This window comes from Diabrotica virgifera, chromosome 7 (genome assembly GCF_917563875.1).
Source record: "Diabrotica virgifera virgifera chromosome 7, PGI_DIABVI_V3a".
Classification (NCBI taxonomy): domain Eukaryota; kingdom Metazoa; phylum Arthropoda; class Insecta; order Coleoptera; family Chrysomelidae; genus Diabrotica; species Diabrotica virgifera.
The window spans coordinates 198,267,171-198,376,166 of record NC_065449.1 but is presented as its reverse complement, the minus strand read 5'-3'; the positions used below and the strand labels follow the sequence as shown (position 1 = coordinate 198,376,166).

The window sequence follows — 108,996 nt, the reverse complement described above, 5'->3', positions numbered from 1 at the left end:
GCGGAACACGCGAAGCTAGGACAAATAATCCCCGGACAAATAATCCCGTACAAAAAATCCCCACAAATTATACCTGGACAAAAAACCTCCAGACAAAAAATCCCTACAAAAAATCCCTACAAATAATCCCCACAAATAATCCCCGGACAAATAATCCCCGGACAAAAAATTCCCACAAAAAATCCCGGAAAAATAATCCCCACAAATTTTTTTGGACAAAATATCCCAAAAAAAAAATCCCGGACAAAAAATCTCCAAGAAATACTTGCCGCCGAACAGTTCTCTAAAAAGTTTTTTCGTGAATGAAACAAATTTTCTAACAAATCTAGGACTCTTGCTGTCTTACTAGAACATTTTAACCGTCCTGTCGAGTACGGAAAAAGTATTGATGGCAGGTGAGTATTATAACTTTTTAAAAGCAAGGACTCAGAAAATCACGGAATCAGAGTAAAAATTTTCCAAGGGACACATACATTAAACATTATGAGACGTCATGCCAACATTTTCTTTGATAGTTTTGAAATATATATTTTTAATTTATTTAGTTGGCAGGACTCAGAAAATCATGAAAATGTCTATATTTTCATTACGTCTTTGTATATATAAACCCTCTTACCCATTTTGAAAACCTCCTGCCCAAAAAATTTTCTTCATAAAATCGGTAGTCTCCTGTCATCCTGTGGATATGGCAGGACTCAGATTGATTGCAACACCCCATTTTTTCATGTAAAATCTAATTTTCACAGGAAAATGTCACAGGAGAACCCGTTTACTTTTCTCCACAAATTGTATGTATCTCCTCTTACCTTCCAGTATTGCAAAGGGCAGGACCCAAAAATCGTGGCTGAATTTCTGTCTAATATCTCCCAGTCCATAACTTTCATGCACTGAGGTTGAAAAGCATTTGCGTCGATTGAATTTACTGGAAAATTCCACACCTGTTATTTTGAACCAATCAAAATACGTTATTTTGACAGATCACCATGGCAACGGAGGTATTTTATCGGAAATTTTTTGCTCGTGGGGTACCCAACAGCGAATTATAGTGGAAATTTTTTGACGTTTACAATAACAGAACATTTTTGACAGACTGGTTTTTATTTGTTTACATAATTTAGTTTTGATTCATTTTCTATCACTTGTAGTTACTCAAAACTTATGTAAAATTGAAGAATATACTATTTTCTATCTTGAAATGGTATTCCCATGAAACTACAATGAGTAGAAATTACGAATTTGAAAGCCTAAATAATTGCTGACAAAGCTATGGCGCGCTATTAATCTGTTCATGCAGCTTTGGATTTTCAAATGCAAATTTGGTGTGGAATTTTCTTACCGAATACCACGCGAAGTCAAATTAATATCCGGAAATTTTTTTTTGATCATGAATATTTTTAGAAAATTTCCGGAAATAATTTGACCTCTAGTGGTATTACTAGTGAAAACTTTTATGGAACTATTCGGTAGCAAGTATTTCTTGGGGATTTTTTGTGGGGATATTTTGTCCAAAAAAATTTGTGGAGATTATTTGCCCGGGCTTTTTTGTGGGGATTTTTTGTCCAGGGATTATTTGTCCGGGTAATATTTGTGGAGATTATTTCTGGGGATTTTTGTGGGGGTTTTTTGTCTGGGGATTTTTTGTCCAGGGATAATTTGTGGGGATATTTTGTCTGGGATTATTTGTCCGGAGATTATTTGTCCGGACCCCGAACGCGCACCGTTGCACGGTCCGGGAGCGTGAACGTATCCACTATGTGGAGCAGTTGCGAAGCGCAAAAGGAAAGCGAACGTAGTAGATACATTATGTCTTTACATATCCATCAGATAACAAGAAGGACAGGATTTATACGTGGTATATATAATAAATTAGGAATGACATCACTCTCAGGAAATCAATCAAAATTCAAATATAGATACAAAGTTAGACGTGAGAATAATTTAGTTTACTGATTAGTACAAGTGAGTATTATACAATAAACCAAATTTTCAAACTTATAACGCTTGGTCGCCAAAAATCTGAATATATTGTTAAAAGCTGTATATTTTCAATAACTTCAATAACTTTAGCACTTGCTACAGGAGGAGATTTTACAGAGAATAGCAGAAGTTCTACAGCTTGTCAAACTCTTCCCTAGGTTTGACAAAACAATATCAGATGATGCAGAAGATTGATTTTAAACTTGCTTCAAATGAATATTTTATCCAGGATCAATTCAGATCTGAATGTAAAATTATTAGACCAAAGAGATGTATTATAAAGAAAAACATAAGGCGAAAGAAAAATTTCATAATATTGAATTATTTTACTAAAATTAAGTAATAACCGAAATTATTGGACAGTTCACTTACTTATTGATTCCGAATTTACTTTAATTGGATTTAACCAATAGACATCATCATGGCTTTTCCCAAGACTAAAGTTAAAATTTACTTTTTTTTTAACAATCTGATACACATCTAACCTTCTTTCCCATTTTGGTCTCCACATTCAATTTATTTTATATTTCGAATTTGTCATAAGGTACACAGCACTTTTGATGATATTTCTGTATATATTTCTATAACATATACATTTTATACATATTTATGTAGAGTTAATGAACAGAAAACAGTCTCAAGCATTTAATACCAAGCACATAGGTATTGATGTTATATATTATGTAAAGTTATAGTTACGATACTCATTTGCTGAAAAGCCGTACGTACAAAAAATATTCCTTGGAAATACTGTATATAAGTATTAGAAGAACACAATTAAAAAAATACGAACGGGTTGCGTGTTAAGCTATTGCGTTATTAGATATAATAAGAAGATAGGCTCTCAGGATCAAAATATATTCAGTCAGTTGCAATGCGGAGATAAGCTCTCGGAGTTTCTTCACTCGGGACAGAGAGCAGTAAACCTACGCCTCTTTGATGATGACTCCAATTAGAGTCGAAAATCGTCGATTTAGAATGCTGGTTTGCGCTCTCTGTACGAAGTGAAAAATAAGACAGTTTTGCCTTCGTATTGCAACTGAATAAAAATGGTATACATTTTTATTTTATTTTATATTAGGTAGTTTTACTCCTTTGAGTAACATAGGTCCATTTTTCCGTTGGAATTCACTAGCTGAACAGACGGGGTCGTGAAGTGCAAGTTTTAGAATTCCCTTTTGTCTTCTTCGCTTCAGAATCCATCTGGCTTGCAATTTTTAGAAGCCATGGAGGTGTTACCAGCAAAATGGTCCAATAAGTTTTCAATTAAATATATTTTAGGAATATTTTTAATATTTTCCAATATCTTTAACATTTCTATTAGGTTGAAAACTTTGACTTTCAGTTGCCAGATGTCGCTAGACACCTACTCCATAAACGTCTGTTGCAATGCGGGGATAAGCTCTCGGAGTTTCTTCACTTGGGGCAAAGAGCAGCAAACCTACGTCTCTCTGATGGTGACTCCAATTAGAATCGAAAATCGTCGATTTAGAGTGCTGGTTTGCGCTCTCTGTTCTAAGTGAAAAATAAGACAGTTTTGCCTTCGCATTGCAACTGAATAAAAATGGTATACATTTTTATTTTATTTTATATCAGTTTTACTCCTTTGAGTAACATAGGTCCATTTTCCGTTGGAATTTACCAGCTGAACAGACCAAGTCGTGAATTGCAAGTTTTAGAATTCCCTCTTGTCTTCTTCGCTTCAGAATCCATCTGGTTTGCAATTTTTAGAAGCCATGGAGGTGTTACCAGGAAAATGGTCCAATAAGTTTTTAATCAAATAACTTTTAGGAATATTTTTAATATTTTTCAATATTTTAGTATTTCTATTAGGTTGAAAACTTTGACTTTCAGTTGCCAGATGTCGCTAGACACCTACTCCATAAACGTCAGTCGCAATGCGGGAATAAGCTCTCGAAGTTTCGTCCCTTAGGGCAGAGAGCAGCAAACCTACGCCTCTCTGATGATGACTCCAAATAGAGTCGAAAATCGTCGATTTAGAAAGCTGGTTTGCGCTCTCTGTTCTAAGTAAAAAATAAGAGAGTTTTGCCTTCGTATTGCAACTGAATAAAAATGGTATTAATCCTTATTTTATTTCAAAATATATTGTTAACAGTCCCCAACTTAATTTTTTTAACTTATTACCATATTTGGGGGGTTCAAAGGGGTAGTGATGCGCGTTATAAGATGCTGTTTCCAGTCAGCATCTGTCGCTTCCCCTACTCAATGCCTATCCTCACCTCTACGAAGTGTAGTCTTGACCATATCTGAACAACTTTGTAACCAACTTCAGTGGAAGGTAAGGGCGGGACTAAAGGAGAAGGGAGATACGGTCCCCCGTAAGGGATATTTTACTAAGAACCAGCGATCTGTGAGATATTGAGTTGGTACCGACATGGAATCTCCAATAGAGTGATAAAACAACTAGAACACCTGATATATTTATGATATATTTATGATGTAACAACTACTCAGAAAATGAGATGGACGGGGTCTGAAACAATATGGATAGAGAAGTCATTACTATCGTGGGCTTGAGATGAAACTTGGCATTAAAAAGGACGAGACTTTCTAAGACTAAAATCAGATAAATATGGACCGCAGCTAATCTGGAAAGCTCAACGTAGGTGGCGCTTTTGTAGTTGGAGGTCACGTCAACTTACGTCAACTATTCAAATCAATCTATTTCTAAGTAAATATTGCTTATTTGTTTCGCTGTGTGAATTTAATTTAAGAAAATAAAATGCCTCAATGTTGTGCTGTACCTTGTGCTTATTGAGAACATCAGGATACAGGTTTCCCAAAGATATTCCGATGAGAAAAAAGTGGATTGTAGCAATAAGAAGGGATAAATATCTGCCGACAATAAATGCACGTATCTAAAATAAACATTTTGTTGAAACAGATTAACTAATGCCCCTGGATTCGACTGTAAAAAATCGAATACTTCACTATAAAACTCAGATCAACATAAATATTTTTATTTTGATCTGAGCTATAGAAATAAAATATTAGACGATGATTAATATAGCTTACCCTTCGATAAGGTCCTTTTTACAGTAACTCTCGCATTCCAGCAAAAAGAATATCAAAAGAAAATTGAAGAACTGAAACTTATTAATGAAAAGGCGCTTCAAAATATTAATCAATTACGAAATGAATTAAAGACCTCCAACGAAAGAGTACAAAAATTAAAAAGAGAGGGAAGAAGGAAAAATATTGTGATTCAAGGACTGCAGATTAACACCGATCAACCACTCTTGCTAGGGAATGAGGTAGAAAAATTCATAGAAAAGGAAATGCGAGTAAAAGTAAACGTTAATGAAGCAAGAAAGCTGGGAGACAAAATATATTTGGTAGAGATGGATTGCAAGACAGAAAATACCAAAGTAATGCAAAATAAGATGAAACTCAAGCAACTGAGAGAAAGAATATACATAAATAATGATCTGACGAAGGACGGAAAGGGAAATAATGGCCAAAATAAGAAGAATTGCTAAGGAAGAGAAAATCAAAGGAAATAGCACAAAAACAGGATATCAAAGACTGATAATAAACAATAAATTATGGAAATGGAATAAAGAAAATGAGCAGCTGGAAAAAATAGTGGAAGACATTGCAAAAAACTAGAATTGAATGCAGTATTAGAAGACCCAACAAAGATGACCCGGCAAAGAAAACGGAAACAAGAATCGAAAAATGATAAACGACATAATGGCAATAAAGAAGAACTAGTTAAAATAGCGACGTAGATTATAAGAGGATCATTCCAGGAACGAAAACTGAAGCATCTAGTAAACGAATCCAAAAAATATCAATTTGATCTTGTGGCAACAAGAGACTAAGAAACTGGGACAGGGCAGGTAGGAAAGAGATGGCTGTATAAACAGTAGAGGCTGTTAAAGGCCTTCCTTTTTTCCAGTAACTCTCGCATTTCTTCTACTCAATTCGTTTTCAACGTACAAACAGTCCAAGATCCGTATTTTTCTGCCATAATTTATTATTTATTAAATCGTAAACAAAAACACCATATACAAACTTCACGAATTGTCAAAACGTTGACCCCCAACTATACTAGCGCCGCCAAGTGGGAGCAACGGCGTACATAGCTGCCATTGTATATATTAACATAGAATGAGCCTACCTTCCGCGCTTCCTGATGACAAGATCTCATGGACTGGTTTGCGGCATCTCTTTCTAACACATTGTATCGAGAAACTAAGATGACATTAGATGTGAGTATAGGTACGGAAGGGGAGGACAACTGTTGCAGCTTTACTATGCGTAAGAGTGAAACAGCGCTAATCCAAATAAAACATATGGTGTCGTCACTTCGCTCTGAATGACACTCTCTCTATGCTAATATATAACTCTATGCCTGCACTCTGGTCATGAGAAGCATTCATTTTGCTAGAAAAAAGATCGACAAAGCAATATGGAGATCCATCGATGGAACAACAAATAATTGAATAGATTGTCTACTGATTGAAAGAGGGCATTCTAGCAGCAACTACAAGGCCAAGCTGAAAACCAGAATTTCAACATAAACAATAATTAAACAGATGAAAATCGATAGGTGGAATGTGTCGAAGCTGAAAAAGAAGATAGAGGAAGACGATATCAACTAGAAATAAGAAATAGGTTTCAGGATTTGAAAATAAATAAAAATGAAAGTAAAGATGTCGGTCAAAAAGCATTACATAGATAAAAATATTAAAGAAGCAGCATAGAGAAAGCTGTTGGTGTATTAGTAACAAATCTTCTGTTAGAGCAATGACAGCAATATAAAATTTTTAAAATAAATGAACTTGACTGTAATTTGACATCGAAGATGTCGATCAAAAGGCATTACATAGATAAAAATTTTAAAGAAGCAGCATAGAGAAAGCTGTTGGTGTATTAGTAACAAAACTTCTGTTAGAGCAATGACAGCAATATAAAATTTTGAAAATACTTTGAACTTGACTGTAATTTGACATTATTTTTCTGTTTCACCAACTCTCCACATTAAAAGCTCTAGTTAAACTGTTTACAAGAGACAAGCTTTTGGAAATCTACACGTCTAGAATCTGTTTTAAAGATAAACATTGATAAAGATTTCTTAGAGTAGATAGAAGGATTTATAACAGTAGTTCATGTAACACATAGAGCATGTCTATGACAATAAAAGTAATAATTATATATGATTAAACGCTCTTCTTTACTTTAATAGTTTGCATCAAATCTTTAGACGTTAATTTGACAGACTTTTCTTCAATGCAAATGAATGAAAATTTGCAGACATATGCATTCGCGGGAACAATACATGGATAGTCAATAAATTTTTTTTATGTTTATTAATTGTTTTAATAAAAAAAAAAACGATTTTAATAAAAAATGCATAAATGCTCTTGTTTTTTACAATGTAGAAACTTGAAACTTTTACAGATTGTAGCTAATGATATGAACTATACATAATTTTACTTTTTACGTTAACTGTTTACGTTATGCTTCGTAAATAAACAATAAAGTTTCAAATTTTGAACGCTCATATATTTGTTTATATATAAATTGGCGTTTATTCGTGTCAAATTTCAATACGATACGAAACAAAACTTCAACCAAAACTCGAATTATAAAAATTCGTGTTTTTATCGTAGTCTTAGAAAAACCACCGGTAGAGACGTTTTGTGCTACAATTAACATTAGAATTCGTTTTGTCGTATTAATTAATTAAACGCTTTTCTTTAGTTCAATCGCTTGAGTCAAATCTTTGGACGTTGATTTGACTGACTTTTCTTCAATGTAAATGACTAAAAAATTTGAAGACGTATGCATTCGCGGGAACAATACACGAATAGTCAACAAATTTTTTTATGTTTATTAATTGTTTAAATAAAAAAAAAACGATTTTAATGGAAAATGCTTAAATTCTCTTGTTTTTTACAATGTAGAAACTTGAAACTTTTACGGACTGTAGCTAATGATATGCACTATACATAATTTCACTTTTTACGTTAATTGTTTACGTTATGCTTCATAAATAAACAATAAAGTTTCAAATTTTTTGCTGATTTCGTCTACTTTTCATGTTTGTACATCAATGTTTTATACATATTTTAATAAACATGACGATATTTTAATGTTTGAAAAGTGTAATAGCCAGGGAGGTAGTGTCAAATTTGACCGGAGCATATTAGCATGGCTGGTTTCTTATTATTTAGGTAGGTGTTCCAAAGCTTATTAACAAATGATGTGTCAGCTGGCCCAAAACCGGGGATTTTAGACAAGAAAAGCTAAAATATGAAAGTTGATGGACCAACGCTACAGCTTAAATGTCAAATATTTATATACGTTACTCAGAACATTCAATGGACTTGCTTACTTGGCTCCTACGTTTCACTCAGGAGATCGGGGTTCAAATCCTGACGCGGAAAATTCTTTTTGTTTTTTAAATTGACATTTTATTTTGAAAAATATTTATTTTTATAATACCACGTTTTTATTATTTATACGAGACAATATAAAAAAATCTGTATGTCTTTTATAGAATCGCAAACTATGCATTTTTGGTCATAATATTATGATTGATCTTAATAAGCAAATTTGTTGTACATGAACCCCTGAAGGTTCCTGAGTTGGTAAGACCAACAATCTAAGTGAAAAGGGAGATATTATTTGTTATTTTTTTGGACAAACTGTTTTTTCTTAATTTTATATGTTGTAGAACCGAAAGATACAACCCTAAATTTTCACTTTTTTATGACCAACCCCCATGTTTTAATAGCAATCTAAATATTTCCCTATTCTCTATAATATATAAAAATGAATGTTTGTCTGTACCTATGTCCCTTATAGAATCGTAAACTATGCATTTGGTAGAAAAAAGTATGGGTACGCAATATTTTTTAGTATTTTTTGGCTTTCTGGTAATTTTAGGTATTAAACATTCAAACATTATTTAGTTTTAAGGCGGTACGAAGTTTGCCGGGTCAGCTAGTTAATAATAAAAAATTATTAACTCTTTTAACTCTATTAATTATTAAGGATATATTATTAAGTATTAACTCCTTCCTGGGTTCATGTAAGTACAAAAACTTTGCTTGAGGTCATCATAATATGATTAAATGCATAGTTTACGATTCTAAGGGACATACAGACAAAAATTCATTTTTATATGTTATAGAGAACAGGGAAATAATTAGATTGCTATTAAAAAAATGGGGGTTGGTGATAGAAAAGTGAAAAATTAGGGTTGTATGTATCTTTTGGTTTTACATCACATAAAATTATGCAAAAAACAGTTTGTCTAAAAAGATAAAAAAATGTCGGGAGTGGGGTGGGGAGGCCAACCCCCTTTTTCACTTAGATTGGTCGTACTAACTCAGGAAGCTTCAGGGGTTCATGTACAACAGTTTTGCTTATTAAGGTCAATCATAATATTTATGATCAAATGTATATATGCTATTTCATAAGTTCTATGCATAATTCTATAAAAGACATACAGATTTTTTTTATATTGTCTCGTATAAATAATAAAAACGTGGTATTATAAAAATAAATATTTTTCAAAATAAAATGTCAATTTAAAAAACAAAAAGAATTTTCCGCGCCAGGATTTGAACCCCGATCTTCTGAGTGAAAGGTAGGTGCCAAGTAAGCAAGTCCATTAAATGTTCTGAATAACGTATATAAATATTTGACATTTAAGCTGTAGCGTTGGTCCATCAACTTTCGTCTTTTAGCTTTTCTTGCCTAAAATCCCCGGTTTTGGGCCAGCTGACACATCATTTGTTAATAAGCTTTGGAACACCTACCTAAATAATAAGAAACGAGCCATGCTAAAATGCTCCGGTCAAATTTGACACTACCTCCCTGGCTATAAGACTAAAAAGTAAAAAATAAAAAAATATGAAAAAAATATTTTTAAGAAACGCTTTTCTTTAATTACGACTGACTACAATTATGGTCCAAGAGCTGTGAGACATTTTTGAGTAGGTATTTTAGGCAAGCTGAAAATTTTTCAGGTGACTCTTCCATAATAGCCTAATACAAAAATGCCGGTCTGGCTGGAGGGTAGCGGTTATTTTCCCCAAAAATCCCCCCCAAAGTTAAAAAAAGGGTAAAAATTGTTATTACAAAAAATATCATTGACGTGACTTTAAAGTAAATTTAAATATTCAAATATTAGGAAAATAAACAAGCCAGGCGATTTGAGGGCGATTTTAGCTCTGCAAGATACTTGCATGGGCGTCCCAGGATTATTTTCAGGGGATGCATATTAACTTCAGAAGATTTTATCTGAATCTGTACATACTATTAACAAGTATAAAATATACAACTATACATGCATAGCTATGTATATTCCTTCTGGACAGGGAGGTACAATTGTTATTTTGACAGGGTATTTTTTAATATTAAAAATAAATATTCTAAAAAAGGCAGCTTTTTGGTGAAATTTTCCAACTGCCATGTGATCAAACAAATTACGGGTTCATATAAATGAAAAGCGCTATAGGTAAGCAGCAGTGTGAGAAAGAGCGTATACCGATAGCTGTTTGCGTCCTCTGTTCTAGCGAAGTGAGTCCGTTCGCTCGAGAAAAATCACGTGACCTGGTGATACCCATGTTGTTGTGCCTCGAAACGTTAGAGTAATTGTTATATATTATAGTTTTTTAAGTAACTTTTCCTTAATTAAAGGAAAATAATACGTACTATACAATAGATTTTGCAAATATGATAGGAAATGACAAATTTATTATTATAAATATATAGGTAGAAAATTATAAAACTATAAACTAAATAAATTCTGTGTCCGAATCTTGTACTTCTTCTTCAAACTCCTCATCTGAGCTTAAATATTCATTCTTTTCTTCTTCGTCAGACTCCCCTCGAGACTCAGATTCTTCTTCTACATGAACTGTAGATAGTTGTAATATGCATTTAGAATTTATTAAAAATTAATTACTGATTAATTAATTGATTTGCTACGTATTCTCTGTCATTTTGTACGGAGTCGAAGCCTGCACAACCACGGGCGCATCTGAAGAAAGACTTGCCATTGTTGAGATGTGGTGTTATCGAATAATGTAAAAAAATAATGTACACAACACGTAACAAACGCGGAAACATTAAGAAAGATGAAAATTAGACAAGAAATACTCAACAATATGAAGGAAAAAAATGAGCTACTTTGGTCATATACTAAGAAATAAAAAACCTGATGTGATTGGTTATATAAGGAAAAGTATTAAGTATTGGTTTTAAAAGAAAGAATACGTAGCAACTCAATTAATTAATCACTAATAATCTTTTAATTAACTCTAAATACATATTATAACTATTTACAGATTAGGTAGAAGACGAATCTGAGTCTTGAGGGGAATCTAACAAAGAAAAAGAGAATGAATATTTAAGCTCAGATGAGGAGTTTGAAGAAGAAGTACAAGACACAGAATTAATTTAGTCTATAGTTTAATACTTTTCTACCTATATATTTATAATAATACATTTGTTTTTTTTTTCTATCATATTTGCAAAATCTACAGTGATGAGCGCGCTAATAACCGGCAAAACAGCTCAAAAGATGGAAAACATAATACATCTCGAAACAAAAAGAGATGAAACTCTTTTTGTTTCGCAATGTGTTATGTTTTCAACCTTTTGAGCTATTTTGCCGGTTATTAGCTTGCTCATCACTGTATTGTATAGTACGTATTATTTTCCTTTAATTAAGAAAAAGTTACAACAACATGGTTATCGCTAGGTCACGTGATTTTTCTCGAGCGAACGGACTCGCTCAGTTAGAACAGAGGACGCAAACAGCTATCAGTATACGCTCTTTCTCACACTGGTGCTTACCTATAGCGCTTTTCATTTATATGCACCCGTAATTTGTTTGATCACATGGCAGTTGGAAAATTTCACCAAAAAAAACCTGTCTTTTTTAGAATATTTATTTTTAATATTAAAAAATACCCTGTCAAAATAACAATTGCACCTCCCTGCCCGGAAGGAGTGTACATAGCTATGCATGTATAGTTGTATATTTTATACTCGTTAATAGTATGTACAGATTCAGATGAAATCTTGTGAAGTTCAGATGCATCCCCTGAAAATAATCCTGGGACGCCCATGCAAGTATCTTGCAGAGTTAAAATCGCCCTCAAATCGCCTGGTCTGTTTATTTTCTTTATATTTGAATATTTAAATTTACTTTAAAGTCACGTCAATGGTATTTTTTGTAATATCAATTTTTGCCCTTTTTTTAAATTTGGGGGGGATTTTTGGGGAAAATAACCGCTACCCTCCAGCCAGACCGGCATTTTTGTATTAGGCTATCATAGAAAAGTCACCTGAAAAATTTTCAGGTTGCCTAAAATACCTACTCAAAAATGTCTCACAGCTCTTATACTATTAAACATATTACAAAAAAATCAACTAAAAAGCAAAAAATAAAAAGAATTGAAAACATCTAACACATTCGTTAAAGAAAAGCGTGGTGCGAAAACCGTTTATTCGATGAAGACGCACCACGCTTTTCTTTGACAAATGTGTTAGATTTTTTCAATTTTTTTTATTTTTTGCTTTTTAGTTGATTTTTTTGTAATATGTTTAATTTTAGTCAGTCGTAATTAAAGAAAAGCGTTTCTTAAAAATATTTTTTTCATATTTTTTTATTTAATTTTATCATTGAATATAAAATATTTCTTTTATGATCACTTTCTCGTGTATCGATATATTTATTAAGCAGAATTTAATATTAGTTTTATCATTGATTTTCTTGCTCGTATTATAGTAGGTAGATAGTTTCTAATCTTTTATGGAGATCATTTTTTAAAAGGTAGGTACGGTCTTACATTACACCATAGTTTTTGTCGATAATCTGAATGATTTACAGATATTAAAAAATTGTATAACAGAAGTCAGCAACAGATACGTACTAGCTCTTAACATAAAGAAGATCAAATTTATGACAATTAGTAAAAAAAAATTATAAACGCTCAACTTACAGTCAATCAACAGAATATCGAAAGAGTTGAGCAATATACATACCTGGGCACGAATTTAAATAGCCAATGAAACCACTCAACAGAAATTAAACAGCGAATAATAAAAGCAAAAGCAGCATACGTTAGAATGAGACACATTTTCAACAGTCGAGACATATCATTAAAAGCAAAATACCGTCTGTTGAAATGCTATACATTCATAGTTCTGCTCTATGGAATGGAAGCGTGGACACTAACTGTTGCATCTATGAATCGGCTCGAAGCTTTTGAAATGTAGTGTTATGGGCGCATCTTACGTATATCCTGGGTTGACCGAATTACTAATGTGGAAGTTCTGCGTAGAAAGGGGAAAGGGTCTGAAATTCTCATAACCATCAAAACAAAAAAAAAAAACAAAAATAGAATATCTAGGAAATGTAATGAGAAATCAAGAACGTTACGACCTTCTCCATCTGATTCTCCAAGGAAAGGTAAATGGCAAGAGAGGACAGGGAAGAAGACGTATTTCCTGGCTTCAAAATTTACGAATGTGGTATAACACGACTAATTACCAGTGAACAGTTCCGCGCTGCTGTAAACAAATTCAAGATAGCCATGATGATCGCCAACATCCGAAACGGATAGAGGCACTTTAAGAAGAAGATCTTAATTTCATGAGAGTATCTAAGACAGCTTTTATAAGAAATATAGGGTTTTTTTGAGATTACGTTTTAGTTTTTCTAGTAGTTCTAAAACTCTAGATGGACACATTTATAAATTGTAGCGTTAGATTTACATAAAACAGACATTAAATGACCCTGTTGAATAACAAAATAACAATACAAATAATGTCTCGATAACATTTGATAAACTCGATATACTTTACCGAAATCCTCTTGAGAACTTTTTATCATGTTTATAAGTTATTTACTGATCTCTAACATTTGGAGATCTTTTCATATGAACCATTTTGATGGAAGAATATTAGAGTGGAGTATAGGTTCAGTGTTTGTGCGACCATTCTAATTTACTTATATTTTATTTTCTTTTTTCCACTACATTTTTACGAAAAATTGTGTTTCTGTGTGTTTTATAAATTATTTGATATAAAATAAATATCTAAGAAATACTCTATGTGTTCACTTTTACATTTATATTTATTAAAAAAATAATGTTGAGTATTATTGAAAGACTTAGTTACATCTATTTTGTTCCTGGTAAGTAAGGAAGAAAATAAATGGATTCAAAATATTTGTGTTCTATTACTTTCACTAAAAATTTTACAATTAAAGTAATCTACTAACATAATATAAAATTTCTTCTAAATTTCATGAAGAAAATAAAAACAAAAAGTAGTAACTACCGATTTGTCCCGAATTTTCATTTTTCAGTTCAAATGTGACTTCTTCTTTAATGCTCTCTCCTAATCGGAGGTTGGATAGCATTATCACTATCTTTACTCTATCTACCGCTGCGCTAAAGAGTTCTATGGAACCGTAGTTATACCAGTCCCTTAAATTCTTCAACCATGACACTCTCCTCCTTCCTATACTCCTTCCTCATCTTACCTTTTCTTGTACTATCAGTCTTAGCATTTCATATCGCTGTCCTATCATTACGTGTCTTAGATATTGTAACTTCATTATGTTTATTGCGTTTAATATTTCGTATTCTTTGCCCATTTCTCGCAATTCTTCCGTGTTGGTTTTCTTCTATGTCCAAGGTGTTCTAAGCATCCTTCTCTAATACCACATTTCAAATGACTGTAACTTATTTGTGTTCTTGCTTCAATGCCCAGCTCTCAAGTCCATACTGCATTATCGAAAGCAGTAGCATCTCAGAGCCCTTACTGTAAGTTCTAATCTAAGATCTTTGTTGCTGATAATTGTTTTCATTTGTATACATACACGCCAAAGAATCATGGATTAAAGAACAATGTGTAGAAATGGAAGACTATGAAAGAAAGTATGACACATTCAATATACATAAAAAAGTAAAAGAACTTACAGAAACCCAAAGAAGACATCAAATAAGTTTGCTTAAGGACAAAGACGGAAATATTATTATAGACTTAACAGAAAAAATTAATAGATTGAGTGAATACATAAGAGAATTGTTTGAGGACAAGAGAAATAACATTGACAAGGTAAATGGTGAAACGGGACCTGAAATCCTAAAATGTGAAGTAGAAATGGCACTTAGAAATTCCAAAACTGGAAAGGCAAATGGACCTGATGAGGTTCCTACTGAATTACTAAAGCTCTTGAATGATGAATCAATAGGTATAATATTGCACTTATTTAACACAGTATACAATACTGTTATTATACCTCAAGAGTGGCTGCTGTCTACATTCGTTACACTGCCAAAGAAATCAAATGCAAAAGAATGTTCAGAACATCGAACAATATCTTTAATGAGCCATTTACTAAAGATATTTCTAAAAATCATCCACAACCGAGTTTATCAAAAGTTGGAGTCAGATATTAGTAATACATAGATGGGGTTCAGAAAAGGACTAGGTACTCGAGAAGCTCTCTTCGGTTTGAATGTTCTTACACGAAGATACCTAGATGTTAATCAAGAAGTACATGCATGTTTTATCGATTTTGAAAAAGCGTTTGACAGAGTACGCCATGATAGGCTAAGAGACATTCTTGAAAGAAAAGGCATAGATAATAAAGATCTACGAATAATTCTCAACTTATATTGAAATCAGAAAGCTAACATCAAAATAGAAAATGAGATATCAAAAGCAATAGAAATACATAGAGAAGTAAGACAGGGATGCATTTTGTCACCACTGCTATTTAATGTATATAGTGAAAGCATCTGCCAGGAAGCCCTTTTGCAAGAAAATGAAGAAATCGTAATCAATGGAGAGGTTGTAAATAATATTCGATACGCAGACGACACTGTACTAGTTGCAAGAACAGTAGAAGAATTACAACGATTACTTACAAACATAAATATTGCTTGCAACAATTATGGCATAAACATTAATATCAAAAAAACCAAGTATATGGTCTTCAGTAAAATCATGACACAACCAGCACATATTAGTATAAACGGCATTCAAATTAAAAAAGTATCAAGTTACAAATATTTGGGAACTTTAATAAACAAAACTGGAGACCAAAACAATGAAATAAAAAGACGCATCGAAATTGCCAGGGCCACCTTCATAAAGATGAGAAAATTCTTCTGCAACAGAGATATAAGCATCCCTCTATGATTAAGAATGCTAAGAGGCTACGTATTTAACACGCTATTATACGGTGTAGAGGCCTGGACTCTCAAACAGAACAACATAAACAATATTGATAGTTTCGAGATGTGGTGCTACCTTCGAATGCTGAAGATAAGTTGGGTTGAAAGAATCACAAATCTTGAAGTAATACGAAGGATAGGAAGAGACCCAGAAATTTTGTTAACGATAAAACGAAGAAAACTGGAGTATTTGGGTCACCTGATGAGAGGTCATAAATACGCATTACTTCAAAATATAATGCAAGGAAAAATAGAAGGAAAACGGAATCCAAACACATTTCTTTTTATTTGTATTCCGGCTATTATTTCTGTCATTTGGGCATTATTTTCTTAAATCTAGGTTTCCAGGTATTTGTATTTGTATCTCTATTTTTAGTTTTATGTGGCAGCTACTGTTTATTAAAATTTAGGTCCAAAAGTTCCTTTGGTGATCAATAGTTGCAATAATGTGTTAGGTGGACTTACGGGAGGGTTATCTTGAATTTATTGATTTTTTAAGCTTCTTTTAGATTAACAGTTTTTGAAAAACATTGATTCTAAACTAATATTTAAAATAGCATATAATTGGTTTTGTAACATGTATTCTTGGCCTTGTTCTGATTATTAGCTACTCCAATATTGATGCATTTATCTTAACTAAATCCTACAATCTCTTGGCTAGCCAAGAGATTCTTCTTCTTCGTCCTTTTGTGTAGATATGACTGTCTGTTTTCTGCAATGTGCCTCAAATAAGTTATCATTCCATAGTTTTCGTGGTTTTCCCACTGATCGTCTTTCTATTGGAAAACAGCCTCTCGCCGTCCTTACTACTCTATTGGTTGTCATTCGGCTTATGTGTTCATTCCATTCTACTCTTCTGTTTCTTACCCAGTGATTAGTGTTCTCCACCTTGCATCTCCGTCGTATATCTGTACTTCTAGCTCTATCACACAGTATTTTACGATAGATTTTTCGAAGGGATTCATCTCTTCTATTTCTAGCATTCTTTTTGTCTTTTTCACCAATTTTTTGATAGAACATGCAATTTACAGAAAACGACAAATGGCACCGTTCTCACAGATCGAAAAAACAAAGACGTCATATAGCGGTTTCCGCAGCTAAAGTGTTAAAATAATTAGGGAAAGTTATAAAACACTCTATTCAAGATTATATTAGTTTGAATACAAAGGATGCTTTCATACAATTATTAAAAATAATGTGAATGTTTCTTTACAATTTTAAATTCATATAAAACTGCTCTATAATTTCGCCTGATTTTTGTGTTTCGTTTTTATTATTTACCAAAATAAAGAAATTTAAGTAAAAAATCTAAAATTGTTTCTAATTACTTAAAAACATTAAAAGGAATAATTATTGTAATATTAGATACGTTATTTTCTGATTATAGTTTGGAGTGTAATGCGATAACTGAACATTCTTCTCAGGACTCATTATGTGACAATAAATAAGCATTCCAGATAAAAAATAAGGAACATGCTGGTTTAATAGTATAAGAATGTGAATAAAAATTATAGATTTAATAATTATAAACTTGCCTGTCTCTCTCTCTCTATAATTTGTGTGAGAGTTCTTAATCAAGATTTTTTTGAAACTTGTATATTTACAACCTACTCTGTACAGAGGAGTAATAAGTAAAACTGATCAATTATGTAATGTTTTGTAGGTGTTGCTGGTCAGTGTCGGTTCACCTTACTGTTGTCCTATTCTGTCTTATGTAATGTTTGGTTTGAAATATATTAGGGTGCATTTGCTACGATTGTGTATAATAGGTACAATAATGGTCCCAAGACACTACCTTGAAGTACTTCTGTCTTTAGAAGTTGGTAGCTTATATTATCTTTGCCCATTTTTATATCAACGTATTTGCTGGAAAGGTATGATTTTAAAAGTAAATAAATCTGATTAGACATGTTTCTTTTTAGTTTGTATAACATCCCCTGATGCCAAACCCCAAACTTTATCAAAAGCTTGCTTAATATCTAGAAATACTGCAGTGTAAATGTTCTTGTTTTCTAAACAGTCTCTGATTAAATTTACTATCATGGCATTGCTGAATTGCGGTGTGTTTTTCCCTAAAGCCAAATTGATGCTTTGGTATTAAATTATTAATCGAGGTTATACTATTAATTAGAAAGTATTGGCAGCAGGCTAATAGGTCTGTAAGAGGCAGCTTTTGTTGGAAATTTTCCAGGTTTGGCGATCATGATAATTTCAGCAAATTTTCATTGTGTTGGATAGTAGGAAAGATGAAGCATTCGATTATATAAAGTACTTGGAACCACGATAGGGTTCTTCTTGGCAAATGCTTGAGAATTTCTCCCATATGCATTATCGTTCTGTCTTAATAATAATTACATGAGTTTTTTGCTTGGTAATACCAGATTTTATTTATTTTTTTATTTAGGCTGCATTGATACTGCACCAATACTGCGGTTTGGTGGATGCGCCATAAGAATTAACATGGTCGCCTCCACCAAAATATAAGGTCTATTCTGGCCATTTTTGACGCTTTTTGTAGTGGGAGTAGAATAGCTCGTCGCATAGTAACGTATAAGAACATATTGGAAAGAGGGTACCTAGCTCAAGAAGCAAATAATGAAGGGTTTGATCAAAGTATAACTGAATAACGTTAACACATAAAATTTTATAAATAATAATATTTGGTAACACATAAAATGTTATAAATCCCAAACAAATATACATATTTAATTTACTCTCTGTAAATAGAAATTTATTTAATTCCAAAGTATTCAGAACAAAATTATAGATCAGACTTATTACCGCGATGTTATAAAAAATTTCCTATATAACGGGTAAAAACGAATGCTCGGACATTTATCGTAATAATAAATATAGTAAATTTAAAGACTTTCTTACCATATATACATTAGTAGAATGGTTTTATACGCATTTTATTCTTATAAAATTGTGCGTCTTATATCCAATGGGGTATACACTTTTTCTGCCAAGGTCATACTTATCGGACAGTTATATAACACGAACCATAATTTTTTCGTATACTTTTAATATGATGGTAATAAAAATAGCAGTAGAACTAATTATAACTAACTTTTGAACACAATTAAAATATGAAAAACTTCGTATCTGTGCCACATACTTCGAAACGATAAATACTCTCTGGTACACGTCATTATGCAAGGAAGAGTAAAGGGAAGGTAAGACTTGGGAAAAAAGAAGTAATCTTGGCTGAAAAATATCAGATATTGGACTAATCTCGCTGTTGAACAGATATTTCACGTTGCAAAAGATAGAGAAGCGTTTAAAGAAGTGATCGCCAATCTTCGTTAGAAAACGACACAATAAGAAGATGAAGAAGAAGAACTAACTATAATGTAATTGGTATATTGAAAAAAAAATAAGAATTTAAAATCAAGAGATCCATGACTGACGTACTTTTCACCTTACAACAGCAAATAGAAACTGTTTCATGGAGAGTTTTGCTGCAGATTTTGCAGCAGAGTACCTGAACCAGTCAATCATATCTTGAATAACTACTAGGCACTGGATTGCAGGCAGAAAACTTTTTTTGGAGATAACGAAGTGACTCCAACTATAGTTTGGTTTTCATCTACTAGACCTGTATAGGCTGATACAAGGTACTAAAATCCTAGAATGGGTTTCATGAAGGAATGGAAGATAAACCAGTTGGCTGCGATACTACCAGCTTATAACAGACGGCTTCCAGGAGGAATAGAATACTCCCTTTTAAATACATAAAGGATTTGGACAAAGCTACGTGTTAACATGTCAGTTCTTCAACATAGTCTTTAAAAGGATCATTCAAGAAGCCAACTTAGATAGCAGAGGTACTATATTTTAACACGAAGTGGACAGAATTACAAGAACCAGAGAACAATCACAACATTGGTAGCAGAACCAATGGAACTGAATATTATCCAAAGTAAAACAAGATTTTTGTCGACTAAAACACACACACCACACACACATAAAACAGCTGAAAATGTTGATGCAGATCTCACTAGTGAAGAACAAATCAGAAAAAATAAAAAAAGAAAAAAAGGAAAAAAAAATATTTAATGTTAATAAAACTGAATGACCACTTGTAGAATAACAAACTAGAAACGAAGAAATAAATAACTAAGATGCACTAAAAATTTGTAAAAATTATAATCATATAATCACTTAAGTCTTATTCAGTCCATATCACCACAAACTTGGGAAGGATACTTTGAAGATTTACTAACAGAGACAAGAGAGCCCTTCAAACAAATACAATCCAACGGTATACAAGGCGTCAGGTTGATAGGATCGCCAATCAGAGAAAATGAGAGAGAAGTCGAAACCATATGCAAACAGTTGAAGAATAGCAAATCACCAGGCCCAGGAAATATAGCTCCGGAACTCATCAAATATGGACTTAAAGTTCTAATTAAGCGGCTAAGACAACTTTTCCAGCAATGCTTGAATAACCATGTAATACCTGAAGAATGAAAAGAGTCACAGAGTCATATCTGAGCACTATCCACAAAAAGTGAGATAAATCAAAACCTGAAAACTATAGAGGAATTGCAGCCACTAGTATTATCAGCAGAATATATGGAAAACTTATTAAAAATCTAATAGAGGAAGAATACCAAAATATGGAAGCCGAAGAACAGGCTGGTTTTCGCGCAGATTGATCTACAATAGATCATGTTTTCTCCATTACTCAGATAATTGAAAAGAAAGTTGCTCGTGGCCAAGAAGTCCATCTGATGTTTGTAGACCTTAGAAAAGCGTATGATAGTGTCCCTCTGGTTAAATTATGGGAGGCACTGGAGAAAACAAATGTAAATATAGAATTGTTTGAAGCCGTAAAAACGTTGTACTACCAACAAACAACAAGAATTAAAACGGGAAATCTCATAACACCTGGATTCACAGTAACTAAAGGACTAAGGCAAGGGTGCTGTATCTCACCAACACTATTCAAAATATACCTCGAAGCAGCACTCAACAAATGGAAGAAAAAATATACGAATATGGGCATACCACTAATGGACTCAACTTTGTACACGCTGTGCTTTGCGGATGACCAGGTGATCATCGCACAGGACTCTGAAGATCTTAGTTACAAGATGCGAAAACTATTAGAAGAGTTTACAGAGTGGGGCCTAGAAGTGAATATGGAAAAAGCTGAATACATGAGTATCGGAGGAGACCAACATAGCCTCCGAGTAGAGGAATATCAAGAAATAAAATTATGTGAAGACTACAAATACCTGGGAGTAAAGATCACTCAAGACGGAAAATTAGATGCAGCTATTAAGAAACGAAATATACAGGGAAGGAAAGGCATATCCTTACTGAACAGCGTACTGTGGGATAAAACTATTTCTAAGAAAAATAAAAAAAAAAGAATATATTATACCACTATAATAAAAAGCATCACAATATATGAATGCAAAGTTTGGCCTCTAAAAGACAGAACAGAGAAAATGCTTAGAGCAACAGAAATGGACTTCTGGCGCCGTTCGGCGGGAATATCTAGACGCGACGGAATAACAAACGAGAGAGTCCGAGAGTCATGGGGGTTACACATACTATTGCTGACGACATCAGGACGAAACAACTCAGCTGGTACGGACACGTAAGGAGAATGCCGGAGAATAGAATACCGAGACAAATCCTCGAATGGCAACCAAGAGGAAGGCGCAGACCAGGAAGGCCTAGAAGAAGTTGGAGAGAAGGAGTTGATAGAGAAATCAGGGACAGATAACTCGAGGATGATCTATGGAATGACAGAACGAGATGGAGATTGGAAATCGGAAGACGTCGAAGAACGTTGTAAACCGATATTATATATATATATATATATATATATATATATATATATATATATATATATAATCACTTAAGAACATGTATCCACAACAGTGGAAAGCGTAAAGATATGATTACCTTTAGAATAAGTAATGATCTTTATAGTTTTCTCGTTAAAAGCTCACTCATACACGGAAGCGAGATTTGGAAATTGAATTACCAAACGAAATATAAGTTGCTGGTTACTGGAAAATTGATATTTTTAGAATATTACCAAAATCAAACATAAAATGATTAGAAATATATAGGTATATAAGAAAACATCTGAAACAAAGACCAATTCTTAACGATATACCCCAAAAACAACTTAAATAAACTGGAGCATATATCCATGCATTAAATCTATTAGCTAGTCCATAAATCCCTAACGGGCCAAAATTGTAGCATTCAATTTTGAAATCGATTTTGCCACCATTTTTTCAAATGTTAGTTACCGCCTTTGGGCCTAGCACGGCAGAGCAGATCTTGTTTATTTGATTTTCAATATACTCAAAAAAAGTTATGATTCATGTTCTTATAATTAGGAAATGTGAAAGTTTGTGGTATTTTTTATAATAATTAAAATGGAATGATATTAACCTGTTTTGGCGAATCACCTTAATTTTTCAGAGATTTTAATTATTTTTATATTTGTTTTATAGAAATATATGAAAATATAGATATAGGATCGAAAAAAGAAATTGTTACCTAAGTATATGCCACATTTTTCATCAATTTTCGGGATTTTTTTTTAATTTGACGAATATTAAGACTGTGCTCTCCTCTGTCCCTACCTGCGATGAATCCGCTTTGTTCTTGGGGAATCTGTGGTAAGCGTACTGATTTTAGTCTTTCATTGATAATGGTAAGGAATACTTCGTTCGCATGGGATATTGCTACTGCATGCTACTGTATAGTAATTGTTGCAATCTGTCGGTGAAACTTTATTTATATATATATAGGAATAAAAGTGGGCTTATACCAGTCATTTTTCCAATTTCCAGTATTCCAGATTTCATTGCAGATTCTAAGCATTATCTATTTCAATCCGTACATCTCCCATTTCTTTGCGTGTCTCATTCTTGCTTCATCTTCTCCTGCTGTTTTTCTGAATTTGAACTTTTTTATCACCGCCTCTATTTCTGCTTTCAGAACACTTATATCGAAGCCGATTACAAATAGGAGTGATAATGGAACAAATAAAAGTTGAATTCTAATTAAGTACACAAAAATATTCTAAAAGAACAGAATTATTAAGAGAAACTTTACAATGCGAAACTATTATTAATTGTCTAAAAAAAGATCTATTGTGACTGTTAATGTACTGTAGAAACAAAATTAATTGGATATATTCTAAGAAAGTCAAATTTACACCTCGATTAGTTAAGGTGGCCCGCCAAAAAACGAATTTTTACATCGACATTGTAAACCAGCGTTTTCTAAATTTTGACCGACATGATCTGTACTACATCTGTAGTACATGATCTGTATTGGTGGAAATGTTCATAATAAATACATAATAATAATTCATGCAAAGCTGGTTATCTGTATTTTTTTTCTCTTTTAATTCTGTAATTTAAAGATGTAATGTTGAAGACCTATAGATCCACGATAGAAGTAATATTTAGCCTATTTTAATTGAAAGGAGAAATTCAATGAGGTGATGTACACATGTTTTGTAGATCTGAAGCAAGCATTTTTGACAGTGTAAAGCTTTAGGGTGTAGTTGACTGATTAAATCAAAAGAGTGTTAACAAGTATCATATAAACCTAGTAATATAAGTTAATATTAATAATAACACAAGAATAAGAACATAACTTACAGTTTAGTTATCACATCAGGCAGGTAGATAGCCTTATCCTATTTCTTTCTAACATAATAATGGACCAACTGATTGAAAGTGTAAACGAAGGTTAAGATGTGCAACCGTTGGATAAGAAAACTTTGTTATGTAGATGATGCTATCCTGATAGTTGCCAGTAAAGATAATCTACAATCCCTGCAAGCCATATCTACTAGGAAAAATATTTGGAAAACGAGGTCCAGGAAGAAGAAGAACATCCTGGTTAAAGAACCTCAAAACCTGGTTCAACTTAACATCTCTGCAGCTTTTGCATGCACAGCTTTTCCACATTGCTGCAGACAAAACAAGATTGCGATGATGATCGCCAACTTTCTTCACGGATAGGCACATTAAGGAGAAGAAGACTGTTAAGATAACTCCAAACATACGGAAAAATATCCAGTAACATAAGGGAAAGATCCATGTTCCAAAATGTTTTAAAACATATTATCTTTTATCACATAAAGAGGAGAGAAAAAATGGCACATAAACTTCTGTCGAATAATGTGGTTTAATATATTAATTTGATTTAGAAAACTTTAGTTTATAGTATTTTTCAATCAAGCAAAGATCGATTTAATGAACCACACACATTTTTAGTATATACCAAAACGTTTACTTTAATATACGATTTACCGATCGAAAATATTGTCGCAATAATATACACATATTTTAGTCAAACGATAATTTAAACAGTTTATTTAACCTTTGATATCCTAAAAACCTGTACAACCGTCGTCAAGAGTATAAAGAAGAGCAGGGATTATGCATAGGTGGAATGTTGTCTTCGAGCGGAAGAATCTCTTGTTTCTTCGACTTGTCTCTAATTTCTTCCACTTGTTCGAATACTCTCAGCAAATTCAAGCCTGCTAAAGAGATAACATCTTTTTCGGTCCATGAAGGGTCGGCCAGAAGTTCGGCGAATAGGTAAGGGTACTTTGAGACGTCTTCTAGACCGCTCGGTGTCATGTTAATTCCGTCGTATCCTAGGAACAACAGTAATTATTTTAGTAGATAATATATTAAAGCAGAAACATGATTTTCAGTAAGGTGCTATAAACTACTAGTCAAGGATCCCAGGACTATTTTCATCATTTACTACTAACAAGCTAGTTTTTCGTGAGTAGCTTCATTTTAAGGAGACTCCCAACTTTTTTCCTTACATCAATTTCCGTATGTGGCATGTAGATGTAGATAACAAAGATAGCAGGGATACTCCAGTCGGGTTAGATGAATAACAGTCCTAACCTTGCATGCTAAGCTGCCCAAATTTTATTTTTATTATCTTTAGGGAGGGTCAATAATAGTAGTGTAAATTTAAAATCTTGACTGAATTCCGCCGTTGCGTTAGCCGTCATTTTGATTTTAAACGGGAACCGCTTTTGCTCGCTCACTATTAGTCCAGAGAAATAAGATTTTTCTCGTGACGCATCCCCCTAGGCCCAAACAAAATTTTTTGAGTAGTATGGACATCTATATTAATAACCTATCTGTTTCCTGCAGCCGATTTTGATGATATACATAATTATTAACAAACGAATATCAAAAAATAGTAAATTTTCGCTTTTTTCGTCTATTGCCAAAAAGTAAAGCATTCTAAACAAATTTGGAAATAAGAAACTGATGAACCATATAAAAAGCTTCAATATGGCGTTCGCTGAATATGTCTATCCTTATTTGTTGCTTAGAAAATTGCAAAAGAAGTCATAAATTTTGAGATTTTATAAATGTGTATAAATTATGTAAAATTTAAGTTAGAACCTTCTTATTACACGGAATGCTGAGATTTATTGTGCTTAAATTATATTGTAAATTTCACAGCAATTGGTGAAATAGTTTAAAAGTTATTTAGTTGGTTTATCCCAAATTCATTTTTTTACAACGCTGTTAAGTCAGAAAATTATGAGCTTACAATAACACTTCGGAGATTTTATGAAAGAAGAACATTTATACTATTAACTTATTTAAAAAAATGACAAAAAGTAATTTTAAACAGTGTAAAATTATTTTGAAAAATATGTCGATTTTTTGCTTACTTATAAACAATTAGAATAACTTTTTAACCGTTACCCGTAGAAAAATTATTTTTTCATATTTAGAAAGACTGAATTTTTATACACATTTAGAAATAAAAGGGGACGAAGGACAATTAGGGACCAATTAGGACCTAGGACAATTAGGGACGAAGTTAGGCCCCCCCTATTTTTAATTCACATGTTCTTGCAAAATAATTTTGCAATATTTAGAATTATTTTTGTCATTTTTTAAAATTAAATTAACAGTGTAAATCTTCTTCTTTCATAAACTATCCAAAGTATTACTGTAATTTCATTATTTTCTGACTTAAGCGTTGCAAAAAAATTAATTTGGGATAAACAAATTAAATAACTTTTTAAACAAAACAAAATAAAAATTTTATTTTTAATTCAGTTGCAATGCGAAGGCAAAACAATCTTACTTTTCAATTAGAATACGGAGCGCAGTCCAGTCCCTTGAATCGCGATTTTCGGTTCTTATTGGAGCCTCATCGAAAAGAACGTAGGCTTGTTCTCCATATCCCAATTGATCCGTACCCAGAGGTTTTCCCACCCATTGCAACTGAAGTGAAAATATTAGGTGACTAGCGTCATCTGGCAATTAAAAGATGAAGTTTTCGATCCTAATAGCATTATTAATAATATTTAGAAAATATTATTACTAAAAGATTTTTAAATCGAAAACTTATTGGTCCATTTCCTTGGTAACACCTCCAAGGCTTCTAAAATTTGCAAGCCAAATGGATGCTGAAGCGAAGAAGACAAGAGGGAATTCAAAAAACTTACAATTCACGACCCCGTCTGTTCAGCTGGTAAATTCCAACAGAAAATGGACCTAGTTACTCGAAGGAGTAAAGACCAATATAAAAATAAAATAAAAATTTTATTTTTATTTTTAATTCAGTTGCAATGCGAAGGCAAAACAATCGTACTTTTCAATTAGAATACGGAGCGCAGTCCAGTCCCTTGAATCGCGATTTTCGGTTCTTATTGGAGCCTCATCGAAAAGAACGTAGGCTTGTTCTCCATATCCCAATTGATCCGTACCCAGAGGTTTTCCCACCCATTGCAACTGAAGTGAAAATATTAGGTGACTAGCGTCATCTGGCAATTAAAAGATGAAGTTTTCGATCCTAATAGCATTATTAATAATATTTAGAAAATATTATTACTAAAAGATTTTTAAATCGAAAACTTACTGGTCCATTTCCTTGGTAACACCTCCAAGGCTTCTAAAATTTGCAAGCCAAATGGATGCTGAAGCGAAGAAGACAAGAGGGAATTCAAAAAACTTACAATTCACGACCCCGTCTGTTCAGCTGGTAAATTCCAACAGAAAATGGACCTAGTTACTCGAAGGAGTAAAGACCAATATAAAAATAAAATAAAAATTTTATTTTTATTTTTAATTCAGTTGCAATGCGAAGGCAAAACAATCGTACTTTTCAATTAGAATACGGAGCGCAGTCCAGTCCCTTGAATCGCGATTTTCGGCTCTTATTGGAGCCTCATCGGAAAGAACGTAGGCTTGTTCTCCATATCCCAATTGATCCGTACTGAGAGGTTTTTCCACCCATTGCAACTGAAGTGAAAATATTAGGTGACTAGCGTCATCTGGCAATTAAAAGATGAAGTTTTCGATCCTAATAGCATTATTAATAATATTTAGAAAATATTAAAATATTACTAAAAGATTTTTAAATCGAAAACTTATTGGTCCATTTCCTTGGTAACACCTCCAAGGCTTCTAAAATTTGCAAGCCAAATGGATGCTGAAGCGAAGAAGACAAGAGGGAATTCAAAAAACTTACAATTCACGACCCCGTCTGTTCAGCTGGTAAATTCCAACAGAAAATGGACCTAGTTACTCGAAGGAGTAAAGACCAATATAAAAATAAAATAAAAATTTTATTTTTATTTTTAATTCAGTTGCAATGCGAAGGCAAAACAATCGTACTTTTCAATTAGAATACGGAGCGCAGTCCAGTCCCTTGAATCGCGATTTTCGGTTCTTATTGGAGCCTCATCGAAAAGAACGTAGGCTTGTTCTCCATATCCCAATTGATCCGTACCCAGAGGTTTTCCCACCCATTGCAACTGAAGTGAAAATATTAGGTGACTAGCGTCATCTGGCAATTAAAAGATGAAGTTTTCGATCCTAATAGCATTATTAATAATATTTAGAAAATATTATTACTAAAAGATTTTTAAATCGAAAACTTACTGGTCCATTTCCTTGGTAACACCTCCAAGGCTTCTAAAATTTGCAAGCCAAATGGATGCTGAAGCGAAGAAGACAAGAGGGAATTCAAAAAACTTACAATTCACGACCCCGTCTGTTCAGCTGGTAAATTCCAACAGAAAATGGACCTAGTTACTCGAAGGAGTAAAGACCAATATAAAAATAAAATAAAAATTTTATTTTTATTTTTAATTCAGTTGCAATGCGAAGGCAAAACAATCGTACTTTTCAATTAGAATACGGAGCGCAGTCCAGTCCCTTGAATCGCGATTTTCGGCTCTTATTGGAGCCTCATCGGAAAGAACGTAGGCTTGTTCTCCATATCCCAATTGATCCGTACTGAGAGGTTTTTCCACCCATTGCAACTGAAGTGAAAATATTAGGTGACTAGCGTCATCTGGCAATTAAAAGATGAAGTTTTCGATCCTAATAGCATTATTAATAATATTTAGAAAATATTAAAATATTACTAAAAGATTTTTAAATCGAAAACTTATTGGTCCATTTCCTTGGTAACACCTCCAAGGCTTCTAAAATTTGCAAGCCAAATGGATGCTGAAGCGAAGAAGACAAGAGGGAATTCAAAAAACTTACAATTCACGACCCCGTCTGTTCAGCTGGTAAATTCCAACAGAAAATGGACCTAGTTACTCGAAGGAGTAAAGACCAATATAAAAATAAAATAAAAATTTTATTTTTATTTTTAATTCAGTTGCAATGCGAAGGCAAAACAATCGTACTTTTCAATTAGAATACGGAGCGCAGTCCAGTCCCTTGAATCGCGATTTTCGGTTCTTATTGGAGCCTCATCGAAAAGAACGTAGGCTTGTTCTCCATATCCCAATTGATCCGTACCCAGAGGTTTTCCCACCCATTGCAACTGAAGTGAAAATATTAGGTGACTAGCGTCATCTGGCAATTAAAAGATGAAGTTTTCGATCCTAATAGCATTATTAATAATATTTAGAAAATATTATTACTAAAAGATTTTTAAATCGAAAACTTACTGGTCCATTTCCTTGGTAACACCTCCAAGGCTTCTAAAATTTGCAAGCCAAATGGATGCTGAAGCGAAGAAGACAAGAGGGAATTCAAAAAACTTACAATTCACGACCCCGTGTGTTCAGCTGGTAAATTCCAACAGAAAATGGACCTAGTTACTCGAAGGAGTAAAGACCAATATAAAAATAAAATAAAAATTTTATTTTTATTTTTAATTCAGTTGCAATGCGAAGGCAAAACAATCGTACTTTTCAATTAGAATACGGAGCGCAGTCCAGTCCCTTGAATCGCGATTTTCGGCTCTTATTGGAGCCTCATCGGAAAGAACGTAGGCTTGTTCTCCATATCCCAATTGATCCGTATTGAGAGGTTTTCCCACCCATTGCAACTGAAGTGAAAATATTAGGTGACTAGCGTCATCTGGCAATTAAAAGATGAAGTTTTCGATCCTAATAGCATTATTAATAATATTTAGTAAATATTAAAATATTACTAAAAGATTTTTAAATCGAATACTTATTGGTCCATTTCCTTGGTAACACCTCCAAGGCTTCTAAAATTTGCAAGCCAAATGGATGCTGAAGCGAAGAAGACAAGAGGGAATTCAAAAAACTTACAATTCACGACCCCGTCTGTTCAGCTGGTAAATTCCAACAGAAAATGGACCTAGTTACTCGAAGGAGTAAAGACCAATATAAAAATAAAATAAAAATTTTATTTTTATTTTTAATTCAGTTGCAATGCGAAGGCAAAACAATCGTACTTTTCAATTAGAATACGGAGCGCAGTCCAGTCCCTTGAATCGCGATTTTCGGCTCTTATTGGAGCCTCATCGGAAAGAACGTAGGCTTGTTCTCCATATCCCAATTGATCCGTACTGAGAGGTTTTTCCACCCATTGCAACTGAAGTGAAAATATTAGGTGACTAGCGTCATCTGGCAATTAAAAGATGAAGTTTTCGATCCTAATAGCATTATTAATAATATTTAGAAAATATTAAAATATTACTAAAAGATTTTTAAATCGAAAACTTATTGGTCCATTTCCTTGGTAACACCTCCAAGGCTTCTAAAATTTGCAAGCCAAATGGATGCTGAAGCGCAGAAGACAAGAGGGAATTCAAAAAACTTACAATTCACGACCCCGTTTGTTCAGCTGGTAAATTCCAACAGAAAATGGACCTAGTAACTCGAAGGAGTAAAGACCAATATAAATCGTGGGGGGTCGTGAATTGTAAGTTTTTTGAATTCCCTCTTGTCTTCTTCGCTTCAGCATCCATTTGGCTTGCAAATTTTAGAAGGTGTTACCAAGGAAATGGACCAATAAGTTTTCGATTTAAAAATCTTTTAGTAATATTTTAATATTTTCTAAATATTATTAATAATGCTATTAGGATCGAAAACTTCATATTTTAATTGCCAGATGACGCTAGTCACCTAATATTTTCACTTCAGTTGCAATGTATGGGAATACCTCTCAGTACGGATCAATTGGGATATGGAAAACAAGTCTACGTTCTTTCCGATGAGGCTCCAATAAGAGCCGAAAATCGCGATTCAAGGGACTGGACTGCGCTCCGTATTCTAATTGAAAAGTAAGATTGTTTTGCCTTCGCATTGCAACTGAATTAAAAATAAAATTTTTATTTTATTTTTATATTGGTCTTTACTCCTTCGAGTAACTAGGTCCATTTTCTGTTATAATTTACCAGCTGAACAGACGGGGTCGTGAATTGTAAGTTTTTTGAATTCCCTCTTGTCTTCTTCGCTTCAGCATCCATTTGGCTTGCAAATTTTAGAAGCCTTGGAGGTGTTACCAAGGAAATGGACCAATAAGTTTTCGATTTAAAAATCTTTTAGTAATATTTTAATATTTTCTAAATATTATTAATAATGCTATTAGGATCGAAAACTTCATCTTTTAATTGCCAAATGACGCTAGTCACCTAATATTTTCACTTCAGTTGCAATGGGTGGGAAAACCTCTCAGTACGGATCAATTGGGTTATGGAGAACAAGCCTACGTTCTTTCCGATGAGGCTCCAATAAGAGCCGAAAATCGCGATTCAAGGGACTGGACTACGCTCCGTATTCTAATTGAAACGTAAGATTGTTTTGCCTTCGCATTGCAACTGAATCAAAAATAAAATTTTTATTTTATTTTTATATTGGTCTTTACTCCTTCGAGTAACTAGGTCCATTTTCTGTTGGAATTTACCAGCTGAACAGACGGGGTCGTGAATTGTAAGTTTTTTGAATTCCCTCTTGTCTTCTTTGCTTGAGCATCCATTTGGCTTGCAAATTTTAGAAGCCTTGGAGGTGTTACCAAGGAAATGGACCAATAAGTTTCCGATTTAAAAATCTTTTAGTAATAATATTTTCTAAATATTATTAATTATGCTATTAGGATCGAAAACTTCATCTTTTAACTTTTAAACTATTTGACCAATTTTTTTCAAATTTAGGGTATGATTTAAGCACCAGAAGTCTCAGCATTCCGTGTAATAAGAAGGTTCTATGTAAGTTAATTTTTACATAAGTTGTGAATATTGTTAAAAGCTCAAAATTTATTATTTATTTTGCAATTTTCTAAGCAACCAATAAGGATAGACATATTCAGCTAACGCCATATTGAAGTTTTTTATACGATTTATGAGTTTCTTACTTTCAAATTTGTTTAAAATTCTTAACTTTTTGGTAATAGACGAAAAAAGCGAAAATTTACCGTTTTTTTATCTTTATTTGTTTATAACTATGTATGTATATCATCAAAATCGACTGCAGAAAACATAATAGGTTATTATTATAGATATCCATTCTACTCAAAAAATTTGGTTTCGGCCTGGAGGGGGTTGTGTCACCAACAGAATATTTTTTTCCTTATTTCTCTGAACTATATCTCCGCTATTTTCAACTTCTCGACAAAAAATATAAGAATTGAAATTGTTGAAAATGTGATTTTCTATAATTTCTTTCATTACAATTTTTTTCGTGCGGTCGATATTTTTAGAGTTATGGGGGAAAATAATGACAGCATATAACAATTTGAGAAATCGATCTCGAAAGTAGATGAACCAAGATCAACGACATAACTTTAACTATGAAGTAAACACAGGGGAAACCACCGCTTTCAAAACTAGTTGAGTACAACTAGTAGATTCCTGAATAGCAAATGTCAAATAAAGTAAACAAAGTTACTAATAATTATGGACCACGAAATCCAAGATCCGGAAGAGGAGAAGATTTTGTATATCAAATAGTCTCCCAGGTCGTAAATTAGAGGAAATCCCTGTGCATTTAATGTTAAGACATTGAAAATAGAAACCTGGATTGTCAGAAGTCTATATGTATTAAAGCATCGAAGAGTACCCCAAGTTGAATCATGAATAGCAAAAGTCAAACAAAGTAAACAAAATTACTGATTATGGACCGTGAAATCGAAGATAGTGCAGGAAAGGAATTACTGTTTTTCACAGGGCCTTCCAGGTCATAAACTAGAAGAGATTCTAGTGTTTTTAATGTTAACACATTGAAAGTAGCAACCTGGAATGTCAGAAATCTATATGTAAGATATAAATTAGCAAAGCTACTCCTTCAAATGGAGAACCTCCAAATTATTGTTCTAGGTTCAGTGGCATGCAGGGGCTGGGTCAGGCAAACAAATTACAATTAACAGAACTATGTATTATTCAAGTAACAACGAGGTCAATCAATGATATTTATGGTGTTGCTCTCTTAGTTGCAAAAAGTTCAACTACCCTGTAATACATTTAACTCCTTATTCTGATAGAGTTCTTTCATTACTTCAGTCTAAGAAAGGTATAATCAATTTTATTCATATGACAAATGACGACGATTACACCGACGATAGATGATGATGAAATGAACACATTTTATCATGACCTGGAACAAGTCGTAAAATCAATGAAGAATCATCACATTATAATAGTAATGGGCGACTTTAACGTCAAAGTGAGCCAGGGACGAGTGGATGGATATGTGGGTGAATATGGTCTAGGAAAAAGAAATAAACGTCAAGATCGTTTGAAATAATTCCCCCAGATGGAAGTAGAAAGAATGTACTAACAAGAAGACTGTATACATGGAAACCTAGAGGGGATGGAACAGATAAAATAATCCGAAATCAAACTGATATTGTCAGATTGTCCTCATAAGAAGACTTCGTAATTCTACACTTTCTGCTAAAATTTACCCTGGAGGGGACATCGGTTCAGACTATAACCCCATAGTAGTCACGAACTAAATTGCAGTTAATTAAAAAAAACACAAAAATAGAATAATTAATATTAAAAGATTAAGAGAACCAAAAACAAAAGAACAAAAACCTTGTGAAAAAAGGGGAGTGCAATTAGAACAAAAACATGCATTGTTTCGGAAAAATTCAAACAAGCTTATATTTTTCTAAAACTTTTTTTGTTAGTTTATATACATGTTAAAGTAAAAAGTTCTACTCGCGGATTTGGCCGCTAATTGTTTATTAATTGTTTAAACAATAACAATTGTTTTGTATTAATAATTTTAAAAATGTCGTTAAATTCATATTTTACTTTGATCAAATATGTTTCTATTTTGTTTTTGATTATAATGAATCCCAATATGGCATTAAAATTTGAAAATTCTTATACAGAAGCTCTTATACAGTATGTCTGCGTAGCTAGGAACCACATGAAAAACTTTTTTATTATCAATTTTACGAAAAAAATTATTCTTCATAAAATGCTCTGGATAGTCAAGAATCTAAAACTCAACCATCAGATATCAAATTTTATCAATTTTATACGAGTTGTGTCAAAAATATTAATATTGTTAAAGAGTAAAGTACCTTTATATTTCAGAATATCAAAAACGCTATTATGAAAAGTTGTTTGAAATTAAAAAACTATGTTTAAATATACAATTACATTATTCTAATCGAAATTTTTTTTCAATTTTCTCTCAAATCACGGATATTCATCATCATTTTATTACAATTATGATAACTATTTTATTATCACTTTTATGAAAAAAAGTTATTCTTCGTAAAATGATCTCCCTGGTCTAAAATCTAAGATAAAATCATCAGATATTAAACGTTTTTAATTTTATACGGGGTATGTAAAAAATATGAATTTTTCTTAAGAGTTGTGCCTTTATTATTCACAATATTTTAATTAGAAGGGTGTATTTGAACACTAAAACAAATTTTTTAATTCCAAACAACTTTTCTTAATAAAAATTTTCGATATTGTGAAATTTAACGATACTTTACTCTTAAGTGAAATTAATATTTTTTGACATAACTCGTATAAAATTCATTAAATTTGATATTTGATGATTGCATGTTAGATTATATACTATGCAGAGTATTTTATAAAGAATAACTTTTTTTCGTAAAAATGATAATAAAAAAGTTATCAATAGGTTCCAAGTTACGCAGACATAATGTACAAGAGCTAAAAAAATTTTTTTTGCTGAACATTTATTATTGTTGAAGTTTATTATTAAATGTATTTTAGGTAAGTTTTACAGAAAAAAGTTTTGATCGCTTTATATAAACATTTTTTAGCTGGTAATTTTCGGTTTTTGTATTACATTTTTGTTATCTTTCATAATTTTCTTAAAAAGAAATAGTCTATTTCATATCTAAAGTAAAACACTTTAGTGAATTTTAAAGATTACATCCTAAGATTTAAAAAAGCACTTATAAAACTGTAATAGATCTGTTCAAACTTGAGTAATACCGTCTTAAAGTAGTGGTAATTCTATAAAACTACGAAGATTTCAAAAATTACATTTTTAAGACGTCATATCATTTGATTTAAATGTTTGAGATTTTTTTTGAATGAAACATCATTTAGTACGATGCTTGAAAAGTAAGTTGTGCAAAATTGAGGTTTTATAAGAAAAATTGTATTAGTTACACATTTTTAAATCATTTTTAAACAAAATTCATGTAAGGCTCACTTTCCGCCCCTACCGTACTTATGCCCATACATTTTATTTCTTTTTATTATAACCATACGGTAGCTTAATTATTTTTCTTTTAGGTTCAATTTGTAAAATTTCATTTGATCCATTAGTTAAAGAATTACATTACAATAACTCAACCGTGCACTTCGCCGTACGCTAGTTTACAGTGCGCCAATGTTTGTGAGAAGGGTGACTTTAGCGCTATAAATAAAAATTATAGAAGATACAGATTTAATTTTAGAAAATTCTTTATATAAGTGTAGGATTCGTTTAAAGACAATCGTAATAAAAGTCCGTTGAATGTTTAACAGTTTTAATTAATAAAATAGATGACTAAATTATTGATACTATTAAATTGACGAAATGTAAAAGTGTTGTAATTGCGACTAAAATTTTGCGAGTTCTTACAAAAGAAAATGTCTTTAAAACAATCGCGTTTATCTACTTAATATATGACCGGCTTGTCAATATATAGGTACGTTTTAAATTTCGTCTTTTAATTTGTCCCAAATACAACCTCTTTTCTTCGAAACTAAAAATCTACTTAATGTATTCGTTCTCGTTCCTTACGCTAAAACAAACCCTCTTAGTCTAATCTCTTTTTTCCTGTGAAAGAACCCAATTAAAATTGGTTCAAAGTATGTACCGACCCGCCGCCGTCCTTTTCCAATAAACTAAAACTATAAAGTAAAAAGTAGTCCACTACCGTCGCCGTAATCCCCAATTCGTTCTGCAAATCTGGGCCAACGTCCATATGTGTGAGACCCTTATCCCGTTCTCGTACTAATAATTAAGAAAAATGATATACAGGGGAATTTAAAATATAAGGTAAACTATTTAAAATCCTACAATCGGCCATCCTGTTCGGAATCCGACTCGGATTCCATGTAGTTATCTATCCACGGCTTCATGTACTCTGCACACGTTGAAGTGCTCTGAGGTCCATCATGGTATCCAGATTTCTTTACCTCGTACCTGTCATTTGGATTCACTTGTACTACCACGTGCGGTCCAAAATATTTCTTCAGCAGTTTGAGTCCTCCACCAAACTGTGTTCTCTTGATTGCCACTAAGTCCCCCTTTTTATACATCCTCGGCCTTTTTCTTCGTAGATCATATCTGCGTCTATTTTCCTCTTGAATTTTGACTAACTGACGTCGACTCTCGTTTCTCAGCATCTCTCTATCTTCATCAAATTGTTTAATTATCTCCTGTTCTATGATCTCCTTCATCCTCAGATCTTCTTTATTCTTCATCTTCGTTCCGAACAGTACTTCAAACGGCGTCGAATTTATGCTTCTTTGATAAGTTGCATTAAAGAACTGTTGTGATTTATGAATGTGTTTATACCACTTCGTCGGTTCCTCTAGACTGAGTTTAGTTAATACTGGGATTAACGTTCTATTGATGCGTTCTACTTGTCCATTGCCTCTTACTATGCCTGTTGTAATTTTTACATGTTTTATATGTTCACTTTTTGCAATAGTCTTCGAATTCCTTCGCCGTAAATGCGGTACCTCTGTCAGATATTATACGGAGCGGATTTCCAAAATCCTTTTGATGTCTCTTCACGCATTCTATAACTTCTTTTTTGCCTCCAAGTATACATTTAACGCAATTACCTATGCAGTGCTCGATTTTTTCTCTAAGATTTGGAATGTAACATTCTCTTTGAATCAAATCTTGTGTTTTTGTTACAGCAAAATGTCCTACCTCGTGTAAGCTTCTAATTACTTCTGTTTGCATTCTTTTCGGAATGACTAACACTTCCTTGCCGTCTTCATATTTAAACAAAATACTATTTTTTATAAAGAAGTCGTTGTATGCTTCCGTCGTCTTTTTCTTTTCAGGTTCGTAACTTTCGACTAATTCTTCTACGTCTCTAAAAGTTAAGGCAAATGAATCATTCAGTCTGCCTCTCGTCATTTGGTTTGATTGTGATCTATTCCTCGTAAATAAATCCGCCGTTCTTTTATCTTCCCTATTATCATCATGATTACTATCGTCGTCGGTAACGTCTTTACCTTCCTCTTCGTCTTCGTGATAAGCGTCTTTATCATTATTAACGTCATTATCCTCATTATCGCTATCGTCGTCGGTAACGTCTTTACCTTTTTCTTCGTCTTCGTGATAAGCGTCTTTATCACTATTAACGTCGTTAGCGTCTTCGTCTTTATCGTCAGTCTCGTCTTCAAGATTGAAGTCGTTCAAAAATGAACAAATACGTTCAATCACGTCGTCCTCTGAACCAGTGTAGTTCAGAACTAAAACATGGCAAACTGCTACTAAGTCCGGCCTACTTAGTTTATTTTTCACGTCTTCTATTTTTGTGGAATATGCCTCGGATTCTTTATCCTACGAAAATTTTGTGAAATTCCGCAAGTTCTTCCTAGTTTGTCGCAGCAACCCTTTATACCCGTATGCGACAACATGCAACGCCTGAACAGCACTTAATGCCGAATTTCTAAGGTTTAAACTAATTTTTGGAAAATCGTTAAGAGTTTGTTTAGACTGCATTTTAAAAAGGTATATAATAATAATACATAAAAAAAACAAAAATAAAAAGATACATTATCTTTTAACTAAAAAGTTAGATTATTTTTTTCCGTGTGCAAATTGTACTTGTGAACTGTAGAATTGTAGTCGTTTTTACTTCAAAATTATCAATATTTACCACAAATAGAAACAAAGTTATGATGTATTAAAATAAATGAACAAAAAAAAAAATGAAAAACAAAAAAAAGTTAATTGTTAAATAATTTGTGATAGTTCTTTCGCAACATTCACTGTTTATCGTCAAAGTTCCAGTTCACAGTTCCTCGAAAAAATAATCTTTGGTCAGATTTCTAATTTACAGACACAAGACCAAAGTGTCTTGACTACTTTTAAAATATTGGAACAAACACACCTGAATTCTCCTTGGTAATACTGCTTGCTATGATTGCATCTCGTCGTCGTCGTCGTCACTGCCCAAACAGCCGTCGTATTTGCCTAACAGCGTCGTCTACACTGTACTAGCCTGCTACTCCACCAACACAACAATTCACCAACAGTTTCCCAAAGTATGAAAGTAACCAATAGTTTAAAAAAGTCCGAAAATCACCAACAGTTTCCACGTTTCACGAACAGTCATAAACAATTTCCAAAAATTACGTCACGTCACTTGAGCCGATTTTTTAAATTTCACGTCACTTTACGGTATTTCGCGAACTTTATAACGAAATTGTCTTTCTTAGATCCGCGGTTTGAGCCTCCAAAATGTAGGTTTTCTTTAAAGGCAATCGTAATAAAAGTCCGTTTGATGTTTAACAGTTTTAATTAATAAAATAGGTGACTAAATTATTGCTACTATTAAATTGACGAAATGTAAAAGTGTTGTAATTGCGACTAAAATTTTACGAGTTCTCACAAAAGAAAATGTCTTTGAAACAATCGCGTTTATCTACTTAATATATGACCGGCTTGTCAATATATAGGTACGTTTTAAACTTCGTCTTTTCGTTTGTCCCAAATACAGCCTCTTTCCTTCGAAACTAAAAATCGACTTAATGTATTCGTTCTCGTTCCTTACGCTAAAACAAACCCTCTTAGGCTAATCCCTTTTTTCCTGTGAAAGAACCCAATTAAAATTGGTTCAAAGCATGTACCGACCCGCCGCCGTCCTTTTCCAATAAACTAAAACTATAAAGTTAAAAGTAGTCCGCTACCGTCGCCGTAATCCCCAATTCGTTCTGCACATCTGGGCCAACGTCCATATGTGCGAGACCCTTATCCCGTTCTCGTACTAATAATTAAGAAAATGATATACAGGGGAATTTGAAATATAAGGTAAACTATTTACAATCCTACATAAGGTTTTTTTTTGTAAAGTTTTCTTAATTTTTCAATTTTGTTCTAAAATTTATATTTTTGGAGTTATTTAAAAAAACATCAAACTTCGTAGTTCATTTGTTTAATAAAAAATGAAGCACCCACTTCTTGAGTAGAACTTTTTGATATGTTGTTTATTAAACATTTCTTAATGAAATTACAAAAATTCTATCTTGTTTGATTTTTTCTGAAGTGAAAATCTATATGCACTCTCCTATTAAAGGTACTACTGGGTCTAACATTATGAGAAAAGCAATAGAACCCTAGAGAAAGCAATAGAAATGTTGTAGTTCCTGATAATACCTTTGTTTCGTTTTCTTACGGCCACCCTGTATATTAAGGTCATTACATTCTGCACGATTATAAGTTATACATTATTTTATTTGTCTGAAGATTTTTTAAGGAAAAGTCTTTCTTTGAAGGATTTCCTGCAAAGATATGCTGACAATATTAGTGCCCCACTCTCAAATTTTAAGGACATACAAGAAAGAAGGAAACTTTAATGTATTTTTATAGTATTATGTGCTAGATCTGGATCCCGCGTACCAAAAATAGGTTGACTAATAGCAAACTGAAAATGTGTTAATAGCTTAACGGTGTCTAGTCGGACAAAACTTTGATGTACGGGAACACTGGAACAGTTTAAAACAGCTTTAATTGTGGAACAGTTTAAAAATTTGGAACGTTAGATTACGAAAACGTCCCATGTATTTTGTCGGACAGAACATCCAATTGATTTGTTACACTTTCATTAAACTCTCATGCAAAAATCAGACTGCTATTATTAACCAACATAATTACTGTCATTTGACATGTTCTTCGTGTTCTACTCATTAAAATGCCCAGTTGGTGGTAAACACCAGTCTGATTTTTGCATGAGAGCTTAATGAAATGGTAACAAATAAATTGGAAGTTCTGTCCGACAAAATACATGGGACGTTTTCGTAGTCTGACGTTCGAAACCTGTAACCTGTTCCACAATTAAAACTTTTCCTGTTCCAGTGTTCCCATACATCAAAGTTTGTCCGACTAGACACCGTTAAGCTATTAACAAAGTTTCAGCTTGCTATTAATCACATTTTTTTGGTACGCGGGATCCAGGTCTATGTGAATAAAACATAGTCTAAGAGCTAGTGAACCCTCCGACTAACGGTATTTCTGTAAGGCTAGAAATTTGTATAGTGATAAATCATAGAACACCAAGGCTAAAAACCATGACCTGGCAGGCATCAGCCGTGCACGTGTATCTACCAGGTGAATCGAAAAGTGCATAGTTTAGGGGAAAAATAAACATTCTCCTGTAAAGTTTAAATTTAAGTATGTGTTTGAGTAAGTCATTTAGAAGAAATGTGTACAATGTCAGGCGATTCTGAAGAGCGTAAGACCTTGCCAGGCGAGAGGGTTTTTCGTAAAATTATTTTTTTTTGCATCGAACAAAATTTTTTTAGGTTTTTTTAATCATTCCAAACAGAAAAGGTTTTTAGTGACTTTTCTCTTAGGTTAATAGTTTTTGTTATATAAGCGATTAAAAATTTTGAAAATTGCGAAATCTGCCGTTTTTAATCTTAAATCGGACATTTAACTAAAAATTTCAATATTGCCATGGTAGGTAGATATTCTTTAAATATTGATTGATGGAATCCCGAAGAGTTTTTTGCAATACAATATCGAAAACCCCTTTGTTTTTAATTGCTAATCAAGCGGGCGCGACACTGTAGTATAAGTGAGGACGTTTGAGTTTGCATAAATTCGTTACCTCGGGAATGGGCAAATTTGAAGAGAAATTCTCAGACAGGTCGATTTTTATTCTTAAATTTTGACTTTTTGGCATATATATAATACTAGTGACGTCATCCATCTGGGCGTGATGACGTAATCGATGATTTTTTTAAATGGGAGTAGGGGTTGTGTGATAGCTCATTTGAAAGGTTGTTAAATTCTATATACAGTAATATAAACATTAACATAATTATTTATACAGGGTGTACAAAAAATTTTCTTTTATTAAATTAATTTAGACAAAAAGAAGAAAAAAATTTTTTGTACACCCTGTATAAATAATTATGATAATGTTTATATTACTAAATAGAGAATTAAATAACCTTTCAAATGAGCTATCACATAACCCCTACTCTCATTTAAAAAAATCATCGATTACGTCATCAACGCCCAGATATATGACGTCACTAATATTATATTTATGCCAAAAAGTCCTAATTTAAGAATAAAAATCGACCTGTCTGAGGATTTCTCTTCAAATTTGCCCATTCTCGAGGTAATGAATTTATGCAAACTCAAACGTCCTCAATTATACTACAGTGTCGCGCCCGCTTGATTAGCAATTGAAAAACAAAGGGGTTTTCGATATTGTATTTCAAAAAACTCTTCGGGATTTCATCAAACAATATTTAAAGAATATCTAACTACCTTGGCAATATTGAAATTTTTAGTTAAATGTCCGATTTAGGGTTAAAAATGGCAGATTTCGCAATTTTCAAAATTTTTAATCGCTTTCGTCGGCTTAACCTGCAAAACCCGTAAGTCCACATTTGATCAAATTTGACATGTTAACGCCATCGTTCGCAAAAAAAATTAGTGAATTTGTCTAAGAAATTTCAGTAACTCCAATTTTTTTTTTAAATGATCTGCGATAGAATCTGCGAAATCCGTAAGTCCATACCTGGCTGAAATCACAGCGCAAACTCCGTAAATCCGCCATTGTTCGTTACGTTGCAAGCACGAGGTGTGCTGGTCTTGTAAAATATTATTTTTTGTGAGTTGTTGGCGATCTTTTAAACTTATTTTGGGCGAATAACATGAGGTAAGTGTCCCTAATTTGTGTTTTAACTTTTAAATATAATTAAATGTAGTTTTAGACTTAAAATAAACTCTTTAAAATAATGGATGGAGTTACGGGATTTGCATATAATTTGAATTTAGTGTATTATCGAATTAAGTTGGAGTTAAGGGATTTTCCTACTATATATAATTAGGGATTTAAAGAGTCATACTTCTAGAAGATATTCCCAGAGAATTCTTTAATAAAAAAAAAGACAAAATAATAAGCAGTTATCAAAGCAATAATACTCAGAATATTGTGAAAATCAAAATTTTTTTTTTTACCAACTTTACTTATTTTTAACTGGTTTTCCGTCTTAATACCTTTTACTATTGAGTGAAATGAAAAGCTTGAAGTCTTCCTACACTAATATTAATAAATTTCTCGGTCAATAGCAAAGAAATAACCTACATATGTATAGGTATGACCAAGCAAATAATAAAATATTAAAGGGAGACTTCAAGATTTTCAACTCCTCTTCAAGAATTAACCATTTTTTCAACTTTTACTATTGGTTCAGCAATTACCATGACAATGGTTTTTGTTTACAGGGCATAATGGACATCTTTAAAAGCAGAACCAACAGAATTATGTTAGCTATTGCCAATAAAGAAACCAACCAAGCAAGCAACGGTTGCCATCAAAATGTAGAAGCAAATAATGCAACAATATGTACCAAACCCAAAGCACTCGAGAAAAATATGGCTGAAGCCATTAATAATGAGAAAACCCTACGTGATGTTACAAACTTGTTTTCTTCATATGATGAAAAGCCTTTTCAAAAATTCCTCTTCAGTGACGTTGATGATGAAATGTTACTATTGGATATTCCAGAAATTACAGACATGATGAAGATGAACTCTGACCAAATGTTGCCAGAAAGTAACCTAGGAGATGAAGTATTAAACAATTTTTGCACTTCAATTGAAGAAAATGTTACTTTAGAGTTTGAAAATACTATTCTTAGCTCATCAGAAGTAATTGTGGAAAATGTAATAATGGAAATTCAGAATGAAGGTGAAGATGAAAATAATTCCAAATATATACCACAGAATGATGAGGAAGTGATATTATTACCCTCTAAAAGTAATAGCTTGTCAGATGTTAATAAAAAAAATATAATAACAGAAGTTCAAAATGGTGATGAGTTTGAAGATGATCCTGACTATGTGCCTGAAAGTGATCAAGAATCAACGACTTTTTCTGAAAAAGATGCTGACAATGAAAGAGAAATAGCACAAGAAGCAGAACAAAATAAAGATGACCCACTAGAAAAAAGAAGAATGAAACGACACCTTTTGAATAAAGAAAATTGGATTGAAAATAAGAAGAAAATAAAACGTGAAAAAGGAGAAGCTTATTTGGGAAAAAGAAAAATTAATGGCCGATGGGATTATAATATAGAAAGAGAAGAAAGAAGATTGAAAGAGTCCTGTAACTGTAAACTTTCAAAAAAAAAAAAATAGCGTCATTAAGTGTAACACGTTTTCTGAGGAGGATAGGAAAGCAATATTTACAAAATTTTGGTCCAATATGAACTGGAGCGAAAGAAAAATGTATGTGTCCTTCTTAGTACAACCAACGGCTATAAAAAGACATAGAAACAGGCAAAATGCAACAACATCAAGAAGAAGGGAGTCTATGCTTTACTACATGAAGAAGGAAGGTCAACTTATTAGAGTTTGTAAGCAGATGTTTTTAAACACACATTGTCTGAAGGAGGACATGGTACTTGACTGGTTGAGAAAAGAAGCGACTAGTCAAACAAAAACTGACGACAATAATTCCAATGAAATCACAATGCATACAGCGCGTTACAAGGACATAAAAGAAAATTTAAGGCAGTTTTTTTCTGAGCTGTCAAAAGTTGAGTCACACTACTGCCGGTCTTCATCTGACAAACTTTATTTGGAGCCCAACTGGAAATCCAAAGCAGCAATATTTCAATTCTATAAGAGCTGGTGTCAAGAAAAACAAATGGGTTCATTATCAATTGCTTCATTTTCCCACGTGTTTGAAGAAATGGACCTCTCGCTGTACCGTCCTAAGAAAGACGAGTGTGATAAATGTGTGGCACACCGAAATGGCAACTTACCTGATGATGTCTTTAATGAACACCAAGAAAAAAAGGGAAGCCAGGGAGGCAAAAAATCGAGATAAGGAGTCAGAGAATATCGTATTATGTATGGATTTACAATCAGTTTTACTGTCACCAAAGACAAACATCTCCTCACAATATTTTAAGACTAAACTGATAGTACATAATCTAACATTTTTTGATATGAAAACTAAAGATGGCTACAGTGATGGTTGTACGTCGCAGAATAGGAATTCAACACTAGCCACCGCCATTCTAAACCTATGTATGGAATCAGAAATTACGATTGAGCAAAAGTTTCTCGAAAAAGGGCACACGCAGATGGAGGCAGATTCCATGCATTCGACTATTGAAAGAAAACTTCGTCATAATAATATTAACGTACCTGCTGACTACGTCGAAATTTGTAAGACAGCACGTAAAAATCCAAGACCTTATACATTATATAGACCACACATTTTTTAAGGACTTTAGTAAACTACAGTTTGTAAAATCTTTGCGTCCAGGTAAAAGAGTCGGTGATCCTCATGTTACAGACATTCGCACCTTGCAGTATTCACCAGATGGAACAATAGCTTACTAGCTGAGACATGCCCAAGATTACCAAGACCTTGCTTTTAGTCGAGTTCCAAAGTCTACTAGAAAACAGTTATGCTGTCAATTTAGTGAACTTCCAAACTTATATAATAATCCTATACACCTATTAAAAGAGAAAAGTTTTTACATTTGCAATCCCTTAAGATAAGTATTCCAGCTGATTATCACTCGTTTTATGACAACCTGGCATATCTTTAGATATGCTATATTTAAATTTTTTGCATTATTTTAAGTTAAGGTTTTGTTCGTTTATGTGAGGAATAAATAAGTTTACTCAATTTTAAATATTAATTTTTACCCACCTCTTAAAGTAATTAAATCCCGTAAGTCCCAAAAATATTTAAATAAAAATAGGAAAAACTTGTAAGTCCAATTAAATATGTCATAAGATCAAATAACTTCTTAGAAATACCTTAAAATGTCAAATTTGTTATATCCAAATAAACGTATTTCTATTTGCTAAAACAAAAATTTACAGAAAGTTTTTTGTCTCCCCTGAAAAAATTTTCATTTTGGACTTACAGGTTTAGCAGATTAAGCCGACGTTATATAACAAAAACTATTAACCTAAGAGAAAAGTCTCTAAAGACCTTTTCTGTTTGGAATGATTCAAAAAACCTAAAAAAAATTTGTTCGATGCAAAAAAAAATAATTTTAGGAAAAACCCCTAAACTTTCCCCTCGCCTGGCAAGGTCTTATGCTCTTCAGAATGTCTGTCATTGTACACATTTCTTCTAAATGACTTACTCAAACACATACTTAAGTTTAAACTTTACAGGAGAATGTTTATTTTTCAACTAAACTATGCACTTTTCGATTCACCTGGTAGATACACGTGCACGGCTGATGCCTGCCAGGTCATGGTTTTTAGCCTTGGTGTGCTATGAATTATCACTATACAAATTTCTAGCCTTACAGGAAGACCGTTAGTCGGAGGGTTCACTAGCTCTTAGACTAACATGAAATTGGTCTAAATTTAAAAAAATATACCTATGTCTATGTGTATTCTCCATTTGTACAATTTTAAATTTTAAGTTTTATGAAGTGTGTACAAAGCAATTATTACAAAAAAAGTCTCCTAAAAAATATTTACCTGCTCCTATTCCAACATGATCGATGCCAGCAACGGACCGAATGTGGTTAATATGGTTAATAACGTCTTGTATAGTGGCAGTTTCGTTACAGGTAACATGGTAATTGTAAAAATTCACCATGATCACTCCGCCGTTGTGCGCGATGAGTTTCAGTACATCGTCCGGGACGTTTCGGGACGAGTTGCACAACGAGAAGGCGCTTGAATGGGAAAAAATAACGGGCGCCCGGGATACGTTGAGCGCCGCCTTGGCAGTGTTCATGGAAGTGTGCGAGAGATCGACTATCATGCCCAGACGGTTCATCTCTTTTATGACGCTTTTTCCGAATTCCGAAAGGCCGTCTTGGGTCTTTGTGTTGGTCCCCGTAGCCCAAGGGGTGTCGCACGAATGGGTGATTGTGAGATATCTATAAAATAAAAGAGAATAAATAAAAATCATACAGTTTTTTATTTAAGAAATTGCTTTAGTAGAGTTTAGTATGGTTAAATTCAATGGAAAAAGAAAAATAAATAACATTTGTCAATGAAGTTGATAAATTGAGAAAAATTTATGTTTTATTGGTAAATGTACAGTGCGAGATACTAAAGTTTTTATGTAGATTAAATAAACACTTCCTTGTTAATCTAGTTGTCCTATTTAACATCATATTATAATTGGGAAGCAATAAACGAGAGAATTCTGACTGTCAACTTAAACATCCATGGACACAGAACCACAGTAATAGGTATGCTATAACACGGCTGGTTTTTCTGCGGATCGCCTGCGATTGCTGACACTTCCAGATAAGCAACGCGCTTGCTCAAAGTCTTGTAGCGGCAGTAAGGCCCAGATAGTTGGTCCCACCATTCCTTGCAGGGTTGGCCGTTTTCTCTATAAAAGTACGGCTCAAGAAAATAGGTTGATGTAGTTTCCTCTTTGGGGTTTTGTTCATTCTATACAGAAGCTGTTCGCCTGGAAGTGTCAGCATTCGCAGGCAATCCACAGAAAATTGACCTACCGTGCTTTACACAGCAGGTGTACGATAACGCTGATTTTAACGTACATACAATCGACGAATACCACACTTTTTACGTCATAGGTGGCATTTCTTGTATTGCACCAAAACATGCAGTAGCTCCTAAGCAATCCATTCCTCGGATAAAAAAGAAACCCGCGCCTGAGGTTTATGGAAGTCAGGAAGCTGTTCAACTAATTAATTTTAAAAGGACAAAACCTCAAGGTTTATCAGAAATCAAGATAACAGATCCGAAGGAAATGTTCACATCAACTGAAACTGTGACTCCATCTGTGCCTGACCCATGGAAGCTGTCACAAGAGACATAATACCATACCTATGAACTAACATTTATTATTTGTACAGAAAACTAGGAGAAATTTATCAAATGACAGCATTCTAATAAAAAATAAAGTTTTGGAATGTAAAAAACGGGTTTTGCCGAGACCGTTAAAAATTGGCAATTTTCAACTTGTACTTTAGACCGAACGGTTCGTCTGAAAAAAAAAGTAAATAGTGATATTTGTAGATAATTTTAAGTACTTTAATTTCTGTTAACAGACCATTTACTAAAAGTTAATAGTTTTCGAGATTTGAGTAAAAAAGCGGAAAAAAGCTGAACTTTTTCGCTTTTTTTCGGGATCTTTTTAATGTTCCGACAAGAAACTTTGTCCGCAAACCTCATATTCGGATTCAGCAGCCCAAAATCCATATTATAATGAAAGAAATCAGAACTACCCCAAAACTTTTCTAGTCAAAACACAATTTTATTGAATCATAAATTGAGAAACATTTATGGTTTAGTGGTAAATATACACTTCGAGATACTAAAGTTTTTATGTAGATAAATAAACAATTCCTTGTTAATCTAGTTGCTCTATTTAACATCATATTATAATAGTGGAAAAATCCCGGAGGACTGGTTGCACTCCACGTTTATTACAATACCGAAGAAACCAAATGCCCATCTTTGTGGTAATTACCGACATATAAGCTTGCTCAGTCACATCACTATAGCGTTCACCACAATCTTTTATAGAATAATATGATAAATATGAGTGAAATATTGATAGATCGCAGATTGGCTTTTGGAAAGCACTTTTCGGACTTAGAGAAGCAGTTTACTCTCTGCAGGTGCGTATAGAGCGGTGTAGAGACGTTAATAAGAACGTTTCTACTTTGTGGATTTTAGAAAAACATTTAACAGTGTCAATCATGAACAACTAATTAATATGCTACGAAAGACATGTATTGACGACAATGATATTCGCCTCCTTGGAAGTGTGCGAGAGATCAACTATCATGCCCAGACGGTTCATCTCTTTTATGACGCTTTTTCCGAATTCCGAAAGGCCGTCTTGGGTCTTTGTGTTGGTTTTAAAATAATGCTTATGTTTTTCTCTTCATTCTCAATCTACAGAATGAGTTTTAATATGGAACGCTTCAACTATTTCAGAAATGGCTTCCACGATTTTTTATAGATTTTAGTGCGTAAGGGTCTTGTACCTAAATCAAACTACGCAAAAATGTAACGACTTTTGATTAATAAGTCTCATACCCCATATTCTGAAGCTATTTCTAAAAATTATCTATAACAGAATTTACAAAAATACGAAGAAGATATGGGTCCGGAACAATTTTGCTTTCGAAACGGTATGGGCACTCGAGAAGCTTTGTTCAGTTTCATTGTTCTCATGCAAAAGTGTCGTGATCAACAAAAATATGTCTACTTGTGCTTTATAGACTATGAAAAGGCTTTTGACAAAGTCAAACATGATCAGCTAATAGGATGCTTGAAAAAAAAAGAACATGGATCCAAATGACATTAATACAATACGTGAACCCTATTGGAATCAAAACGCCTCTGTTAGAACCGAAATGGGTGATACTGAAACCATAAACATCCAAAGGGGGGTTAGACAAGGTTGTTTATTATCACCATTATTATTCCACTTATACTCAGAGGAAATTTTTGCACGAGCTCTAGATGAAGCACAAGAAGGAATAAAAGTCAATATAAAAAAACGTGAACAACATCAGGTACGCCGATGATACAGTACTGATTGCTGGCAGTAAAGAAGAACTACAAATTCTGTTAACCAAAGTAGTGAGAGAAGGTGAACTATACGGCCTTAAGGTGAATGTAAAAAGACTAAAACAACAGGCTTGTTGAACAAGTGAAAAAATTTAAGTATTTAGGATGTTGGATACATGAAACCTTAGACCAAGAACAAGAGGTTAAATGTAGAGTAGAACAGGCAAGAAACACCTTCTTAAAGATGCGACAGTTACTCACTGCCCGCAATCTTGATCTGTCCCTACGATACCGCATGATAAAGCGTTATGTATAAATGTATATAGTGTACTATTACACGGCGTGGAAGCTTGGACGTTAACAGTCAGCTCGTTACGAAGTTTAGATTGCTTTGAGATGTGGGTATTTCGTGGTATGCTGAAAATTCCATGGACCGATCGCGTGAGAAATGAAGAAGTTTTAAGGCGTATAAATAGAGAACACGAACTTACAGAAATTGTCAAGAAACGTAAAACATCTTATTTTGGACATATATTTAGACACAACAGTTATATCTTCCTTCAACTTACTATAGAAGGGAAAATAGAAGAAAGACGCGGCCGGGGTAGACGACAAATGACCTGGCTGCGCATCATCAAAGAATGGACAGGATTAGACTTTCAAAGTCTAATAAGAAAAGCCCAAAATAGAGAAAACTGTGCAGAAGTCATCGCCAACTTTCACTAAGAAGACGGCACCCAAAGAAGAAGAAGGGTCTTGTGATGCGCCCGAAATATGGTGATATTTACATTGTTGTCAGACCTTTCGTTTTTCTAGAAATCTAATGAACTTTCTTATTTCAAATGTTCCAAAAGAAATACTGATTATTGTTTCTGTAATGTTTGCTATACTTATATGCAATAATTTCGGAGTTATTGCTACATTTCCATTATCTTTGGAGCAACGCCAAATGGTCTCTGAAGCAGTTGGAAACTCACCCTAATTTTCATCGAAAAATCATATTATTAAGGGACGAGGCCCATTTTTGGATGAGAAGGTATATCAACAAAGAGAATTCTCGAATTCGGAAAACTCGGTTAGACTCTTTCTTGGGGGATTTTCTTAAGTCGCAGGTCTACGCAAATAAACTACACATCATGACGGCACTCAAAAGCCAAAATAACCAACCCCATCGATCAAATGCCGGTGATTCCTCGGTGGACATTTGAATGATGTTAAAATCCACACCCAATAGCATCTAATGGCCTTTGAAACGAATAAAAATTTTGATAATTTTATTAAATTTTATTTAAAACACTCTGTACATGACTTTAGTTTTTGCAAAAATTCCCTAAGAAATTATTTTAGGCCGTTAATACTTTTTATTAAAACAAACGTTAAATATAATAAACCTTCGATTAACCCTTTTAAAGCAAGTTGCCTATATCTTTAAGAAAATTAGTGTTTATCTCCGACAGTTCACAAATGTTCAAAGATTATTGTATGCTATATACAGATGCATCAAAAAATATTGAAGGTGTGGGATGTGCCTATTGGGATAGCAGTAATAAAATTAGTAAAATGTTTAAACTAAATTCTATTATGAGTATATACACAGCTGAATTAATAGCGATAATGGAAGCACTAAAATATTTATCTAATATAAATCATTCAAAGTTTATAATTTTTAGTGACAGTAAAAGTTCTCTTAGTAAAATTAGTGCTATAAATCCTAAATCAAAAGTGAACTACATTGAATTATATATCATAAATAAAATTAAAGAACTTCAGCAACAAGGAAAGTCTGTTAAGTTGGCATGGGTTAAAAGCCACTGTGGAATAACTGGAAATGAAATGGTAGATGAATTGGCTAAAAACGCGGTGACACAAGGAGTATTAACCCATTATCTTTGTACGCCAAAAGATATTGAATCAAATTTATTCAAAGAGATTAAGAAAGAATGGAAAGAAAGGTATATTGATGAAAACGTAAATACAGGAAACCACTACAGATCAATCAGAAACTATATAACGGATAAACCTTGGTTTTCTAAAATGGAGTCGACAAAAGATATGATAAGAACCATATGCAGAATGAGATTTGACCACTGTCTTACTCCATCATATTTATTTAAAATTAATATAGCTGATAGTCCACAATGTATTTGTGGACAGTTGGGCAATCTACAACACAAAATTTTGACCTGTTCTCTTATCTCTAATAAAGTTAATATGTTTTTAAATTCACTGTATTCTTTGACTGATGTCCACCATCCCATTAATTTAAATTATTTATTAACATTAGAAAATAATGAGTTGGTATACCGACTATTGTATAAACATATTTTAGATATTAAGCTTAAATTGTAATTGTAAAATATAGAGTAAGTATTTCTTGTAAATTGTTATATGTTAAAAGAAAAAGAAAAGAAAAGAAAAGAAAAAAAAAAGAAAAGAAATATAAAAAAAAAATAATAAAATAAAAATAAAAAAAAAATAAAAAAATAAAAAAAAAAATAAAAAAATAATAAAAAAAAAGAAAGAAAAAATATAAAAAAAGATATAAAAAAAAATAGAAAAAAAAAATATAATAATTAAAAAAATATAAAAAAATATGTAGATAAAAATGAATGACGAACTTGGACAGTCCATAGTAAAATAGCTTTCGAATGAAGTAGAGGGCTAAAGAAGAATGTTGCAGTTTTTGCTGTGGAACTCTGAGAACATCATTTGGAAAAAATTAATAAAAATATATATATATATAAAAAATTATTAAAAAAAAAATACAAAAATAATTATTTATTAGTAGAATTGTTTATTATATTAGTATTAGTTTTAGGATAAGATACGAAAAAATGACTAATAAAATAAAAAATAGTAAAATTGGCGAATGGATTTAGTGTCCGCAGTCATATAAACCCAAACAAACAACAACAACCCTTTTAAAAAGTTACCGTTTAGGTGGTATCATAAAAGTCCTGTTTGGACTACCCACCTCGATGTTTTGACTAACTTACCGTTGGTTTTTGTTTGCAAATATTCAAAGTAATTCCTACAAAGCTTTTGTTAAAATACCGTTTTAGTACCATCAATAAATGTCATTAGCTTCTATTCCCACCAGCAAGAAAATACTAAGTAATGGTGATTTCATCTATTTAAATATTTTTCTATAAAAAGTCATAATTTTTCATTTCTATTTTATTTTCTGTTGAGCAGACATAATCTACGTATCAAAATGTAAGTAAGTTTTAAGTACGTTTCGAGAACCCCTATCAAAGGGCAAGATCTTTTTTATACTTTTTATTTCTTTATGTTTGTATATTTTGCGCCTTCACATATCTGACTTTGTACTTTCTCCATCTAATTAGGGTTCCGTGTTAATCTCAGATTGTTACATTGGGAATCCAAATGTGTCCAAGTTTAGTCCCATTTTATACGATTGGGAATCTTCCCCATCACTATCTCGGCAAATTACTTTGACTACAGCCCATATTCATAAGGAATTTGAGTGTATCAGTCAACATCCAGTTGATCTGAATAACAGCTTTATCTAATTTATTATGAGTACTTTTCCTTCTATTTCCAATATATTTAAGTGATGCTACATCCGATTAAAAAGTTTATATTTGATGTTAATTAATATTTTTGTGCAGACTATTTTAAACATGTTTAAATCGGAATGGCTTTACGAAACGTAAATCGTTTTGATATTTTTGTTTATTTATCCTTTAGTTGCATATTTTGTTTTATTCTCAACACAGTTAATCCATTGCAAAGAGGACTTAGATTAATTCTCATGTTTCCTAATGATATAATATTTATGTATATTATAGCTTTATTGATAGCTATTTGATATTATTTAATTACTCTATCTAGAATATTTCATTTCTGTTTTTAGGATTCAAATATTTAAAAATAGTGGCGCCGTTTTTTAAAGAATTGTTCTCTTCCTTATTTCCTTCTTTTGTTGTTTAGTATTTATTCTTTCTTGTGTTTCTCACCTCTATAATATTCTCACCCACCCATAATCTACCAGAACTGAGTAACGGTGTCTTAGAGCTCTGGTGTATCAGTGTTCTAAGTTTAATTCTTCATAATCTAGTTCACTATGTATGGTACAATATTTCACACAGACTGTTTTATTTATTTAATATTCTTTCCATCGTAATATTTTTATTTTTATGGTACTAATATCAGTGCTATATTTGAACTTTGTCATATTACGCCAGTCAATGGGAGCAAGAATAGGATATTACCTCCGAATTCTAGGCTACTGCATGGATTTTAATGAAATTTTGGGAATAGCCTCTACTTATCTCCTAATTCAAAGTCTACCCTATGCCGATGTGTGCTTTTATCTTGGGGGTGGTTCCCACCCCTTCTTAGGGGTGGAAACATTTTTGGTTAAAATTACCACGGAATTCGCTAGAGAACCTAATTCTAAGCAAAAACTGTTCTATAATTTTTTTTTGAAAACTCGATACTTTTGATTATTTTGAGATATTCGTGGTTGAAAATTGGCCATTTTCATTGAAACGTAAAGGCTGTATGACACTATGCATTTTCTTATATCATTTCTAATATCGTTTCTGATATCGTTTCTTGTATACATTTTCTTGTATCATTTCTTGTACGTACATTTGTGCCTTGTATGACACTATGCAAGTTCTTGTATCGAAAATTGTATGAAATTCGGCACGTGATTGGTCGAAATTTTGTTTGTCACCCTGTGTCACGTTATGGTAGTACTGCATCTACAGACACAGCTGATTTTAAATATTTTATAAAATTTATAAACTTTTATACAATTAACATTTTAATGTTAACCAGAATTTTACGTTGACTGAGGTTGATTATTTGTGTTTTTATTTTGTTTTGATATTTGTGCTAAAATATTTGCATTAGAATTATCTTCAGTTTGATCCAAATTAGGAACTATTGTATTTTCGTCTATTAAAAAATTATGCACCATGAAACCTAAATTTATAGTTTGAACTTTACTAGGAGCTAAATATATGGTTATTAGTAGAACAGTAGTCCATACCAAACGGTATATTAAGTATAAATAAAAGATTTATAAATAATACCTACAAAAACACAAATAAATTCATCAAAACATTATCCCATTTTCATTTCAGCCGCCATTATGAGTAAGTAATTATGACATTTTAGATGTTTTACCACCGGTTTTACCAGCAGGTTTTACGTTTTTGCTCTTTGCGCAGAAATTGAGAATTGCGCAAGTTCTTGTACAATAATCTGTGCCTGACACAAATTCTTGTATCGTTTCTGATATCGTTTCTTGTATCTGTGTATGACACTATGCATTTTTTTGACATGTCAGAAACGATATTAGAAATGATACAAGAAAATGTATAGTGTCATACAGCCTTAATACCTTTTCGAACGATTTTTTGCGAATACCTTAAAAACTATGCATCTAAATAAAAAAACTAAATTAAAAATTTTTGTAGGTTATAAAAAAAACAAAGAGACACTTGCCTTCATAAATCTTTTAGTTATATTACAAAAAGAGATATGGTAGGTGAAAATAGTTTGTTTTTTGGTACATTCTTAAATTGGTGTATTCAACTTAAAATAACAGAGAAACGGTCAACTTTAGGTGTATAATGCCACTAATTCCTTTTGTAGTTCTTGAAAAGACCTTTAAAACGAGCTATATTAGACGTCCATTACATTAAAACTAAGCGAGATATGCTGTAAACAAAATTAATAACCAATGTATTTTAAGAAAAAATGAGAAGTAATTTTAACCCCCATCCACCAAAATGTAAATGCATCGTTTTTCTTCTACAATACCTTTTATTATAGTGTTGTTTCTATGTTCAAAAAGTTGGACGGGTTTAAAATGAATGGTTTTTGAAAAATAGTGCGGCCGATATGTGAAACAATTGCACATTTATTGATACAAGCATATAATTTGCACCACATATACCACACATATAAAGGTTCAAATTTAAATATGAGGCCAACTCAGATTTTGTCTTTTACAAAAATGGCGGGCGTTCAAAATGGCGGCTATACTTATGTGTTTAATAGTACCATAACTTTTGAACGAAAAGTCCGATTTCAACCAAATTTGGTATATAGGTTTTCTTTTTGATTTACAAGAGGGATATGGTGAACCGGAAGAATCGGTTTACCAGAAGTTGTGTTTTTACTGGTTGTTTATGTAAAAATATGTTTTTTTTTCAATTTTTTCCCTCTGTATATATTTATTTTTCAAAAAGGTAATACCGCAATTGAAAAGAGCGTAAAAATATTTTGTAGAAAATATTTTGAACTTTTTAGTTATGTTAATTATCATTTAATAAATGCATAACGTATCATCACAAGTACCTATGTGTAGCAAATTCGTGCAAACATTATAAGAATTATTGTGCATTTAATGGTAGAAGCATATAATTTGGACCACATATACTACACACATCAAGGTTCAAATTTAGATATAAGACCATCTCAGATTTTACCTTTTACAAAAATGGCGGGCATGCAAAATGGCGACTATACATATGTGACTTATAGCACGATAACTTTTGAACGAAAAGTCCGATTTTAACCAAATTTGTTATATAGATTCTTATTTTGATGTGTTAGACCAAGGTCTTGAACTGGAAGAATCGATTTACCAGAAGTTGTGTTTTTCCTGATTTTTATGTAAAAACATGTTGTTTTTTTACCAATTCTTTCACCCTGTATATATTAATTTTTCAAAAAGTTAATACCGACGTTGAAAAGAGCGTAAAAATATTTTCTAGGAAATATTTTGAACTCTTTAGTTATATTAATTATCAATTAATAAATGCATAACGTATCTTAACATGTACCTATGAACCTATGTGCGGCGCATTCGTGCAAATAATATAAGAATTATTGTACATTTAATGGTAAAAGCATATAATTTGGACCACACACACTACACATACAAAGATTCAAATTTGGATATGAGGCCATCTCAGATTTCGCCTTTTACAAAAATGGCAGGCATTCAAAATGAATCTACCGCACTTAGGTACATGTGAAGATACGTTATGCATTTATTAAATGGTAATTAACATAACTAAAAAGTTCAAAATCTTTCCTAAAAAATATTTTTAAACTATTTTCAATGGCGGTATTACCTTTTTGAAAAATTAATATATACAGGGTGAAAGAATTGAAAAAAACAACAACATATTTTTACAAAAAAAAAAAAACAATAAAAACACAACTTCTGGTAAACCGATTCTTCCGGTTCAAGACCTCGATCTTATTCATCAAAAAAAGAAACTTGATACCAAATTTGGCTAAAATCGGACTTTTCGTTCAAAAGTTATCGTGCTATTAGTCACATATGTATAGCCGCCATTTTGAATGCTCGCCATTTTTGTAAAAGGCAAAATCTGAGATGGCTTCATATCTAAATTTGAACTTTTGTATGTGTAGTATATGTTGTCCAAATTATATGACTCGACCATTAAATGTACAATAATTCTTATAATATTTGCACGAATCTGCCACATATAGGTACATGTGAAGATACGTTATGCATTTATTAAATGGTAATTATAATTAACATAACTACAAAGTTCAAAATATTTCCTAAAACATATTCTTACGCTCTTTTCAATAGTGGTATTACCATTTTGAAAAATTAATATATACAGGGTGAAAAAATTGAAAATAAATTATTTACATAATATAAAATAGTTTTACATAAAAAACCAGGAAAAACAAAACTTCTGGTAAAACGATTCTTCCAGTTTATGGCATCGATTTTGTAACGATGCTACGTACGAACCTACGTACCAAATTTGGTTGAAATCGGACTTTTCATTCAAAATATATCGTGCTATTAGTCATATATATATATATATATATATATATATATATATATATATATATATATATATATATATATATATATATATATATATATATATATATATATATAATTGTTAATATGTAATGACTGTTGGAATGTAATAAAAATTTTATTGGGGAATGCAGTCAATAAATATTTGGGCTATTCAGTGAAACACTTTGAACTTATTAGTCGAGCTTTTATTGAATGAACCATTCCCCAAAAAAAAAAAAATTTTTATATATATATATATATATATATATATATATATATATATATATATATATATATATTGATGTGATCTTGATTATTGATATGAGATAATATTCTTATGTCACTTAATTTAATCAATGTATTAATACTAATCCAATTAATTAACCAGATCACATATCAATATGTTTTCAATCTCAGGGCGAATTATAAATTAATTACTTACTTTCGTGGATTCTAAATATTTCTTAATGGTTCCTAATCGGGATAGAAAAGAAAAGAGTAAAAAAAATACACATATGGGTTACAATTATAATCAAAATATTTTTTATTTTATTTAAAAGGCAATCAATGCTTAATATTTGCTATTTCTTATTATTCTTAAAACATAACATTTACAAATGGGAATCTTATTTCCTGTTGGTTTTCAATTGAAAGTTTTTATTAACATTTAACTATTAGGAGTTATTAGGAACAACTCTATTTAAGTTTGATGAAGCTTTTCTGATATTATTGATTATGTTATTCAATTTTTTATGTGGAATTTAATGCGAAAAACCCATACATTCATGTCCAAACAAATGAGACTGACCTTTTCCTGGTGAACTGAAAATGTCCTCACACAAGACCCGTTTCCTGCTATCCTTGGCTGCGATCAAACCTCGTCCTGGCTTCCAGTAGTGTTCTCCTTTGAAAAACTAGCTCGAATAGCTCTCGTTCCTGCTTTTGTCGTGATGCTGTGTTCTACCTTTTTCGAAACTGCTATCAGCTACCGGGACACTCTTGGCTCAAGGAGGTTCTTTTACTCTCGACCTGGCCTACTTCTCGTTCCACGATAGATACTCCACACTCACGGAACTATACCGGCTTTCTCACTCTCCGTACACTACCGTCTACTACTCGACTTCACTTATCGACAGCTCAAAACATTCTGATCTCACTTTCTCATCCATTCCCCTACTTTCTAAATATCCCTTCCAGATTCACAAATCAATCTTCCACCACCAACTCTCATTCGTAATATTCCTCAAAACCAATTTTTAATCTTTCTAAATATGCTTAATGGATTTCAAAAGAAAATATTTAATTCCCATTCTAAAATACTTTCTAACTATTTACAAATTTTAATGACCTATTCTCTCTTTCAAATGAGTCTTATTTAGCATAGGCTAATGATCGAAACCTTCCGCGAAAAACGATAATGAACTATCATCTATTTCACTGAGTTTTATTTAGCATAGGCTAATGATCGACCTTCCGAGAAGAACGATAATGGTACGCGTCATTCACTTTGTTTATCTAAGCACATTGTTCCGAGTTTCGTACGCTTATTCTAATCACTTCTTAAAATTAAATATAACAATTTGTTGTATACAGGTTGTTCTAAATTTATATGCCCGAGGTTGAGAAAATTAAAAAATATTTTATATTAAAGTGAATTTTGTTTATAATTATCAAAATTTAATTTTCATATCAAATAGAAATATAACAAATCCCCGCCTTGTATTCGATAAAATTTATCTGCATTTTTAAATAAATTTTCCCGAGGCAAAACCAACTCCCTGTATATTTCCTTACTTTAATCTATGTCTTATACCCCTTCTTCTTGTATTACTCTAATTAGTCCCACCTGTAGAGTAATTGTTTCCTTATTTTCAGTGTCCTCATCCTGTGTTAGAGTGTCGGCTATTATGTTGTCTTTCCCTTTTTCCCATATCAATCTTCTGTCTTTTTCCTCAGATTTTTCACATACTTTTACCGTGTATTCTGCATCCTCGTTTTCATATGCCTCCTCTTCAAATGCCACTGTTTCGATCATATCTTTTTCGCTTTCATTTGTTAGCTTTATTTCTTCTTCTCCTGAGCTCATCTCTTCTTTTGAGGAATCCCAGTTTTCTTTTGCTTTTGATACTCTCAATTTTTCTTCTTCTGGGCTCAACTCTTCTTTTGAGGAGCCACAGGTTTCATTTTCTTTTGTCTTTTTCTGACTTTTTCTCCCTTTTCTTCTTTGTCCTTGCTTCGTTGCCAAATTCATTTCCACTGTTTGTTCTTTACCTGATTCGTCCGTATTTTGTTTCTCCTGTTCCTTGTTCTGTTCTTCTTCTTTTTCTTCTGTTAGATTCATCGTATTATTTTTAAAATCTATCACTACATGTTTTTCTGCCAATTCGTCAACTCCTACTATCATGTCATGTGACATGTTTGGCATTATTACACATTGTAGTGCATACATCTTCTTACCCAGTCGTACCATTACTCGTATGCCTTCATTTATAGTTGCCAATGTCCGTTTGTTTGCGCCCACTAAATTTACCCTAGGTATTTTGTAAATTAAATTTGTTAAGTTAACTTCTTCTATTAGTTTTCTGTTGACCAATGTTATTTCAGATCCAGTGTCTATCATAATTTTAATTGGTTTCTCGTTGATAAATCCATCCACAAATTTTAAATTAACTCCATTTTTCTTTTCGTTGTTTCTTGCCAATTTAATAAACTCCTTGGGGTTACAAAAAATTCCTGTTTGATTTTTGGTTTTTAGTGAGCGCCGTCGTGAAAAAACGCCGGTTGCTCATCGTAGTTTATATTTTCGTCATAATGTCTCTCTCCGTCATATTCATCTATCTGGGTATTATTTACTTCTCTTCTATTTTCTCTTGGTCTGTCGGATCTGTTTCGGTTTTCTCGATATCCCTGTTCATTTTGTCTACCATTATTTCTGTTTTCTTGATTTGAGCGTGTGATGTTTCTGTTCTGGTATTCTCGATTTCTGTCCTCATTCCATTGCCTATTTCTTTGTTCATAATTTCCTCTTCCGTTGTCTCTATTTTCGTTTTCCCTTCTGGGATTAAAATCTCGTCTTGTATAGTCCCTCCTATTTTGATTTCTATCTCTGTAATCTTGTGTTTCTCGGGGCCTGTAATCTTCTCGCGACCTTCTTGATTTTCTTTCTCTTAGACGTGATTCTCTTATTTGTAGGAATTGGCATAAATTATCTATGTCTTTGTAATTTTGCAATGTTATATGGTCTTCCAGCGTTTCTTCGAAATGTCTTGCAATCAGTTCGACTAATTGTTCCGATGAGTAATTATATTGTAAATGTTTTGCGTTATAGTAAATTTGTAATGCATATGTCCTTTCTGATATACCCATCCTATCATTGTATTTCCCATTTTGCAATTCCTTGTTAATTTCCAATTGTTGGACTTTTCCCCAGAAATAATTCAAAAATTTTTGTTCAAATTCTTGCCAACTGTCAAATTCTTCTTCTTTGCAATCGAACCATAGGCTTGCTTCATTTTTGAGATGGTTTCTGATAGTTTCTTTTGCTGTTTCGAAATTTCCGATGTGCTGTATTTTCTTTTTCAGGCTATTTATGAACGGCACTGGGTGTAATCTTCTTACATCCCCGCCAAACCTTATCTTCACGTCATCTGTGCTATGTATAACCATTTCTCTTCTTTCTCCTCCATTTTGTTGAATATTGATTTCCGCAATCTTTCTTTCCATTTCTTCTCTGATTGCTTGAATAGCGTTTTCAAACTTGTTTTCCAAATTTTCTATTTCCTTTTTCTGGCAGTTCGTTATCTCCTTTATTTTATTTTGAATTTTCATTTCTTGTTCTTTCATGTGGTCCTTCATTCTCATTTCTTGTTTTTGCATGTGATCTTTAATTTTCATTTCATACTTTTCTATGCGTGCCTCTATTTTCTTATTGTTCTCTTCTATCGCTTGTTTTGTTTCCTGTTGATTGTCATCCATTTTTTTCTCCACTTTATCCATTGTCCTTTTTGCTTCATCCATTTTTTGTGACTGGAGTTGCATCAGTTGTAATAGTTTATCTATTCCTGATAATTCTTGCTGTTCTGATGCCATGATTGTCGTGTCTAAAATATCTTCTTGGTCTGAATGTTCTTTTTGTTTTTTGTTGTCTTTGCTTTGGCTTCTTGTCACAGACATTTGTTTTCAAGAAGTACTATCCCCGCCAAATATGAAATTTTACTAGTGTTACCAAGACGACTTTTTCTCACCCAAATATTATAAATTGTCAATAAATATATCAAATGTAAATATCGTAAAAATAAATTATTAAATCAGTTATGTAAAATTTGTACCTAAAGAGATCTAAAATTTTATGTTATCAAATGTAAGTATCTCACTTTTTACCACAGGCATATAAATTTTCAAATACCGGCTTTACTCTTTCTATCTTTCAAATTTGCCACTAGAAATACTTTACAATGCTTTCCACGTTGGACGACAGTTGATGTGATCTTGATTATTGATATGAGATAATATTCTTATATGTCACTTAATTTAATCAATGTATTAATACTAATCCAATTAATTAACCAGATCACATATCAATATGTTTTCAATCTCAGGGCGAATTATAAATTAATTACTTACTTTCGTGGATTCTAAATATTTCTTAATGGTTCCTAATCGGGATAGAAAAGAAAAGAGTAAAAAAAAATACACATATGGGTTACAATTATAATCAAAATATTTTTTATTTTATTTAAAAGGCAATCAATGCTTAATATTTGCTATTTCTTATTATTCTTAAAACATAACATTTACAAATGGGAATCTTATTTCCTTTTGGTTTTCAATTGAAAGTTTTTATTAACATTTAACTATTAGGAGTTATTAGGAACAACTCTATTTAAGTTTGATGAAGCTTTTCTGATATTATTGATTATGTTATTCAATTTTTTATGTGGAATTTAATGCGAAAAACCCATACATTCATGTCCAAACAAATGAGACTGATCTTTTCCTGGTGAACTGAAAATGTCCTCACACAAGACCCGTTTCCTGCTATCCTTGGCTGCGATCAAACCTCGTCCTGGCTTCCAGTAGTGTTCTCCTTTGAAAAACTAGCTCGAATAGCTCTCGTTCCTGCTTTTGTCGTGATGCTGTGTTCTACCTTTTTCGAAACTGCTATCAGCTACCGGGACACTCTTGGCTCAAGGAGGTTCTTTTACTCTCGACCTGGCCTACTTCTCGTTCCACGATAGATACTCCACACTCACGGAACTATACCGGCTTTCTCACTCTCCGTACACTACCGTCTACTACTCGACTTCACTTATCGACAGCTCAAAACATTCTGATCTCACTTTCTCATCCATTCCCCTACTTTCTAAATATCCCTTCCAGATTCACAAATCAATCTTCCACCACCAACTCTCATTCGTAATATTCCTCAAAACCAATTTTTAATCTTTCTAAATATGCTTAATGGATTTCAAAAGAAAATATTTAATTCCCATTCTAAAATACTTTCTAACTATTTACAAATTTTAATGACCTATTCTCTCTTTCAAATGAGTCTTATTTAGCATAGGCTAATGATCGAAACCTTCCGCGAAAAACGATAATGAACTATCATCTATTTCACTGAGTTTTATTTAGCATAGGCTAATGATCGACCTTCCGAGAAGAACGATAATGGTACGCGTCATTCACTTTGTTTATCTAAGCACATTGTTCCGAGTTTCGTACGCTTATTCTAATCACTTCTTAAAATTAAATATAACAATTTGTTGTATACAGGTTGTTCTAAATTTATATGCCCGAGGTTGAGAAAATTAAAAAATATTTTATATTAAAGTGAATTTTGTTTATAATTATCAAAATTTTATTTTCATATCAAATAGAAATATAACAATATATATATATATATATATATATATATATATATATATATATATATATATATATATATATATATATATATATATATATATATTGATATGATCTAGATTATTGATATGAGATGATATTCTTATTTGTTATTTAATTTAATCAATGCATTAATAATAATTTAATTAATTAACCAGATCACATATCAATATGTTTTCAATCTCAGGGCGAATTATAAAATTAATTACTTACTTACGTGGCTTCTCAGTATTTCTCAATGGTTCCTAATCGGGATAGGAAAGAAAAAAGTAAAATAATACACACATATGGGTTACAATTATAATCAAAATATTGTTTATTTTATTTAAATGGCAATCACTGCTTAATATTTGCTAGATCTTATTATTCTTAAACATAACATTTACAAATGGGAATCTTATTTCCTTTTGGCTTCCAATTGAAAGTTTTTATTAACAGTTAACTATTAGGATTTATTAGCAACAGTTCTATTTAAGTTTGATGAAGCTTTTCTGATATTATTGATTATGTTATTCAATTTTTAATGTGGTATTTAATACGAAAAACCCATACATTCATGTCCAAACAAATGAGACTGACCTTTTTCTGGTGAACTGAGAATGTCTTCACACAAAACCCGTTTCCTGCTATCCTTGGCTGCGATCAAAACCTCGTCCTGGCTTTCAGTAATGTTCTCCTTTGAAAACTAGCTCGTATAGCTCTCGTTTCTGCTTCTGTCGTGATGCTGTATTCTACCTTTTTCGAAACTGCAATCAGCTACCGGGACACTCTTGGCTCAAGGAGGTTCTTTACTCTCAACCTGGCCTACCTCTCGTTCCACGATAGATACTCCACACTCACGGAACTACACCGGCTTTCTCACTCTCCGTACACTACCGTCTACTACTGGACTTCACTTCTCGACAGCTCAAAACATTCTGATCTATCTTTTTCATTCATTCCCCTACTTTCTAAATATCCCTTCCAGATTCACAAATCAACCTTCCACCACCAACTCTCATTCGCAGTATTCCTCAAAACCAATTTTTAATCTTTCTAAATATGCTTAATGGATTTCAAAAAAAAATAGTTAATTCCCATTCTAAAATTACTTTCTACTATTTACAAAATTTAATGACCTATTATCTACTTCAACTGAGTCTTATTTAGCATAGGCTAATGATCGAACCTTCCGCGAACAACGATAATGAACTATTATCTATTTCAACTGAGTCTTATTTAGCATAGGCTAATGATCGAACCTTCCGCGAACAACGATAATGGTACGCGCCATTCACTTTGTTTATTCTAAGCGCATTGTCCCGAGTTTCGTATGCTTCTTCTAATCACTTCTTAAAATTAAATATAACAATTTGTTGTATACAGGTTGTTCTAAATTTATATGCCCGTGGTTGAGAAAATTGAAAATATTTTATATTAAATTGAATTCTGTTTATAATTATCAAAATTTAATTTTCATATCAAATAGAAATATAACAATATATATATATATATATATATATATATATATATATATATATATATATATATATATATATATATATATATATATATATATATATAGTCGCCCATTTTGAATGACTGCCATTTTTGTAAAAGACAAAATCTGAGATGGCCTCATATCTAAATTTGAACCTTTATTTGTGCAGTATATGTGAACCAAATTATACGCTTGTATCATTAAATGTGTAATTCTTATAATATATTGAACGAATCTGACGCACTAAAAAAATGATCAAATTATAGAGCGCATTTTTAAATTTTCTTAAAAATCTTCTTTTTCTCCATGTAACTTGAAAATTATAAGAGATACAGTAATGAAAAATAAAAAGAAAATTTATATCTGAAAAAGCCCTACATTTTTGTGTGGTATCTTTTTTTCGTATTTCTTATCTTTTTCGAGTTACATGGAGGAAAATAAAGACTTTTAAGAAGATTTAAAAATGCGATCTATAATTTAATTTTATTTTTTTCAAAAATCGTTCATTTTAATCCAGTTCATCTTTTTGAACATAGAAAGAACACCATAATAAAAAGTATTGTAGAAGAAAAACAACGACGTATTTAAGTTCTGATGGATGAGAGGTTAAATATACTTTTCATTTCTTCTTAAAATACATTAGTCATCAACTTTTTTGCAGAATATCTCGCTTAGTTTGAATGTGATCGACATTTAGTATTGCTCATTTTGCTCTTTACAAGCCCTACAAAAGTTATTCGTATCATTATACACCTAAAATCGACAGTTTCTCTGTTATTTCAAGTTGAATAAACCGATTTGAGCATGCAGCAAAAAAACAAACTCTACTTACCTACCATACCCCCCTTTGTATTTTATGTAACTAGAAAATTTATGAAGGAACAAATCTGTTTGTTTTTTTTATAACCTACAGAAATATTTTATATAGTTTTTTTGTTAGATGCATAGTTTTTAAGGTATTCGCAAAAATCCGTTCGAAAAGGTGTAATTTTTCAATGAAAATGGCCAATTTTCAACCACGAATAACTCAAAAAGTATTGAGTTTTCAAAAAATAATTAGAGAACAGTTTTTGCTTAAAATGTTGTTCTCTAGCCTGTTATGTGGCTATTTTAACCAAAACATTTTTCACCCCGAGAAGGGGTGGAAACCACCCCCAAGATAAAAGCGCACATCGGCTTGTGCTAGGGTAGACTTTGTTTCTTGAGTTATTTCCTACTTACTGTGAAAATATCATGTAAATCGATGTAGTAGGATGGAATTCGGAGCCAAATACCCTCATTGACTGCCCTATATCCATTTTTGCTCATTTTCTCAGTTTCGTGATACCATACGTAAGCTGCATCTCGTCATAATGTTTTTATTTCTAACTTTTTTACTATTTTAATGTGAATAATACTTATAGACCTGGATCCCGCCTACCAAAAAAAGTTGATTAATAGCAAGCTGAAAATTTGTTAATAGCTTAACGATGTTTAGTCGGACAAACTTTGATGTATGGGAACACTGGAAGAGGGGAAGTTTTAATTATGATACAGGTTAAAAATTTGGAACGTCAGACTACGAAAACGTTCCTTGTATTTTGTCGGACAGAACTTCTAATTGCTTTATTACCATTTCATTATAACCTAATGCAAAAATCAGACTGGTGTTTATCACTAACGAGGCATTTTAATGAGTGGAACACGAAGAACATGTCAAATGACAGGAATCATGTTGGTTAGTAATAGCAGTCTGATTTTTGCATGAGAGTTTAATGAAAGGGTGACAAATCAAGTGGATGTTCTGTCCGACAAAATACATGGGACGTTTTCGTAATCAGACGATCCAAATTTTTAAACTGTTCCATAATTAAAACTTCCCCTGTTCCAGTGTTCCCTTATATCAAAGTTTGTCCGACTAGACACCGTTAAGCTATTAACAAATTTTCAGCTTTATATTAATCAACTTTTTTGGTACGCGGGATCCAGGCCTATTAGTATGTGGCTCAAAGCTGTTCGATATCGAGATTTCTGATTATCAAGTATAAACAAGATCATTAGAAATAAAATCGATATTCCGTTTTTTTAAATATAGCATATCAAGTTAGTCGGCAGTAATTAACACTTAAAAAGCACTAGGTCAATATCAAAGAGATCTGATGAAGTTTTGGAAAAAATCGAAACGTAGATTTTTCCATTCCTTTCAAGAACAAAAGATTATTTCATTGAAAAAATTTATTCTCACCTATTTTACAATATTCACTAACTGACGTTTAAACAAACTTTTATTAGCAATTAAACGATGAAACATGTATTTATGATCAAACACGATATCATTACCTTTATTTATAGCGAAGCAAGTACACCATAGATTGTAATAGATTTGATAAAACGATACGTCATTACAACATTAGTGCACTTTTGGGTTATGGTCATCAGTGCCTCGTTGAATAATGTTCTCTAATAATTTTCGCATAATGTTTGGCTCGCCTAGGAACGTGCATAATGGATTCTATAAACGAAATTGCTCAGTCGCTTTAAAATAAATTGAATGACAACGGAGTTCATAAAACTGAGGGTTATGTACCCGTTTTATGTCGTCGAAATTTAGATTCGGCCAGATCTTTTGTAAATTGAAGGCTCTTACTGCCGATGATAATATGGATATAGTTGGGTGTAAAGATTTTATCGTATCATATGCTTGCAATAATATGCAACGGCAGTGTTAAAACTTATTACTAATAAAAACGGAAAGCATTAAACCATAAGTTCTATGATTTATATTAATTTATTATAACGCTTAAATGCTTTTATTTAGGTTATTATCGTTATTATCCTGTAACGTTATGAATGTCATATGTTTATTCATTTATATTTATTTAAATAATCATTTTATTCCAATTTCTTATTGATTTTAATAATTTCTTAACTTTCTTTCTGTTTTGTTTTACTATTTTTTTCTTAAAACAATAGTTGGTGGGTTATAATTCAATCAAATTGTATTTTGACTAGGAAAGTTTTGGGGTAGTTCTGATTTCTTTCATTATATATGTATTTTGGGCTGCTGAATCCGAATATGAGGTTTGCCGACAAAATCTCGTGACGGAACTTTGAGTAAATCGCGAAAAAAGCGAAAAATTTCTGCTTTTTCGCTTAAATTTCGAAAACTGCTAACTTTTAGTAAATAGTCTGATAACAGAAATTAAAGTACTTAAAATTCTCTACAAACATCACTATCTACTTTTTTCATTAGACGAACCGTTCGGTTTAAAATGCAAGTTCAAAATTGCCAATTTTTATTGGTCGCTGCAAAACCCACTTTCTACATTTCAAAACTTTATTTTTCATTAAAATGCTGTCATTTGGTAAATTTATATCCTCCATTCTGTGGAGGATGCTGATATTCTAATTATCACAACAGCTCTTGAGATCGCACCGTCAAATGAGCATGTGACAGTGGTGGGGAAGATATCGACCTTCTGGTCATTTTGATTGACCTGTGTAGTCCTAACACAAAAAATGTATTTTTACTGAAACCAAGAAAAGGAAAGGTTTCGCAAAGCTTCTATAACCCTCATCTGGCTACTGAAAAAATCCTAATGGACCATATCTTATTACTACATGCAATGAGTGGTTGCGATACTATTTCTGCATTGTTTAATCAGGGGAAACTGAAATTTCTTAAAGTCCTGTAGAAGAACACAGACTTGCAACCAACCATTGAGGCTCTTAAAGACCCTAATGCACATCAGGATGAGGTTGCCACAGCAGGAAACATGTGTCTCATGGCTCTATATGGAAGAAAAAAGAGACCAGTCTGAACGACTTGAGATACAAACAATACGTATCTTCATTATACAAAAATAAGACCAACATTACCTCATTACCCCCTACTGAATCTGCTGCACGAGAACATTCACTTAGAGTTTACTATCAGGTGCAGCAATGGTTATCTTTATTTCAAACCACACCTGACGAGCAACAAAAAGATCCAAGTGAGTGGGGTTGGAAAAAACTACTAGTGGTCTCGTGCCAGTGCCAACATCTTTGGACCCAGCACCAAACTCACTACTACCGTATATTTCTTGTAAATGTAAAAAGGGCTGCCATCGCAATTGTGGATGTAGGAAGGCGGGCCTCCATTGTTTTCCAATTTGCACATCATGGGAAGGTCTGTGTGACAACGTTGAGCCCGGAAGATAGCTCTGATATTATAGACGTAGAACAGACTGAAGAAAGAGACAGAGGTATGCAGAATCTCACAAGTCATTTCGTAATCATTCATCTCTCCATGATATATGATCACAAGTCAGTATTTCATTACCTCTTTTCTTTTCCAGGAAAACGACCCCTGACGCTGACGATGGAGCAATCATACCCTAAGCCAGGACACGATGCCATCGAAGAACATCAGCACAATGCGGAAGGTATGTTTAATCTCCCAATCTATTTTGCAATCGTCATCTCGCCTTTAGAACTGACACCATCTCTTTTATTTTCCAGAACAAGCAGAATATTATATATCGGGACCCACCGTCACCGGAGAACCACAGCCAAAACCTTCTAAAAGACAACGGCTCATATAATTTTATATTATGCAACATGTTGTATTTTAATTTGTTTTGAATTTTAATTTATCTATATCTATATATTTTATTATAAAACTAAAATGACAGCATTCTAATAAAAAATAAAGTTTTGAAATGTAAAAAATGGGTTTTGCAGAGACCGTTAAAAATTGACAATTTTTAACTTGCACTTTAGACCGAAAGGTTCGTCTGAAAAAAAGTAAATAGTGATATTTGTAGAGAATTTTCAGTGCTTTAATTTTTGTTAACAGACCATTTACTAAAAGTTAATAGTTTCTGAGATTTAAGTAAAACAGCGGGAGAAAGCAGAAATTTTTTGCTTTTTTCGCCATTTGCTCAATGTTCCGTCACGAAATTTGGTCCGCAAACCTCATATTTTGATTCAGCAGCCCAAAATACATATATAATGAAAGAAATCAGAACTACCCCAAAACTTTCCTGCTAGGGGGCTCGTAGAGTACAAATTGACCGAATTATTAGCGTCCAGTTTTTTATAAGCTAAATATTCTGTCCTTATCTTTTCAATTATCTTCTATCTTTATATTATTATTTTCCCTGTATTGAAAATCAATAGCTAATTTAAGGGGTAGGCGCAAAATACTGGTACTATGATATTTTAAATTTAATCATTTTTTTTTAGAATCCTGAGAAAACTAATAATTATTTTTGAAAAATTTAAAAGTAAAATGAAAGATTACATTATTACCGATGGCCGAATATCAGTTAGAACAACCAAAAATTATCTTTTGAATAAGATATTTAAATTTAAAAATCACACTAAATTTTCTCTTTTTTTTTCACCCCTATAACTTATTAAAATAAACATTAGAGAAGATTTCAGGGACTTTCAGCCCTCGGCCATTTTCGGCAATCTTTCATTCTTCGTTTAAATTTTTCAAAAATACTTATTAGTGTTCTTTATATTAAAAAAATGAATGCATTTAAAACATATTGGAGCAACATTTTGCGCCTATGCCCTTAATCATAGACATAAAATTTCGATGGCTCTGTTCCACACTTTCTTTGTCAGTTGGCAACTGATTCACCCCAACCATTTCACATGGGGTGAATCATATTTTAATTCATACTCGTAGTCAGTTGATGATTTCTTTGTGTTTCGTAGAATGTAATTAGTATTATAGAAATTACGTACATACAGTGAGGAGGTTTGAGTTGGAATAAATTCATTATCTAGAGAAGGTGCAAAGTTGGAGAGAAATCCTGAGATTGGTCGATGTTTATTTTTAAATTATGACTTTTTGGCATATATATCATACAAGTTACGTCATACATCTGGGCGTGATGACGTAATCGATGATTTTTTTAAATCAGAATAGGGGTCGTGTGATAGCTCATTTTAAAGGTTATTTAATTATCTATTCAGTATTATAAACGTTAAGCTTATTATTTATAGAGGATGTCCAAAAATTTTTTTTTTGAATTAAATTAGGTAATTGAGACAAAAAGAAGAATGTATGTAATTCATTTATTTCACAATACATTTGAGTTCTGTCAGAAAACAGAAAGAAATGTTTATTTGACAAATACACATTGTTTTTCACTTAAATTCAATATTAAAACTGCCACCCACCGGTCTCTTAGCAGTTTGAACATTTAATTTCAGCGAAAAACAATGTTTATTTGTGAAATAGACAGTATTACCTGTTTTTCTGACAGGTAATTGCTTATATTCTTCGTTTTGTGTAAATAAAAAAATTGTACACCCTGTATAAATATTTGTATTACCGAATAGAGAATTAAATAACCTTTTAAATGAGCTATCACACAACCCCTCACGTCACCACGCCCAGATGGATGACGTTACTATTATGATATATGTATATGCAAGAAAGTCATAATTTAAAAATAAAAATCGACCTGTCTCAGGATTTCTCTCCAAAGTCGCCCATTATCGAGATAATGAATTTATTCCAAATCAAACGTCCTCACTGTATATCCTTTTTGTTATGTAAATTAATTTTTCTACGACCGTTTAATAACATGCTCATTATTAGCTATTTTTTCATAGATAATAGCACCCATTACTGTACCCGTGAGTAGTAATTCATTACTCACGGGCTCAAGTTAGTCACGGGTCATTACTCACTGGCTGAAGTTAGATTCAAGTGGCGCTTGCCGCTTTTACTATTAATCCTATATAAACTGCAAATAAAATTACTTAAACTTGTTTATTTAGTACAATAATTATTGTAATTTATACCAATAATTAACTTTTTTTTAAAAAATTTTTAAAGGAATTTTAACTGTAACAACGTCAGTATATTTTTTACGTTTATATCTTGTTTACTAAAAATTTTGACGTTTATCATTTAGTTTAGTGACAGTGACATTAGTGCATTTTGTTTATGTTAATTTCAATTTATAACTAATATTGTGTTTGTTTTTCAAGTTATATTGTGTTAAATATGTTATAACATATTATGTATAGCTATATTATTATATTATATATAGTTAAATGTAAATATACATTATAACTATAATATATATGAAATACGTCCACCGACAACAGCCATTTCCTATTTATTAGATTCACTGACAGTAGATACAAATTTAAGCTTATAATTTTTCGGAAACGAATAGAACTTAGTATATTGACTATTTCTAGTTGTATTTTTACAATAAATAAGAATTTAGTAATAGTAGGCAACCAATTATTCAGCCACGTACTAGAGGTAAACAGCATTTAGTTATTTTTGTAAATTATTATAATTTAAATCTCGAGTAGTTGATAATTAAATTTTTTACTAATTAAAATAAAAAAAGGTCGTAGAAAAAGTATAGTATTCTACTCGCATGTAATGACTCACTCTGATGAATTACGACACTCTCCTACGGCTCGTGTCGCAAACTTCATTAACGTGAGTAATAGCCATCATTACATGCTCGTTGAATAATATACTATTAATTTAAAAATTACATATGTTTTGGAGACACTGTAAAAACAATTATGTTATGATACCGTCATTGGCATGATAATTTAACCAGAAATTGATCTTTTTCTTTGTCTTTAAAGTCTGCTTTGGACAATATGCATTTATTGCATAATTTTGTCCCACACTATATATAGAGAATTTTCAATATACATAAGTTTCTTTCGTTTTGGAAGATCAATTGATCGACCTAGCTTTTTTCGGCAACGCTGCAATTTCCACGATCTGATTAAGGCTATGGGTACATAATTCGCAAATATTTTACGTGTATTCCTACTTTTTCTGTCTTTACACGGCAAATTACGTGTAGTAAAATTCACACTGGTATGGATATGTAAACATTACTAGAATGTCATTCTACTTGAAAATGTCATCATTAATTTAAAGAGATGGGTTTTGAATGTTCTTGGATAACTGTTATTTTTATAATTGGAAATTATTAATTCAGTTAATAAATGTGATAATTTTTTCACTAACTATGTATAGGGCTTTTCATCGACTGTCATTTGTTTCGAGCTTCTGTCATGTGTCACATAATATTAATTTAGCTACGTCATACGTCTTTGGTTTGTATCATTGGGAATACCAATAACGTATGACGTAGATATATTAATATTAGATGACACATGACAGAAGCTCGAAACAAATGACTGTAAATGAAAAGCCCTATTCAGTGATTGTAATAATTTATTTGTACAACAAAGACTACTCAATCGAGAAAAGGAGAAAAGTGTTAAAGTGATTTTTTAATAATATATTGTTATGGAACGCTTACAATTTTGAACATCTTTAACAACAAAATAATTGGATCACATGATATATTATCCTGATGTATTCTCTGCTTGGATCTTCCACAAATAATACACAATAAATAACTTTTTATTAAGTTCACATCTTAAATCAATTATTTATCAAATACACTATATTTCAATAATATTTAATCAATAACTCAACATATTCCCGATGCAATGTCAAATATTTAAAATTGTCACTGATTGTCAGTGTCTGACTGACAATATATGCTGACAAAATTATATTCGGCTGAGTGCGTTGTAAGACAAAGATAGATTTGGAAAATATTACACGGCATTGTGTTTATTTTTTTCGAATCCTGAAAAAACCAATAAATATTTTTGAAAAATTTAAACGCAGAATGAAAGACTAAATTATTACCGAGGGCCGAAAGTCCCTTAGAATAAATAAAAGGTTTATTTTGAATGATATATTTGAAATTAAAAATCACACTAAATTTTCTCTTAGTTTTTCACCCCTGTAACTTATTAAAATAAACATTATAGAAGTTCTCAGGGACTTTCGGCCCTCGCTAATAACGTGATCTTTCATTCTGCGTTTAAATTTTTCAAAAATACTTATTAGTTTTCTCAGGATTCGAAAAAAATGAATCCCCATTTCAATAGCATTGCAGCCGAAAATTCGTACCGATCCTCTTAACCTCATTCATTTATATCATTAGGTAGGTATCGGAACTTACACACGAATTCCATTTACTTGGTAAAGAAGTTAATCTTGTCGTTTTAATTTAAGATAATAAATTGTGATCGCTACCTTTTTCAACCTAATCTATTAGATTGAAACATTGAAAATAATTTTATCTACTCTATCTCATATGTATTATGCATAAGTTTTTAGTTTGTGAAAACTCTCATTATAGATAGCAGTGCGTGAAGGATTTAAAGTGTACGTGAAGTAACAATGTATTTTAAATGGGGTTTACTTTTTCGCACTGTTTTTTGGGACACTTTCATAACGAGCGATCCACAATTATTGGGATCAAAGCTAGCCGTCCAAAAAATTAGGTATATCTTGTTTTAATCTGAATTTATATCATTGGTTTATCAATTATTAATTTTGATTAACATTATAAAACATAAAAAAATCAGTCAAAACCTTTAACACAGAACTTTAATTAAAAATAAAAAGAATTAACAAAATTATAACTAACAATAATAAATAAAATTAAACAATATGCTGTGTATGTCCACCACCAAGATCTCTACATAACCTAACTTTTCTTGTTAAGTTGACGTACACTGCAAAAGTGAGGTAAACTGGAATCTCTGTCGTTATAATCAAATATCCTTAACTCGCGTTGTGATGACATTTGAGCAATAAATTACAACAAAACTTTTGACAGCTTTGTGGTTTGAAAGAAGTTAGAATTTTTAAATGTCAAAGTTCTAAAAATTGTAGAATAGAAATGAATTTCAGTGACGAAGAGTTACAGTTTTTTTATTTGTTTATCGTAGATAAAATATTGTATGAAATTGTGCGTGAAGTACTTTTTGCGAACTTACGCGATATATAGCACTCGCACCGCTGTCGCTCGTGCTCTAAACATCGCGTGCGTTCGCAAAAAGCATACTTCACGAACTGTTTCATAAATAACTATTTCGCCACTGTTAATATCTAAATACGTCTTATCTAATAAGTTTATATATTATTCTTTTTGCGATTATGGTAAATTTAAATATAAAATAAATAACCTACCTGGCTCCCAGGTTATAAAAGGTCCTTAGCACAGCTAACGAATTTCCCAAAGCATGTCCACCTTCTACTCCTATCAAGGAAGCTATCTTCCCCTCTTTATGGACGCTGCGTATTTCTTGCGTAGAACGTACCAACGAAAAATGGTTCGAATTAAAATCTACCAGCCTTTTGATAACATCAATCTGTTCCAATGTAACTTGGACAGCATCAATATGTTGGGCTTTGCAAGGCACGTAAGCAGACCAAAATTGAGCGCCTAATAAGCCTGCTCGAAGCCTTGGTATATCCGTGTGTGACCACTTGCTCGTAGACCAAGGCTCCTCCTCACTAATAGCGCTAAGATTAAGTTTAAAAAGCTTATTGTGAACGAATTTTCTAAGATTCCAGGGCAGATCGTTATGGCCGTCTATCAAAGGTTGTTCTTTCAGAAGCTTCTTGACCAAATTCAAACGTTCTTCGGTTGTTTGTGGAGGCAGATGGGGACCTAAAGCTAATGGTAAACCTAAACCTGCTGTTAACGTCGCTACTATTACGCATATGACTATGCAGACACACCAAGGGCCTCGAAAAGTGGTCCTTGAAGTGTCGGATCCGGAACTGCATGAGCAAGATTCGATAGAGCCATGGTAGTCGTATGGATGGTAGTAATCCCGAACATCATTGTAGTATTGAGGCACGTTAAAGGATGTTTCTCGGATGGGGAGTTCACGAGGGCAATGTGGGATCTGAAACAAAAAATAATAATTAGATTATTACACTACAACACAGTAGCACAATAAAAACATTTTAGTTTTATTTAAGGTTTATAAAGGGTTTATTGCGGTAAATAAGAAGATTAGATCAAATGACTATGATATTAGGTAACTTACGACGCACATACCTAGTCGGTTTATGATTTTTTTACTTATCAGTACGACACTGAAGTAGTAAGTGTTCGGCATTTCGTTCCGCAGCGCCTTCGACGATATAGCTAAAATTAAGTACATAGTTTTAAATTTTATTTGATTTTATCCCTTTTTAATTAGTACAAATGTTTTTTTTGTCGGAATAGGTAGTCTGAGATCTTATACGTAGTTATTAGTGTTGCCCAAAATCAGTCTTGGTCTTGCAGTCTTGGTCTTGTTCTTGCGTTTTCGCAAGACCAAGACCAAGACCAAGACCGCCTAATTTGAGCAAGACCAAGACCAAGACTTACCGTTCAAGATTTGAGCAAGAACAAGACTAAGCCTGCAAGACTCTTGCGTCTTGCAATTAGAACTGGGGGTCGTTTTATGAAGTACATTAGTTCGGGTATATTCTTAGGTAGGTACTCTATGAGAAGCAAAAAAATTTGTAAATTTGACTTATGCGCCTTACGAACAATACCATAAACAAACATACATTCTTCGCTCTGAAATTAATTGTACAGGTTTTGAGAATAGCCGCCCTCCATTCATAAATTAATAGGTCTGGATCCCGCGTATGAAAAAAAGTTGATTAATAGCAAGTTGAAAATTTGTTAATAGCTTAAGGGTGTCTAGTCGGACAAACTTTGATATATGGGAACACTGGAACAGGGGAAGTTTTAATTGTGGAACAGGTTAAAAATTTTTAACGGTCAGAACACGAAAACGGCATATGTATTTTGTCCGACAGAACAGACTTAAACTCTCCGAACAGAGATTAAACTCTCATGCAAAAATCAGACTGCTATTTATCACCAAATGGACGTTTTAATGAGTGGAACATGTAGAATATGTCAAGTGACAGGAATTATGACAGGTGATAAATAGCAGTCTGATTTTTGCATGAGAGTTTAATCTCTGTTCTGAGAGTTTAATGCCCGGTTGCACCAACAGATCTTAAGCTTAAGTCGAGAATATCATAAGAATTAATATAATATAATTATAATATATTACAATAAGAATACCATAATATAATAATAGATATAATTGATAATAAGGTAAGAATCTAAAATTATGGTTAAAGGTAAGTGATACTCAAAGAGGCCCTATTTATAAGTAGAGCTTAGCTAATCTGGAACTTAAGATCTGTTGGTGCAACCAGGCATAAGTCTATTCTGTCGGACAAAATAAATGTGCCGTTTTCGTGGTCTGACCGTTCCAAATTTTTAACCTGTTCCAGTGTTCCCATATATCAAAGTTTATCCGACTAGACACCGTTAAGCTATTAACAAATTTTCAGCTTGCTATTAATTAATTTTTTTCCATACGCGGGATCCAGACCTATAATGTATCGAAACTTTTTAAAAATATGTCATATGCTGATAAAAAATATACCTACAATAAGTAGTTCATTTTTTTCCTTAATTAGTTTTCTACGAATTTAAACACACAAAAATCATATCGATATATATATATAGAATAATAAGACTATTATGTATATTTTTTCTTCTGAGTGTGATTACCATAAGGAGACAGACTATAACAGATAATGCCGTGCCGGCTATATAATACCGTGTAACCAAATACCCAAATATTTAGTCTACGAGGCATTCAACAAAGAAATATTTACAGTGAAATACATGGAAAACAAAAGACATTTATAGCAGTTTTTTCTGTAGGTAGTTAAATTAAATTGGTCATTTGTTTTATCAATCGACTGTTCTTTTGTTATGCTCTTTGGTTGATATACACAATTCCAAGAAACGGGTAATTTTTGGTCTCTCAAATTTCCTAAACTTGTTCGATTTAAGTGGTTGATAATTTGATTTTTTATTTATTTGATTTCAATGTTTGATAATAATATAGCCTTATTCTCTATAAATATCGCTGTAATAATATTGTTTCTAGACAGGTAAATTTGTCATTGTACACCGGGTGTACCAATCAAACTGTATTTTTTTTCTCAAAGTTCGTATCACCCTGTGGAATATTCTAGCATTTATAAAATATTGAAATTAAAACCCAACTCATATTTTCTTAACATTTTGTTTTTTTGGTTCATTCGCTTATGTTGGATAATAAAAAGTTAGGTACTTTTTTAACTAGCCATGTTTTTTATCAATACAGGGTGTTTTTAAATAAGTATGGCAAACTTTAAGGGGCAATTCTGCACGAAAAATAATTTGACAGTTTGCTTTATAAGTATATGTTCGCAAATGCTTCGTTTCCGAAATGGGGGGTATTAAAATTTTTCTTACAAACTGACGATTTATTGCTCTAAAACCGGTTGAGATATGCAAATGAAATTTGGTGGGTTTTAAGAGGTAGTTATTACGCATTTTTGACATACAATTAAGAATTTAATATTCACCATTGGCGCGCATACGGGTAAAACGACCCGTTTGTTTAGAATTACCCCTTAAAATTTGCCATACTTATTTAAAAACACCCTGTATTGATGAAAAACATGGCTAGTTGTTAAAATACCCAACTTTACTGTTATCCAACATTAGCGAATGAAAAAATAAAGTGTTAAAAAAATATCAGACTGTAGTTGGGTTTTAATTTCAGTATTTTATAAATGCTAGAATATTCCATTAGTATAGTATAGTTGATCCAAAAGATGGCATAACCCAGACATCCAAAGTGAAAGTTATCCTTCAACACCAAATTGTTCTATATGGTCCACACAATGTCCAGAAAAAAGTCACACCATTTTGAGCGTCGTGTTTGGGGGGGGGAGAGGGGGGAGTAATCGGTAAATTCGTAGTTTTTTAGGTTCTTCGTCAATATTTCTAAAACTATTCGGTTTAGCATGAACAACCCTCTATACAAAATTGTTCTACATTAAATTTGAAATAAAAAAGGCCCAATGCATAATCTTTCTAAAATGAATGGTTCCAAAGTTACGGAGGTAGTATAATATAACTGGTCCAAAAAAAGCGCCTAACCCAAACATCCAAAGTAAAAGTTTTTCTCTAACACCAAATTGTTCTGTAGGGTCCACATATTGTTTAGTAAAAAGTTACACCCTTTTGAGCGTCCGGTTTGGGGGGGAGATGGGGGAGAAGTCGATAAATTAGTAGTTTTTTTTAGGTTTTTCGTCAATAATTCTAAAACTATGCTTTAGCTTAAACAATGTTATATACAAAAATGTTCTACGAGAAATTTAAAACAAAACATGTTCTATACATAATTGTTATAAAATCAACTATTCCAGAGTTACGGAGGGTAAAATGTCAAGGTTTTCGATACTTTTTATATTTTTTGGGCAATGTATGGTATAACTATACCAAAAACCCAGACATCCAAAGTGAACATTATCCTCCAACGCCAAATTGTTCTATATGGTTCACATAATGTTCAGAAAAAAGTCACACCATTTTGAGCGTCGGGTTTGGGGGGGGGAGAGGGGGAGAAATCGGTGAATATAAAAAGTATCCAAAACCTCCACTTTTCACCCTCCGTAACTCTGGAACCGTTGATTTTATGACAATTATGTATAAACCTTTTTTGTTTTAAATTTTATGTAGAACATTTTTCTATAGAACATTCTTTACGCTAATGCATAGTTTTAGAAATATTGACAAAGAACTTAAAAAAACTACTAATTTACCGATTTCTCCCCCATCTCCCCCCAAACCGGACGCTCAAAATGGTGCGACTTTTTACTGAACAATATGTGGACCATATAGAACAATTTGGTGTTAAAGGAAAACTTTTACTTTGGATGTCTGGGTTAGGTCTTTTTTTGGACCAATTATACTATACTACCTTCGTAACTTTGGAACCGTTCATTTTAGAAGGGTTATGCATAGAGTCTTTTTTATTTCAAATTTAATGTAGAACAATTTTGTATAGAGGGTTGTTCATGCTAAACCGCACAGTTTTAGAAATATTGACGAGAAACCTAAAAAACTACGAATTTACCGATTTCTCCCCACTCTCCCCCTCAAACCCGACGCTCAAAATGGTGTGACGTTTTTCTGAACATTATGTGGTCCAGATAGAACAATTTGGTGGTGGAGGATAACTTTCACTTTTGATGTCTGGGTTTGGTTCTAACTATACCATACTACACAGGATGATGCTAACTTTGAGAAAAAAACACAGTTTGATTGGTACACTCATTAGTACCGATAAGTTATCGGGTACCTATACAACGACAATTTAACTTCTAGCAACAATATAATTACAGCGATATAGTTAACGAATAAGGCTATATAATACTAAAAAATCACTTAAATCAGACAACAGGTTTAGGAAATTCGAGACATCAAAAATGACCCATTTTTAAGGAGGTGCCTTAATTTCTTGGAGAAGTGTATTATTCTTAGTTTGGTATTCGGTACCAAAATGAGAACTGGCGTTAACATATGAAGGGCCAGGGGAAAGAACGATGAATGTCTATCTGCAAGCATTTTCGGTAAAATGAGAAATAAAGTTACATATTCATTGTTTTTACCCCTTGCGTCGAATCTTTCCCTTGCAGGAATCACCCCTTGCGTGATTTTAAGACGATTATCATATTTATTTCCCCTTGTCTATTCACAGGTTGATAATACCTTTTCTAAGCTAACAGATTGCACAACAATCTCAAAATGACCAAAAATGGACATTCATCCATTTTACCTCTGACCCTTCATATTGTGCACATCTGTCACTGAATTGAATTCTTTTTAAATCACACATTATCAATGGCAAACACTCGAAAAAATACGTAAGTTCCTAATAAACTTTGGTTGTTGGAATATAGACATGGATCGCTTGCCTTAGATCGTAGGTTCAAACCCCATCCGGTGTCAGTTGTTTAGATATTTATTAATTTGGTTGGTCTTTACTATGGCTGTGATATTAAAGCTTAAAATTGACCTACTCTGTTACGTTGTTCTAGTTCTAAGATATGTAATAGGCTAATGGGCAACTGCGAGACTTGCAAGACTCTTGCTGCAAGACCAAGACCAAGACCAAGACCTTGAGCGCAATACCAAGACCAAGACCAAGACCAAGACCAGGTGTACTATCGCAAGACCAAGACCAAGACTCTCTAAGTCTCGTCTTGGTATTGCACTTGGGCAACACTAGTAGTTATAGTAAAGAATGAATTAATTGTAAGAAATTATTGTATTAGTTTGTTATACATACTTATTTTTCATTCGCTGGATACAAATTCTAAGAAACATTTGACGACCACAGAGGTACAATAATTGGCTGATAATTTGTCAGATATCCAGGATATAGCGGACTTTAGGGAAGAAGAGAAAGGTAAGATATATTGCGAAAGATGACAAAAATACTTGAAACAGTACCTCAGCAACATCAGTTAAGAACAATGCAAAAAATATAATAAATGTTTTTCCTGGATCTAAATGGTTACTTAGCAAAAAATGTCTCGAATAACTCGAAATACGAGAAAGATTTATTATGTTGTAGAATAATATTTTGTTTTGGTACTCCTTCTAAATAAAATATTTTATTTAACTAGGTCAGATTTATGATTATTTATATTAAGGCCATCGGTGCATACTAATTCGCAAATATTTTACGGCTATCCCTAGGTTTTCTGTCTTTACACGGCAAATTAAGTCTAGTAAAATTGTCACTGGTATGGATATGTAAACATTACTACTTGATAATGTCATCGTTAACTTTAAAGATACGGCTTTCGAATGTTCTTGGATAATTGTTACTTTTAAAATTGCAAATTATTAATTCAGTTAATAAATATGATAATTTTTTCACTAATTATATATTCAGTGTTTGTAATAATTTATATACTGTACAACAAGACTCAATCGAGAAATGAGGGAAAGTGTTAAAGTGATTTTTTAATATTATATTGTTACTATGGAACGCTTACAATATTGAACATCTTTAACAACAAAATACTTGGATCACAGAATATATCCTGGTCAATTATCTGCTTGAATCGTCCATAAATAACAAACAATTAACTTTTTATTAAGTTCACGTCTTAAATCAATTATTTATCAAATACACTATCAATATTATTTAATCAACAAGTCACAATATTCCCGATGCCATGTCAAATATTTAAAATTGTCACTGTCTTGTCATCATATTCTATTTGAACAAATATATTAGACTATAATACATACAACTCTTGACATTTCCCATTAATTTTGTGGAAACAAACAAAATAGCGCCATCTAGTGGTATGAGTTATAACCACAAACTATGCATTTAAAAGAAAGGTATTTTTATAGGATTAAATTAAAATACAAATTTTGTTGTGAGCTATTTTCTTTAATTCTATATTCTTACTTTTTAATTTACATAATTTTTTCTTTTTACTAGCGTTAATTTTATTTACATACGCTCTTATTAAAATATCAATATATTTATATATAAAAGTTTTGTGACAATTTGTAGGTACATATATTTTGGAGAGTTTCTTGTAAGTAACATTTTAATTTTAAATTATATTTAACATTTTCAACACTCTCTTGTATATATTTTGAAAATACCTTTTAAATTAAATTAAATACCTCATTAATTTTATCTGAAGCTCCCTTTATAAGTTACCAATAAAATTTAACACTATCAGGTGTATCCTTAGCCCTAATAATAGAAAATAAATTTTCTATACAGTCTGGGGTTAGCCTTCTTGTAAAAAGAAATTTGAGCCAAACACCCTCTCATCGGGGTGAATGGAGGTAAAGTAATACACTTTTTAGTTAATTTTGTTGCCATCCTAGGTATTTGCTGAGAATCCATTTTGCCGAACCTATTTTATAAGACATTTTGTGTAAAAATACAAACACAATTTACCAAGATTAGCTAATTAATTATCCAAAAATTGACAAAATTAAATTTGTATGTTTACGTTGAGAAAACGTAGTTTAACTCAAGCCGACAGAGGCGCTAGTGGCAACGTGCTTCCAGTTTTTGGGAGTTGGACGTATTATAGTGTAATGTATTTGATTTGACTCAGTGCGTTGTATGACAAAGATAGCGAATGTTTAATTTGGAAAATATCACTACGGACATGGTGTCCATTTTTTTCAAATCCTGAAAAAACTAATAAATATTTTTAAAAAACTTAAACGCAGAATGAAAGACTAAATTATTATCGAGGGCCGAAAGTCCCATAGAATAAATCAATAGTTTCTTTTAAACGAGAAGTTTGAAATTAAAAATCACACTATATTTTCTCTTCACTACGTTTTTTACCCCTGTAACTTATTAAAATAAACATTCCAGAAGTTTTCAGGGACTTTTGGCCTTCGGTAAGAACGTAATCTTTCATTCTGCGTTTAAATTTTTCCAAAATACTTATTAGTTTTCTTAGGATTTAAAAAAATAAATCCCATTTAAATAGCATTGAAGCCGAAACTACGTACCCATCCCCTTAAGGATAACTACTATGTATCTTTTGGAATTTAATTTATACGTTTTTCTGCTTGCGGCTAAAGTGCCGCCGCGCCCACTCTTGTGATTTTTAAAAGCGCGTCCCCCGATGGTTCATTTACCATGAATTAGGTTTAAAGAGTATTAGGAAAATCAACTATTTTTATGAATTTTGGCAATTCTTTAATAACTTTGGCCCAGTGGGTATAATTCTTGAACTCAAAATATTAAAAGCTTGGCAAATCGCATCGATTTGTAAACAAACTGAAGTGACAGCGATAAATTTAACTAATCATACTTATAAAAGATTATCGATAAGCGGAATTAGGTAATCATTCTGTTCAGGCTCTCTAAATAGATTTCAGAATTCATAAAAGTTCGTGACACAAAGTGCACGGGAAGAAGGTCTAAGCGTGCAACAGAAAATGTCTTATCTGCTCCTCCAAGTGAGTTATATCCTGTTATAAAAGCTAAAGCTTAAATTTATTGGATTTTTTGAAAAAGCATCTTAACGCTTTATAAGCTTTTAGATCGTTTTATTTACCACGGTGTGTTAAAAATGTTTGCAAACATTTACGTTAGAAATTTTTTTTCTTTTTTTTTCTTTTAAGTTTTTATTTCTTTTCGATTTAATGCCATAAGAAACGAAATAACTCAATAATAATTGAAAATAAAAATTGACTCGCATACAATTATTATGCATACACTTTATTTCAAATGTCCTTAAACATAAATTGTAGGAGCGTAAGTAAAACATGACATCATTGAAGATCTAAAAATTAAAAGAGATAACTTTTTTTGGCCCAATGTTCAAGACTGATTTAGCCATCCTATTGATTTGCTGAGGATATTTGCATATGATAGAGTTCCTCGAGAAATTCTGTGGTGGGCACTCAATAAGGAGTCCCTGGTGAATATGTGAAGATTGTGAGGGATATGTATGAGGAAGTAACGACTAGTGTTAGGACAGGTCGTGGAAGAGATTGATGTATTTCATGTGAAAGTAGGATTGCATCAAGGCTCGGTGCTTAGTCCGTATTTATTCTCATTAGTTTTGGACCAGATAACAGCGAAACTACAGGGTAACATTCCGTCTTCTTCTTCTTGTAATAGGACTATGTCCTGTTTCTTCTGTTACAGTCTTTGCTGCGATCCGGAGCTCCAACTCTCGTACCATCGTTTTTTGGGTCTTCCTATGGGTCGCTTGGTGTTGGGCTTCTGTGTTTTCGCCCAATGCGCCATACGTTCAGGGTCCATCCGATCTACGTGGTCCCTCCACATGCGTCGTCGCGCTCTTGTCCATCTCACTACGTCCTGAACGCCTAGCTCTCTCAATGTGTCTTCGTTTCGTACTCTATCTCTGAGTGTGATACCTCTTATGGATCTTAGGGTTTTCATCTCTGTTGTTCTCATTATCTGTTTGGTCTTTGTTGTCTCGGCCCTTGTCTCAGCTGCGTGTAAGTACGGGTCTAACACATGTCTTATAAATGCGGACTTTGCTTTCGGTGCTCATATATTTATTCCGCCAGATTATATCCCTCAGGAAACCAGATATTCTCGCTGCGTTCATTGCCTGCTGTTTTGATTCTTGCCACAGATGCCTGTCGCTAGATATTTCCACACCTAAGTATCTGCAATCCATTACCTGTTCGATTATATGGTCGTCCACTACTAACTTACATCTAATTGGGTTCTTGGATATTACCATCGATTGGGTTTTCTCTTTGGATAGTGTCAGGTTATACTTTTCGGCGGTTATTTTGAATTTTTGTAGTAGGCGTTGTAAGTCATCTTCGTTTTCGGCTATTAAGATTGCATCATCTGCGTAGCAAAGTATTCTCATGGTTCGGTTACCCATTTTGTATCCCTGATTCATTATGTTAACACTACCTCTAACTTCATCCATTATTAAATTAAATAGGCATGGACTGAGGCTGTCCCCTTGTCTAATGCCTGCATTGATTTTGATTTCTTCCGTGAGCCCGTGTGTGGTTTTAATTCGTGTTTTGTTGGATCTATTGAGCTCTTTGATTATGTTTCTATACCTCTGACCTATGTTTTTCTTTTCAAGGATACTGAGCACGTCCTTTAATCGTACTCTGTCGAATGCTTGTTTCAGATCTACAAAGCATGTGAACATGGGCTTGTCGAATTCTATTGATTTCTCAACTAATTGTCGCATTATGAAAATAGCGTCTATTGTAGATCTGTTTGGGCGAAAACCCTGTTGTTCTTCCGATACACCGGCTTTCTTATATATTTTTTGGGATAGAATTTTTGTCAATAGTTTTGATGTAGAATTGAGTAGTGTAATTCCTCGGTAGTTCGTAGGATCTGTCTTTACGCCTTTCTTGTAGATGGGCATTGTTATACTCTCTCTCCATTCCTCTGGTACTGTCATGTTGTTTACAATTTTTTGGAATAATGTTGTTATCTCTTCTATTATTTTTGTACCTCCGTATTTAATTCATTCATTTGGTATATTATCCGGACCTGGTGATTTTCTATTTTTTGATCTTTTGATTGCTTCGTTTACTTCTTCTTGGGTGATGTTGTCATTCTCTGTTTCTTCTTGGTGAATGTTTTGTAGGTCATTTCTTTGTACTTCATTATTATCGTCGTTATCGTCTTTGTATAGATTCTCGAAATGAGTTACCCATTCTTCTAGTTTTATTGCGTTGATTTGTAATTCTTCGGTAACTGGCTTCTTCCTGTTCCTCAACATGTTCCATACCTTCCTTTGACCTCCTCGTAAATCATGTTCCATGTCATTTGAGAATTTTTCCCAATATATTTGTTTTAGATCTTTGATTCTGTTAGTTGTTCTATTTCTTTCTGATTTATATCTTTGATACTCTTCTGGGGTCCTATTGTTAATATATCTTACGTATGCATCTTTCTTCTCTTTTGCTAAATCTTTGACTTCCTGTGTGAACCATGGTTTTTGGTTTCTGCCGCCGTTTAAGTCAATTGTTCTTTCTCCAATGGCTTCTTTTGCACTAATAGTTATATGATTTTTTATTTTTTCCCATGCTTCCTTTATATTGTCTGTGATTTCAATAGGGCTAAGATTGATCTTTTCCTCAAGTCTTTTTTGGTAGAGATCCTTAGTACTTTGGTCTTGTAGGGATTCTATGTTGAACTTGGTGATGTAGTTAGGTGGTTTCTTTCTCTCTATTATGTACGCGTGACGGTACTTACATATAACCATTCCGTGTTGCGTTCCCACATTCGCAGACGTCATTGTGCGTACGTCAAGTACTTCCTGTGGGTGAACTTTTCTGTTGGTTATCACATAGTCAATCATCGATCTGTGGCCCCTTGTGTTAGTGAATGTATATTTATGTTGTTCTTTGTGGTCAAAGTATGTATTGTTGATACGCAACTCGTTGTGTGCACATATCTCTATTAGTGAATCTCCGTTATCATTTGTTGGTGCTTCGTTGAACTTGTGCATTATTCCTTGGATAGGTGTATTTCCTATTCTTGAGTTGAAATCTCCCAACAAGAATATTTTTTCTGTTTGTGGCAATTTATCTAGGGTCTCTTGAAGTTTTTCGAAAAATTCGTCTCTCTCGTTCTTTGGTTTGTTTACATCTGGTGCATAAATGCCAACAATATGGATTTTTTCATTAGCTAACTTCATTGAAATATCCATTATATGCTGGTTGGTGTAATTAACCCCTTCGATGTTATTTTCAAATTTTCTGTTTACTAATATGCCAACACCTGCCTGTGCTCTGATGTTCTTGTCTACTCCGCAGTAGAAGAATATATGATTTCTATATACTGTGTTACCTTTACACTTTTACCTGTGTTACCTCCAAAGGGTAACATTCCATGGTGCTTAATGTATGCTGATGACGTCGTGTTAGTAGGAATAGTGAAAGTGACTTAGGAGAGTTCTGGAGAAAAAAGGTTTAAAACTTAGTAAGACAAAAACAGAGTATTTGGAATGTTCATTTAAAGATGGAGTTACTACAAATAAAATGGTATCTTTGGATGGTGAACTGATTGTAAAAAGCAATAGTTTTATGTACCTACCTGGGATCGGTATTACAGAGTAATGGAGAAATAGATGGAGATCCATGCAGTAGAATTAGGGCTGGATGGATGAAGTGGAAAGAAGCGAGTGGTGTGTTGTGTGACAGAAAAATTCCAATGAATCTGAAGGGGAAATTCTATAAAACAGCCATAAGACCGGCTATGATGTACGGAACTGAATATTGGCAGTGAAAAAGAAAAAGGAACAACGAATGCATGTGGCGGAAATGAGAATGCTAAGATGGATGAGTGGAGTGACAAAGAAGGATAAAATTAGAAATGAGTATATTAGGGGAAGTCTAGGTGTGGCACCAATTGATGCCAAAATGAGAGAGCATAGGTTAAGATGGTTTGGTAATGTTCAATGTCAAGACGTTAATCACCCAATATGAAGAATAGCTGAAGTGCAGATTCCTGGAAGAAGTAGGAGAGGAAGACCAAAGAAGACCTGGGGGAGATGATAAGGCAGGACATGTTGGTAAAGGGGATTAACATTGATATGACCCAATATAGAATTGTGTGGAGAAATGCAATTAGGGAAGCCGACCCCGCATAGGGATAAGGCAAAGAGAATGGTGATGATTGATTTGCTGAGGAAAAACAGTTTAAAATATCACTACACTTTCGTCAAATTCATAAAAGACGTTTTATTTCAAACATCGGCACACCCAATAGGGTTTGAGAAACACCAGACGCTTTAATAGCGTCTCAAAAAAAGACTTAGGCAACGGTTTTGGAGCTCTACGCAAATGCAGCTCACGTCTCCCACTACTTAAACCTGGGTAGAGTGGACTTAAGGTTCCGCGGAACGGTCTAGGAATAGCCGAACTGAACCGACTACAAGCACAAGTCGATTGTAAATCATAGCTTTTTATACATATGCGGTATACAGGGTGTCTGCGTTTCTTTCTAGAATTCTTTCTAAATTCATATTATTTGACACACCTCGTATATAATTAACAAACCTGGATAACTCATGGTTGCATCTTGAGGTTTAGACCATGAACCAGTGGCGTAGCGTGAGTGTCGGCCGCCCGGGGCGGAAGACAATTTTGCCGCCCTCTTATTTAGGTATTTTAATTTATTGTATACTATAAATTTATACATACATTAATTATAGAGAACTTTTCGGCGAGAACAGTCATCATTATTTTGCATTATACAGGTTGGATTAAATAAGGAAGTTTATCTAAGTTACAATCACGTTTATTAATACAAAAATTCTTTTAATTTAACCAACTAGATACATTGATATAACTTATTACTTCAGATTAGGTACACCTTGACGACCGAGAAAATTAAATAAAATCAATTTTTAATTAGAACTAGAACGATACTATAATGTTATATGTAGTTTTATTTTTATTGAAAAGTAATATGAGTATTTGTTAGAATGTAAAACAAAACCTCTGTCTTCAATTAAAAATTTATACGTCTACTTTTTTTAAGAGCAAAGTCTTTTATTGCACCGCCAATGTCTATCTCATCACACACCTCTTGTTCAATAGACAAAATAGCCAAATTATTTAGTCTTAGGTACTCATTGTCGATCTTAAATAATTTTTAATCAATTTCAATTTTGAAAAACATTATTAAAATATTGGGCAGAGTTTCTTCCAGCCTGGATTTAACAATACATTTAAATAATTCAAGTGAGTCTGCATTAATCAATTTCGTTGCCTGTAGCAGCAACGAAAGTCCGCAGTCGAAGTTTTTCCAGCTTGAAACCCTACTCGTCAATTTCGTCAGATGCGTATTCTAGGTCTAGATTACATTCAATCTTGTCTGGATCTAATAATATAACCGGCGTTCCATAAGAAAACTTATCCGTTCAATTCTGTAGCTGTTGAAAACGCTCACTAATTTCTACAATAACTCTATCTAACGAAGAAAACAGTTTTCGTCTCAACTCATTTTCACAAGACAAGTATCATCTCTAGTTCCGTCATCAAAAATATGCTTTCTTGTTATGCGCCTCCGAGGTTTTATGGAAATTCGAAGTTCTTCACACATATTTTTTGCATAACCTACAGCGCCATTTGCCCATTCCTCTGTTTTCTCTGTCAATATCATCTGCAAAGCATTTACTTTCTGAGCACACAATCTTATGTCAAGTTCCCTTGTTTGTAAATATTTTTGTGCATCATTCACTTCATGTAGCGCAGGTTGCCACAGGCCCAAAAAACAAAGAAAGGAAAATGACTGCATCGAAACTAGTAAAGCATCTGCATTTGTCCTCGTGTTTAAGCTTTCACCTGCCTCTGTCAGTTTTTCCAAAGTGACGAGAATGTCTTCGTAATGATGCCATGTCACATTTACGGCATCGCCTCTTGCACTCCACCGTATGTCTTGAATCCTTCTTTTGCCTGTAGCTGCTATCAGAACTTCCCAACGATGTATCGATGAGAAAAAAAAAAAAAGAAGAATAGCAACGTTCTAAAGTGCCGAAAAAAGTTGTGCTGATTGTTAGTCATAAACGGGGAATTTCCACAAGTCAGTATAGACGTTGTTGCCAGTCGCTACAAAATATGATCAAGAAAAGGAAATCCCCGAATTCGTCACAAAATAAATAATGAAACATTCCGTGTTTCTTTCAATCGGTCCAAATTTGTAGTTGCGATAAAAATATAAAATGGTTCAAATATTTACAAAATATTTTTATTATTTATTGTTAAATTTTGCCGCCCCCTAAAAAGTGCCGCCCGGGGTGGGCCGCCCCTGCCGCCCCTACTACGATACGCCACTGCCATGGACAGATTTTTATGAAGAATAACTTTGTTTCCTAAAATTATTAATAAAAGAGTTTTACATGTCTAATAAATAAAAATGATGTTCGGAATCGGTAATTTGGGAAAATTTCAGAATTTTTTTTTTAAGTAGAAGGCTATTATTGCATATTTGAATATGGTTTTTAATTACAAATAACTTTTCATACTAAAATTTTTTGATATTTTGAAATATAAAGGTAGTTTGATCTTGAGCGAAATTCATATTTTTTGACATACCTCGTATACTGTTGACAAAATTTGATATCTGATGATTGCATCTTAGGTTTTAGACTATGTAGAGCACTTTATAAAGATTCGTAAAATTGATATTAAAAAAGTTTCACATATGGTTCCAAGTTACGCAGACACCCTGTATACGAATTCAGTTGGCCGTAGAAAACTTTTATTATTTTTAGGGCCGGTTGTTCGAAAGCTAATCAACAATGATCATTATCAAATATTTAATTACTGTCAATGTCAACTTTGTTTGGGTTGCTGAAATCATAATATGAAATTACTTAATCAATTATGTTAATAATTGTTATGTTAATTGATCAACTAATCTCATAATTTTAATCAATTATGTTTTCAGCAACCCAATAAAAGTTGACATTGATAGTTTTGGTGACAGTAATTAAATATTTGATAGTGATCATTGTTGATTAGCGTTCGAACAACCGGCCCGTAATCTTTGTTTTGCCTTCAGTTCTAAACAGCCGCTGCAGTTCTAAATGTTTATAACGAAATTTGCCCCCTTATTTTTAAACCTGAAATATGAGATTGAAAAATGTTTACGCATTTATTTACATCAGAATATGAAAATATAAGTCTTTAGTCTTTTAAACATTTTTTAATAGAAAATTTGTATTATGGGTGTGATTTTTTAATCATTTCTATTGTTTATGTCCCTGATAACAAATAGTACGGGAGGAAAGTATGCTAAATTTGCCGTTACTCGAGCGTTATGGTGACCTATTGGGTTGTGAAGAGTAGGTCCTAAAATCAAAAAAGTTAAGCTTTCCATAAAGTGGGGGACTTTAAATTTTTTAATTTAATTTTCCATTTTTAACAAGCTTTTTCCGAATAAAGCGCCATCTATCCATAATTCGAGAAAATGTCTCAAATAAAGTTGTTTATTTTTACGTAAAGAATCCAAATCTGCAATAAAAAATGGGCGCTCCTATTTAAAATTTTAAATTTACCCCCACCCCTCTCCGTGGGGTCGTGTTTGGTATCATTCGATAGCTTTTTGAAAACCATTGAATATGTATTTTTTAGTTTTTCGATATGACGTTTATTTCGCGAAATATCGCTTTTTTTCTGTGAAACGTTGTGGCTCGCCCATTTCCTTACGTGCTCAAATCGTCAGATTTTTGAAATATATACTCTTTTGCATGTACTTAACTTACTTTATCTTAATCTGACGATTTCGAGTTTTTCTAAGAATATATTTTTTTTTTCGGACCCCCTTAACGAACTCTTTTGTATTAATAGCCAATATATGGTAGAGGTACATTTACAGGGTACAAGCTCTCCCCATGTAATAATCTGACGCGCTCGAGTAACTGCAATAATCCCCGCTTCGGCTCTCCTACCAAAATAATAAGTTGTTTATTTTAACGCAGGACTATCATTCGTATTGACAAATGTTGAGTTTTGACTGAAGCAAGTTTTTTGTATAACTTGGGATTTTTTCGGGAAAATATTATTTTTTGTAAGTAAAACAGTATTATTTTTTATGTAGAACTTGATTTTGAATAAACTAACCCGTAGGAATATCTTAAAGTTGTTTCATTTACGATATGTATTTGTTAAAAATTAGGAATAGAACGGGTAGGGTATGGTATGACACACCCCAGGGTATGTTTCGTGTACAAGAAATATACAGTGAGGACGTTTAGGTTGGAATAAATTAATTTTCTCGAGAATATGCCATTTTGGAGAAAAATCCTAAAACATGAGGATTTTTATTTTTAAATTATGATTTTTTGACATATATATCATACTAGTGACGTCATCCATTTGGACATGATGACGTAATCGATGATTTTTTAAATGAGAGTATGAATGAAAGGATATTTAATTATATATTCAGTAATTTAAGCATTAACATAATTATTTATACAGGGTTCCCAAAAAAAGTTTCTTTTAATTAAATTAATTGAGACAAAAAGAAGAATGTATGTACCTAATTTATTAAATTCAAAATAAATTTTACTGCTGTCAGAAAACAGAAATTGTTTTTCGCTTAAATCAAATGTTAAAGCTGCCACCCACCTGCCTCTTAGAAGTGTGAATTTTGAATTTAGGCGAAAAGCAATGTTATTTTTGTGAAATAAACATTTTTACCTGTTTTTTGACAGCAGTAAAATGCATTTTGAATTAAATAAATTGCTTACGTTCTTCTTTTTGTGTCAATTAAATTAATAAAAATTTATTTTTGGACATACTTTATAAATAATTATATTAATGTTTATATTACTGAATAGAGTATTAAATACTCTTTCAAATGAGCTAGCATACGACCCCTATTCTTATTAAAAAAATCATTGATTGCGTCATCACGCCCAAATAAATGACGTCACTAGTATGTTATACATGCCAAAAAATCATAATTCAAAAATAAAAATTGACCTGTTTCAGGATTTATCTCCAAAATCGCCCATTCTCTAGAAAATGAATTTATTCCAACCTAAACGTCCCCACTGTATGTGTGTACAGAAGGTTAATTACTATTGTGTCCTTACACCCACGTGGTTTTCTAATCTTCCCTTTTGACAACAATATTGATGATGATCCAATTACAACTTCGATGGGCAGTTCATGTAGTGACAATGGAGGTCGAAAGATTGTCAAAAAAAGCCGTAGGAGGTAAAATTCAGGGCGCAAGACCAAAAGAAAGGTCACGAAAAAGATGGGAGATGTGGGTGAGAACTTGGAGAAGATCAGCAAGGTCGGAAGCATAGTTCAGAGGAGGCCAAGGCTAGATTTAGGCTGTAGTTCCATTGGAGAGAGAGGGAGATTGTGAAACGTGTACACAAGGGTCATGCTAAGGTGCCCGCCATAGAGACTTTTTTTAAAGATAAACAAAACGGGTAACTCTTAAGAAATAATACCATAAAAGAAAAGACAGTAGGAAATACTACAACTGAAGTCCTACCATTTCACATTGACAAAACCTATGTATTAGAAAATAAATACCTTTAATTTAACTCTTTAGAACTCTTTCCATAAAATAACATTACGACTGCTTAAATACAGCAGAGAAACAACGTTTAATAATAATAATAATAATAACCTGTGGGAGTTTTTTGTAAGTTATTCTATCAGGCGCGACCCCCTGCGAATGGGGGATGCTTTCTGGGTATTCGTAGCGCCAGTACCCAGAGAGTAGCAGGGATACTTGCCGTGGAACAAAAACTGACACCTGGCAGTAGGTATAAAATGCACACCCATGAGAATGGAGAATAATAATTTATGTTTAGGATCGCTGCCTGGGGATCGCCAGGGCACGTCTGGAGCCGGCGCTGGACGTGACAGCATGCGGGACGTCGGTGGCAGGGTGTTGAGGAGGCGGGCCCCTGTCATACAATCAGCTACAGCCCAACCACAACCACAACCACAAGCGAGCCAAACAACAACAAGAGCTCCACCCGCCGAAGGTGCTGCGCTGGATCATCAGCCGGCGCTCACTCAAGCGGGACGACCGAGACAGCGCATAAAATGGACTGTGTCCATTAATGAAAACATTTTGCGCTTCTACTACAAGGTGACAAACCTCGGTCAAGAAACAATCGGCTACCGACAACAGCTGTATGCCGAATTTTGCAGGACATACCCAGATATTCAAGTATCGGAGCAACGAGTATCAGATCAATACCGGGTAATTATAAGAAACAACCTTATCCCAGAGACTAGACGCAATATCATCAGAAGCGAAGTCGAACGGGAGAATCGTAACGATGTTGTAATTGAAGATCAAGTCCCCAATGAAGTTCCTGAGCAGATTCCTGAGCTTGCCATACAAGAAACTCAAACTGACAATACAGAGCAGGAAAACAACGAGCTACATGATAACCTAGTAAGCGAAATGCCACGTGCTGTACAAGAGTTTAATGGAACAAACCCACTTAGCAGACCACCGCTACCACGAATATACTCTTGTAAGAGACTAGGTGTGCTGTTACAAATTGTGAACACTGAAGTCCTACCCAATTATGTCGTAGAAGCCCACACATTAGAGTATCTGCACATGCTAATCTACTGTGCAGCAACAGCAATTGCTAATGTAATGGGCATTAAGATCAGGACACGACGGGGTACTAATAATGGAAGGACTGTTAGCAGAATTGCACCCTGGGAAAAAAGACTGCTCGGAAAGATTGAATTGCTGCGTAGGGATATTGGTCAAGTCATAGAATATATACGAGGTGTAAGAAGTACAAGAGTCATCAGGAGAGCTGAAGAAATAATACGGAATACTGCAAGACAGTCAAGATACGATCCAGAAAACAACACAGCCCAACAGTGCCTGGATACATTAAAACAAAGACTCTCAGTTTATTCAGGACGACTGAGAAGGTATAAAGTGAGTAACAACCGAAAATCCGACAATGCCCTTTTTGAGACTGCTGAGAAGGCGTTCTATCGAAAACTCAATTCCACCGTAGAAAATCTAGATAAGTCTTACCCAAGCCAAGAAGAAATTCATGAGTTTTGGGGAAATCAACTTTCCACACCAGTTGCTCTTAACAACAACGCTGGATGGATAGAAGATACGGCACAGAACTGCCAACACTACTACTCTCTACGAACCCTTCACCACTGAAGAATTCTCAAATATCATCAAAGAGCTTCATAACTGGAAATCTCCTGGACCAGACGGAGTTCAAAACTTTTGGCTCAAGTTTTGGAGTGCTCATGAATGCTTATCAACACTAATTAATCATGTTATTTCTAATCCGCAGGATATACCATCATTCCTAACTCAGGAAACCACTTATTTAATACAGAAGGATCAAAATAACACCCAAGATCCAGCAAAATACCGCCCAATTACTTGCCTTCCAACTTTGTATAAATTGGTCACATCCTGTGTAGCCCGGCGTATCTACCAACACTGTGCTCTGAACAATATCATAGAGCCTCAACAGAAAGGATGAGCTAAGGGTTCCATGGGTTGCAAAGAACAACTTATCATCGACTCAGTCATTTCTAATCAAGCATATTCCAAAAAGAGGAATCTATTTACTGCTTTTATTGATTACAAGAAGGCCTTTGATTCAGTGCCGCATGAATGGCTTATAGATATATTGAGAATATATAAAGTCGATGATAATATAGTGATCTTTTTACAACATACAATGACAGAGTGGAAAACTAGAATTCACCTTCAAATACCTGGTGAAAGTAACATCAAAACTGAAAATATCGTAATCAGCCGGGGCCTGTTTCAAGGAGATTCGTTGAGTCCTCTGTGGTTCTGTCTTGCTATGAACCCACTATCTCAGCTATTGAACTCCACAGATGCAGGTTTTAGCATAAAAAATAACAACAATGTGGTAGCGAAACTTAATCATTTATTGTACATGGATGATTTGAAATTAATGGCTTCCACTCGAAACCAACTCGACGAGATGCTAAAAACTGTAGAAACTTTTTCTAAAGATATTAGTATGCACTTCGGACTAGATAAGTGCCGTATTTTAAATATAGTCAGAGGAAAAGTACAGCCCGGAGGATTCGATATGCAAAATGGCCAGAACATCGAGGCCATGGGTGAAAACGATATGTATAAATATCTTGGAGTAAAGCAAGCGCGGAAAATTGACCATAAACAAATGAAAACAGAGATAACTACTGAGTTTATACGAAGGGTAAAACAGCTGCTTCGCTCACACCTTAACAGTAGAAATTTGTTTAAGGCACTAAACACCTACGCATGTTCCGCGCTTAGCTACTCATTTGGTATTGTTAAGTGGACAAAAACAGATATAGAAGCTCTTCAGCGAAAAGTACGAACACACCTCACAAAGGCACAAAAACACCATCCTAAAAGTGCAGTAGAAAGAACAACATTACCACGGAATCTAGGAGGAAGAGGACTTATGGATATAGGTGAGCAATTAGATAAACAAATTGCTAATTTAAGAACTTATTTTCAGATGCAGGCTGAGACATCTACTCTACATCGCGCCATCTGCGCAGTAGATGACACAACACCGATCAAACTGAGGGAACCAGAAATGCGCATAAACCACCTTACTAAAGACGAAAAAGTGCGCGCCTGGATGGGTAAACCTCTGCACGGGCGACATCCCAATGAGGTCAGCCAAGATTATGTCGACAATATAGCGTCGAACTACTGGTTGACATCAGGAAAGATGTTCCCTGAGATGGAGGGTTCATTACTGGCCATTCAGGATCAGGTTATACCAACCAGAAATTACCTGAAATATATCATCAAAGACCCTCAGGTTCAAAACGACAGATGCCGATATGGATGTCAAGCCCAAGAAACCATCCAACATCTTACAGGGGGCTGCCAGGCATTTGCTGCAACTGAATACAAGGAACGGCATGACGCAGTGGGAAAAATCCTTCATCAAGAGATAGCTATCAAGCTGGTACTTCTCTAAACAGACCATCTCCGTATTATCAATACGTCCCTGAGAGTATGCTTGAGGATGGCAACTACAAGCTATACTGGGACCGCACTGTGCTCACAGACCAAAGAGTGGCACATAATAGACCAGATCTCGTACTAGTTAATAAATTAACAAGACAAACAACACTAATTGATGTGGCGATACCTAACAACAACAATCTACGTAGTAAATTTACTGAAAAGATCGCCAAGTACAGAGATCTAGAAATTCAAATACGAAGGCAATGGAGAATGCAAAGCACCTAGACGATACCGATTATTATGTCTACTACTGGAGTCATTCCGAAGACCCTCCTCGAAAGCATAAAAAAGCTGGGTCTGAATGAACATCTTTATAAGACCATGCAGAAAGCTGTACTACTCGCGACGGCCAGATGCGTACGAAAATTTCTGGGAGATACACCTGCATTCCAAGTCACATAGGGCTCGATAACACGGAAAGAGTCCCACCAGAGCTCAATCCTTTTGATACCGTAGGTATCTGGGATGAGTCAATTTTCCCCTTAGAGGGAGTGTGAGCCGTATGGCTAAATCTGATAATAATAATAGCCTTTATTCCCCAACAGTTTCCCATTTACAGAGGAATACAAAGAATAAGAAGTTATAACAGCACTGCATGCTTAATACAAATAATAGAACTTAAAATCTAAGGTTGCGCAACTTAAAGTAGAATAATAAAACAAAAAGAAAAGGAATAAAATATAGGTAAAATATAGGTAAATATTACAGAGATAATAAAACAGAAAATTTATATGCTTATATGTGGTAACTTATTAGAAATTACAAATAAGTATTGCATTTGTTTTTCAATTCCGAGACACTACAACAAAAAATGTCACAAACAGATGAAAGTTTGTTTGCATTAGCACACATCATATTAATCGGCGCTTTTAACATTAGATTTGTTTGAGCTCTTTTGCACAGAAACGTCTCATTTTGTCTTGATGCAGGCCTCGGAACAAAAAAATCTAATTGATTTAGTAACACTGCACAGTCTATCCCACCGTTTAATAACTTATGTAGAAACAATACTGATGCCTGATTTCTACGTTTTTCTAGAGAAACAAAGTTAAACTTTTCTAATAAATTAAAATAATTGCAACCCCTAGCAGGGTAAACGCCGTCAACTTTAAAACTAAGAAATTTTAAGAATTTCTTTTGCACCCTCTCAACAGCTGTTGTATATTGAGCATAAATAGGATTCCTTATTAGAGATCCATATTCCAATTTTGTTCCCACTAAACTAAAAAAAAGACACGACAGCGCAGTTACATCAGTAAAATTCCCACAATTTCTAAATATAAATCCATATGTGCGGTAAGCTTGATTGACAATGAGGTTAATATGAACGTTAAATGTTAAATGAATATCAAAATGAACCCCTAAAACTCTAATTGTTTCAGTTCTCTCCAAAATTGTATTATCAATGACATACGAAAAAAATATTGTATTTGTTTTACGACTAAATGTTAAAACTTTGCATTTAGCTATGTTTAAATAAAGTCTATTGCTCAAACACCACCTTTGCAACAAATCAATTTGTTGTTGTAACATAGTGCAATCATTTATATTGGATACCGAATCATAAAGTTTTAGATCGTCAGCAAACATTAATTTATTACAGCTTATGGACTCACATAAATCGTTAATGAATATTAGGAACAATAACGGACCTAAATTGGAACCTTGTGGAAAGCCTAAGTCTCTGAACTATATCCATTGTAACAAACATACTGATTACGATTATGTAAGTAAGACTTAAGAAGTTGATAGAATGTCTCAGGAAAACCCATCAAGAAAATCTTTCTAAGAAGTATGACATGGCTAATTTTATCAAAGGCCTTGGAAAAATCGGTATAGACCACATCAACCTGTCCTCTTCTGTCTAACGTTTCGCACAAATACTAGCTGAAAATTGATAAGTTGCTAATTGTTGATCTAGAACTCATGAAGCCATATTGATGGACAGATATAATATTTTTCGTGCACAGATAAATGCGACTATATAAGATTGTCTCCAAGAGCTTTGCGACATTGCATAATATAGATATGGGTCTATAATTACTAATGTCCGCCCGATCCAATTGTTTATGAATTGGACATACTTTTGCTACTTTCCATTTATCTGGAAAAATTGAGGTTTTCAATATTAGATTAAAAATTACTTTCAAAGGCAAAAGTAAAGATGGTAGACAGTCTTTTAATAAAAAGGACGGTATTTTATCCGAACCACTTGTGAACTTGTTTTTCAGTTTTTTACCCGCTTGTATAATTTCTTCTTCTGATATTGGTTCACAACTAATGTCTAAAGGTATGTTGTGATCGAAATTAATAGCAAATAAAGCAATAAAGTTTAGCAATAAAGTAATTTTTGCTTGGAGGTGGCTTTAAATAAAAATGTTGTGGCATCTTGATTATAACCACACTGAAACATCCAGTGGTTAAGTTATCGAAACTGTAATCAAATTCACATGTTCACACGTATCTGTTTCCGAAAGTTTCATTTTATATAGAAATACGACTAATGTAGCCTGTTCGACAAGTGAAGTTTCTCTCATTTAAAGGAGTAGATCGAAGATTTGGGTATAAAACTTACTATTCCTATTAGTAAAGGATTGCCACTCAATTTCCCCATTAAGTTGTAAGTGTTTTGTTCTATAGTCCGTCCCACCTTGACTTTACTTACAGTATAAGGAACATAGGCAATGCAGTCCTTATGAAAGTTTTATGCGCGGTGATGCCAATTTTATGGGGTTCAAATGGGGTAGTGAAGCGCAATACAAGATGCTGTTTCCAGTTAGCATCTCTAGCCTCTCCTACTCAATTCCTATCCTCACCTCCACGAAGTGCGGCTTGGGCTGCACGGGTGAACCCTGGAGAACCTGAGCAACCTTACCGGAGATTGGGTAACCAACCCCAGTGGAAAGTAGGGTCAGGGCTGACGAGGAAGGGAGAAATGGTCCTCCGAAAAGGGGGTTGGGCGATAGGCCAGTAACCTATTCTTGTAAAAAAGTACTACTACGAAACCTTCAGATAGGCCTCGGAATGGACGGATATCAAGAAGACGACTTTGGTAACGGAATATGGAATTTATGCTGGGAACATGGAATGTCAGAACGCTAAATAGACAAGGAGCACAGAGGGTCCTTCTACACGAACTGAAAAGATATAAAATAGGAATCACTGCAGTACAAGAAACTAAATGGTTGGGAAAAGGTATCCGAGACACTAAAACACACACTATACTGTATAGCGGTAAAGATGAAGGAAATAAAGAATTTGGAGTAGCCTTTATCGTAGATAATAAAATGAAGCACCTGATAACAGATTTTCAAGCCATCAATGAAAGAATCTGCAAGCTTAGGATAAAAACGCATTTCTTTAACATAACCCTTATAAATGTACAGTGTCCCACAAATGAACAGGAAGAAGACACTAAGGTAGCCTTTTATCAAGATCTAGAACGAATCTATGACTCAATACCAAGAAACGACTAAAATGGTGATAGGTGACACAAACGCCAAGATCGGAAAAGAAGAAGAGTACATAGGGGTAATAGGGAAACATAGTTTGCATAGAGACACAAGTGAGAATGGTCAGTTTCTAATAGATTTCGCAGCTGGAAAGAATATGATTATCAGTTCGACATGCTTCCCACATCGGGACATACATAAGGGCACTTGGATATCACCTGACGGAAACACAATAAATCAAATAGACCATATACTGACTGAAAAAAGAGTGGCGACGAGTATATTAGATGTAAAAAGCAGACGTGGCGCAAGCTGTGACTCAGACCATCTACTAGTGCAGACACGGTTTAGATGCAAAATCAGTCGACAGGTAAAGGAACAATATCCAAAACAAGAAAAACTAAACTTAGATAACCTAAAAGTCCCTGAGGTACAAGAAACATTTGAGAGAACAGTTGATGACAAATTACTAGAAGAAAACAGAGCAGACTCCACAATAGAAAATCAATGGAACACCATAAGCAGTATCATACTAAACACAGCGAAAGAAGTCATAGGAACAAAGACACACCGGGAGAAGAAACATGGTTCGATGAAGAATGCAAACAAGCTATACAGGAAAGAAATGAAGCACATAAGAATTACATACTCAGACGTACTAGAGAGAGAAAAACAGAATTTGAGAACAAAAGATGAAGAGCAGATAAACTGTGCAGGCAGAAAAGAGAAAGTACGAAAACCAACGGATACTAAACATAGAGAGGGAGTTTAAGGAAAACGAAACACGTAGTGCATACCAACTTATTAAACATTTAAGACAGGGATACAAACCGAAGACTAGCCTCTGCAAAAATAAGAAAGGTGAAATCATTAGCGATATGGACGAAATTAAGATAACCTGGATGACATATTTTAAGGAAGTATTAAACAAAGGGGCACAACCACCATTACAACAACAGAGGCAGCAGCAGGCACGGCAGGAGGTACAACAACAAGAGCTGGGGAAAGATGGAGAAGAAAATGAATTAACTAGACCCCCAACGCTAGAGGAGGTCCAAACGGCAATCCACATACAAAAAAGCCATAAAGCACCGGGAATAGATAAAATACCGGCAGAACTACTCAAGCAAGGAGGAAGGAATTTGACACAACAGATGTATCAGCTAATACGAGAGATATGGATAGAAGAAAAAATCCCCCAACAATGGAAGAAAAGTATAATCTGCCCTATTCATAAAAAAGGAGACAAACTGTTGTGTCAGAATTATAGAGGCATCTCTTTACTTTGTTCGGGATACAAAATATTCACAAACATCCTTAATCGAAGACTTCAACCTCTCACGGAAAAAATCATCGGGGAATATCAAGCAGGGTTTAGGCAAAATAGATCTACCATTGACCAACTATTTACAGTTAAACAAATACTAGCCAAAGCATGGGAATATGACATGGACGTTTACAATCTCTTTGTAGATTTTAAACAAGCCTATGATTCAATAGATAGAACAATTCTACCTAATATATTGGAAGAATTTGGCATACCATCAAAATTAATACGACTAGTGCAAATGACAATGACAGAAACAGAAGCACAAGTATGTATTCAAGGACAGATCACTGATGCGTTTACGATAACGCAAGGACTGAAACAAGGCGACGGACTGGCTCCAACGCTTTTTAATCTTGTTCTTGAATATGTAATTAGACAGTTGACGGTAAGCGGAAATAACATACTTACAAACAAATCTACCCAATTAGCAGCATACGCGGATGATATAAACATAATGAGCAGAACAATGAATGCAGCGGAAGAAACCTACGTTGAGTTGAAACAGAGTGCAGAAGCAGTAGGGCTAGCAATAAACACAAATAAAACAAAACTACTTATACAAACCAGATCAAATAGACCGGCGCAACAACACTTCATTGACGATATAGAACATGTGAATAGATTCACGTACCTAGGAATGGATCTGGTTGCAAGCAATGAAGAAGAACCGGAAATAAATAGAAGGCTTGTGCTGGCAAATAAAGCCTATTTTGCGATGGGCCACATATTCAAATCGCGAGACGTACACCGGAAAACAAAACAGGTATATAGAACAATAATCAGGCCCATAGTAAGTTATGGCTGCGAAACATGGGTGGTGACACAAAAATCTGCCAATGCATTAGATGTGTTTGAAAGAAAAGTATTACGTAGGATACTGGGCCCAATAAGTAAAATAACAACTGGCGAATTAGGTATAATAGAGAAATATACGAGCAATATAGCGAACCAACTCTAGCACAACACACTAAACTGCAGAGATTACGGTGGGCAGGGCACGTGGTCCGCATGCATGAGAGTAGAATCCTCAGAAAATTGCTGAATACAAGAATGCAGGGAAGAAGACCTGTTGGAAGACCTAAAAAGAGATGGGAAGACGAAGTCGATAAGGATGCCAGGAACTTTCTGGGAACGCGTTCATGGAAAAGAACAGCGGTAAATCGAAATGATTGGAGAAGCTTATTGAAGGAGGCCAAGGCTCGATTTGGGCTATAGTGCCATCGGATGGATGGATGCCAATTTTATAAAAAAGAATTTATAATTGAACATTAGAGAGATTAAATTGAAATTGTTTTAGAAGGGCAATATACAAGTTTAGGAATCATATGCGTTTAAGTTTCTTTGATATACCTAGCCCACTATAGTTATTACGCCTACGAATCTAAAATTGTAGATTGTCTTTCTAAAATAGTTTTAATTTAATCTCTTTAATGTTAGATTACAAATTTTTTTTGATAAAATCGGCATTAACTGCGCTAAAAACTTACAAAATGACTGCAAGTTCGGCAAAGCGACACCTATTTCTACGCTCTGCAACTTTATTCGCACTTTTAATTATATTGGCCAATTATATTAGTCCTGGTTACTGGATAATTGGCAAGGCCATAGTCCAAAAAAATAATAAGAAGAAAAAATAAGATTCAGGTTATGTTATTAAAACGTAAACAATTGTATGTAGTAAATAAAATTAGTTATTAAAATGCAGTACTGCAAGCAAAATACACTTAAATTAAATTTACCTTTATATAATAATTGCATATCATATCAATATTGTGGAGCAACATATAATTTTTCTTCTCCAATGACAGTAGATATGAAATGTACGTCAATTTGACAATTTCAATTCACAATATGAATTATTTAAGAAAGTTGCAATATTTTTTCGCTATTCGCGCACGATCGTTTCACGTGTCCCTTCCAAGTACTTGCACACCGCGAATACTGTAAAGTCCCACTAAAGTACTTTGGGCAAATTGTGTACTTTTTTGTAGCCTGAAATTTGGGAGTGACCTTTTATTACATAACGTTAACAAATATGTTTGCGAAACTACATACGATGAGTCTTTTTAAAAAGTTTATCATCAACTGGTTGGTACGTATACAGTTATTTAGGGAAATTTCTTATTGCGGTAAAACTGAATATGAGTCTGATATATAGTGTGTCGTGTTGGATAAATTTATTATTTCGTGAATGAGCCATTTTGGAAATAAATCTCTAAACAGGTCGATTTTTATTTTTAAATTATGATTTTTCGGCATATATATATTTTTTAAAGACTCTTAGAAAAAATATTGTTCCTAACTCTTGCAGAAAGTCTCTTTTCCGCACTCGACTGCTTGCCGAACTCCCGCTTCGCGTCGTTCGGCAAACTGCAGTCGCGTGCGGAAAAGAATTACTTTCTGCACTTGTTAGGAAAATAACTATTACTGCTATCAGAAATCAGAAAAAGTTTATTTGACAAATCAACATTGCTTTTTGCTCAACTTTAATGTTCAAGCTGCCACCACCTGCCTCTTGGCAGTTTGAACATTTAATTTAAGAGGATCGGTACGTATTTTCGGCTGCAATGCTATTCAAATGGGGATTCATTTTTTTCGAATCCTGAGAAAACTAATAAGTGTTTTTGAAAAATTTAAACGCAGAATGAAAGATCACGTTATTAGCGAGGGCCGAAAGTCCCTGAGAACTTCTATAATGTTTATTTTAATAAGTTACAGGGATGAAAAACTAAGAGAAAATTTAGTGTGATTTTTAATTTTAAATATATTATTCAAAATAAACTTTTTATTTATTCTAAGGGACTTTCGGCCCTCGGTAATAATTTAGTCTTTCATTCTGCGTTTAAAATTTTCAAAAATATTTATTGGTTTTTTCAAGATTCGAAAAAAATAAACACAATGCCGTGGTAATATTTTCCAAATCTATCTTTGTCTTACAACGCACTTAGCCGAATATAATATTGTCAGCATATATTGTCAGTCAGACAGACAATCAGTGACAATTTTAAATATTTGACATTGCATCGGGAATATGTTGAGTTATTGATTAAATATTATTGAAATATAGTGTATTTGATAAATAATTGATTTAAGACGTGAACTTAATAAAAAGTTATTTATTGTGTATTATTTGTGGAAGATCCAAGCAGGGAATACATCAGGATAATATATTCTGTTATCCAAGTATTTTGTTGTTAAAGATGTTCAAAATTGTAAGCGTTCCATAACAATATTTTATTAAAAAATCACTTTAACACTTTTCTTCTTTTCTCGATTGAGTATTAGTCTTTGTTGTACAAATAAATTATTACAATCACTGAATACATAGTTAGTGAAAAAATTATCACATTTATTAACTGAATTAATAATTGCCAATTATAAAAATAACAGTTATCCAAGAACATTCAAAACCCATCTCTTTAAATTAATGATGAAATTTTCAGGTAGAATGACATTCTAGTAATGTATACATATCAATACCAGTGTGAATTTTACTACACGTAATTTGCCGTGTAAAGACAGAAAAAGTAGGGATACACGTAAAATATTTGCGAATTATGTACCCATAGTCTTAAGCGAAAAGCATGTTTGTTTGTCAAATCAACATTTTTTCTGTTTTCTGACAAGAGTAAAATGTATTTTGAATTAATCGAATTACGCACATTCTTCTTTTTGGGTCAATTAATTTAATTAAAAAAATTTTTTGGACCCCTGTATAAATAATTATGTTAACGTTCATATTACTGAAGGAGAATTAAATTACCTTGTAAATGGGCTAGCACAGGACTCCTATTCTCATTAAAAAAAAACATCAAAAAATCATGATATACATGCCAAAAAATCATCATTTTAAAATAAAAATCGACCTGTTTCGGAATTTAAAAATTGTTTATTCACGAAATAATGAATTTATTCCATTTGGCTTTGACACACTGTCATCATCATCATCATCATCATCATCATCATCATCATCAATCAGCCCTTTACATCCACTGCTGGATATAGGCCTCCACTAATTCCGTCCACTGTCTTCTGTCCTGTGTGCTTTGAATCTAATTTGTGGTTATTATTTTTATATCGTCCGTTCATCACTTGGGCGGTCTTTCTCTACTTCTTTTATCGGCTCTTGGTCTCCACTCGAGTTACCTCTTTGGCCATCTCCCATCTGTCAGACGGGCCACATGACCGGCCTAGTTCCATTTAAGTTTATCCACTTGTTATACATCTGTGACTCCTGTTCTCAATCGTAGTTCTTTGTTTGTTATGTGGTCCCGCAATGGCACACCAATTATCGATCTTTCCATCTTACTTTGAGCAATTCTTAGCAGATGCGGTTGTTAATATTTGAGTTTCAGCACCATAGGTCATAACCGGCAAATAATATCGTCAACCCGTACGCGTCCACTGCTGGACATAGGTATCCCTCAGCTCTTTCCATTTATCTCTGTTTTGTGCGGCTTGCATCCAGATACCGATAACATGCTTCAAATCATCGGCCCATCTGGTTACTGGGCGTCCTTTGCTCCGTAGTGCTTCTTCTCGCGGCCTCCACTCGACAATACGTTTTGTCCATCGGTTGTCTGGCAATCTGGCGACGTGTCCTGCCCAATTCCACTTTTTAAGCGACGCGATTCTTTCGACAGCGTCTGTTGTTTTTGTTCTATGGCGTATTTCTTCGTTTGGGATTCGGTCTCTCAGGGAGACACCCAACATCTGTCGCTCCATAGCCCTCTGAGTTACGCGAATCTTGTTCACTACCTTTTTTGTTAGTGTTAATGTTTCGGCTCCATAAGTGAGTACAGGCAACACACACTGGTCAAATATTTTCCTTTTGAGGCATATGGGCAAGTCCGATTTAAATACAGAGTTCAGTTTACCAAATGCTGTCCAGGCTAATCCTATGCGACTTGGGAGTTCGCACGTCTGGTTATCTCGTCCCAACCGAAATTCATGTCCTTATAAGCTCAATATCCAGTCCATCAACAACAATATTACGATTTAGCACCAGATTAGTCATTATTTGAATCTTGTTGATGTTAATCTTTAGTCCGACCTCCAAGGAAGCGTAATATAATTTGTTCAACATTATTATTGCATCATACATACGATTGGCTATAAGGACGATTTCATCTGCGAATCTCAAATGACTGAGCTTCTCTCCATTTATATGTATTAATACCATATTCGTTTAGATCTGCCTTCTTAAATGTGTGTTCTAAAAGGGTTGTGAATAGCTTTGGTGAGATGGTGTCTCCCTGCCGTACTCCTCGCTGTATATAGAATGTATTTGTTTGTTGTTCAGACAGTCTTACGCTAGACGTTGCCTTTTGGTAGATATATTTGATCATGTTAATGTAGCGATGGTCTATTCGGCATTTTGTCAATGCTTTTTAACATTTTCTGCTGGTTATGGTATCGAATGCTTTCTCGTAGTCCACGAATATCAGTGCAAATGGTTTGTTATATTCCGCAGACCTCTCTATTAGGTTTTGTATTACCAGTAAGTGGTCGTTAGTGCTATATCCAGACCTAAATCCAGCTTGTTCTCTAGGCTGATAGAAGTCTAACTTAGCTTCCAGTCTTTTTTTGATAATTTTTGTGAAAAGTTTATATATGTGTGATAGCAAACTGATAGGACGGTAGTGTTTTAGATCTGTTATGTCACCTTTCTTGTGTAATAATAAAACAATGACTGCATTGTTCCATTGAGAAGGAGTTTTTCCTTGGTAAATGCATTCGGTGAAAAGTTTGGCCAAAGCCTGGATAATTTTATTTCCACCTTGTTTGATTGCCTCGATTACTGTTCCGTCATCGCCAGGGGATTTATTATTTTTCATTTCTGAAAGTGCCTTTTTAACTTCATGTGGTGTTACTTCTGGTATTAATTCTAATCCCTGGTTTGTGATTTTGGACAGGGGCTGATCTTGCCTTTCGTTGGTGCTCTCATATGTTTCGCGATAAAACGATTCGACAACCTTGAAGATTTTAGCTTAATCCGTGGCAATGGCACATAACCAGCAAACAGCATTGGTTAAAGACTTTCCGTTTCAAGCAGATTGGAAGATCACTTTTGAATACGTCTCTGAGTTTACCATATGCGGCCCAGGAGAGGATACTTCTTCGTTTCAATTCACATATTTGATTGTCTCTCGTGATTCGTATTTCATGATCAAGATATGTGTACTTTTCTGCAAACTCCATTTCGCAGTCGTCAATGAAAATGTTTTCACTGGGAACCAGGTTTATCATTAGCTTTGTCTTAGATATGTTAATTTTTAATTTAATTTAATTTTTGCTCCTCAAAAAAAAAAGAAACAAGAAAGTAATATTTTATATAAATATCCTTTAGAACTTTTGAGGAGTTATGCGTGTGGTTGGCCTCCACACCATGTAAAACTTTAGAGCTTAGAAACCCCAACGGGCGACCATGGCCCTCCATGGGCTGTCAGCAGTCACCGATGATGATGATGTTAATGTTTAACCCAACCTGAGGGCACACTTCTTGAAGGTCTTGAAACATTATTATAACACACTGTATAATAACCTTCGAAATGCAATGTACTGGTAATTATCCAATCCAAAATCTTGTAATTTATACAGAAAAAACCCTCAACTTTCATCAGTATAAATTTTACAAAGATGGTTTAAGACATTGAGTTTATCTCATAATACTGACTATGCGTAAGAAATTAAACTGAATCAAAGAATTCCGTCCTTTTATTTTTTCTTCATTGAATGAAGAATGTGATAGTATGGCAAATGCGATACATAGGAGAGTCCACCATCAATTTGTTAAATTTTGGGAAATGCTTTTAAACTTTAATAAAAAATATCTGTTAAAAGTTCGAACTGGTGGCTTGTAACTTCTTCTAAATGTGTTGTATTATATTGAAAAAATGGTTCTAGTTGCTACAATTTGTTTAAAACTAGATTTATGTGTTTTAAATTGTATTAAAATTAAGTGAAAATAAAACTACAATAACTGTACAGTGTATTCTAACATTTTCTTATTAGCCATATATTTCGATTGAGAGAATCAATGTTAAACTTAAATCGTAAACTTCAATGCAAAGCATTTAGTTTAATCCTATTAAAGCACAATTTTCCGTTAAACAGTCGTGAAAGCGAGATAATAGTTTATGTCAATTGCTTTAAATATATATGTAAATGGTACGAGCTGCAGCTACGACCAATCATCGTCGTTTTCAAGAGATGACTTAATATCAGATAATGATGAACATTGAGCCGTTATTCCGACTTTATGTGTTGAATTGCCAGCCCGTTTATGTGTCATGCCGCCGGAAAATGAAATGACAGTTTTGTTATCTGCCTCTAAATTGTATGAAATGTCTTCCTATGTATGTATAGCTGACGAGAACATTATGATTGTGGAATTTGTTTTGTCGCCTAGATTGGAAAATGAAATTATTTAGTATCGTGGCTGTAAAAACAGTAAATGAATTGGATAGTTGGCAGATATACAATGTTTTAAATATAGACCAGGGCATGTAGACGTCAGGAAAAAAGTCAACTATAGAAAAATGTGTGAAAATGCATAATTGCATTTAAAAGTGCATAATATTGCAGTAATCATCATCATCATCAACCCGTACTCGTCCACTGCTGGACATATGTCTCTCTCAGCTCTTTCCATCTTTCTCTGTTTTATGCGGTTTGCATCCAGTTGCCGACAATACGCTTCAAATCGTCAGCCCATCTGGTTGGTGGTCGTCCTCTGCTCCGTAGTGCTTTTTCTCTTGGCCTCCACTCGATAATACGTTTTGTCCATCGGTTGTCTGACAATCTGGCGACGTGTCCTGCTCAATTCCACTTGAGCGACGCGATTCTTTCGACGGCGTCCGTTGTTTTTGTTCTACGACGTATTTCTTCGTTTAGGATTCGGTACCTTAGGGAGACACCCAACATCTGGCGCTCCATAGCCCTCTGAGTTATGCGAATCTTGTTCACTATCTTTTTTGTGAGTGTTAATGTTTCCGCCCCATAAGTGAGTACAGGCAACACACACTGGTCAAAGATTTGCCTTTTCAGGCACATGGGTAAGTCCGATTTAAATACACAGCTCAGTTTACCAAACGCTGCCCAGGCTAATCCTATGCGAAGTGGGAGCTGAAACGTCTGGTTATCTCTTCCCAACCGAATTTCATGTCCCAAGTACTTATAAGATGCAGTCTGCTCAATATCCATTCCATCAACAACAATATTACGATTTAGCACCAGATTAGTCATTATTTGTGTCTTGTTGATATTAATCTTTATTCCGACCTCTAAGGAAGCGTGATATAACTTGTTCAACATTATTATTGCATCATCCATACGACCGGCTATAAGGACGATGTCATCTGCGAATCTCAAATGACTGAGCTTCTCTCCATTTATATTAATACCATATTCGTTCAGATCTGCCTTCTTAAAAGTGTGTTCTAAAAGGGTTGTGAACAGCTTTGGTGAGATGGTGTCTCCTTGCCGTACTCCTCGCTGCATACAGAATTTATTATTTTGTTGATCAGAGAGTCTTACGCTAGCCGTTGCA

At 33.4% G+C, this 108,996-nt stretch overlaps 1 protein-coding gene across 1 annotated transcript; it reads right to left on the bottom strand.

Moving 5' to 3' along the window:
• Positions 1-22,396: 22,396 nt before the first annotated feature.
• Positions 22,397-86,000, bottom strand: LOC114335227 (dipeptidase 1-like). Its single transcript, XM_050657067.1, has 5 exons — positions 85,976-86,000; positions 84,078-84,181; positions 73,909-74,633; positions 45,631-46,037; positions 22,397-24,870 (listed from the first exon to the last, which is right to left on the bottom strand). The coding sequence occupies exons 1-5, from the start codon at positions 85,998-86,000 to the stop codon at positions 24,623-24,625; spliced, it is 1,509 nt and encodes a 502-aa protein (XP_050513024.1). The 3' UTR covers positions 22,397-24,622.
• Positions 86,001-108,996: the final 22,996 nt, after the last annotated feature.

What these genes read in the sequence shown, in the direction of transcription:
- LOC114335227 (XM_050657067.1), bottom strand. Translation starts at nt 86,000, where the DNA reads ATGTTACCCTTTGGAGGTAACACAG. An exon ending in TTTTATAACCTGGGAGCCAG is followed by an intron (nt 46,038 to 73,908) that starts GTAGGTTATTTA and finishes TTTATTTTATAG; the next exon opens with ATATCTCACAATCACCCATT. An exon ending in TCATGTTGGAATAGGAGCAG is followed by an intron (nt 24,871 to 45,630) that starts GTAAATATTTTT and finishes TGTTGTTCCTAG; the next exon opens with GATACGACGGAATTAACATG.